A 126,223-nucleotide genomic window follows, 5' to 3' on the forward strand; every position below is an offset into this window, starting at 1 on the left:
CAATTTTGTCTAAACTATCCCAACATCGCCCCAGGTGTGGGAACCAAAAAAAATCAACTAACCTTGTCAAAATCCAATCAGGATTAATTGAAATAGCTTCCTCCACTGTGTGTCAGCAACTGGCGTACTACAAATTGTAACAGAAGCAAATAAAAATATTTTTTTTTAAATCCATATTATTAATAATGATTATACTGTTAAGAGTTGTTCATTTTTATTTTTTTATAATTACATTTTTTTTATGTGTTCTTTTAATGATCAGCAGCTTGTGTGTGTAGTGCATTCTGTTGCATGTATCTACATACGGCAAATAACGTTTAGGCAGAGTGTACTTACACCCAGATTCAAATTGAAACGCATCTAGAGATCTGATTAGAATATGGGCAGAATTACGCTCAAGTTTTGTGCTCTATTTTAAACAGCACGTTGCCTCCAGCCTTGAAACAAGCCCTCAATGTTTATAATTGCAGGCAAACCGAGGAAGGGGGGGTCCTAGTGCCTGGAAACCCCCCTCCAAGCCTGGGGCCATGTATAATTGAGGTGGCAGGACCCTGCTCCCGCTTCACACAGCTCTGCTTGAAAAGGGAGACAGTACTGTTAGGGGGATAGGAAGAGTTGGAGAGCAGCCAAGCACTGTCTAAAATTATAGCCACGCCCCCATGCATGCTGGTCACGCCCACTGGCGGCGTGGTGTGGAAACCTCCCCTCTACAAATTCTGCGCTTGCCCCCTGATATTGTTATATTTTGACCTCACTGTTGCTTCAGATATGTCAGAGTTGGCAGCAGCATCATGGGGACAGAGATTCTTTTGTTTAAATTTTTTTAAAAAAGTTTTGTGGCTTGGCCCTACCTATGGATGTGACTAGATCTTATGTACATGTCTCTATTGACTTACATTGAAGCCCAGCCAAGCTTCACATGTCACATATACTTTATGTGAGTTTCAATCTAGCACTAACAAATAAAGTATTTTATTGCAGGTATGACTCGTAGAAGTGGATTGCAGAAGTGTTTCATTGTTAATGAGTTTTAGATGAATTTGCATAGACTGAGTACACTGCATCAATGACATATATACAAAAAGGGAAGTTGCTCAATCAATGTATAGGTTCACAGCAGGTGCTTGATAGGGCGGGGTTATCCAAAAAGGAAATAAACTTAGAAAAATCCCCCAGCAACACCGCTGTGAACCAGTAAAAGAGCAGTTTCTTAGTTACACACAAGTATGATAAGCCACCCGACTCGTCAAGGCAGTTCTGTTAATAGGGTTGTCCTAACTTTAAACAATGAGAGCCCCTATACTGGGTCATACATTCATGTGTTTTTTAAATTGAGAGTTAACTCACCAAGAGGTAACCCAGGAACCTCCAAACGGCATTCAAGGACCACTTCGGCCACTGATTTGTGGTAACAGTAGCCCAGCAGGAAGGGCCCCCAATGTTTATGTTTAAATTCAGCAATAAACAAAATATCAGACTGCACGTACACAACAACCAACTAATGCACATAAGGAGCTATATGGTGACGTTCAGCATATGATATAAGGAATATATATCTGGAACTCATTAATAAATATTTCAGTGTATAGGAATTAGAGATGGGCGGGTCCGGTTCTCCGAGAACCGAACCCACCCGAACTTTGGGTATCTGAGTACCGAGCTGAGCAGCTCGGTACTCTCCCGCCCGTCCTGAATCCAAATCGAGGCCGAACGTCATTGTGACGTCGTCGGATCTCGGGGCTCGGTTCTCGCGATACTTCAACTTTATAAATACACGCCTCCACAGCAATCCATCGGCATTTGACAGAGGGAGAGAGCAGGGTGTAGTCATAGGCTGATTAGAGCAGGGACAGAGAATACAATATTCTTCTTGCAATTGCTCTAACCAAAATCGCTAGTGCAGAGAGGAGGATAGAGGTTTATTATTTTTTCTTAATATTTGGCACTCCCCAGCGCTTTTGGGGTGTCCCCCATAATTGTGCATTAATATTTCTGGCTATCAAAAGTCATATCTGTCAGCAGTATCTACTAAATAATTTTTAGCACTCCTCAGTGCTTTTGGGGTGTCCTCCTTAATTGTGCATTAATATTTCTGGCTGTCAAAAGTCATATCTGTCAGCAGTATCTACCACCTAATTTTTAGCACTCCTCAGTGCTTTTGGGGTGTCCTCCCTAATTGTGCATTAATATTTCTGGCTGTCAAAAGTCATATCTGTCAGCAGTATCTACTAAATAATTTTTAGCACTCCTCAGTGCTTTTGGGGTGTCCTCCCTAATTGTGCATAAATATTTCTGGCTGTCAAAAGTCATATCTGTCAGCAGTATCTACTAAATAATTTTTAGCACTCCTCAGTGCTTTTGGGGTGTCCTCCCTAATTGTGCATTAATATTTCTGGCTGTCAAAAGCCATATCTGTCAGCAGTATCTACTAAATAATTTGTAGCACACCTCAGTGCTTTTTGGGTATCCTACCTAATTGTGCATTAATATTTCTGGCTGTCAAAAGTCATATCTGTCAGCAGTATCTACTAAATAATTTTTAGCACTCCTCAGTGCTTTTGGGGTGTCCTCCCTAATTGTGCATTAATATTTCTGGCTGTCAAAAGTCATATCTGTCAGCAGTATCTACTAAATAATTTTTAGCACTCCTCAGTGCTTTTGGGGTGTCCTCCCTAATTGTGCATTAATATTTCTGGCTGTCAAAAGCCATATCTGTCAGCAGTATCTACCAAATAATTTTTAGCACTCCCCAGTGGTTTGCGCTCAGAATGGATTCAAAGCAGTCCACATATGATCAGAATGAGCAACCAGGTTCTGTCACCAGTCCTGATGTTAATGTTCCCAGTACGTCATCTGGCCAAGGCGATGTCAAACAACAGAGTGTTTCCAAATTAGTGCAAAAAACAAAAACAAAATATTTTTTTTATACAAGTGGAGGGGGGCCTAGAGAGACAGAAACCAAACTGGCTTTCTCCATGTCAATTAATATTGTACAGTCTATAATGGCTGAATTTTTTGGTATTTTATACAAGTGGAGCAGGGGCCTTGAGAGACAGAAACCAAACTGGCTTTTTCCATTTCTTTACATATTTAACTATAAGTGTGGGGTGTAATATACATTCAAAGACGATGGCTGCATTGCCAATATGCATAGATGGAGAGGCAGACAATCTGTTTTGTGTGTAGAATAAATGAAGGCCTACCAACGAAGAATTAAACTGTTTTTTTGGATGATTTATTACCTCAACAATTAGATTACTTGTCTCTAAAACAGTTGGAGCACTAAATTGGGTTAATTTAGGCCCAAAAACATGGATTTTCCAAAAAAATAGCAAACCGAAACCAAACAAAACCAAAACCAAAACCAAAACACGCAATGGCGGTTTTGCAAAACCAAAACCAAAACCAAAACACGACGGTAATCCAGATCCAAAACCGAATCCAAAACCAAAACACGGGGGTCAGTGACCATCTCTAATAGGAATACTCCTGTATATGAATATTCAGGAGTATTCTCCAGCATTCAAATTTAGACAGACTGTGCCGTTCTCTCTTACCTGTACTTGCAGCTCTGACTACCTGCTGCTCTCTCTAACCTGTACTTGCAGCTCTGACTACCTGCTGCTCTCTCTAACCTGTACTTGCAGCTCTGACTACCTGCTGTTCTCTCTAACCTGTACTTGCAGCCAGGGCTGCCAAGAGGAATTCAGGGCCCTGGTACAACAACTTCATGGGGCCCCCCTTAAAGCTGAGAATGAAAAAAATTTCCCCCCAGCCTGCCCCTGCCCCTGCCCATAGCACAGCCATATATAGGCAATATAATATATGAAAAATTGCTGTCAAACAGCTAAAATCCAATTCAAACATATGCCAGCCCCATCTGACTCTTATTTAGCAATCTAGTGACCGCAGAGACCACAGAGAGCACCGCCACACAATACGGAGATCATCCTTGTGACCACAACACAATACCGAGATCATCCCACCCAAAGCTGTTTTATTTTTTTAAATCCCCCACTCCCCAGGATCCAGTGCCCCGGGCTGCAGTCTATTCAGCCTCTTTTTGATCAAGCCCTGTCACCAGGTTCCTAGATGTGTTAGCTTAGTGCTCCTCAAATATATCAGAAACTTGGGAGCCACAAAAATGCCTTGGAGGGCCACAGGTCACATATGATAGCCCTGGTTTATTGAATGTCCCCAGAACAGTTTAGTTACATATAACCCTACAGATATTCCAGTACGTGATTTTCAGTAGAGTGTCAATATTTACTGTGACTTTTACAAACCATTACCCAACATAGAACAAATGGTAATTAGTATAAAATAGTGGTTATCACTACGTGAAATTTCTATACATATAGACATTGATTTGGGAGCTGCCATGTTGGGAATAGACCTATTTCTAAAAAACCTATAAGAAAAAAGTATTTTTTCTATATAAAACTACTATACCCTTGGCCCCCCTTACCTTTATGAGTTTTTACTCTTCTTCGCCAGCAGCTATACAGGTCCTGACTTTTAAACAGAATGTCCTTGCTTTTGAAATATGTACTGTGGCAAGAGCCCGCTACTGCAGAAGCACACGCGTACAACTTCTTCCTTTTTATGGTTCTTTATTGTCAGGATGGTAATAATGTTTTGACACCGTATACTTGCACAGCAATTATGGAGACCCTCAACGCTTGCTATACATAGTCCAGCTCTCTGTCCAGATCAGCCAGCTATCCCAGCGTTGATATCCCTGAACAATGAAACAAGCAGGGTTTTATACCTGACACTCCTCCCACAGGCCTAGCTTGATGGACAGGTGACACACCCACCTTCTCTTTAAAAGGAAACGCCCATCCCTGGCTCTGTTTAGACTATCAGACCCACCCTGTCTATTTGCTGAGAGGAAGCAGCTTTTAAATCATGTAAGTAAACCAATTTTAAACTACACATAAGTTTTTACCTGGTTTAATCTCCACCTAGGTACATAACTGTGCCAATGTTTTACTCTACTTCCCTGCTTTCTCTGCATAGTCAGCTAAATGCCTCCTTTTGTTACAGTACTTAATAAGTACAGATTTATACACCTATTAAAAAAAACAATGAATTAAATTAAATATACTGACTTAGTATTATACAACAAATTAAGCTTTTTAAAACCAAAAAATAATAAAATTATGATATAAAATATATTAAACAGAAATATTTGACCCGTGTTTGCACCTGAACTAAGGAAAAAAAAAACTAATTATCCAACAAGATGATGGATAATTACAATTATTTCCTCCAAAAATAAACAGCAATCATCAAATTAAAAATCATTACAGTGCATTCAAAGGATATTAGGTCTGTCTAAAATCCAGTGATTAAATACAGAAAGGTAGGTCAACCACAATGTAACTATTCACAGATTGATAGGTTAAATTCCTGGCACTAGGTCATCAAATATCTTCGGAACAATAAGCACCCCAATCCGGTGTAAACAGTGTATATCACAGACCGGCCACGATAGAAAACATTCAAAGCATAATATATCGGTTTCTCATAAGATGTCATCAAGAGAAAGTGCTTTATTTAGCAAAGTTACATATGAACGATAGTCTCTTAAATCCATTCATTGTAATGATTTTACCCTTTAAACAGTAAAGTCACATCCCAGCATTAGAATTTTCAAACAGGTAAATCAATCAACATTAACCATAAGCTGTTGTATCACACATTTGCAGAGGACGTAGTTTGATGTTGTATACTGCAAATATTAATCCTCATAGGAACATGCGCCAGACACTTTTATCCAATAGAGGATTCGTTGTATCAAAATGTAACAAAGAGACTTCTCAGCTGATTGATCAAACAATCTAACGCGTTTCTCCACATAATATTTGTAGTTTAGACAGATAGATATATATGATATATTTTCTGCTGACAGAATTTCTGTTGAGCATGACAATAATATATCAATTTGAGACTGGAGACTGGACATATACATACCTCTAAATAAATCAAAACAGGGTTGTTAAATGAATGACTATTTACAATAATGATAATATTAGAAAACACAAAATTGTAACCTCGTGTTGATACGAAGGATTTATGGAGGGGCTGCAAAAAACTATAGAGTTACTTGATGCAAAAATGCTCACCCTAATTTTAGGATTGTGGGGTGTTAATATATAATGAATCGAAGGCATTTAAGGCAGTTTTCTCCATTTTTGAGTATTGAAGATATATCAACAATACCAACATAGGTTCATTCTTTAAAAGTGGCTACGTACAGTACAGTAGTACATTCCATCAGGCCTGAATTGCAGGACGGACAGATACCAGATTGAGGCAATCAAGATTGATTTACTATGTTATGTAAATGAAGAAAGATGCTCAGTGACTAATAAATTAAATGGAAGACGTTTATCAAACACGCCGATGTTTCTTGGGAACTCAGTAAATAAACCACACTGACTAATGTGCATATGCAAAGTATAAATAAACAGGCGTTAAGTGTAATTTATAATTACCGTTTGTGTTTCGCAATCTTTCACTCATACACAGCAGTTTGTTGTTTTTTTGCGGTTTTCCCTGATGATCTCATGACATGGATGAACAGGAATTTTAATGCATATCAATGAAGATTATTTATTTTGATGCATATCAGAGTGCACTTCACTTGTGATAACTACTTGTCCTTCTAAGTTTGCTTGTTTCGTCAAGTGTAATAGAAATTAATTGAGATATTCAAATGTAGTGAATTTGATACAACTTAAGATATTAGTGGCAAATAAATCGGTGCGATTGAATATGTCTCACTAGCGGCGTCTAGCGGTCACTATACAATACAGATGGATAGTACTTTTTTACCGATGTAAAAAATGGACAGCAAACTTATACATCGGTGTCTTTAAGATTGCCAATGATATATAACACCGAACAGCCATCCACAATACTGTCTAACTGCAGACGTCTGACAAGCATTCCCTGCCAGGCTAGCGCAATTAAAACTGTTATTACACAGCTTGGAACTTTCCCTGAATAATTGCATCTAATTACACCCTCATACAAGGAATAATTACAATTGAATTTAGTCACCATTGAAATGTGATTGTTTTTTGCAATTGCAATACGGTAGTTCAAATTCATTCAATTCAAACTACTCGCCCTTTATATAAAAAGCCCTCAGCATCAACACCCCTTCATAAGTTTTAATTCACATTCTCATTTCAAACTGTTCTTAGATTTACCTCTGGAAACTCACATCTGCCTATAAGACTTCTCTTGTGCTGCCCACTTATGGAATTCCCTACCACACCTCTCCAGGCTCTCCCACTGACTTCAACTCTTTAATCGTCTTGAAGTGTTGCTTATGAGTGTGCACAGGTTATATGCTATGCTTCACTATGTTATATTATGTTTTAAATGGTAAATTTTATATAATGTTCAAAGTAACAATAAATTTGGCTGTTTTCTTAAACTAGCAGCAATACCGCAAGACACAGCTATAAATACATCTACATCTGGTTAGAAGCACAATGGATTAGTCATATATTGCTTCTCCTATTGTTGAGGGTGGGATTACTTCTGTTCCCTTATAGCGGCACCATATACTAGATCATATATATATCCTGGACGGGGCGCAGATAGTCTCTTATTTTCTAAATCATCAAAAGAGCGAATAAATCAAGTTACCCCCTGGACCGCACCGATCCATCCCTGGAGTCTTTTTGTTAAGAAAATAGGCCTAGGGCTGACCGTCACTTTTGGCACAACATGGCCAACCTTCAGCGGAGGAAGTCCCGCATACTCTTATGCCAGTGGTTGGCGCAGCTTCTCAAGTGGCTCCGGTTGGCTGGGGCTCAGATAACCCTGAGTGACAGTGAGTCCTTTGGGAGACATATTGAGCTACCTATTGGGCACCTTCCTGGCTGTAGTGAACATGCTGAACTACCCAGCGGAGCATAAGGGACCCATCTGGTGACATTTAAGAACACTGTGAATAAAACATAAAGACACGTGCAATACAATGCATCCATCAGTACCGTGCAGGTTCGGAGGATTTAGGTGCAGGCACTACAGTCCCACACATTACCCCACATTACCCCACCACCTTCCTGCTGATTGAGTGTCCGTAAAGGGGTGTTATATTTACAATAACCAGCGCAATGTTCTCGCCACAAGGAGAAAGAGAGGAGGGAGGAGGGTGACAGAGAGGGAGGCTGACCCATACATAGGGTGGAGGCAGAAGGAGAGGCTGTCACACGAGGAGGGCAGTCAGACACTGAGAGGAGGGACGGTGGAGAGAAAGGGGCATAGGTAAACCGAGGGGGGTTTCCAAGTGCCTGGAACCCCCCCTCCAAGCCTGGGGCACTGTATAATTGAGGTGGCAGGACACTGCCCCCGCTTCACACGGCTCTGCTTGAAAAGGGAAAGCTGTGTGCACCTAACAGTAGTGCACGCAGCATTGCCCATGTATATTAAAGGGATATGAAGAGTTGGAGAGCAGCCAAGCACTGTCTAATATTATAGCCACGCCACCATGCATAGTGGTCACGCCCCCTGGCGGCGTGGTGTGGAAACCCCCCTCTACAAATCCTGCGTTTGCTCCTGAGGGGGAGACTGATTAAAAACCCCTCTATCCACCTCTACTTCCTCTATATATGGGTGTTTGTTTCTTGACTCATAGAATTTGTGAGTTTAAATTGAATGTAACTCACACGTTTATTAATTGTCCGAGTCCTGTCACATGTCTATTGGAGTGTCACAGCATATAGGAACTACACGTCTGTTAAAAAACAGACTTCATGACCATAACAGAAACATTTTAAAGAAGTTAGATACGCACAGTTGGGCTGATGCACAGTAGGATGCAAAATTAGCGCAATTTCCGTTCCTAAACTAGCGAACACAAAAGTGGCGTAATTCCGCCTCTATTAGCACCGAGCACCTATGGAGACGCGGTTGGCTTTGCATCGGGTGCATGTGCGTCAAGTGTATAAAACGCGTAATTCAGCCTATGGGCAGAGCAGATGCATACAGGCGGAAATCTGCATTAGTAGCATAGTCACCAGGTTTATGGCAGACTCATTTACGCGTCATCCTAAGCAGAACGCAAATACGCCTATGTCCTCAAACAGCCTCATCGTCAATTATACACTGCTCGTCTTTTACCAATTAGACTCAATTAACTCTGATATGAAAATTAGGGTTATAAGGTGTATTTACACTGTGCCATTATTATGGTCTGATGTTATACAAGCAACAACTCACATGTTGTTAATTACCTAATAAAACAAGTCTTAAGTGTGTAACAAGCCTCATATAATTCATTAATAAAACACTAATTAAAGGTGATTTGTAACTCTGATTTTAATATACTGCAATTATTATGGTGTGTCTTGTTTTTAAAAGAAACTATTATTAAACAATGCTTCAATTATTTAAAATATATGTGTGTGATATTGTTTATATGTATTCTTTTTATTACACCTGTGTCTCTATGTATTTAACAGTGCAAATGTTATGGCACCTGGTCATGCACAGCCTATAAACACTCGTGCACTTTTACCCATGTCGTGCTGACGGACCGTGTAAGTAGGCTCTTCGAAGGTTCCAGCTATCTGCTGGTGACAACGCCACACTTGTATCGGTAGGAAGAGAGAAATTAGGAGAAAATTTAGAGATTATAAATCATGTAAAATCGTGTAGTCATCAGTACTTCGTTACATACTCTATCCCTCATTTAGCTCTGGGAGGTTTGGCTTCTGGCCATAGTTTATTGGTTGGATTTCGTAAGTCTCTTAAAAAATGCCGTTGCAGTGCACATCACTTGTTGATGTAAGCAATGGATTTAAAGGGCAAAAGGTTTAAAGCAGGCTTGTCCAACCCGCGGCCCAGCTCGCCTGTAAATGTGGCCCAGCAGGAGTTTTGGTTGTGGCAAGGGGGCAGCACTGTTAATAAAAAAAAAAAAAAATCTTGCAAAAAAAAAAAAGAAAAGAAAATGCTTACCTTGCGGTCACGCGGTCCCGTCAGCTGGTACTCCGGCTCCCTCCCTTGTCTCCTCCTCCGTCCGGCGCTCGCAGTGATGTCACGCCCAACATCCATTGCGGAGCGCAGCACAGAGGAGACACCCGCGCGAGAAGAACAATCAGCAGCATAGAATTGGAGAAAAGAAGAGAAGAGAACAGGAGAACAAGCCGATTAAAAGGTAAGTTAAGGGGGATTTTTTTTATTATTTCAAGGGATGCTGACCAGTGAATAAAAGTCACCTGGTCCTGGAGCATCATGGACCCTACCTCCCTGCTACATACTTCTACTTGTAATACTAATGGGGCATTATATATTATTCTCTTTGGCCCATTATAAGTTGTTATCCCTTAACTAACATAGTGGTGTAATTGGCAAAACAGGTCCCAATTTGGGGTCACAGTGATGTATATGTCAGGTACCGCAGGCCTGGTCAGGGCACCCTGCTATACAATGCCTGGCTTAAATGCACTTTATTGATATTGCATCGAAACAATACAAAAAGTGATTATAGTATAATAACTAGAGAGGATTTTTTGAACAGGGCGATTGAAAGGTAAGTATAGGGGGGATTAGAATATATATATATATATATATATATATATATATATATATATAGCTAAAATATCAAAAAAGAAGGGGCGCTTCCATGGTGTGTTATCCAAGTTAAAAGTTTTATTCCAAACAGTAAAATCACACGTACCAGATGGTAGAAATATTCAGGCTTAAATAATGCAACAGCTCAAATCTGATATCCACATACGAACAGCTCTATCTGAAGCTGCTCGAAGTCAAAGAGTCTCCACAGTCACCTCTACGCGTTTCATCACTTAGGAATTCATCAGGAGGCGTGGACTAGTACATCACAGCTCACCTATTTCTAGGGAATTGCTGATTATTTCACAGGTGAATCACATTCAACCCGTTCAATACAATATCGGTACTTGCACAAATTGACATTCTCTTTAGAAACTCTAATATGCACAGTATCTATCAACTTATACATGCATAATATAAAACAATATAATTGATAAAAAACAGTTAATAAAAAATAAAAAGCAGACAGCAGACAAAGGTAGAAACACAGACCACAGCATGGAAATCACATTGCATTTCAACCTTTTATAAAAAGGGTGTCACTTCGCATCCTTCATTAAGTCCCCAGGGTACAAAAGTATTCAGCGTATAAATCCAAAAAGTTTCCCTTTGAGATAATTTTAACAATAGATCTCCTCCTCTAGCATTCATTTGCACATGCTCAATTGCTTTAAAACGTAATGACTCTGGATTGGCACTATGGCAGGTTAAGAAGTGTCTAGGTACACTATGATTATCAATCTTATGCTGGATATTCCGTAAATGTTCAAAGACTCGTATTTTTACTGCTCTTTTCGTTTTACCCACATATTTTTTCCCACACCCACATTCCAACAAGTATGTTAACTATGTTCTCTATGGTTTTTTTTTGGATGATCAGCTATCGTTAGTGTTAATGTATTTTATGTGCGACCCAAACCAACTCGTCGTCTTCCAATGTGGCCCAGGGAAGCTAAAAGGTTGGACACCCCTGGTTTAAAGCTTTACATACAATGGAATTAATGGAACCGCCTACAAACTGTATAAAATAACATCTACACCATAATTAGCCTCAGCAAACGTGGAAACATCTATAAGAAATGTGTTTACCTTTAACCACATCTGTGTCAAAATAATCTCCAAGATACAACGTACCTACTAAGATTGACTCAACTGAACTGCGAGGACAGGCGAAATGTCAAACCAGAATAACAATCAGGAAACAATGAGCCTGATTCATTAAGGAAAGGAAAGCAAAAAAAAAGGAGTAACTGTGAACCTTGTCAAAACCATGTTACAATACAAGGGGTGCAAATGAGTTTATTATTTTGCACATAAGGAAAATACTGGCTGTTTTTTCATGTAGGACATAAATACTTGGTAGCTTTATTTTTACACTGACATTAAAAGTTGTTCTAGGACATGCTCTATCCCAATTGTAAATCTGTCCCCACTTTTAAATTTACCTCCCCCCTCCAATGCAACATGGTTTTGCCAAGATTAAAAGTTACTATTTTTTTTTTTTTTGCTTTACTTTCCTTAATGAATCATGCGCAATGAGTGTAGAAGATATCCACTGTAAAGCTGGGTACACACTACACGGTTTTCGTCCAATAATCAGCTCAACCAGCCGACATACGACCGCTCGTTCAAAAGTCAGGTCAGTGTGTGCAGTGACACGATGGTGGAAAGTCTGCCCAAATGGACGATTGTCGCCTCATTTGGTTGGTCGTATCGTTTAATATTTTAGTTTCAATCTCGTTTCCGTTGTGCAGTGTCTTTAAACTTCCGACCGATCCACAACAGTGAGTATGAAATTACAGTCATTGCTCACGACAAGATGGGTGTAAAAAGTCGCTAAAGGGACGTCCGCTCTTCCCTTTATCGTCCTAAACAAAGCTAGTGTGTATGCAGTCCATGGACCGAGCGATCGGACCATCGATCGCATGTAAAATCGATTGGCATAAAAAGTTGGTGGAAAATTCTGTAGTGTGTACCCAGCTTAACTCCAGCTCTGAAAATTGAGACACAGGCACTGGAGACCGGTCAAAGAAAGGCTTTTATATCCCTGTCAATGAGAATGGATGGCCACCTTGAAAGCTGATAGATCCACCGATATCTGGCAGAGATCAGTCCGTAACAAAACATTTAAGCCTGCATCCCAGCGTTAAGGGCATCTCATTGCATGCAGGTCCTACACTGACCTATATACTTTCAATACCATTAAGATGCAGTATAAATTAGACGCACTCACCATCCAGGTATAGGGGTTTACATCTAGCAAGGGCTGGTTTGTGAGCCACAGCCAAATGTGCCGTAAATAGACTTTATAGTCAGCTGCTAAGACAATATTTTGGAATAAAACCATTGAAGAAATAAGCCAGTGATTGGTTGATCCCATTACAATTTAATATGTCACAGCCAAAGGAAGTGGCACCTGACCTCAGACGTGTACCCACAAAGTGGTGCTAGCCAAACTTTGCCCTCAAAAAAGTAGATCTGCTGGAGCTGCTCATAGTGGACAAGCCCTAAAGTGATAAAACTGCTATGCAATATGGATGACTTTTACAATAATATTACTGTTCCAATGCAAGAGGTTTCTGGGGCACATTTTTTTTATTTTCTAATAGTCCATAATGTTGTCATTTTTTGGGGGTTCAAGCACAACAGTTATAAAAATCAGTGAATATAAAATAAATGAATACATGATGTATATTTGGCTTCACACTTATGTATGATGAAGTTATCTGTGCTTAGGGTAATTAATGTCTAACATGTTTTAAAATATGTACAGAAATGCACATATATGGTGATCTATAACTATATAAGTAGTTGAATATCTGTCTGTCTGTCTCACTCTCTGCTGCTGTGGGTCTATCCTCATTCTATCCTCGTCCTAGCATTAGTTTCCTTCTAATAAATATAATGCCATATGATTGTATCATTTTTTTCACCAAAGTGGCAGGACTTTAAGAGGCGACTGAAAGACAAACCCTGGGAACATCACAGGACCAGCAGGAGAGATCAATAGCTGTTGTAGGAGGGATTGGGAAATCTCTACAAGTAAGCCTGGCTAAATTATTTCCCGCGGCCCCAGTGCCGCTCACGAACAACTGTCCCCAGGAAGCCTAAGCCTGGGGAGGCAAAGGAATTACTACCTGCCTCCGCTCTACCAGCGCCCGGTGACTATGAGACAGTTGCAGGGAGACAGTCAAATCATGGACCTAAAGGAAAAAAATTAAGAAAAACTAAATAATTATATGAAAAATTATTAAAAAAAAAAAAAACAGCAATACATATCAGGAAAAAATAGTTGAAAAACCTGGAATTTGATAATTATTCATAACGAGAATACAACAGATCAAGAGAAAAAAAGGGGGTATTAACTATCTGCGCTGTCCTGCTATGTGAAAGAAAAGATGCTGCCAAAATGGTTAGTGGGGAGAGAGTTCCCAATATCCTCTGAGTAAAAAGTAAACTGACCAAAAAGAATCAAATGCGCAAATTAATAGGAAAGGAGAAATGTAACTCAGTATGGAAAGAAAATAAAATGTATCAAAGTTGCATCACCAGAAATGCATCTCAAGAGCCAATGAATTGTATTAGTGTAAAATACTTTATGTAGCAAAAAAAACAGAACACAAGGAATCGCTCTTCAAATGGAGTGCATAAACAACTCTTAATAAAGTCTCACTAAAAATAAACTGAATAGAAAAAAAATGAACAAAATCATCATCATCATCTATTTATATAGCGGCACTAATTCTGTAGCGCTGTACAGAGAACTCACTCACATCAGTCCCTGCCCCCATTGGAGCTTACAGTCTAAATCCCCTAACATAAACACACACACAGAGACAGAGACTAAGGTCAATTTGATAGCAGCCAATTAACCTACCAGCATATTTTTGGAGTGTGGGAGGAAACCGGAGCACCCGGAGGAAACCCACGCAAACACAAGGAGAACATACAAACTCCACACAGATAAGGCCAAGGTCGAGAATCAAATTTATGACCTCCATGCTGAGAGGCAGATGTGCTGACCACTAAAAATAAACCATAAAACACAGTATATCATTAGCAGGGGGTCATTACACCTTCATAAAGTCTTTTTCTCAAAGAGATAATCTCACAGATTATCTTAATCTCCTAACAAGATATAAGGCTTAATTAAATCCAGTGCAGTACTTAACTGGATTTAATTAAGGATTATATTGTGTTAGGAGATTTCTTGTGATGCAACTTTGATACTTTATTTTGTAACATGTAATACAACACATCAATCTATTGGTTATCCTTAGTAAAGATGGTCCTTACAGTTGTAGAAATATATAGGCTCAGTGGTTGCATCTGTTTGCAAAATATGATCACTTTCATACTGGTAAAAAGTCACATGTATCAGAAGAAATTTTTTAATAATAGCACCCACATTTCCATGCAGCACCCATCCATCATTGTGTCTAATATTTATCCAGATTTACAAGGTTTGAAATATTCAATAATGGTTATATTTAAAAATGTATGGTTAAAATACATTGCAATATTTTCAGCACATATGTTATGTGAAATGGCACTTACAAGTAAAGCGTTGCTGAAGGACACAGAGCCCTGGGAGTTGGGCAATGACATTTGCCTCCAGGCCAGCACATTCCATCTGCTCCTTAAAAGGCATCCCACTCCTAAAAGCGATGTTATGAAATATATACACATAAGGGCTCCACCAGACTGGTCAAGGTAATGGAATCGGGCTTTCAGAAGCCCAAAAGTCTGCTCAATGACATACCTGGTGGAGGCATGCATGGCATTGTATGCAACTTGTGTGGAGGTAATAGGGAAGGGTAAATGCTGTCTCCTGAAAGGATACAAAAGATTTATTACAAAACATCAAATGCCTAGGCATGTGTTGTGATATTAATTATACAAATAAATAAAAGGCTAAAATGAACATAGAGATATGGAGACAGGCCAAATTTATGTACATACTTTAAAGATAAATCAATTGAAGCCAAATGTTACAAGACATTCTAAAATTATGTCTAGTATGTCAAGTATTAACCATTTTGGTATATATATTAAAGTTTTAATGATAATAATAATAATGTGTCTTAATTGGATTTACAGCTATTAAGTTGTTAATCATTATTAGCCAGCAACCACGCATCTTCAACTTGTCTCTGTAATAATTTATGCCATAAGTCTGATTGCTTCATGTCAAAGGAATCATGGGCGCTTCCTGGGAGTTTTGGATTTGGAGAGATGCATCACATACAGCCTGAACATTGATGGGATGGAATTTGTTTTCTATTTTGAAAAACAGTTTAATCTTTCCCAATGGTATACGGGATACCTGAGCTCCATATACTGCTGTGGGGATAACCAGCTAGTTGATGAAATTGATGTTTAATGGACACAAATGACTCCTCATCCTATGAAAGATTAATAAACTGAAAGCTACGCAAGAGGAATGATCTCAGTACCCACTACAGTACCCGAAAGAAAGCAGACTGGGATATCCCTGCCGCAACATTCACTGTGGTCTGGAAAGACCCAGACACACAAAAAAGTAACACGATCAACAATGTAATCAGCGGTGGTATTGATGTTCAGATGCTGATCATTGGTTCTAGGTAACTCTGCACAATTCCCAGTGTCCATGAGGGTATGAGGTAGGAGCCAATAGTGGAGGATCATCTCTGCATCTCACATCCCAAAGAGTCTTACACGTGACCTGTAGACAAACTATCTGGGCTGGCAATGTTATTGGAGTTGATGACGGCGGCGGTAACAACGTTTTTGGCCTATTTCAGCTACAAAAATTCTGAGTGGGGGAAGTATAAAAGCAACAATTAGATAATTGTGTACTAATTATTTTTAAACAAATCATTAGCTGTGACAGCGACATACATCACATAAACAGGGGTACCCCATTTATCAATGAACCTCATTCAGCTTATGGCTGCCAGGGCTTGCTGGGAACCGTAGTGCCCCATATTAAAATACTATCTTTAACCATTTTAACATTATCATCGCATAAAGTACAGTTCCCTTTACAGTTGTTAAATAATGGTTGCCAGACCAATGGTTGGCTCTCCATGCCATTTAAGTTTATGGGGGCCAATAGTAGCATTCCATTGGGATCGAGCACCCTACACATTGATTGGTGATTCCAGTCATGTGATTGCAATCACTGAACGTCGCATCTGTGATGACAGCTGGATGGGAAGAAAGAGGAGTCTCCTAGACAGAACAGCATCCTGGCTGCTAGGCAACAGTCGGTACAAGAACAGTGCGAGAGGCCAGGAGCTGCCAGACGGCTTACAGACCAGCTGGCAGCCGGAAAAAGGTATCATACAGGCTGCTTAACATCAGCCCGGACCACAGATAGTGTGAGTCGTCACACGCAGTGCAGCGGCTCCTAACGATAATAAAATATTATCTTTAACTGTCTTAACATAATTACCCCAACACACACCACCCAGGGGTGTTAGGCTGAACCCCAATGCTGGGCTAGGGGAAGGGCGCTATACAACTAGTGAAATCAGCCCCATGCTGAAAAGACTGAGGCTGAGTTCTACTATGAGAGAGGAGCGTATACCCTGTTATAATGGGACCAGGCTGGGAAACCCTGTTATAATGGGACCAGTCCGGCCTGTCATAGCTCCGTACTGGTGGCAGCTTCTGCAGATGTATCCTGTTGCCTGGTTCAACTATGAGGGGCACGCTACTTTTAAAAATATATATTTTTGGTATTTTTTATTTTTTAACACTGCAAATGATCTTTAAAATAAAAAATACCAAAAATATATATATACATGGATCTTTACACCAGCGGTTGAACAAAAGATAAGCCTGGAAATAAGCACACATACCCGACTGGTCTTCTCAGTTTTCCTGCTTCTTGTTGGACAAACAGCTCCTCTATGAGCTTTCTGCTGAGCTGCTTTTGGGTGTAGTCGCACACATTTTCAATCCTGTGGGGGATGATCACAAAAACCAAGGTCTGTACAGGTGGCAACCTAACACCACCTATGCTAGAAACATCACAATATGTATTAGTTAACCTTGGAAAGTAGGCTAGCTCAGTCTTTCTTATCCTTGGACTGTGTGGATAGCAAGTTTGCTGATGACACAGACATAAAGTAAAGTTCACAGTTGTTAAAATAATGGGCGCCAGACCATCTCTCGACACAATCCACTCCGTTATCGAACATCTCCAGCACATACTTGGTAATTGCAAATACACTTCTTGACTTGGGATAGTCACACTCACTCTCTACACTGTCCTCTTTAGCATCTCTCCTGAACCCCCAAAATCAAGTCAGTCTCCGCTGCACTCAAGTGTCCTTTCATTATGCTCATGCTACCTGGCTTCACGGTCTAATTCATTAACTGGGTTGAATTGATGGTTTGGAGCTAATGGGATTCATTTTTCTACAACTCCAAATGGCCCTTTTTAGTCTCCCATTCTGAATTTCGCCCTTTTTGTCTACCGAATGCAGCTCTCTTGCTGTCACTACCGTCAAAACTTAGCTCAACAAAGCTCCAGTCAAGTGTTTGGTAAGGTCATGGCTATCACGATGGCTTGAACTTGGGATCGACTTCGACATTGGTCATACTCGAACAGACACCCAGGACTTCAGATAGGGGAAGATATCAGGCTAGTTGAGCTAGAACTTCTAATATCTCTAGTTCTTCGGGAATTTCCCAGAACCTAAGGACTACTCACTCTTTTATTTGGTTACTTGTACTCAATGAGAACCTTTTTAAATACTTAAGTCCCACCACTTACTCCCAATCTCTTCCCAGGGGAGGTAATATCCAATATCTCTACTATGCAGTGAAGTTGGCTAAATGGTGGTTAGTCTAATGGGTGTTACACTTTATAACTGTGACACCAGTAAAAAAAACATTTCTGTGAGCATATGTAAATCCCAGTACTAGTTTTCCGACTTATCCTTGTTTTCCTAGTGTTGTAAGGACAGCCGGCCATGACGTCAAGGCTCTATCTACAATTGAATTACAGCAACACTAAACAATATGTGTCTTTCCTAAGATATCATCATGTTATATTGCTAAGTATGTAAATCTAATATAATATAATAGATCTATTGTCTACATTTCACGCCTACTTTTTACCATGACTTATGTCTGATTGAGGTTCTTGTGATTACAATAAAACAATGCCTGGAGGGTTGTCTTGTCAATCACATACTTGCACCATTGATGTAAAAAATGGACCAACCATTTACCACTAGTAGTCCAAATTACCAGGGGTGACAAGGGGTGTGACCTATACATGTGCAGCTTGGATGAATTTTGGTAGGGCTATTTTCTCCTCTTTGGTTTGTCTCTCATCAGACCACAGTATTCAGCATATGGACAGGTATCGGAAAATGAAATGTAGGCCATCCAGAAGTGATAATATCTGCAGTCCACATAAGAGATCTGAGGTAGGTGCCTGAGGGGCAGGGATAATCCTAGGTTGACTTTCCACATCTAGTATACAGCGTTTTAGAGTCAGGCTTGCTGGTATCTCATTGGATGGAAGATTGGCGTATTGGGCTTGTTCTCACCATTGGGACCAATACAGACATGTATGTTTTAAAAGGACTAACCTTGACTGGGAATTTGAGATGTTGATAACCAGTAAATGAACAGTCAGGAAAGAAGATATAATAGTTGGCAACACCTTGTAGCTGCCCCTTATCCTCTGTACTTTAAAGACCCTGGACTGCTAGGAGGTATGAAGAAGTTGCAGCCACAGAGTCCTCTCATTAGAAGACAGTGGTGGAGTGCAGGTGGTGGTGAGTGTATTGAACAAGGTGGGGTTACCCAGAGACCAGTTGGGGAGCAGGATGTTTTAGACAAAATCTTTAAGGAGAATGAAGGTTTCCTTCAAACTTGGAATCGTGACGGAGTGGCTTGTACTTTCATTACACTTATAGATGTATGTGAAAACAGCAACCTCATATATTAGCTCAGTACATATTGCTCAATTGTTCTTCCTGGAAATGTGTCAGTTGTTTAACTGCCAAATGCTATTAGAACAAAGTGATTTCATTACTATTCAGCAATCTTGACATGCAAAATATAAACCATTGATCTATTTCTATTTAGAATAATAATTAGCCATTTCATACAAACAGTCCAGCAATTATACCTTAAAAATCCTAGTTTAACAAGTTCCTAACCAGGGGCAGGCTGGGCTGGGGGACAGGGGAGGGGGGGGGGCATTTTTTACCTTTAAAATGTTCTTAATATACTGCTGAGTCGAGTCCTCTCCGGCTAAAATATGCCATCTATATATATATCTACTACATGCATCTATGAAATATAGATATACATCTATATAAATCTGTGTAATACATTCATATAATATAAAATATTATATCTAATATACATCTATTAATCCATATATATATATATATATATATATATATATATATCGTACCAAACTGACCCATCTATAAAATATAAATATATATATAAATCAATGTAATCTGTACATAATATACATAGTATAACATATCCAATTTATGTGTATATATATATATATATATATATATATATTTATATATATATATATATATATATATATATATATATATATATATATACATACATATACATGTCGTGCCAAACTGAACCATCTATGAAATCTAGATATGCACATATATAAATCTATGTAATACATTCATATAATGTAAAATAATATATCTAATATACATCTATATGCATCTATATTTTTATATATATATATATATATATATATATATATATATATACATATATGGACCACTCATGCATAATGGTGGTATGTAGAGGTCCGGAATCAGAATCCAGTATCTGGTATTGGAGGGTAGCCCAAGACACTAGCCAATACAATGGTCAGAAGCAGACAGGTTTGGTAATTAGTACAGCAAATCAATATCATATGGAGTGAAAACGAAGACGAGGCTGTAAGAGTACACATGTAGATAATGACTGAAAGCAGCAAGAAACAGCAGCAGCTAGATTACTGGGCAGGAGCACAATAATCTGGTAAAGAGGATGTGACAATACATTGCTAAAATAGGAAGCCAGGGGCTGGAGTGAGAACATCAGAGAAACAGACTGAACTAGACAGTGGGCAAAATCAAGGAGCTGTCCAACAGCCAGAATAGCTCGGCCAGTAGGGCAGACGCCTCCAGAGGCAGGAGCCCTGTTTTGGAATCCTGACGCTGTAACTGGTAAATATGGTATATCCCATTTCAAATGGTGCAGGTGACAGCTAGTTGATAAAATGTAACTATTTGCGTCAGCTGGTTTAAAGTATGTTTTAATTAGAAATTTCCCAATTGGCATTAAAAATCCAATGCTTTTATTAAAAACTTTATAGGAAAAATGGAGTTAATCAGTATTATTAAAATAATTTATTAAATCTTTAATCTCAGTTTTGGTTCTTGACCATATTATAAGGATTTCATAAATACAGCTATGACTTTAGCTAAAACAGACATGTTGGACATTTTGCAAATAAATAGTCTACCATAAATAAATTGGCCTAGCTAGGAGCAAATATTGTGCTCATGGATGTGCCAGTCTCTTGATGCCTGGACATCAATTGTGGCCCACTTCCAGGAAGTTTCCTAAAGTAGGTCCTTAAGAGCGGTAAGGATTACTGTCAACTCCTTTGTGTATTATAGTAACACAGCAACTAATGGTTGTAACTGTATGTCAAAATAATGAGATAGATTGGCAGTTAATTAATTTATTCCCAAAATGATGGGTCTCCCTGGAGGTTGTATTAGTATCTTACTTATTTTGGGATGTGATAAAATATTGGGGTAGATGGAAATTTATCGAACAAATATTTGAACTTTTCTTTACTAATTATTTTATATTCGCCAGCTCTATTCAGTTGTGCATACAATTGCTCACTGAAACACTTTCTAATTTCAAACATGACTTTCCTAAGACTCTCATGTATTCAGTGGAATAATCTATATAAACTTGTGCAACTACCTCCTCCCTTTGTCTGCAGAATTTATTACAAACAAATGATCTTTGCTCAGTTGTTTACACACTAGCTGTTCCGCCATATCTAAATTATGAAACATTTTTTAAAAGTGTCTAGTTACCTACAACCCCTCTGTGCCAAGTCATAAAAAACATTTAAATGACTTCCTCTAGATTTTACAGGATTGCATCTGAAGGAAGTTTACAAGATACAACTGTCTCAAACCCTTTGTTTTTTTTTTAATAAAATGACAATTTAATATTAATTTATGTAAATCGATAACTGGAATTTGCTTGGGAATTGATTTCGGTCAATATTATGTCCTTTTTTTCAAGCAATTTGTCCTCTGAAAAAAATTTAGACGAAAGGTTAAAAACTCTTGTGAGTTGACTTGTGGTTGATATGTGGGTCTCCTACTTGGGTCTGTTTGTTTCCAACACTTTTTACCTTTCTGGGTATGATGTTTTTACACTGGCTGGTGGCTATATTATTACGTGCAGCTTCCCCTTGTTCAAATTTGATATTCTCTTGTGATAAGGATTTTTTTTAAAAAAGTGTTTCAATCTTGTATTTTGGATTGTGTTTTAGGTGATCTTAATAGATTATATTTGTTACCAGTTGTGACATTACATCCCAGAAGCACTGCTATTCTATGACACCATGAGGTGGCATAAAAGTTACTTTCGGTAGGTTTTTCTACCTGATTCTAATCGGGTTTGAGATACTCTATTGTTTTTATACTGTGGAAGAAGTCCCAGCTGAGACCCAAGTATATATATATATATATATATATATATATATATATATATATATAAATATATATACATATATACACACATACATACACGGAACTGCAGAACATACAAAGTAATGCAGATCCAGAGGACCATTGTATAGCGATACATAAACAAAGTTTCTCGTACTTATAAAAATACACCCTAAACACATAAAATAAGCAGAATAACCAAATCATCCAAAGTGAAGTGATGAAGAAATATTAAAAAGTGGTAAAAAAAAAAAAAGTCCCAGACTATATAATACACATAGAGTATTAAATTACATATTTATAGAATGGCTTTTGTTGAATAAATAGTATATGGGCTATGTATACAATGGCTACGACATAAAGTTTATCAGATATGACAGACACTTTCTAGAATGTGGATTTTGTAGAACAGGGTTTTCCGAGTATATGAACAGAAGCAAATGTATAACTATGTACTTGTGGGCTCAACACAATTTAAAAATAAAGAATGTAATATAATGGAGTCTATTGAGGTTTTTTTTAGCCAAGGTGGGGGCCACTTAGAAATTTTGAAGGGACCCATCTGGCCGGCAGACCTATATTAAACAGCCCGATATAGGCCATGAAGTATAACTATAAAAAATGTATCTCTACCCGAAACTGAAAATTAATTTTTTGGTAGAGTTCCATAAGTGAAACATAAATTCCCAACATCACATATCTGGGGTTCGGCATTCCATCCTATCCAGGGGGTTCGCTGATGTCTGTTGAGTTCAGATGAGGGTTTTCTTTGCTGCCGTTGATAGATAACACGCTGCCAGTATAATAAAGGCTGCTTCTGCAGGGTTAAGTTCGCCTGTGTTTGCTGCGGTACTAGCTCCTGCCAGGATAGCCTGTATTCATGCATGTAGCATGTTGCCCAGACACTAGGTAAGTAACAGTCTGCATTTGTGTTTATGGAATTCCCCCCAAGATAGCATTTTCAGTTTTGTGTGGAATTAACATTTTTCTACTAAGTTGGTATAGCATGAGCCTTATAGTATGGCTCATTAATTGGCCGTGGTCTTCATGATCTGTGAGTATTGAATTTGCTAGGAGAGCCAACGGGCTTTAGGAGAGAACAATGGAATATTTTGGGAATTTTCAAGAACGGAGGAAGTTCAAGCCTAAAGGCCACGGGATTGACCTTCTTGAATATATTGAATGGTCTGATGAATCTGGGCCCCAATTTTCAACAAGGCTGCCTCGGCTTGATGTTCCAGGTAGAAAGCCAAACTTGGTCACTGACTTTGAAAGAGCAAGCTCTACGATGGCGTCCAATAAGTTCTTGGATCTGAAGGAGGGTTTGAAGCAAAACAGAGTGGACTTTCTTCCAAATAACTTTGAGCTGTGAGGCAGTAGCAGAAGCTCCGAAAAACCCCAGAAGAAGTCATTGTAGTGAGAGAATTCGCCCTGGGATTGAACCCAAGGTTGCAGAAAAAAAGAAATATGTTGGTATAGGAATGACAAGCATTGTTATAAGCAAATTCAGCCCACGGAAGTAGAGAGGACCAGTTATTATGAAATTTGGAGATATATAAGTGAAGGAACTGTTCCAGGGACTGATTCATTCTCTCCATCTGACTGTTGGATTACAGATGGTAAGCAGATGATAGGCTAACCTTCATTCGCAGCAGGCTGCAGAAAGATCTCCAATAATGGTCAACAAATTGGGAACCACGATCAGAGACAATGTCCTCAGGGAGACCATCAGGTAGTTTAGGTAATGGTACAAAGTGGGCCATCTTGCTGAAGCGATCCACAACCACCCATATGGTATTGTGACCGAATGACCATGGTAGATCAACAATGAAATCCATCGAAAGATGTGTCCATGGTTTAACAGGAGTAGACAAGAGCAACAACTGACTCGAAGGGTGGCTTCTAGAGGAATTGTTCAGGCGCACTCTTCACAGGAAAGGACATAGCTTCGAACATCAGAAGACAAGGTGGTTCCACCAAACCCAACGTGAGAGGATTTTGATGGTTTTAGATATTGTGCGGCAGATCTGTTATCATGACATTCAGCGAGTACCGATTTCCTAAGATGAACTGGGACAAACAGCCTGACAGTAGGGGTCTCAGCAGGGGCAATTCTTTGAAATTGAAGATGCGTAGCTCCAAGGTCTTGGGTCAAGCGAGCATGAATCATGGAGGATGAAATGATAGGCTGAGGATCTGGAGGCGGAGCATGACAGGACATGAAGGTCCTAGAGAGTGCATCGGCCTTGAGATTCTTGGAGCCTGGTCGAAAAGTTATTACGAACTTGAAAAGAGTTAAAAAGAGGACCCATCAGGCTTGCTGAGGATTCAAGGCCCTGGCGGCCTGAATGTATTGAAGATGGTGATTTGATGGGTAGCTCCTTCTAACCAATGTCGCCGCTGTTCCAGAGCCCACTTGATGATTAACAATTTGCGGTTGTCCACATCATAATTTATCTCTGTGGCTGAGAATTTTGGGAAGAAATATGCGCAGGAATGAAGTCCCAACGTCTCAAGCATCCACTTCAGCTATAAACGGAAGTTGGCATCTTTGCGTTTGAGAGCAGTAATAGGTGCCACTAGTACTGAGAATGAACGGATGAACTTCCTATAATAACTGGCGAAGCCAAGGAATATTGGAATAGCTTTCAAATTAGTGGGGAGTACCCAATCCTGGATTGCTCGCACCATGTCAGGATCCATTGAAAACCTCCAGGAAGAAATTACATAACCTAAGAAGATAACACTGGTGACCTCAAATTCACATTTTTCGAGTTTAGCATACAGGCAGTGCTGGCAAAGTTTAAGGAACACTTCACAGACATGCTGGCTGTGCTGAGCCAAAGACTGTGAATAGATTAAGATATCGTCCAGGTAGACTACAACGAGTTTGCCTAAGAACAGCCGCAGAACATTATTAATTAAACCTTGAAACACTGCAGGAGCTTTGCAGAGGCCAAATGGCATAACCAAATACTCGTAATGACCTTAGTGAGTATTGAAGGCTGTGTTCCACTCATCTCCTTCTTTAATCCAAATCAGGTTGTAGGCGCCCTGAAGGTCAATCTTAGAGAAGATAGTGGCCAATTTCAGCTGATCGAAGAGAGTGGAGATGAGAGGAAGCGGGTATGTATTTTTGACTGTGATTTTGTTCAAACCACGATAGTCGTTGCAAGGCCTCAGGCTGTCATCTTTCTTGGCTACAAAGAAACAACTGGCTCCACCTGGAGACTTGGAAGGTCGAATGAAGCCTTTCTGAATATTCTCCTCCACGTATTGCTCCATTGCCTGGGTCTCCAAAGCATATAAACGTCCTTTAGGCAACTTACACCCGGAAATAAGATCGACAGATAAATCTCTCTCCGCTTTCCTTTCCTTGATCCTACGATCAATCTTGATTACCAAATGTATCAGGTTTTCCAAGAAAGTTGGTATAGGGTACTGCACTAAAGAATCTTTTATTTGCTCAGAGAGACCCAGGCGGAAATGACTCCAGAGTGCCAGGTCATTCCGCTCCCTATCAGTGGACCATCGCCTAAACTCTGATCAGTATTCTTCGGCGGTGCGTCGCCCTTGCTTCAAGGACCTGAGATGAGACTCCATCGAGGCCATCCTGTCCAGGTCATCATGGAGCAGGCCCAAGGCATTAAAGAAAACATCAACTGATTGCAGAGAGGGATTCATAGGAAGAATACTGAAAACTCAGGATTGAGGGTCTCCTTGGAGCAGAGAGATTATGATGCCGAACCCTTGCTGCTCAGAACCTAAAGAATGTTAGGGGAAAATAGAGCTTACAACTCTTTAAAATTGCGGAATAAGGTTCTACCCCCAGAGAAATGGTTGGGTAAATTCAAATTGGGCTCCACTGCGGGGCTTGAAGAAGTCTGCTGGGCTTGCAAGGTTCTAGAGGCCTCTTCTTGTGCAGACAACCGGTGTGACAGACCTTGAACCATCTGAGATAGAGTTTGGATCTGACCTGCCAGAACCTGGGCTGGAGAAGGATTTGTGCCGCTTTCATCCATGGAAGTGAGTTCTTCAAAATTCTTCACTGGCGGGTTATAATGTTATGGCTAATGACTACTATCATGAGCTTGTAGAACAGAATGTAGAGGTCTTCACCTATAGCAGCCGCCTTTCCCGGAGAGCTTGATGCGCTCACAGGTACTCAGCTCATGAATGTAGCGCAGCGCGGAATAGCAACTGATGACAAGCAAAGCGTGGTCAGGAACAGGCCGTGGTCTAGGGTCCGAAGCAGGACACGTGGTGAGGTACAGGCAATAGGTCAGGGCTGGTGACAATCAAAAGGAAGTCCAGATAACAAAGCAGAGGTCAGGGAATTAAGCACACAATCCAGAATCCAGGAGACCAAGCAAGGGTCATACACAGAGAATCTATCCAAAAGCAATCAGCAACACAGACAGAAGAAGGCAAGCTAACAGGGAGCTGGACGCTATAATAGGAAGAGATGGCTAAGCCCTCCCTGCCTTATAAACATAGATGGAACAATAACAGGGTGAGAGGCACAGCAGGTACAAATCAGCCAAGAAGGCTGTAATTACTAAGTAAACAAGTTGCGCACGTCTGCCCTGATGCCAGGATGCGGCGTCTACACACAGAAGCGTCCCGGCCGTTGCCTTAGCAACGGCCAGGACAAGAACCGGAAGTGACGTCCAAGTCGTCATGGAGATTGCCTGGACACATCAGCCAGGGAATGTGAGTCGCAGTGGCTTGAGGCACCGCCGCGGCTCATAACAAATACTGTTGGTACGATAGGACTGGAGGTGTGGGGGGCCCAGCAATGCCAGTGACCCTGCCCCCGAGGGAAGCCCCCTTGTCAGCACTTACCCATTAAGGGTTAAGTTTTCCATTTCACAGCCAGCCAATTGTATCCAATGGGAGGGGTATGGTTTTTTTCTATAAATCATACTCCCATTTGGGGCTGAATCTACTGTTTTCTGGATCTTCGGGTACCTCCCTCCCATCCGTCGTAGATCTAGTTTAGGTTCTATTGTTTAACCATTCTTTCCTTGTTACAGGTGAGGCGTAGAAAGCGGGAGAGCGGCGCAGTCAGTAACTAATCAAAAATGCAACCGACGATGGGCCGAAAGGTCACTGCCCCTTTCAAAGTAACACGACTCCTGGTCTTTTCATGTGGAGGATCCCTTAACATGCCTTTTGTGGACAAGTCAATGTCGAGTCCAGAAGGGGAGCAGTCACAATGACGCCAGATTTAGCACCGACCAATGGTACGGATTTAATTCTTGTGACAATGGTAAGACCGGTTTACCTCCCACTGTTTTGGTTTAAAGATTGGTTGTTAGCTGACTGCCTTGCTCTCACCGCCACCAGATAAAGAAAGAACTTATGTTATTTTAAATAAACTGCAACCTTCTTTTGCCAAATTTAATGAACAAATACGTATTTTTACTTTTGTTTAAGTTATGGTAACACGCATCACACAAGGGGTCGTTGGGTGCAGGACACAAGAGACATTAACACTGAGCAGTTTACTATTTTCTTACCTTACCCCTCTAAGCCGATATCGCTGAGGTAGAGGACTATTGTTCAGCTGCCCCGATTAAATTTATTTGAGAAATTGTGGTGACCTATTCCACAAAGACAGCATCAATTGACCGAGGAAAGTAAGTGGTAGTATATTAGATGATGCATTCGATTAGCATTCAGTGAAAAAGTGAACTAAAACATGATTAAAAAAAAGTCTTTGTTTCCATGCAAATTGTCCCCTGAAGAAGAATAATTCTGGATGCACTGTACGAACATACCAGCTTTACCCATTGCTTCAATACATATTTCACTTGTAGTTTTTCAGCTATTTATGGTGTGTTCGAATACAAATAAAATATACTGATTAAAATTCTGAAGACAACCACAATTAAAACGATGTCATAAACAAATAGTAATTTCTATCTTGCATTAGATCCACAACTTACGGATTTCAAACACAATTGAAACAATTACAATTTTCGCAACAACTGGCAAAAAAAAAAAATGGATATTAAACAGTGAGTGATTCCTTAATGGATGTACATTCAAATGAAGGCATACATTAATTCATGTAAATAAATTCATGTAAACAAGTATATCTTGTTTGGAAATAGTACTACATTTGCAATTGACAAAATTAATGTTACTGTCGGTACTCTAAGGAAGTGTTTCTACACCTCAAAAGTGGGGAAACAAAATTAGGGAGGCCAAAGATGAGGCTGTTGGTGGACTGTCCTCACCCACCTGTTTGTGCATCTTTCACAACCTGCTACTGGTTTCTTGCCTAGATCCTGGAATGTTGGGGCCTGTTGGGAAAATTTATAGGCACATGCAATTTGGATAGCCGAGCAATAAGTGAACACAGTACATAATACAGATCATGCAATATATATTATAACATAACATACATTTATTACACACAGTGGGCATGATTCATTAAGAAACGTAAGTCCCGTTGCATGCCGTATTTTGCGAAAAATCGCCCAGAAAAGGACTATACGCCAGCGAACACAAGTGCATACAATTAACCTTTGAACACAAATGACACTTCGTACAGCCTATGATTCGAAGGGTGGAACAGGGGAGGGAAGGGGTGTATGCACGCAGGCAATGTACAGTAAGGGTAAGCCGAGGTCGGGCACACACACATTTGTCCGATTCAAGCTCTGGACATCTCTCAGGTACGTGATTTGTAGCCGTGTGATTTGTAGCCGTATCACTTGCACCAGCTACAGGGCAGAGGTAAGTGCTGAGTGATAGTGATGATGGTTGTGTATGCATGTCAATGCAAGTGTTTGCACTGAATAACATTTTGCAAAAAGGCATTTTGTGTACAGTAGGCATTAATACCATCCTGATATATCTATTTCATGTAGAAAAAAATAAAATGTATTTTTTAAAATGTATTTTTACTAATGATTATCTTATTAACAGGTATTAATGTATTTCATTTTCTTTTTCTATGCATTCTGATGGGACGTTATATTGCACTTATGCATTGTACTTATCCTGCACGGTGTTCTATATGTCTGCATATGACAAGGGCAATATATAGCCAGAGCTTACTTATACTCATGTTCAAATGTAAAGGTTTCTTCTGCTTGTACTTACGTACGTATGTACGTGTAATTTCTGTCTGTTTAAAAAAAATTAAAATTGCATTTACTTTGCATTCCTTGATGAATCGGCCCAGTCTGTAAGAGCTCACAATGAAGGTCTGTGGTTGGTGTATAGCAAGCAGGGGAGGGCTAACAACTTTTGGACTGAGGGGCAAATACCAATGCACTAGCATCAGAGAAATAGGCCTAGGTAAGAAGCATGCGGTTGTGGTTTGTCTAATTTGGGTATGGTTATGTATAGCCAGTAAAATATATGAAAATTTGTTATGTCACAGCTATAATCAAATACAATATCCAACATCCCCATCTGAGCAGTATTCACCAGTCTTGTGTTTGACATACAATACAAATATCATTCTTGTGATCCATGCACAATATAGAGATCATGCTCTCCCCAGCAACATCATGCCACATCCTGCCAAGCCCTCCCAAAACATGCCCACAACAGCCAAATAATGGCCACACTAGCTACAATTTGCCACACCCAGCCACATCTTTCTACCCCGTTATCCTGAGCCAAATCATGCCCTCCCAAGCTATATCATGTCACCCCCAGCCACATCATGCCCTCCCCAATATCTTCATGCCACCATCGCCAAATCATGTCACTCCGAGTGAAATCATGCAACCCCCAGCCACATCATGCTGCCACCTCCAGCCACCTCATGCTGCCACCCCCCAGCCACATCATGCTGCCACCTCCAGCCACCTCATGCTGCCACCCCCCAGCCACATTATGATGCCAACCCCCAGCCACATCATGCTGCCACCTCCAGCCACCTCATGCTGCCACCCCCCAGCCACTTCATGCTGCCACCTCCAGCCACCTCATGCTGCCACCCCCCAGCCACATTATGATGCCAACCCCAGCCACATCATGCTGCCCCCCCAGCCACATGATGCTGCCAACCCCAGACACATCATGCTGCCACCCCCCCAGCCACATCATGCTGCCACCCCCCAGCCACATTATGATGCCAACCCCAGCCACATCACGCTGCCCCCCCCAGCCACATGATGCTGCCAACCCCAGACACATCATGCTGACACCACCAGCCACTTCATGCTGCCAGCTCTAGCCACATCATGCTGCCAGCTCCAGCCACATCATGCTGCCACCCCCAGCCACATTATGATGCCAACCCCAGCCACATCACGCTGCCCCCCCAGCCACATGATGCTGCCAACCCCAGACACATCATGCTGACACCACCAGCCACTTCATGCTGCCAGCTCTAGCCACATCATGCTGCCAGCTCCAGCCACATTATGATGCCAACCCCAGCCACATCATGCTGCCCCCACAGCCACATCATGCTGCCACCCCAGCCATATCATGCTGCCACCCCAGCCACATCATGCTGCCAACCCCAGCCACATCCTGCTGCCACCCCAGCCACATTATGATGCCAACCCCAGCCACATCATGCTGCCAGCTCCAGCCACATCATGCTGCCACCCCCAGCCACATTATGATGCCAACCCCAGCCACATCATGCTGCCCCCACAGCCACATCATGCTGCCACCCCAGCCATATCATGCTGCCACCCCAGCCACATCATGCTGCCACCCCAGCCATATCATGCTGCCACCCCAGCCACATCATGCTGCCAACCCCAGCCACATCCTGCTGCCAACCCAGCCACATCCTGCTGCCAACCCAGCCACATCATGCTGCCTCCCCAAGCCACATCATGCTGCCAACCCCAGCTATATCATGCTGCCACCCCTAGCCATATCATGCTGCCACCCCCAGCCATATCATGCTGCCACCCTCATCCACATCATGCTGCCACCCTCATCCACATCATGCTGCCACCCCCAGCCATATCATGCTGCCACCCCAGCCATATCATGATGCCACCCCAAGACATTTTATGCTGCAAACCCCTGCCATATCATGCTGTGACTGTCACAGAAAGGAAAAACACACTACACACTGAAGTAACAAGTGCGGGCATCGGACATTCAGTCTGGCTAGGGGAGACTATACGAGCAGGAGGATAAACTGTGAGAGGGGTTCTCTGCCAGCATTAGCGTGGCTGCCCTGTAGAATCAAGTCAAGTGTGAGGTCAGGGAAATCCACCTGTAGCAGCATCTGTTTCAATATAACCTGTGAAACTGCTTCACCTGGAAGAACCTGCTACGTGGTGTGAGTGATTGCATCCAGCATTTCACAATATTTTGCAACTCTACTGTATATTTAAGCTATGTGCTAGAGAGGAGGTGGGCTTATCCTATTATGCCAGTCAACACTTGTGTGCAACTACTGCCAAAGAACTGTGGAGGAAGAGTACGTAGACAGCGTTGGACTGGGGCATGAAGGGCCCAACAGGGGAAAACAGCGTTAGGGGTCCATGAAAAAGTACGTAGGCCCATGCAAAGGGGTGTAACCAGCCACTAGAGAGGGTGTGACCAGTTGCTAGGGATGGTGTGGCCAGCTGCTAGAGAGGGTGTGGCCAGCTGCTAGAGAGGGTGTGGCCAGCTGCCAGAGAGGGTGTGACCAGCTGCCAGAGAGGGTGTGACCAGCTGCTAGAGAGAGTGCGACCAGCCGCTAGAGAGGGTGTGGCCAGCCGCTAGAGAGGGTGTGGCCAGCCGCTAGAGAGGGTGTGGCCAGCTGCTAGAGAGGGTGTGGCCAGCCGCTAGAGAGGGTGTAGCCAGTTGCCACAGAGGAGTGGTCACCACTAGAGGGAGCATTATTTTGGCAAAGGGCAGGTTGTTTTTAAGAAAGCAATGGCAAATCACCAAATCAAGAAAAAGAATGTCAGACTGCGTCCATGGACAAACTACTCTTAAAACATTATATTTAATATTCACCATAAAAATAATAATAAACACAAATTACAAATATCATCAATAAAAACCACACATGTATCACCGCTGATACAGGATTCTAATTATCAGCTCGACCTCAATACAACACAGAAGCACTTCGAAAGCAGTGCTACCATGATTATATAATCTATACGGAAGCAAAAATATCCTAAAATATCTATATTTCCATATAAAGTTTAGATGTTGTAGAAATGTTGCAAACAGTTCTCTATATCTAATTTAATAAAATCTGGATTCTGCACATAACATGCTGGATATGTGTCTCAATTAATTTCAAGAATAAGAAAAAACAGCCCTAAAACAACCTCAGCATCCCCTCGTCACTTATCCCAAGCACCCACACGCCTCTCACTTGCTCCAAAATTACACCACATACCACTCAGACCTGCCACTTGCTCCAAAATAGCTCCATATGTCTTCGCAATCTCACTTGCCAAAAAACTCAGACCATCCCACTTGCTTCCCGTGCCACTCAGATCTCCCTTTATGTCAATCGTTTGCCACTCAGACCTCGCTAAGTGTCACTCAGGCATCCACCCATGTTCCCCCATTCCACTCAGACCCCCCATGTCCCTCACATGTCATTCAGACCTATCCATATGCCCCCATTCCTCTCCAGCTCTCCCCCCCCAGCATGCCCCTTTGACCTCCATACGCCCCCATTCAACTCAGACCTCCCCCGCATGCCACTCACAATTCCCTCACAAGCCACACATCACCCCCGTATCATCATCATCAGCTATTTATATAGCACCACCAATTCCATAACGCTGTACAGAGAACTCCCTCACATCAGTCCCTGCCCCATTGGAGCTTACAGTCTAAATTCTCCAACACACACACACAGACAGAGAGACAGAGACTAAGGTTAATTTAATAGCAGCCAATTAACCTACCAGTATGTTTTTTTGAGTGTGGGAGGAAACCGGAGCACCCGGAGGAAACCCACGCAAACACGGGGAGAACATAAAAACTCTACACAGATAAAGCCATTGTCAGGAATCAAAGTCATGACCCTGTGCTGTGAGGCAGAAGTGCTAACCACTAAGCCACCGTGCTGTCCCACATGTCACTCATACCACCCCCACATACAAGGCACAACACTCGCACATGTCATTCACATCTCCTCCACACACCTTCTCACACTTTGCCAACACATGACTCACATCTCCCCTATGTCACTAAAACCTCCCCCACATGCCTTCTTACACCTCCTCCACATACTCACACCTACCCCTACTGCCTTCTCACACCTCATTTACATACACCTACCCCACGTGCCACTCACACCTACCCGACATGCCACTCATACCTACCCCACATGCCTTCCTACATACACCTCTTCCACATACACCTACCCCACATCTCACTCACACCTACTCCACATGCCTTCTTACACCTCCTCCACATACTCACACCTACCCCTACTGCCTTCTTACACCTGCTTCACATACACCTACCCCACATGCCTTCCTACACCTTCTCCACATACACCTACCCCACATGCCACTCACACCTACTCCATATGCCTTCTTACACCTCCTCCACATACTCGCACCTACCCCTACTGCCTTATCACACCTACTTCACATACACCTACCCCACATGCCACTCACACCTACCCGACATGCCTCTCATACCTACCCCACATGCCTTCTTACACCTCCTCTACATACACCTACCCCACATGCCACTCACACCTACTCCACATGCCTTCTTACACCTCCTCCACATACTCGCACCTACCCCTACTGCCTTATCACACCTCCTTCACATACACCTACCCCACATGCCACTCACACCTACCCGACATGCCACTCATACCTACCCCACATGCCTTCTTACACCTCCTCTACATACACCTACCCCACATGCCACTCACACCTACTCCACATGCCTTCTTACACCTCCTCCACATACTCGCACCTACCCCTACTGCCTTATCACACCTCCTTCACATACACCTACCCCACATGCCACTCACACCTACCCGACATGCCACTCACACCTACCCCACATGCTTTCTTACACCTCCTCCACATACACCTACCCCACATGCCACCCACACCTACCCCACATGCCACTCACACCTCCTCCACATAATACACCTACACCTACTGCCTTCTCACACCTCCTTCACATATACCTACCCCACATGCCACTCACACCTACCCGACATGCCACTCACACCTACCCCACATGCCTTCTTACACCTCCTCTACATACACCTACCCCACATGCCACTCACACCTACTCCGCATGCCTTCTTACACCTCCTCCACATAATACACCTACACCTACTGCCTTCTCACACCTCCTTCACATACACCTACCCCACATGCCACCCACACCTACCTGACATGCCACTCACACCTACCCCACATGCTTCTTACACCTCCTCCACATACACCTACCCCACATGCCACTCACACCTACTCCGCATGCCTTCTTACACCTCCTCCACATAATACACCTACACCTAATGCCTTCTCACACCTCCTTCACATACACCTACCCCACATGCCACCCACACCTACCTGACATGCCACTCACACCTACCCCACATGCTTCTTACACCTCCTCCACATACAACTACCCCACATGCCACCCACACCTACACCACATGCCACTCACACTTACCCTACAAGCCTTCTAACACCTCCTCCACATACTCACACCTACCCCACATGCCACTCACACCTACCCCACAAGCCTTCTTACACCTCCTCCACATATTCACACCTACCCCACATGCCACTCACACCTACCCCACAAGCCTTCTTACACCTCCTCCACATACTCACACCTACCCCACATGCCACTCACACTTACCCTACAAGCCTTCTTACACCTCCTCCACATACTCACACCTACCCCACATGCCACTCACACCTACCCCACAAGACTTCTTACACCTCCTCCACATACTCACACCTACCCCACATGCCGCTCACACCTACACCACATGCCACTCACACTTACCCTACAAGCCTTCTTACACCTCCTCCACATACTCACACCTACCCCACATGCCACTCACACCTACCCCACAAGCCTTCTTACACCTCCTCCACATACTCACACCTACCACACAAGCCTTCTTATACCTCCTCCACATACTCACACCTACCACCATGCCTTCTTACACCTCCTCCACATACTCACACCTACCCCACATGCCACTCACACCTACCCCACATGCCTTCTTATACCTCCTCCACATACTCACACCTACCACACATGCTCCCTCTCTACTCTCCCACAAGTTCAGGAGACTCCCAAACTCCCAGAAGAACAGAACTCTCTCTCAGATCCCCCCATTGCAGTGCAGGGGGCGAGGCTACGGTGACACAACCGCATCATAACCCCCACCCCCGCACATGCACGCTCCACCCATTTGAAATGTTGGCACGTAAGGGACAGTGTAAGTAAAATTGATTGTTCTGTTTGCATACAAGATTCAGAAATAGGTGTCAGAACTGCAGACAATGAGATTTCTCGGTTGCCCAATTTCTTTGCTCTGCACAATACCCCTGATGGATATCTGTTTGTTGGCTGCTAATTTCATTGTCTCTTAATCTGCTATTCAATATGTGTGCTCAAGTAATTTTGTATGCACCACTACTGTTGTTCAGCACACTAAGTGCAGTTTTTCTGAACAGTAGGTATGGTATCAGGTACCCGTCCTGGATGGGTGCCCTGGGCCCTTATTAGTCTAATACAATTCCCAACTCTCTTGTCCGTCGAACATAAAGTCAGAATCCACCGCTGGATCTGAACATTTGAGTTTGCTGGCACCTACACATTATTCATTGAAAAAGAGGGAGGATCAGACAGAACTCCTAAAACGTGCCAGCCTTCAAAGGCAAGTGAAGAGAGTAGGTGGAACCTGTGACTGACACAGGTGCTAAAGTTATCAGAACAGAGAATAAGGAACAGATAGAAGCTACAGACAAGCAGAAATAAGGATCATTAAACAACTTCAAGACCTTGTCTTAGGAGATATTTTGTAATAAAAGGTAAGGCTATATTAACATGTTGTCTTGTTTTGGGATCAGCTGTCACGGAATAGCAAGAATCCATATAATCAAACACACGTTCCGATGGAATGGCTTCTTTGAAAGCATTTCCAAACGTTACAAGAAATTACCTGTATTCAGTGTATCAGCATTTCTGCAAAGACTTTCATTTCTAAGTCATTTTGCCTGTGGCATTGCTATAGCCCCAGAGAGTTAATGAAATGCCTAAACGTGTCAAATAAAATGCCATCAGCCTTACTATAACTAGCACGAACATACTGAAGCAACACATAGTCTAAGGGAGAAGCTGTTGGAGCCCCTAAAAAGCAGACGATTTGGAAGAAAATGTAGTAAGGACTGAATTTGTCTATGAGCGTAATAAGTGTTTTAGTTAATAAAAGTAATGTTTTAAATGTACTTGCTAGATTGTGAAACTTTCATGTGTGGTTTCCCATGTATTTACATAGCATGTGGAATATTATTTTAAAAGATTTATAAAATACAATAAGGAAGGCAGATATATAAAGAGATAGATAGATAGATAGATAGATAGATAGATAGATAGATAGATAGATAGATAGATAGATAAATGTGTTATTTATACCCAGTTTGCTGGTGGAATATAAATCACTGAATATGACATAGATATGAGATAGAGAGATAGTCGTCGTCCTCGGTAAAAGGAGAGAAGGTCCTAAGGGTGGATGGTAGACTGAAGGAAAAGGTGGTTGTGGAGTGTTGGTCAGAGGAAATCTCCTGATGGATAGTGTTGATTTCCCCTATGGATTAAGTGTCACAGTCAAGATCAGTGAGGGAGGAAGAAGGGGTGATGGACAGGGAAGCCCGTTGAAGATAACAAAGAGACAATAAGGGTTAATAGACTGGGTAGATAATAAAGACAGAGTATGCTTGCTAGGCAAGAGGGAGAGCACTGGAGTTTGAAGACAGGATAACTTTGTAGTGGAGGAAGTCAACTTTGAAGCAAGATTTTTTCCATTTCTGCTCAGTGGTAGGAGAGCACTTCCACGGGCAGTGGGTCTGTTTGAGTTTAGATTTCTGGGGACCATGTAAGGTGGCTGGTGCTGCCTTGTTTAGGGCTGTGGTGCATGTAGTGTTGTAGAAAGAGGCTGCTCCATCAGGTCGGGGGAGTAACAGGAGAGGGGACTGGTACTAGAAAGGTTAGTCCGAGGGGTATGTAGGAGGCAATGTGAGGCAAAAGGAAAGGAGGCTGTGGTTGGAGACTATGAAGGATGTTGGAGAAATTGGAGTTGGAACAGAGACGGGAGAACATAAGGTCCAGGAAGTGTCTATCTTGATGAGTGGGAGATCATGACCAATGTTCTCAAAGACTTGGGATATTGGCCCTGGGGTGGCGATAGATGACTGCAACACAAAGGTGGAGCGAAGAGCGATGGTATGGACTTCAAAGTAGGCAACGATTTTGTATGTGCAGCTACTGGAGATTAGCAGTACCACTACCTTGATGGCCGTACTGTTGAGGAGTGTGGGTGAGGCAGAGATCTCCTTAGGAGACAGCTGGAGGGGAAACCATGACAGAAGGAGAGAGACAAATTTCAGGAATGGCAAAGAGATTGAAGGCGTTAGAGGAATATAGATCATAGATGGATGTGAGTATGTTGAAGACAGATCCAGCACTTTAGAATGAGCAGTAAACAATGGAATGAAGCGGAAAGCTGTGAAAGAGGTTGGAAGGGTCAGAGCTCTGAGGTGGGTGGGAAGTTTTGGGATGGAAGGAAGAGTGTGAGTGAATTGTAGGGATTACATGGGGCCAGTGTAGAAGACTGAATAGGAACAGCTGCCTTCCGCATTATGAGTCCAATGTGTTCTGCTCTAGATTCTCCTCCTCTGCTGGATATGGACAAATGCGTATTTTTAGGCTGTCATTAAATTACTAGCCAGTAAGTGGAGCCATGTGGGCAGGTATGAGTGGCATGTACCCATCCATGCTTTAGAGGTTAATGTCTAAGGTATACATTATAAAATGTACATTTTACTTACTAATAAAAGCACTGGCAAATGGAGAAGGTAGGAGGAAATAGCAAAAAGTGGCAGTGATGCATTTACCAAACAGCTCATTGATATGTCACATGACAGATCCTGCGTGCCGTCACATAGTGTTGCCATCTACAAGAGCTGACCAACCGATAGCGGCAACAGCTCATCTGGCAGTTGCCAGAATTGCTGGGTGGTCAGTCCATCCCTGGATGTAGACAATTAGATAGAGACTGATAGACACATCTACAATTATCGAAATATGAAGAAATGATAACAAAATGTCAGGTACACCAAGCAGCGCCATGTCTTAATCCTGCCTCTCCTTGGGAGTGATGGTGAATGGAAATAACATTCAAGAGCAGTCAAAGACGTCACTGCGGGGGTATTGCATTTAAATCCATGTCGTCCCCATGAGGACCATCAACCCACAACCCCCAGGCAAAAACATCATGGGCAAACCTTTACTGTATAACACTCTGTATGGAGAGGGATGTATTAGGGCGCACAGATGCCATACGCTGGTCATATACCACAAGGTTACCGATACTGTGCACAACCCACAGGCCACCCAACAACCAACAAACCCCTTCCCTAAATTACCACCAGAGTGGCCATTTCACACCTTGAATTCCCCCCCTAAAACACACAACACACTTCACTGCCTCCTGTAGAGGGATTATCAGTACCTACAGATGACAGGTCCACCCAGTCCTGCCCATAAAAAACATTGGTGAAGTTCTTAAGATCCGGATTCCTAACTAAGAGGGAATCTATGTGCCTTATAAAGTCTCCCTTTAGGACCCATCAAGCTAATAGCCTGACTGACCTCAAACACAAACTAAGTTACAGACATTGTGAGCCTGATTCATTAAGGAGCGTAACTGGAGACTTTTGCGTATAATCAGGGCCATCTTTTCCATTGGGCAGGATGGGCAGCTGCCCGGGGGCCCCACGGGCAAGGGGGCCCCATAGGCACGGCTCTTAATGAGAATAAATAATCCTGCAAAAGAAAAAACCCTGCAAAATAACCTACAAGGGTCACTGAGCAAGTACATCTATCTATCTCTATATATCTATACCTATATATGTATCTGTATACATCTATATATCTATATCTATATCTAGGGGCCCCGGTGCACTGCTTTGCCCGGGGGCCCATAATGTTGTTAAGATGGCCCTGCGTATAATGTGTAATTACTCTGCGCATGCCCAGAACTGGACTGTACGCCACAGAGCGCAGCAACTTACAAATCATCTTCAAACGAAAAGGACACTTACTACAGGGTGGCGAAGGGGCGGATACACGTAGTCAATGTACAGTAAAAACGTGCCAAGCCCGAGCGCACGCAAAAGAGTCGGATTCAAGTTCTGTGCATCTCTTAGGTACTTATATTTCAGCTGCATCTCTTGCTCCAGCTACAGGCCGATTACTAGTGATGATGGCTGACAGGTACAGTGGACATTAAAAACATCCTAATATGGGCCACCACCGTGACGCCCACCTTGTCAATTGGCATCCTTTCTATTTTATTCCGGATGCCCCTGGGGAGGTATGATGGGAGAGCACCAGAGGCTACAATGTTGTTTAGTTCATTACGAGTTAATGTAATATAAGTCCATTCTGTATAGTTTAAATAACTGGTTGTATTACTGTGTTATGCTACATACATTCCTTTGTTCCTCACCATCTCTCCCCCTCTTATCTCCCATTACTCCCCCTTTCTACTACCCCCCTACCATAAGTTCCCCCTTCTATCTTCCCTCTCCATACTACCCGGCTGCTCCGCACATCACTTCATTATTCTTTCATTTCCAGTGCCCCATCTCAAAACCCTAGGAGGGTGCGCACTTCGCCCCCACTATTTGGACCCTCCTGATGCATCCTTTGGATGTTCTGCCACTCCCCCCGGGAGCTTTAGGCTCCCTTGCTGACCTATGTGCCTTATTGGCTCATAGCCTCCCTTCCCAATGTCGGCACCACAGGTCCCGGCCTATTCCGCCGTGTGACCACCTCCCTCCACCCTCCCTTCGTCCCCTTCTCCCCGCCCCCTTACTTACTCAAATAGACCACAATAAGCTAAGGATCTTTTTTGCTCCATTCTCCACTATATGTGCCTCAAGAACCACTCAGATACCACGTCAGGTTTACTCAGATCTCCCACCTCACCCTTTCATCTCTTGCTCTCAGTTTATCTTCCTCTCCCTCATCGCACATGGGTCTTAGGGTCCTTTCCCTTAATGTAGAAGGGTTAAATAATCCCCAGAAATGAAGTAAACTTCACGTGACCCTTAAATATCATAGGGGAGACCTAATTTTCATACAGGAGACTCACTTTCTACATGACTCTCACCCCGAACTCTAAATTATATCCCGACTCATACCATGCCTGTGATCACTCAGCTAAAAAATGAGGGGTCTCGATCTTACTGGCACGTCAACTCACGTTTGTGCTTAACAATTCTCTTGCTGACAAAGACGGACGTTATCTCATTCTGATAGGTAAGCTAAACAACAAGCTCTGTACACTAGTAAACGTTTATGTCCCTAACCAACACCAACACCGCTTCTTCACCAAACTAGATTCCTTATTGACTCGTTTTAGACAGGGGGATCTTATTGTAGCGGGCGACTTCAACACTGTTCTGAACACCACCATCGACCGTTCTGCCCCGGTGGCCGCTGTTCCGCTCTCAGCAGACCCAGAATCCACTAAATCCCTCCTCAGTCTCATGAAATCCCAGCTTCTATATGACTCCTGGAGAGTGAAGGAGCCGACTACACGCGATTACACATTTTATTCTTCACCCCATGGCTCATACTCCCGTATAGATATGATCTTGCTCACCCATGATTTGGCCCTAAACCACCAGGCGGTCCAGGACCACCCATTGACTTGGTCTGACCATGCTCCTTTTACAATTGACATCTCTGACCTCCTACCCCGACCTCGCCCAATGACCTGGCGTCTTAATGACTCCCTTCTTCACAATACGAATATAGTATCTCAGATTAGGACTAGACTGAAGGACTACTTTGAGCTAAATGATATTCCAGAAGTCTCCAAAGCCACCTTATGGACTGCGCACAAAGCGGTCTTGAGGGGACCCTTGATCAGCATGGCCTCCAGACACAAAAAAGAATACCTCACCCGAACCAATGAGCTCTCCATCCAACTTCTAAACCCTGGAAGCCCAGAACAAAGCAACCCCTGATCCCGCAAACCTGACAGCCCTCCGGGAAACCAAAGCCAAACTAAACCTCCTTCTCTCTAAACAAGCGGCCACACGCCTTAAATGGCTCCGTCAGACTTTTTATGAAAAAGGAGACAAAGCTGACAAAATTCTTGCATCATGGCTGCGTACAGCTAGAACCCATAGAAATATTATTGCTATCCGTGATTCACATAACCAGTTAACTCACGATCCAGCAGATATCAGGTCAGCATTTCAACATTTTTACACTGCTCTTTATAACCTCCCGGCTCCCGCTTCCTCCCCAACACTGAAAACCCCCTCCGCCCTGATCACTGACTTTCTTGCCAAAGCCAGGCTACCTAAATTATCCCACCAAGCCCTTTCACTTCTCAATGAAGAGATCTCGACAGACGAGATCCATCAAGCCATCAAGGGACAAAGAAGTGCTAAATCCCCAGGCCCTGACGGCTTCACGGCCGCATACTACAAGAAATTTTCTGATTTGTTGGCCCCTCATCTCAAATCCCTTTATAACAACACTCTCCAAGGTGACCCTCTCCCATCAGAGATGCTGGAAGCCAAAATTGTAGTTATCCCTAAAGACGGTAAAGACCCGCTCCACTGTGCTAGCTACAGGCCAATCTCTCTCCTCAATCTCGATTTGAAAATTTATGCCAAAATCCTAGCAAACCGTCTGAATGCCTTCCTCCCTTCTCTGATCCAGTATGACCAAGTAGGGTTTATCCCGGGACGCCAGGCGAGGGACAATACCAGACGTGCCATTGACATCATCCATATTACAAATTCCAGGAGATCCCCAACTATTATGCTCTCTCTGGATGCTGAAAAAGCATTTGACAGGATCTCTTGGGACTTTATGAAAGCGGCTCGAGTCGTTCGGCTTCGCTGGCGACTTCCTCACTGGCGTCCTAGCATTATACACCACCCCTACTGCTAAAGTCCTGGTTAATGGCACTCCCTCAGAATCATTCTCCATTCGAAATGGAACACGACAGGGTTGCCCCCTTTCCCCTCTGATATTTGCTCTGATAATTGAACCTCTGGCTTCCCAAATTAGGTCTAATCCTAGCATACAGGGGGTCAATTTGGGTAATACGAACTCCAAGATCTCACTCTTTGCAGACGATAACCTCCTATCACTTACCCAACCGGGGATCTCCTTGCCCAACCTTTATGTCATCCTTCAGAACTACAGCGATGTTTCGGGCTATAAGATAAACTACACCAAGTCAGAGGCCATGCTGCTTCACGTTTCTCCTCGGGATACCGAGCTCCTCCGGGCTAACTTTAATTTCAAATGGCAGAACAGAAAGATCAAATACTTGGGGGTTTTCCTCACTTCTCGCTATGACCTCCTCTTTCGTGAGAATTTCCTACCCCTTTTCTCCAAGACGCAATGAGACCTGACCTCCTGGAACCGCCTTATTATTTCGTGGCTGGGCAGGATCATAGCTGTCAAAATGAACATACTCCCCAAATGGCTGTACCTCTTCCAAACCCTTCCGGTAGCTGTCCCTGCCTCTTTCCTTGCTAACATCCAGAAGGCACTCACCCGCTTTATTTGGAACCATAGACCTCCTAGAGTCTCATCCAATATCTTAAAACGACCAATCCCTGGAGGAGGAAGAGGCCTTCCCGACATCAAATTATACTATTTGGCATCCCACCTTTCGCAAATCGTTGCCTCCTACGCTCCCTCTGGCTCCACTGCATGGTTTGATATAGAATCGGCCCATCTAACCCTGCCCGATCTCTCCTCTCTCTGGGGCGTATCTCCCGCCCGTCGCCCCCCTGCTGTTAGAGCACTGCCTTCTATCAAATTTGATGCTATGCTCTGGGACTCCAACTCCTTCAAACTAAAACTTTCAACTGCAATATCTCCTTTAACCCCCATCTGGCATAACCCGGTGTTCCCTCCCGGATCTGCCTCTACAATCCACCGTAACTGGTCTCGTGCAGGGCTTAAATTTCCAGTAGATTTTTCCAAACAGGGCCGCTGGCTTTCGCTAGCGGATCTCCAACCCCAATCCCCGTCCCAAATCCTCAGCCCCTTTGAATTCTTCCAAATTAATCATTTCTTGTGATCCCTGCCACCAACCTATGTTCTTAGGGACCTTACTCCATTTGAATCTCTTTGTAGAAAACATCCCTTGGACAAGGGCATGATTTCTCAAATATATAGCATTCTTCTCACTTCTGCCCTTCCCTCTCCAAACCCTCATGAAGACGAGTGGGAAAAGGACCTTGGTCCTCCCCCGGATGAAGAGGCTTGGGAGGACATGAGACTGGGGATAGCTAAATGCTCTATATCAACTAAACTCAAGGAAACCTCTTACAAAATTTATTACCGTTGGTATTACACTCCCACAAGACTCCATAGAATGTTTCCCTGCTGTTGGCGGGACTGTGGCCAAAGGGGTACGATGTTTCATATTTTGTGGTCTTGCCCGATTATCACCACCTTCTGGGATTCAGTCCATAGTTTCCTAAATACCCTTTTTGACGCCCCTATCCCGAAAGATCCCTGGATATTTCTTTTATGTTACCCTCCCCAAGACCTGGACAAATTCTCCAAGAAATTAACTGCCCACATCCTGACAGCAGCCAAATCACTCATAGCCCTTAATTGGAAAAAGACCTCACCTCCATCCCTTTTGGCTCTCAAGAAGCAGATTTGGCACAAGGCCGCTATGGAGGAGATTACGTACTACCTCCACGATAGAGGCCACGTCTTCAGTCAAGTCTGGGCTCCATGGCTAGCCGTGGAACACACCTTCCACCCTCAATGCTCCACGTCCTCCGACCTGACCCATGTGCGATGACCCTAACTCTTCCCGACACATATCTCCCCCTCTGCTATAGGCTCAACACACCCTAGTTATCCTCTAAATACTTACAGTGCTTATCTTTGTGGTCCTAACCCCTCACCCCTCCCCCACAATCCATTTTGTTCCTACACCCATTTTATATTACTCTTTAAAAATGTAAAAACCGGTCATTTTTGTCTAAAGGTTTCCTCATATGCGATACACCACAATAACTGTTGTGATTTTACTGTGCATGCTACACAGTGTTATCGTTTTGCTGTCTGTATTTTCTTGATTGACCACTGAAAATTATAAAAAAAAAAACCATCCTAATAAATATTTTTCATGGCAAAAAAAATAAATAAAAAAAAAATCAACTTTTTTTTTTTACAATGTTTTGCCATTAATGACTATGGGCCTGATTCATTAAGGAAAGTTATAAAGTTATAGAAAAAATTGAGTAAGTTTTCTGGACAAAACCATGTTGCAATGCAAGGGGTGCAAATTAGTTTATTATTTTGCACATAAGGAAAATACTGTCTGTTTTTCATGTAACACACAAATACTTGATAGCTTATTTTTACACTGAAATTTAAAGTTGATCTAGGACATGTCCTGCCCCATCTATAAATCTGCCATCACATTTTAAATTTAATAAATAATATAAATTTACCTCCCCCTCCAGTGCAACATGGTATTGCCTTATTTTTGTTTGGCTTTCCTTAATGAATCAGGTCCTATATTATTAACATGTGACCTTAATTGAATAGGTTTGTTTGTTCATTTGTGACTTTATATTCCTCATATCCTGCAGTGTCCTGTCTAGTAGAACAGACCTACACTTGTATTCATTACCACATGTATCGTCACCTCTGTTCCTTGTTGAATAGGGACGTGCATATACCTGTTTCACGCACATTACGTTCGTTTTGCGTGCCTCAATGAATCGTTCTCTGTATTTCATCACCTCTGTATGCAATGCTTTTTATTTACCAGATAGTATAAACACAATATTCTGTTAGCTGAGCTATAAAATACTATAATGCAACACACTGAGCGCTAGTCACATTAAATGTTTTCCTGGTAATATCATCACTATCAGATCACATAAAGTGACACCCATATTTACAAACCACTTAAACCTGTTCCTTGAAAGACAGTAAAACAAATGCACTACACCAGTAGGTATACATAATAAATATAGAATGATGGGCACTTAGCCAATTTGCTTAGAATCAAGTCTACTCTAGTCATGTCTCGCTATTAAAAGTTCAACATTCCATAATGGCCTAATCTAAAAAAAATCTCAACGTTTCAATTAGATCAGGGCGTAAATGTATCTAGCTGAGAGTTTTCCGGCGAGTTTGAAAAGTGGAGATGTTGCCTATAGCAACCAATCAGATTCTAACTATCATATTGTAGAATGTATGTATAGAACACGTACAATATAAAACAACATAAAACAGCTTATGTACAAATCCACGGGGTCTCAGACCTCTCAGCATTGGAGATTTTCTATCACAAACTTTTCCATTCCACAGGAGTCTAATCTCAAACCTATGACACTACACAAAATTACCACGGCGTAGAAAGTCTGCCCAGACCTGCCCATTGAAAAACATAAAATTGCAATGAAATAGTAGACACATGCATTTATCTGCCAATTGCCTGTACTCTTATTTGGCTGTAACATTAGATGTCTACGCTATCAATTCCACTTAATATGTGAACTAATTGCACACTCGTATGTGATATAAATACCCTGTACTTTTACTATTAATTGGCTTTATTGTTTTTACTTGGATGATTATTTAACCTGTATGCAAGCAAAGATATACCTATCAGAACAGATTGCACTGGCATGACCTGAGGCAAAGATAATAAAACTGATAGGCAAAACCTCAATACCAGTGATAGGCCACATGCAGACTTCACCTGCGGCAGCTCCTTTCTGCTTTATTATCACATTTGTATGTTATTATTATTATCATAGATTTGCAAGGCACCACAGTGCTCCGCAGTGTCGTACATTAGGGAAAACGGGACATACATAAAACAGGGATACACAAGGCAGACAAAATAAACGCAGACATGAAAACAAAGGGTATGGAGGACCCTGATCGTTAGAGAGCTTACATTCTAAGTGGGAGAGGGCACAGCTAAAACTAGAGGAGCGAGTGTTGCTCAGAGTGGAGATTGGGACAGTTGTGAGAGTACATTAGTGTGAGTAGTATTGGCGGGGGTAAGGTAAGCCTACAAAAAGAGATGGGTTTTCAGAAAGCGTCTAAAGATTTGAAGGCTGTGGGAAAGTCTGATTGGGCGTGTTCAGGGCCGGATTAAGGGAATGGAGGCCCCTGGGCTACGGGTGGCTCCATTTCCCCGTGAGGCCCCCAATGTGAGCCGCCCCCGTGAGGCCCCCCCCAAGCACTTACCTGTCAGTGCAGTCCTCCTTCCGCGGCGCGCTGTAAGCTCCTTACTGAAGAGATCTTGCGAGAATTCGTGAACTCTCGCGAGATCTCCTCAGTAAGCAGATTACTGAGCGGCGCCGGGGACGGAGGACTGCACTGACAGTGCTCAGCAGCATTGATCGGGATGGGGCGTCCCCGCCCCCGCACCGATCAATAATGCTGCTGAGGACTTTGAAGGGCCCCCTGGATGCCTGAGGCCCCTGGGCTATAGCCCAGTTAGCCCTAGGGTTAATCCGGCCCTGGGCGTGTTATAGCATGTAAAGCTTATTTAAAATGCCTGCTCATATTTTATCACAGACAAGTGTCTCTCTCTTTGATTATATGTATTGATTAAATTTATTACTAAGATTTAGGGTAATGAACGGCTCTTTTGGAGGTTAAAGGGCCACCCATATGGCTCCTACAGAGTATCAGGTTGCCTATCGTCACTTTATACTTTACACCCCAGGCTGACCAGCTAGTGCACGCAGACTTAATGCAAGCACTTAGCATCCCCTTGTAAATACCAATAGGAGGTCTCTACATCTCTCGGCTGTACTTAAACTGGGATTTATGTCATCACAGATTCCTTTGATGTATTTCTTGAAAACATCCATTAAAATGTTAAAACACACAGTCAGTCCTTAAATATAAACAATCAGCTTACGGACCTGCATGCAATGCAGTTTACCAGCTATGATGTGCACAGGAATCTGTCAGGTCAGCTGTAGAGTAGCATATGGAAGCTCACAACAACGTAATAAATAACCTCTTAAACCTGTTCCTTGTAAAACAGTAAAAAAAAAAAATGCAATAAACTAGCAGTTATACATGACAAACCTTTCTTGACAATAATTGTTTAAGGTGTGTATATCCAGCAATTTAACAGGCATTACATATATACTGTGTGTATAAATATATATATTAGCACAGGTATAATGAGGTGCATATAGCCACTTGAGCTATATAATGGACCTTTGCCTATGGTGATGTAACATTAACAAATTACTATTCAGCAAATATGTTTTAGCTCACATACTCCACAAGAAGATTGAATAAATTTAAAGAACACGTATCATCCACTTTTTAATTTTAACCGAAATGCACATAATAGCCATTTTGAATTACAGAACATAAACATTTATTATTACAATATTGTATCAATTTTGTCATCTGTGTCCTGTACATGGGCCCCTTCCCCTCCCCGGTTCCGCACACTGCGCTTCGGTGGAGTAGGTTAGGTGGTCGGTTTCTAAACAGTCGTAAATCGCAGAATATCACCGGCAATTGGCGTTTGGACTCTGCAAACCGCTGTGTAATAATTTTCGGCAGTTTGGAGGTTAAGAACGCCGACTAGAAGGAGTGGGCAAAGTGGAGATCATTGTGTGAAAGGGTTGAAGATAAGACGATGTTTGATTGTGTGATAAATGTTTCTCTTGTTACACCCTAATGGGAAACGAGGTAGCAGAATGATTCTGTCACTTATAGTTTCACTTTGAATTCCATATCATTACCGCGTCTTGTCTTACCCAATTACCATGACCATCATAAATGTATAAATGGTGAATTCTAACTCTCTTATTGGCTCAATGGTCATCTGTGAGCAAACATTGTTTCTAATTTCATTTTATAATTATCTGGTTCAAGTAATAAATAATCTAGCAATAATTTGTGTTATATTACACCTTTTTACCAGTAACGCTGACAGCTGCTTATATTGGTTTTTTTTTTGGCAAAGTCGTTCTCCATTGTTGTGAGGCCTAATCCATCACTGCTAAATATCACAGGTCAGTGAACATACATACTGAGCTGAGTTAACATTTGGAATACAAGTAGAAAAGTCAATTACAGCCTCATACTGTGGACAAAACAAGTTCAATTTTTGTCCCCTTGATACTAAGTACCAAGGTCAAATTCCTATTAAAATATTAGTGTTTTGTTTTTGTTTTTTACAAAACCTATAGAAGTTGATATGTTTAGTTGGGAGTAAATGTTGTCTTCAGAGTAATACAAAGAATGGAACATTGGGCTTATAAAAGGAAGTGAAGGGGGCCCGGCTTTGTCGGCCCATGTCCCCAGCTGCGCTCATCCGAGTTCCTGGAACAGGAGTGGTGAAGCTTCATTTGGGCTTTTCAGTTCCGGAATTGAGAGTGCAGTGCTGACTTTGAGTGTACAGAGAACAAAAGCTACATAGTAAGGATAACATGACCAAGGGTGTGAGTTAACTTATTTAACCCCTGTGTACAGTCAGTACTTTTGATGGTGGTGCAGAGGTGTGCCCCTGTTACATGGCCACACAATCTGCCCGTCATAGCCACGCTTTACCGCCAGGCCGATCAGGTGTCCTATGTCATTGAGTAACATCATTTTGAACCAGATTGCACTGTGTCCCAAAGCTATAGGGAAGTTCAAAAATGATAGATAGATAGATAGATAGATAAATAGATAGATATGAGAGAGATAGATAGATATGAGAGAGATAGATATGAGAGAGATAGATATGAGATAGATATGAGATAGAGAGATAGATATGAGATAGAGAGATAGATATGAGATAGAGAGATAGATATGAGATAGAGAGATATGAGATAGAGAGATATGAGATAGAGAGATATGAGATAGAGAGATATGAGATAGATAGATATGAGATAGATAGAGAGATAGATAAATATGAGATAGATAGATAAATAGATATGAGATAGAGAGATAGATAGATATGAGATAGAGAGATAGATATGAGATAGAGAGATATGAAATAGAGAGATATGAGATAGAGAGATATGAGATAGAGAGATATGAGATAGATAGATATGAGATAGAGAGATAGATATGAGATAGAGAGATAGATATGAGATAGAGAGATATGAAATAGAGAGATATGAGATAGAGAGATATGAGATAGAGAGATATGAGATAGATAGATATGAGATAGATAGAGAGATAGATAAATATGAGATAGATAGATAAATAGATATGAGATAGAGAGATAGATAGATATGAGATAGAGAGATAGATAGATATGAGATAGAGAGATATATGAGATAGATAGACAGATATGAGATAGATAGATAGATAGATAGATAATAATAGATGGATGGAAATGAGGTAGGCAGATATATAAATAGATACACAGATAGCTAGGAGATAGAGATATGAGATATACACATATATATATATATATATATATATATATATATATATATATATATATATGTGTGTATATATAAAATTGTATAAATCAATTAATCAGGGCACTCCCCTTTTCACTATATAGCTCTGGTATCAATCCAAAGTACAGATATATAGAGAAAAATACGGCGCTCCAGGAAATAATGCAAAAATTCAGTTTCACATAGCAATGTTTCGAAACACTTGTGGATCCTTTGTCAAGCCTTTTATCAGGTACTAACTAAGTTACTATTGTCATGTGAATAGCCTCAGGGCGCCTTATGCAATAGTCTACTATACTACACACGCAAGGGCAGGGGCGGGCTGGGCCTGGGGACAGGGGGGCATCTGTCCCCCGGGCCGCTCAGTCTCACTGCTGTTTGGGCCACCCATCCCGCCCGTGGTTGCAAGTGGTGCCGTCCGGATAAACTTATTACCAGCGGCGCACAGGCGGCAGCATCACGACGCTCGATGTGGCGGCGGCATTGATGACGCGGCCGCATCGCATTTCATGTGATGCAGCCCCCGGGCTGAAACTTGCCAGCCCGCCCCTGCACAAGGGCCTGCACAAGGGCCTGATTCAGTAAGGAATGTAATGCAAAAAAATGAGCAAGTTTTCTGGACAAAACCATGTTACAGTGCAAGGGGTGCAAATTAGTTTATTATTTTGTACACAAGTTAAATACTGTCTGCTTTGTCATGTAGCACACAAATACTTGATAACTTTGTACACTGAAATTTAAAGGTGATCAGGGACATGCCCTACCCCAGCTATAAATCTGTCCCCCCATTTTAAATTTACCTCCCCCTCCACTGCAACATGGTTTTGCCAAGGTGAAAAGTTACTCAATTTATTTGCTTTCCTTTCCTTAATGAATCAGGCCCAGTATGAATACCAATATTCAGAAGAGTAAAATAAATTTTTCTGGTATTCTCCCAACTAGCCTAGTATCAGTTTCACTCTCAATTTCTATATTTAATTTTCTTTATTTGCAAAGTTTCACTTTTTATTTTATAAACATGTATATGTAAACTACTCTTGACAAGCTCATTCATTGCAGTTAACACTATACGATTAGCAGAGACATCTCGACAGTATGTGCTTTTGGCAGATTTTGGCTAACAGCGATTTTCAAAGCTCTAATTTTAATATATTTCTAAATGCAGGTTGTAAATGATATTTTCTGCTCTCAGGGGGAAGCTTGAAATTGATGCACCTATCACAGCAGAGAGTTGAACTTCATCTCGCAATAAGTCCTTGAACCCAGGAGTGGAATTTCTGGAACATGCACATACGGAACAACCTTTGCCTGCTTGGTAAACCTAGTTTCATGTCCATTTATGTCAACTTCTGATGTTGATAACCTTCTTGTGTTTCGTGCACATAATAGTTATTTTTACAAACTCCTTTAGCGATGTACCCTAGTGAATTGACAAGCTGCGTTCTTAATCATCTTAGTTCAGACCTCAAAATGCTCAGGGCTAGTGCTACCATTAGGTCAGTGTTGGCTAACCTGTGACACTCAGGTGTTGTGAAACTACAAGTCCTAGCATACCCTTCCAGCAATAAGCTGCTATATATTGGCAAAGCATGCTGGGACTTGTAGTTTCACAACACCTGGAGTGTCACAGGTTAGCCAACACTGCATTAGGTGTACATAGACGTTCCTCTAGGGCTGAGTGACATAATGTAACTCATCAAGGGGTATATTTACTAAACTGCGGGTTTGAAAAAGTAGAGATGTTGCCTATAGCAACCAATCACATTCTATCTATCATTTTGCAGAATGTACTAAATAAATGACAGCCAGAATCTGATTGGTTGCTATAGGCAACATCTCCACTTTTTCAAACCCACAGTTTAGTAAATATAGCCCTTAAGTGTTTGTTGTGCCAATGTATACAGAGTTAAGCAGTGGGGACACTGCTACCAAAGACTTCCAAAAAAGAGGGGTGATGCCCCCAAGGGGTGCCACATAGGTGTCACAGTTTGGTGTTCTGGACTCTTGGGGAGTGAGTGATAGTAACTGGTGTGAAGTAGGCACACTGGTAATGTCAGTTCTATACCCAGACAGCGAATAGACAACAGATGCAGGATAAGGTACAATTAGCGATTTAATGATGCTTGAATGATCACAGAAAGTCTTGGTAATTAAGCACAAGGAACATAGGAACAGGGTGAGCAGTACCACCAGCAATGCAGTATGAGTGCATACAATATAGCAGTATAATCAGTGTATTCAAATATAGCGATAGCAGGAACAGTCCAGCAACAAAGTAGAGATGGTAATGCAGCAGGTATATGAGACCACAATGAGGCAGCACGATACAGGAGGTACAAGTAGCAGTCCAGCAACAAAGTGGAGTGGGTAAGAGCAAGCAGCTTAGATGATATGACCTGTAATAACCACTGAGCCACCGAGACAAATGTGGAGTAGATGATCTTGAGTGGTGCAGTCCATGGAGGGGTAACACAGTAGAGTTAGATGTAGTTTGAGCAGTATAGCCTTTGAACAGCAACACAGCAGAGGCACTGACGATCCAGGTGAGAGCACACAGAATAGGTAGGAACCTAAACAGCCAGGTAACTTGATGAACAGGCCCAGAGGAATGGGAGGAGGTGCCTTTTCAAGTTTAGAGCCAGAACCAGAGACCAATAGGAATCTTGCCAGCAACAGACAGGTGCTCAGTCTGCACATGTGCAGATCAGACTAAGGGTTTGAGGGCTGCTAATGAGGCACAGATGAGTGTCTTAGTCTTTGTTTATGGAAGCCGAATAAGCGCCGTGTGACAATAAGACTGTGACCGAGCTTTCAACCGCCCGGCCTCCACTGTGTTTAGCATAGGTGATGCTCTTATATAAAATGTATTTCCTCCCAGAAGATGTCAGTGTTGCTATTGCTATCTATGAATATTTTAATCGTGATAAGAGACCATAGACTTTAATATGACACTTTATATTTTATTTTATTTTTCTACAGGTTTTACAAAGAGTATGTTAAAGTTCAGTGCAGTCAAGTTCACTGTGCTAATGCTGATGACGGCCCAGGGTTTGGTGTTTATGGGCCTTATCATGAAATGGCATGACGATCCTCCATCTCCTGCCAATACACCGAACCGGACACATATCCTCATCCTTTCTACCTGGAGATCGGGGTCTTCCTTCACTGGGCAACTCTTCAGCCAGCACCCCAATGTTTTCTATCTCATGGAACCAGCCTGGCATGTATGGGATGCAATGAAGCAAAACAGTGCTAACGTTTTGCACATGGCAGTAAGGGATCTGGTTCGTTCTGTCTTCTTATGCGACATGTCTGTATTTGATGCATATATGCCAGAAAATAGAATTAAATCAGCTTTGTTCCAATGGGAGACTAGCCGTGCCTTATGTTCTCCTCCTGCCTGTCATGCCTTTAAGCGAAGTGATATCATATCACAACTTGACTGCAAGATGCATTGTGATAAATACGCATTCAACATTATTGAGAAGACATGCAAAACCTACAGTCATATTGTGCAGAAGGAAGTGAGGTTCTTTGATTTGAAAGTACTTTATCCCCTTCTCAAAGATCCAACGCTTAATCTCAAAATTCTCCACTTGGTGAGGGATCCGCGTGCCGTGTTTCAGTCCCGAAAAAGGACAACTGGCGAGCTTTCACAGGACAGTGACATCCTAATTGGGAGGGAAAACAACAAGAAGGTGGACGGGCCTTTTAAACTGCTAAAAAAGATTTGCGACAGTCAAGTCAACATGTATCAACTTGCCGTCAACGGCAATTTCAGCAGGCTGAGTGGCCGCTACCTGATGATACGTTACGAGGATATTGTCGATCAGCCTATTGAAAAGGCTAGCCAGATTTATCAGTTCGGCAAGCTTAATTTTACCCCCAAACTTAAGAGTTGGGTCTACAATTTAACGCATGGTATAGGGTACGGAAATCATTTTGTGATCTCATCCAGAGATGCAGTAAATGTCTCTAAAGCATGGCGGACCTCTCTACAATTTGAAATTGTTCAAAGATTACAAGACCTTTGTGGTGATGCTATGGAAGTCTTTGGGTATAAAGTTTTTCAAAGTGAAGAGGAGCAAAAAGACTTACAATTAAGTTCATTATTACCCATGCCAGATAGAGATAAGATTAGTGATGAACATCATTAACGATCCCATTGTTCAAATGAAGTAATGGTAACATTGCATTGTCACCAGAGAAGCTACGTATCCTTCCTAAAGTCACTAATAATACATATTGTTTCAGGCATTGCTATAACTACGGGAATAGACTTGACAAGGAGATTTCCGCAGTCCATCTGTGTTAACAAGAGTTCCAAGCGCTTGATGTCCAAACAAGTTCTCCACAATCCAGTACTGTAGACAAGTGTCATAGAAAGACTAGGAAAACTAGTTAATAATACAACATTTTCTTTAAGCTAAATGGCAATTAGCATGACCTGTAGTATAGACATAGAAAAGCTTCCTGATAAATTGTGTCACTAGCAATGCAGACACTATAAGACGGAATCTGGAACTCAGAACTGGATACAACATTTGTGTTCTAGCCGTGTTCCATGAACACCTGTATAGGTAAATAAATGTAAAAGTAATAAAAATAGCAGCGATATAAAGCTGAGAATTAAAGGCTTTTCCATGTTTGGTCAATAAACCTTTTTTTCATTGGGGGCGTCTTTTCTCATGGTCTGAACACCCCCACACAAATATCAGTAGTAAGGGTCCTTATGACCACCACCTAAACATGCAAAATTCTGTAAGGACACTAAACTATTCCCGGGGGCTCTATGGGACCCATAGAGCCCCCACTACCTACCACTAGGTGCACTCAGCACCTGAACCCAGATTTAGTTACCTATGAGATATTTTACCACCTTTAATAGATCAAAATTCTCTTGTTCTATTTCTTAGCATTATATCTCTGCTCTTTTATTATTTTTATATGTATTTATTTTCTTAAATATTTTCATCTATTTTAGATTTTATTTTATTTAAATCATTCCTATAACATTCCATTTTTTCTGCACTTAATTTTTTTATTGTTACACACTGTGAATAGAGTATATTCCAATTGAAAACGATGCCAATAGTGAATTAACTCAATATGTTTTACCAGAAATGTAGAGGGTTTATTGGCCATTTTAATTTTAGGAATATTTCCAATACTATTTATATGTTCTAACAATTGGACTTTCAATTGTTAGAACATATTCAAGATGTCAAAAGGTAAATTACATAATCACTTTGGCAGCTAATATATGAAGTTGTATTATATTCAGATTTAATGTTTGTCTCTTATTTTCATTAAAAGGACATGTTTTGTAATGTGTACAATGGTACCATTCTATCGTACATTCTGATTTGTTTGTCATTTGTGGTGACATGTTTGAATTTATCTGACATTGGAAGATCTTTTGTAGATAACAAAAGATGGGGTACAAAAAAAAGGTTGTAAAATTGGCTCCAGCAAAATAATAATGTTTTTCAAGGCCTTTCGTAATAATAATCCAATTGCTGAAATTGTATTATACCCCTTGAACCACAGTAGCTGTTTTGAGAGTTTTAGTGTTATTTGTTTACTGTATTGTAATGTTATACCATCTACTGTCTTGTTGTTTTCCCTCTGTACAGCACTGCAGACTTCATGTGGCACCTTATAAATAGAGAATAATAAAATAATAATAATAAATTGAGAAATAAATAAAAGATCTTTCTTGATCTGAATTCTTTTTTTTCTGTGAAAGTAACTTTTAAAGGTTGTTGTCTATCATATTGCTTCTGATATTGTGAATTCCTGTTAAGCTTTGGTTAAAAATCTAGATTATAAGTGAGAACACATTTGATTCCAAAATAAATTGTTCAATGGGGGAAAATAAATTGCTATTTGGTAGGTTTTAAATATAATTGAATTTAAGTGACCGGAGTTTGTAAATTCCAGACACGATGGGGCAGCCAGGCTGCTTAGCCATATTCTTATGGATTTTGGCAAGGTAATATAAAACAAGTATAACAGGTCAACCCCCTAAAATAAATTCATATTGAGACATATATTACATTATCTGTATTGATGAGGTATGATACTTTGCTTAATTCAATTAAAAACTGGGTTGCAGGATCTTTTGCAAATTTATTATAAAATCTATGTTTCCTGGCAATATTTTGCACTCTCTTGTATTAATACTGCACCACCCCTGTTGTCTTTCTTAATGACTATATTTATATTACTCTTAACATGTCATAAAGTCAAATATTGTTTTTTATTTAGATTATTTGGAAATTTACTCTTGGGCTAATTTACCAAATAATGCTACATAACAGCCCCTTTATGGACAGGGATAAAATGTGTATGGGGATTTCATAGTTGTATTTTTCAAATGTTTAACAACAGTCATTTAAATCTTGGAATCTAAACAATTATCATTTATTGATTTATTACAGCTCTTTAGAGTTAATTTTCTAAGAAATCTTTCAAGGTCCGCATAAATATTAAATTTGTTAGGTAAATTTGAGGGAGCAAAATATAAATCTTTTTCTAATAAATTTGTTCTTTATTCCAAAAAATAAATAGTCCAGTGGACTGTAAGATGTCCACACCTGGTCCTTCCTTATACAGGACCCTTGTAAAAAAAAAAATATTCACAGGTGATTTATTTGCTCCGTTTATAATGGTTTAAACCTGTTCTGTACGTTTAATTGGATTACAAAATAACATCGCTCCACGTTGTTCTATCCGTAACATCCTGCCATTGAACATGCAATGTTTGTCTTCTCTGATCCACTGTTTTTTTATTAGGATGAATAAGCTGATTTAAATCTGACATATTCATAAACTTAAATTTTAACTTTCAATTTCTGAATCTAACATTTTGACTTCCCTTTTGCATTTTTGGATGAGTAACCCTATTAAATCAATAGGACAATTTTCCTAAATGATCTTCCATTCATTCAGAAATTTACTATTATTAATATTGTCTGTACGTGACTTTTCAATACAATTTATATATTCTTAAATCACCATATCCCACCAGCTACTAATTTACTTTTCCACTACTACTGCTACAGATACTACATATTGTTCCCAGAGCTATTGATGTCAAATAGCGAATACATTTATAGCACAAAAAAAATGAATAGAATCATGGTCACGAGTGTGGCGTAAGTGTCTGTGACCTGTGTCTGGCGTTAACTAGACACATGCGGACCTGTAGAAATCTTAAGATGCATACAGGTCAGCATATGGGTGTAAATACGCAAGTTACGCTTGATTTGCGAACAACTCTGCATCAGGATCTTAATGCCAAAAAAGAAAAAGCAGACTCCCGGTGAAGCAAATCACATACGTCACAACAAGTACGCAATAAAAAGTGTTTTGACTAAACAAAATTAAAAAAAACAAACATTGGAAGATTTTACAGGATGTACCAACAATTAGAGACATTTTTCAAAAAATGACTAATTAATAGGATTGTACACCCTGTTATATTGATGGTAAATTCCACACAACTATTTTTGGGGACATATGACTTTCTCATGTTTGCATTGTGTTTCATATATTTCCATAATCCCAAGGAGATGTAATACAACACCCCAAAAAAAAATATAAACAGCATAAAAATAAAACTAGAAGTTTTAATATGACCAAAATATAAGGGGAAGGTAAACAGGAGAATTATCTAGCTAGGAGACATAATATTAAGGTGGCAAGTTAAAGTGGAAATCAGACCACCTTTGTAAGGAGGTAATTTCACAAGTCAATGTATCAACATTCTGAAAAGGAAACAGGGAGGTGTTGCTCATAGCAACTAATTATATTCTAACTACCATTAATCGAGTATTAATCTACCGTTTATCTATTTTAGAAAATGATATCTAGAAATCTACCCAATTAATTTCTGCTCCAAAAACAAGCATGGTGGATACATCAATTAAATACACAATTCCCCAAATGCTTAACTAAAGCCTTTGATCTATCTTACTTTCATTACTGAAGGGTTAAGTTGCATCAGTGGCTTTAATGCAATAGAAATGGGCATACAATGATTGAAAGATATTTCTATTTTGCAATTTAATTGTATTTTGCAGAAACCTTAAATCAGGGTTGACCAACCCGTGGCCCGCGGGCCGCATGCGGTCCAGCATTCCTGTAAATAGGGCCCAGCAGGAGTTTTGGTTGTGGCAAAGGGGCAGCGCTGTTAATGGAAAAAAAAATCCTGCAAAAAAAGAAAAAGATAAGAAAATACTTACCTTGTGGTGACGCGGTCCCTCCCTGGTCTCCTCCTCCGTGCGGCGCTCGCAGTGAATGTCGGGCGTGACGTCATCACGTCCGACATCCATTGCGGAGCACAGCACATAGGAGTCACCCGCGCGAACTATCAGCAGCAGTGAAATGGAAAAAACAAGAGAAGAGAATCAGAGAACAAGCCGATTAAAAGGTAAGTTAAGGGGGTTTTTTTGTTTTTTATTATTATTTCAAGGGACGCTGACCAGTGCATAAACTCACCTGGTCCTGGAGCATCACAGACCTTATCTTCCTGTCTTAATGACTGCTGTATAGAAGCCCTTCATAAAATGTTGTAACAATATCACTTGATGTTTGACAGCAGCCATTAGCATGTCATTGAAACACTGAGCAACAACAAGGAGCATTAGCAGTGTTTTCTATGGTTTTTTTGGATGATCAGCTACCGTATCATTAGTGCTAGTGTATTTTATGTGCGGCCCAAAACAACTTGTCGCCTTCCAATGTGGCCCAGGGAAGCTAAAAGGTTGGACACCCCTGCCTTAAATAATAAAGGCTCCTTGAGAGATGTGTAAAGGGTTTGTGAGTTGTATATTGAGGAAAATAAAATAGTCATGACCTTAAAAATCAAAGTCAGTCATCAGGTTATATGAACAGAAAGATGAAAGATGTGTTTGCTTAATCCTTTTCTTCTATAATCACATGACACTTAATAATTCACTTGTGTACACACCGTTTAATTATATTGTTGAGCAACATGTAGTGAATAGAAATACAAATATGAAAAATAAAAGAGGGTGAAGCAAAGTAATACATTAATGGCTATCTAATTTGCCACGTGATTTGGCACACTATAGCAATAAGTATCAAGAATGCCCCAAAATGGATATAATACACGTAATATAAAAAAAAATGATAGAAAAAGACTACAAAATGGGATTGATATGAAGTGAACCATATTGCCGAGGAGCATTGAAAAAATATTTTGCTTTTTTAAATCTATGAACATGTTATTCTCAAGGTAGAACACTTTGTACCTCATAAAAATCCAGTTAAATTTTGCTCCTTGGCAAAACCATGTTGCACTGCCAGGTAGGGGGAGGTTAACAAATTTAAAATGTGTGGTCAGATTTAGAATTGGGAGCGGGATGTTCCTGCCACTGACCCTGTGCCTGAACCTGACTATGCTATCTGCCTGCTACCTGCCACTGATCCTGTGCCTGAACCTGACTATGCTATTTGCCTGCTACCTGCCATTGACCCTGTGCCTGGACCTGACTATTCTTTTTGCCTACCTCTTGCCACTGACCATGTGCCTGAACCTGACTATGCTATCTGCCTGCTTCCTGTCACTGATCCTGTGCCTGAACCTGACTATGCTATTTGCCTGCTACCTGCCACTGATCCTGTGCCTGAACCTGACTATGCTATCTGCCTGCTACCTGCCACTGATCCTGTGCCTGAACCTGATTATGCTATTTGCCTGCTACCTGCCATTGACCCTGTGCCTGGACCTGACTATTCTTTTTGCCTACCTCCTGCCACTGACCCTGTGCCTGGACCTGACTATTCTTTTTGCCTACCTCTTGCCACTGACCATGTGCCTGAACCTGACTATGCTATCTGCCTGCTACCTGCCACTGACCCTGTGCCTGAACCTGACTATGCTATCTGCCTGCTACTTGCCACTGATCCTGTGCCTGAACCTGATTATGCTATTTGCCTGCTACCTGCCATTGACCCTGTGCCTGGACCTGACTATTCTTTTTGCCTACCTCTTGCCACTGACCATGTGCCTGAACCTGACTATGCTATCTGCCTGCTTCCTGTCACTGATCCTGTGCCTGAACCTGACTATGCTATTTGCCTGCTACCTGTCACTGATCCTGTGCCTGAACCTGACTATGCTATCTGCCTGCTTCCTGTCACTGATCCTGTGCCTGAACCTGACTATGCTATTTGCCTGCTACCTGCCACTGATCCTGTGCCTGAACCTGACTATGCTATCTGCCTGCTACCTGCCACTGATCCTGTGCCTGAACCTGATTATGCTATTTGCCTGCTACCTGCCATTGACCCTGTGCCTGGACCTGACTATTCTTTTTGCCTACCTCCTGCCACTGACCCTGTGCCTGGACCTGACTATGCTATTTGCCTGCTACCTGCCACTGACCCTGTGCCTGAACCTGACTATGCTATCTGCCTGCTACTTGCCACTGACCCTGTGCCTGAACCTGACTATGCTATCTGCCTGCTACCTGCCACTGACCCTGTGCTTGGACCTGACTATGCTATCTGTCTGCTACCTGCCACTGACCCTGTGCCTGGACCTGACTATTCTTTTTGCCTACCTCCTGCTACTGACCCTGTGCCTGAACCTGACTATGCTATTTGCCTGCTACCTGCCACTGACCCTGTGCCTGGACCTGACTATTCTTTTTGCCTACCTCCTGCCACTGACCCTGTGCCTGAACCTGACTATGCTATCTGCCTGCTACCTGCCACTGACCTAGTGTCTGAACCTGACTATGCTATCTGCCTACTACCTGACACTGACCCTGTGCCTAGACCTGACTATTCTTTTTGCCTACCACCTGCCACTGACCCAGTGCCTGAACCTGACTATGCTATCTGCCTGCTACCTGACACTGACACTGTGCCTGTACCTGACTATTGTTTTTGCCTACCTCCTGCCACTGACCCTGTGCCTGGACCTGACTATGCTATCTGCCTGCTACCTGCCACTGACCCTGTGCCTGAACCTGACTATGCTATCTGCCTGCTACCTGCCACTGATCCTGTGCCTGAACCTGACTATGCTATTTGCCTGCTACCTGCCACTGACCCTGTGCCTGGACCTGACTATTCTTTTTGCCTACCTCTTGCCACTGACCCTGTGCCTGGACCTGACTATGCTATCTACCTGACACTGACCCAGTGCCTGAACCTGACTATGCTATCTGCCTGCTACCTGACACTGACCCTGTGCCTGGACCTGACTATTCTTTTTGCCTACCTCCTGCCACTGGCCATGTGCCTGAACCTGACTATGCTATCTGCCTGCTACCTGCCACTGACCCTGTGCCTGAACCTGACTATGCTATCTGCCTGCTACCTGACACTGACCCTGTGCCTGGACCTGACTATTCTTTTTGCCTACCACCTGCCACTGACCTAGTGTCTGAACCTGACTATGCTATCTGCCTACCACTGACCCTGTGCCTGGACCTGACTATTCTTTTTGCCTACACCCTGCACTGACCCTGTGCCTGAATCTGACTACGCAATTTGCCTGCTATGTGCCACTGACCCTGTACCTGCACCTGACTACGCAATTTGCCTGTTATTGACCCTGTGTCTGGACCTGACTACGCTATTTGCCTACCTCCTGCCACTGACCCTGTACATGAACCTGACTACGCTATTTGCCTACACCTTGCCACTGATACTGCAATAACTTAGCTCTATTGGGGATAGGGTAGTATAGGGCAGAGCATCGCAACATTTCTACTCATCAAATCAAGGAAGTACAAACAGTGTAAATAGTACAGAATTATAGAGTCATTGCAAGCAGGTAACATGATAAACACAAATAATTGGAAGCATAATAACTGGATACCAGTGCTTAATTATTTAGAACATACAGGGCATAAGCATGAAAGATTCTTTGGGGTAGATATATCATATCTTATAAAAAGAAAAAGTGGAAGTGTTGCCCATAGCAATCAATCAGATTCTAGCAATCATTTAACTAGTACAGCCTAGAAAATGATCAGTTGCTATGAGCAACACCTCCCATTTTCCTTTCTAGAAGGTTTGATAAATCTATCCCTTAGTGTTTAGACAAGGTCCCAGGTGGGGTATGGAGATGTTTCTAAGCTACAAGGCATCTTTGTTATAATCTATTAAGGCACAGGGCCTGATTAAGGGTTCCGGTCACCTTAGGATAATAAAGCTGTAGAGTCCACTCAATATATACGTTCGTACTCAACAATGAACAAAATATCATACTGCACATGCACAGAAACCAATTCATACTTATAGGAAGCTATATGTTGACGTTCAGCATATCGTTTAAGGCATATATCTGGAACTCATTAATGAATATTGGGGCATATGAAGAATGGGGAGTATTCTCCAGCATTCAAATTTAGACAGACTGTGTCATTCGCTCTTACCTGTTCTTGCAGCTCTGACTACCTGCTGTTCTCTCTTAATTGTTCTTGCAGCTCTGACTACCTGCTGTTCTCTCTTGCTTGTCATTGCAGCTTTGCTGTCCACCAGTTTGCTTCTGGAAAGTTGGGGTCCTCTTTTAAAAATATGCAAAAATTGTATTATAATGCAAAAGGTTAACAGCCCCTGCTGATTTGGCTCTTTAGTTCAAAACACAACACTTCATTATGGCCATATAAAACTACCAAATAGCACAGGCATATATAGACAATAAAATCAACATTTATCAGGGGATCCACCAGATAAAATCTTGTTTCATACCATGAAGTCTTTTTGAAGCATGAATGGATTTGCAATTGTATTGTTTTAAATTAATACAGCTTTCGTTAATGTCAAAAAAGTTTTCTGTGTCTTGCATCAGAGTTGGGGGGTGATCCTCTACCCACATATAGCACCCCTTTGTGCTCTGAAAGGGGTGACGAAATGTTGTCTTTATTCACTTCAGTGACTCTGCCCGAGTCTTCTACACAGTATGGCGGGTTGCGGACTGTAACTGGATCCATTCGGGAAGCTCCTTGTACCCGACCACACTAACCCTCTGAATAAGAAGAGACTACACAATACTTGCCAACTCTCCCGGAATGTCCGGGAGACTCCCAAAATTCGGGTCGGTCTCACGGACTCCCGGGAGAGCTGGCAAGTCTCCCGCATCCGGCAATTGCGGGGCTAAAATGACGCGATTCATGGTGAATCGCGTCATTTTGGCCCCGCCCCATGACAAATATGCTGTTTTGTCATGGGGGCGGGGCCAAATGACGCGTGTGCCCGCGCCCCTCCCGTCCTCTAGACACGCCCCTCTCCCGGATACAACTTGCCAAAAGTAGGCAAGTATGGACTACACACTATGGTTATGAACAAATCAAACTGGTGTTTATTTTGGGGGAAGTAAATAGGTGAGGCAGATTTAAAGAGGGGAAAATTGTGGACTGGGTAAATGGGACAACGGAGAAGATTATAATCAACGGCAATAGTACGGTGAATAGTAATGACAGGCAAACAATACGGCCATCACACCAGCAGTCAACTCACACACAGTGTGAAAAGTATAAATCAACAATGATTTAAAGCCATAATCACAGTCCTGGCAATATTGAAATAGTTTGTAATATTAACTAGTTAACGTTGGTGCACATGTAGAAATGTTGGTAACCCAGTCTACTTAACTTGGGTATCTTTAGGTGTATCTTGCATTAGATCTCTTAAACTTGGAATGTCTCTATATCTCGGACAGGTAACACAGCCTCTGATACATGTACAGATTAATGTTAAGAGGTCTAACCTGCGGAATTAGAGGTATAATGTTCTTTTCTTAATGCAGCAATAAAGGTCTCACAGTATTTTGGTGTGTTACTACTTATCTCTCTCCCTCTGAGCGAAAATGAAGTTCTCAGAAGCTTTTGGGTCATGGACTACTTACAAGGCTGATCTTACCTTTGTGGAGTCAAAAGAGAAGTCTTGGTGGTATATTTATTAAACTGCAAGTTTGAAAAAAAGATGTTGCCTATAGCAACCAATCAGATTCTAGCTTTCATTTGTTTAGCACATTCTACAAAATAACAGCTAGAATCTGATTGGTTGTTATAGGCAACATCTATTCTTTTTTAAACCCGCAGTTTAGCAAATATATCCCTAGGAGTTTGTAGTATATTGATATGGCATTTGGGCAATTTAAGGGTGTGGATAATATTACAACTAGCTCGTTGGGCCAGTCTGACGATGATAGGTGTTCCAGGACCTTATTCACATAATGTTCTGAATGATAAATTGCAAAGTTGTGCGTATGGGGTCATTCAAACAAGATCTGGGCCGTCATGAGTGAGGTTCTCAAGGTCAAGTCTACCATAGATTTTTAATAGTCATTATAACGTTTGCTCAATGAGTGAAAGGATATAATGCCTGGCCATTCTGTAAGTCTGGATTATTTAGATATGGCAGGAATAGGGAGTGGTTTAGATTGTGTTTGTTGCATGTTATATTTCCAAGTTGTTGTCAGAAATGGGTTATCATTATGTTATTATTCTTGTTTATGAATAAGGAGAAATGCGGTCAAGTTCATATTAGAGAGAAAGGATTTTTCTACTTCTTGGTTAACATATGTATCCTTATTATGTATCCGATCCCTAATGTATCTTAGAATTTTTGCCTAATGATATAATTTCAGTTTGGGGTCATTGCTCTTGTACCAATTATATCCATTGGTACCGGAGCAATGACTGAGCTCTGTTTGGGATAGACAGGGGAACACTTAGGAGGGGGGGGGGGGTTCTTGTTGGCTAGAACCCCCACCCCTACACTCAATTTCATTGTATGCATAAATCTACATGCTGTTTGTTGACCCAGAATGCCGTGCGTATGGATCAACATTCTAGTATATCAGAGAAAATGTTACAAGCCCTGGATTTGTGCAGATCTAATATTATTCTTCATTGTCTTTCATTTTATATTAGCCACGTAAGAAACAAACAAAATATTGTACAAATAAATGGGAAGAGCAATGCCAAAATGTATATTTTAAGATATGCTAATATTTCTCAATAACAATGGCTGACTTTCCTAGAAGATGAGGTGTGTATGATACTTTGTATAATCAACACAGAATACGCGGTAAGATGATTTAGCAAAAAACATTGATTGCAATTAAAAATAATGAGAGGTTATTATACGAATACATAAGTTCTAACAATGTATGTGGAGTAATACTGTATCTCGCGTACTAATGAACATTGGCAGGACACCTTGTCTAATCCTCTGGTGCAAGGTTGACACAGTAATTGAACCTTGTCAGGATACAATGTTAACCTTTCCGACACTGAAGGAGAAATCCTTTATCAAATACCAACACATTTAATTAAACACTTAGTAATTAACTCTTGCAACAGTGCTTCCTTTTAGCCATGCTGCAAATAAAATGTTGGCATATCGCACACCATACTGTATAGATGGAACTGGCTATACGAGTATAACTATCATGCTGATCTTTAGGAGGTGCACTGTGTGGTTCATCGAATTCATAGGAGGGTTTATATTTTTATTTATCATTAAGGCTCTAATGTAAAATCAAAAACAATACAATAGTGTACACTGTGTGATAAGTGAGTTTCTTTGGAATAACGAAAAGCACTCACCCAGTGTTTGCAACGTAAACACTTTGGACAATCTTACACCGATATCCGCCGGTGATTGCGCAACACAACGAAGCTGGATTCTGTGGGAAGTTCAACAGTTGCCGAGTTCACTGTCCTAAATGGAAGGAGTAAACACAGCCATGATGTACCCTGTGTGATAATTATTGCACTCACCAAAAATAAAGCCAGCTTTGAACATTTATTGTACAGATGTCTGTCAGTGAATATGATTTCACTTGTATATGAAAAGTATTTGTTGTGTCTTACATATTTGGTCTTCTATATTTCAGATTTTTCAATATAAGCATTTTAGAAAATAAAATTAACCTTTATTGTATGGCCAGTACAAAGATATGTTAGCACACATCTTTTATTAAAGAATTCCAAAAGGAATAAGAAGAAAAAAGGTTACTGGTGTTAAGATTGTCTTGATTTCTTCCCACGAGGCACTTCTGATTAATTTCAACGCGTTTCATGACCGGGACTTTTGTCAGTACGGTGGCTTGGTGTGTTGTGAAGCACACTTATATAGTAAACTTTCAATGTTCGTGCACACATTAGGGTGAACTAAAATACCTGTATCTTAATATAAATTTGATACATTTCTCTCTATTAGGTTTTTTTTTGTGTTACTGCGTTGTGAATATTTTGTGCTCTTTATATTGCGATTGAAGGGCAAAGTGCTTATATCTTTTTATGTACGATTAGTTCTAATGATGTTTTCATAGCTATTGAATGCTTGTGATTGGTAGATGAAAACATGCCTCTGATTGGTTATTGATGGGTTTAAGTTTTATTTAGGCTTAGTGGTTAGCCCTTCTGCCTCACAGCACTGGGGTCATGAGTTCAATTCCCAACCATGGCATTGTCTGTGTGGAGTTTGTATGTTCTCCCCGTGTTTGCGTGGGTTTCCTCCAGCTGCTCCGGTTCCTCCCACACTCCAAAAACATACTGGTAGGTTAATTGGCTGCTATCAAATTGACCCTAGTGTGTGTGTGTGTGTCTATATATGTGTGTATATTAGGGAATTTAGACTGTAAGCTCCAATGGGGCAGGGACTGATGTGAGAGAGTTCTCTGTACAGAACTGCGGAATCAGTGGCGCTATATAAATAAATGATGATGATGATGATCCCTATGTATCTTAAAATATTTGCCTAATGACATTATTTCAGTTTGGGGTCATTGCTCTTGTACCAAGTATATCCATTGGTACCGGAGCAATGACTGAGCTCTGTTTGGGATAGACAGGGGAACACTTAGGGGGGGTTCCTGCTGGCTAGAACCCCCCCCCCCCCCCACTCAATTTCATTGTATGTATAAATTTATCTGCTGTTTGTTGACCCAGAATGCCGTGCGTACGGATCGACATTCTAGTATATCAGAGAAAATGTTACAAGCCCTGGATTTGTGCAGTTCTAACATTATTCTTCATTGTCTTTCATTTTATATTAGCCATGTAAGAAGCAAGCAAAATATTGTAAAAATAAATAGGAAGAGCAAAGCCAAAATTTATATTTTAGGACAGGTTAACATTTCTCAATGACAATTAATGGCTGACTTTCCTAGGATATGGGGGGTGTATGATATATTGTATAATCAACACAGAATAGGTGGCAAGATGATTTAGCAAAAACATTGATTGCAATTTAAAATAATGAGAGGTTATTATACGAATACATAAGTTATAACAATGTATGTGGAGAAATACTGTATATCACGCACTAATGAACATTGGCAGGACACCTTGTCTGCACTGTAGGACTGTTAATTTAATGTGTCACATTTGTGTGTGTTGGAGATTAAACAAAATAATAACTAGCGCCAAAAGACAAAAGTACAGGATGGAAGATAGCAGCCAGGAAAACAGAAGCTTGGTGTGTTGTGAAGCACACTTATATAGTAAACTTTCAATGTTCGTGCACACATTAGGGTGAACTGAAATACCTGTATCTTAATATAAATTTGATACATTTCTCTCTATTAGGTTTTTTTTTGTGTTACTGCGTTGTGAATATTTTGTGCTCTTTATATTGCGATTGAAGGGCAAAGTGCTTGTATTTTTTTATGTATGATTAGTTCTAATGACGTTTTCATAGCTATTGAATGCTTGTGATTGGTAGATGAAAACATGCCTCTGATTGGTTATTGATGGGTTTAAGTTTCATTTAGGCTTAGTGGTTAGCCCTTCTGCCTCACAGCACTGGGGTTATGAGTTTGATTCCCGATCATGGACTTATCTGTGTGGCGTTTGTATGTTCTCCCCGTGTTTGCGTGGGTTTCCTCCGGGTGCTCCGGTTTCCTCCCACACTCCAAAAACATACTGGTAGGTTAATTGGCTGCTATCAAATTGACCCTAGTCTCCCACTATGTACCCATCCTCCCCTTCTCTTTGTTTTGGTCTTCCCACCCCCCACCCCTTCCTTTTTACTTGTCCGTACCCCTTCAATTTTGAATAAAAATACTATTGAAGTTAAATTGACCCTAGTCTCTTTCTCTGTCTGTGTGTGTGTATGTTATGGAATTTAGACTGCAAGCTCCAATGGGGCAGGGACTGATGTGAATGAGTTCTCTGTACAGCGCTGCGGAATTAGTGGTGCTATATAAATAGCTGATGATGATGATTTAATAAAATATATTATTCAGGTCCCAATTGTGATTTCACAGAGATACTCGTATCTCAGTAGATGGTGGATGAATTAATTCTAATTAATTTTCCAAGATGAATATTTAATATTGCGTTCTGTTCCCATTTGAATTTAAAAGGTTAAATACTTTAGGACATTAATATTACTGAATACGATGGCTATGGATATATATGATATTTAGCAAGTTGGCTTATTTGAAATAGGAGCAATGTAGTTATAATATATATTCTCATTAGAATTTAATATATTAGGTTACTATTGTGTGTTTTATTTGCTAGTATTATTTCATGCTTTTTTGCAAAGGGCAGCATGATTATATCTTTAATTATAAGGACGGTAAAACGTGTTAACGAACAACCCATTAATAATTGTCTTTTTTATAATAGGTGCTAAAAGGATCAGGTTGCCCCAACCTACGTAGCTAAATTAGTTATTTTAAATAGTTAGCTTTGATACTAAATATGTTAAAATGCAACTGGTTTGTGTGTATTATATTTTTATGAGATGATGTGTAACCAGTTTCATTATATGCTGTTTAATTGTCATAACCTGCTCCTGTTGAAAGTTTCTACTAATACATACTTATGTAACATAAGCCTATTTTGACTGTTAAGCTCAACACCAGATAATTATGTTTCATACTGTGTTAGGCTAGGTACACACTGGCCCGATGATTACACGAATAACCTCCAATCAGCCGACATCCGACTGTTTGGTCAGATATCGTGTGAGTGTGTACAGGGACACCATGATCTAAAGTCGTCCCAAAGTGCCGATCATCATTTCATTTGGTTGGTCGTACTGTTTAAATATTTTCCGACCAATCACAGACTGTGACGAAATGTAGTATATCTCATGACTGATTGTTATTTTCTGTTGAATTTATGTATAACACTGTGAATATTTTATGTAACCTTTCAAAGTGTATTTTGCTAACTGACCTGAGTCTGACCTAGGCAAGTCTTGTGAAAGTAGCCAGGCCCAGATAAATCTCTGAGGAGTTTGTGTATACAGAGGAGGTAGACTTAGCCAAGCCGAACGAACGAGCAGAGGTGAGACTTTAAGGTCCCGTTGGACATTCCGATCTCAGCTCATTTTGAAAGTCCTGTGACATTTGGGAAATCAATCTGTCTTTATTGACAGACAAATTCCTAAGGTGTGGGGTGAAGAGCCAACAAGAAATGGTTTAAAACCTTCTGCCTTAGACATCAGATTGTGCATTTCATGAGGGGTCTATCAAGACTGAAATGTCCCATACTTTTCAATTGTCTTCCCTCACACACAGCCAGTCTACCTCATAAGTAGTACTCTGATTTTATTTCCTATTTTATTTTCTGAAACTCTTTTGTGCAACATATTGTATGTCTTTGTTATTCATTTTTGTAAATAAGCCTTGGAAACAGTTTTCAGATTAAATACATTTAATCTAGTGTATTCGTGATTATTTGTGAACTTACAAAGCCAATGGAGGCTCATGTGCATGTGATTTAAGTGTGAAACTTTAATAAGTGGTTTTGGTGAACGTAAGGACACCATAATAAATTCTTTGTGGTGACAGAAAAGGTGTAGTCATTGCTAAGTGACTAAGGTGACGCCAGTCAGGGCCAGCTGTTCAGATTGCTGTATCTGGGACAGGCAGGGCGTTCGTGACACTGACCGATCATGTAGTGAGTATATACTCATGCTCACGACCTCCATAGAGTTTACAGAGTCTTGTTCTTTTCACCCGATGCTAGCAATGAATGTCCCAGTGAACAAATATAGAGTGCTTTAGAAGGAATAATTCATTTGTTTGATCTGAGACAGAATGTTTAGTTTCAGAGTCACAGAAGCTAGCTATAACAAGGTGGTTTTAATCAGTGTGACAATGTGACAATAATGAATGAATGAATATTGTGCTGTCATTCTCTGAAGACTAGAGGACCAGATGAAGAGCACAGATCTGAAGGTAAATCGTGTCCGTATGTACGCCATAATCATCAGACTGATCAGACCTTCAGGTCGTAGATACAATCGTTTGAGATAACACGTCGGTCGGAAAATTCCTTTCGATATTTCTGATTTATATGGACAGCTTTTTTTAAAATCTCCAGCTGTCGACCTCAGGATAGTGCAGAAGTCATCGCGTCAGCCAGGCAGCGGAAGGTTGGAAAACCTTCTGTCTTCTCTCTTCCGCTGTCTCCGATGCAACTATGAAAGTGGTGCAGGGAGACCAGCTTATATCTCTGTCTATGGGGTAGACTTACTAAAAATCATGTTTGGTGGTGATTTAAAACCGCCACATATCATCTGCGGTTCAGTGCTCCAAAATCATTATTAATTGATTAAGGGGTGAATTATCATATTAAGAGGACAATATTGTTGTATAATTATACTATGGGGCACTATGCAGTGGCGGATCCAGGAAGGGGGGGGGGGGGGGGGCGATCGGGGCAATCGCCCCCTAGCAGGGGCTTGCTGCCGATGGCTGCACAGCTTGTGCAGGTCCGTTCAGCAGGGACAGTGTGCTGCCCGGCTGCTCTGATTGTGTTTTAAACACACTGTCACTGCCGAACGGACCTGCACATAGTGTGCAGCCGCCGGCAGCCTTAGATGTCAGAAAGGCGCGGGGCCTAAATCGCCCCCCCCCCCCCCCCCAAATCGCCCCTGGTACATCAATTTTCTAGTTTCCGCCCCTGGCACTATGTAATGCCCCATGTGTGCATCATAAATAACGATATCCCCCATTAACAATCTAAATAGTTGTATAATTATATGTTCATATTTCCCCATAATATAATACAATGGTCCCCTTAATAGAATGAAAAATAAACTTTGCCCCCATAAGTGAATTATAAATTCATTCTGCACCTTAAGCAATAACTAATGATTGCCCCCATAATTTCTATGTCAATGGTGCCTCCATTCATGTACTGAATGAGAAGCTAGGTCACACAGCATGCACTCTGAGCCACATCGCCTCTCACAACCCCCCCTTTTCTTCTGGCTGTCCTTCTGGCGGATTTCCCGGCAGTTGTCAAACAGCAGCTTAATCAATCTGACTGTTTGTACTTTGATCATGTTAAAAATCGGGACGACGATTTGTAAATTAGAGTTCTGTGAAACAGTTCCAAGTAGAATAAGAAAAAAAATCCTTCGGGGCGCTCTGTCCCCAGCAGCTGTCAAAAAGGAGACTGACAGCTCCTTTGAAAACCAATTTTAGTGTCGCTGGGTTTCCTCTTCCCCCCCAACACTCCGCAAGTGCTGCGGGCCATGTTATAGTGAATGTCTGGTGCAAAAACGTGTACAAATGTATTATAAATGTTTAAATTTAATGTGTGGAACTGTAACACCTGAAGAGTTCATGTCTGGCATCGCTGCAGCACCAAAGGGGTTAAGTCACGGTGCTCGGGAGCCTCAAGTGTTAATATTTATGCAATATTTGGTGCGTCTGCCTACTGTAAATGTATAGCGTCTGCAACGATTGAGTCATGTTTTAATGATTTTAGTGTTTTACGGGTGCTCCTGTTCCCTCCGTGGGCTGTGGTGCCTGGGGGTAGTTCCCATCCCTGGTGGTCTAATAGAGGGGCTACAGGAGCAGCCTCGGAGCTCAGCGGTGGTATGCAGCCTGAAAATACAGACGTTTAAACGCAATTGTGCACCGTGCCTCACATACAAACATCTCAATTGGGAGAAAAGGGTTGAATGTAGTATGAATGTTGTGGTGATCTGTGGCCCTCTAGTGGTGAGAGGTGATAATAATATGGACACGAGGGTCCTGATTCATTAAGGAAAGTAAAGCAAAAAAATTAGTAACTTTGCACCTGGGCAAAACCATGTTGCATTGGAGGAGGAACTAAATTTAAAATGTGCTGACAGATTTATAGTTGGGATAGGGCATGTCCTAAATCAACTTTAAATTTCAGTGTAAAAATAAAACTATCAAGTATATGTGTGCTACTTGAAAAAAAGACAGTATTTAACTTATGTGCAAAATAATAAACTAATATGCACCCCTTGCATTGTAACATTGTTTTTCCTTAATGAATCAGGCCCAAGGTATATAGAAATTGCAGAAAGGAATCTGGGGTAAGAGGAAGATGTTACCAGGACTCAATTAGGGAACTTTTTCTAGTAGATAAGTCATGCTGGATTTCTCTTGCTGATGAACTAATGTGCTTTCAAGTCAAAATAAAAAAATGTTCATTTAAAGTTTGTCCAGCTCTTAAAGATTATATTATATTTTTGTTACAATCTTAATAATATTATGTACTGGGTGTTCAAAGGATTAGTCAAACACACACTTGCCAACTCTCCCGGAATGTCCGAGAGACTCCCGCATTTCGGGTGGGTCTCACGGACTCCCGAGAGTGTTTGGCAATCTCCCCCATCTGCCCACAGAATTAGGGCCAAAATGCCACGATTCTCCAGGAATCGTGGCATTTGGCCCGGCCCCCCCCCGCTGTAAAATGACGCATTTTTGCGTCATTACGTCACAAGGGGCATGTCCAAAATTACGTGATTTCGGAGCCCCGCCCCCCGCACGCCCACTTCCCCCGGGGAGGCTCCCGTACGCCAACTACAAAAAGTTGGCAAGTATTGTCAAACATATGAGCTATAGTTTTTATTAGTATTGATGCCTCCATTCCCCCGTGAGGGCCCCCCCCCGTGATCCGAGCTGCCCGCCCACCCCCCCAGCACTTACCTCCTTCTCCGGCGCGCTGTGCTCTCTTTACTGAGGAGATCTCGTGAGAGTGAGACCCACGAGATCTCCTCAGTAAGGAGACTACAGCGCGCCGGGGAAGGACCGCAGTTAAAGTGCTCAGCAGTACTGATCGCGCCGGGGGCGCCCCCGCCCCGACCGATCAATACTGCTGCTGAGCACTTTCAAGGGCCCCCTGGATGCCATAGGCCCCTGGGCTGTAGCCCAGTTAGCCCTATGGTTAATCCGGCCCTGCCTAGAGCCCAGTACCCCAACCCATTTTTATGGTTTGTTCTTTATTTTGTAAAATGTAAAGTGTAAGGGGGCCCAATCCAGTATATTGCCTAAGGCCCAGCGGGGGTTTTAATCCGCCTCTCCATTGCACTTCACTATGGGCCTGATTCATTAAGGTACTTAAATTAAGAAGTTTCTTATTTAAGTCTCCTGGACAAAACCATGTTACAATGCAAGGGGTGAAAATCAGTTTTCTGTTTTGCACATAAGTTAAATACTGACTGTTTTTTCATGTAGCACACAAATACTTGATAGCTTATTTGTACACTGAAATTTAAAGTTGATATTTGTGTGCTACATGAAAAAAGTCAGTATTTAACTTATGTGCAAAACAGAAAACTAATTTTCACCCCTTGCATTGTAACATGGTTTTGTCCAAGAGACTTAAATAAGAAACTTCTTAATTTAAGTTCCTTAATGAATGAGGCACTATATGTTTATACTTCAATTAAAATGTTTTTATACTTTTAAGTTTGTGACAATGTTTGTGGATTTGTAAATATTAAAATAAGCCGGTTATATATCAATTCTCCTTATTCATTTGGTTTTATTTCACATGCTCAACTGTTTTACATTCTCCACTTTATGTGTAACATCGGATCAGAATCCATTGTTCATACAAGTGCACAAACAGAAACTGTATAACTAAGATTAAAAAATACAGGTGTCGCAAAGAAGAGATTATATCTAAGAATGCATGTTAATAGTCTAATTGATTAATTAAAGTAAACATTGATTGACCCAGATAAAATCTCATTAGGGAGGACTAGTCAAATTGAGTTTTGGGTACTCCTATCAGTGCGCATCTGTTTAATTAACTGTTTAAATCTTACGTAGTGCCTCTACTCCTCCAATGGGAATTGAGAAACTAATTTTACCTGTGTGAGGACAAGCGGTCATGAACATATTTTATTGAGTTTCCCCGTTATCCACACGTCCGCTACCTGTATGTCTGCATTGACAGAGAATAATAGACTGTTCCTAAACTTAGCGGAGGTAAGTGTGTCTAAGCCAGAGGTGTCCAAACCCACTGTTTAAGAGCTGCCAACAGGATTTCTGTCTGTAGAAACAGGTGGGGTAATTACTGACCCAGCCAAATAGATTAACCCACCTGTGCATGATTAAAGACATCCTGAAAACATGAGCTGTTGGTAGCTCTTGAGGACTGAGTTTAAATACCTCTAGTCTAAGCCAAAGTCATCAATAGTATTAAAGGCCCTGATTCATTATCTAGGATCTTAACTTAAGAAACTTCTTATTTCAGTCTCCTGGACAAAACCATGTTACAATGCAAGGGGTGCAAATTAGTTTTCTGTTTTCCACATAAGTTAAATACTGACTGTTTTTTCATGCAGCACACAAATATCAACTTTAAATTTATGTGTACAAATAAGCTATCAAGTATTTGTGTGCTACATGAAAAAACAGTCAGTATTTAACTTATGTGCTGTGAGGCGGAAATGCTAACCACTTAGCCACCGTGCTGCCCCATTGGCGGTAGCCCCTCAACGCTGCTCGTACCAGCGGTCGCCACACACGGCACTGAAGTAGTGTTTTTTAGCAGAGCTAAAGGGGGGTTTGTTTAGCACTTCAGAAGATTCCGTGCAACATGGCCATGACCCCTTCATGCACGAGCGTACACCTGATTAGGGCATACCTCCCAAATGTCCTGATTTTGGCTGGACATAACAATTCTCGTGCCACAAAAGGGGTGGGCTTTAACATAAAATAGGTGGAGTTTGACAGAATTTGCGACATTTGTGGGCAGAGTTAGGCTTATTTTGTGCCAATTTCATGGTTCTGTTGGTAGTCATGGATTATAAGCTTGCGAGCAGGGCTTTCTCACCTCTTTGTCTGTTTTACCCAGTTTGTTTATTATGTTTGTCCCCAATTGTAAAGCGCTACGGAATATGTTGGCGCTATATAAATAAATGATGATGATGATTATAGACAAACAAAACTATCTTAATGATATATATGTCAAATTTGTCTGACTTGCATCTCCATCAGGGGCGGGCTGGACCGGAGGGCAGCGCCCCCCCCGGGCCGCTCTGTCTAACGGCTGTTCGGGCCGGCCGCCTTCCCCCCCTGGATGTAATATTGGCCGAATACTACCGTGAGCCGCATCACTTGTCACGCGATGCGGTCGCGTCAGCGCACAGGCGGCCGAGTCAAAATGACGCGGCCACATCGCATGTCATGTGATGCGGCCGCCCGTGCGCCCCTCAGGCTGAAACCTGCCAGCCCGCGCCTGATCTCCATACTGTATTGAACGTACTTGTGAACGCCCGTTAGCCCACATCCCTGAAGCACAATAATTAATAATAATGTTATTTATATAGCACTTCTCTCCCAACAGGACTTGGAAGCATAAGCTAAGGCTAAGGCTAAGAGGAACTACTCACAGCCATAGTCTGGACCTTTCCAGCACTTTCCTATTCTCCTAACACAATACAGCTACCACATAAGGTATAACACCAGAACAGCCAATCCGAGGCAGAGACGTCACTTAGCCCCGCCCACAGAAAAAGAACAGTGGGCGGAAGTCGGCTGTGCGGCTTCTGGCAGCGCAACCGGAAGCACCTTCTTTCCCTCTGCTGGTGAACATGGCCGACGTTCAGGCTGCAGCTCCCGGGGACTGCGAAGCCAAGCTCAGCAAAAAGTGAGCCACGGGTCCGGTCTAGAGGGTGGCATGGGCTGGAACGGGGATTCATTAGGGCCCGGATTTCTGTTAGACATGTGATATTCAGCCGGCACGGACCGGGGAGTCTGGGAAATGTAGTTTCTTACTTAGTGTCAAGATAACGTGTTAGTGACAAGTTGATGGGTTGGAGACTACAACTCCCGAAGGCCAAGGTCTGGCTGATGTAACATGGAGAAATCAAGTTGTAACAACTGTTTCTAAGACTTGAGACTTAAACACAACCTCATACAATGCTCATCTGCAAACCAATTAGTGATCCATATAGCTGGGCTATGAAGGGGGCTTTAGTTAAGGAAGTTATAATCTATGAGGGAGCAGGTGTATCCATTACAATACTGCTTCTTTCAATTGTTCCCATATATTATGGGAAAGGTCATATTAGTGCTGCCCAATATTTATTGCCAATCATTTTTTCCCCTCAATTTGCCAATTTGGGGCTGTCTTAGTTGGGAAGCTATTGTACATTCATTTAAAATGTTAATATTAAGTTAAGTTTTTATACATAAAATTTGAGGATCCTTTTAGAAAGCTGTTTGATAAGTAAACTACTCCTTTACTTTGCTAATAATAATTTCCAGTCATATGACATTCTGTAATTTGACAGTGCTGTATACATTTTATTTTCACTTCTGTTTTTGCTCAGCAATCTTCCACACCCTTATCTGCAGAGAGCTGTTTAACTTGACTGGTTCACTTTGCTAGCTGAAAACAATAACTCAAATTTCTATATCATGATCTTTGAATTCTCTTAAATATAGTGTAATGACCTGAAATCTACGTTAAATAACTAATTAAAGTAGAGCGCCAGACGTAAGACCTTATTTGAAAAGAAAGCCAGTCTACCACTGGCTGGTAAAATGTGGTACTTGCCACCATCTGCATTTTTTTTCCGTATTTTGGTCCCAAGTGGATTGACAGCCAATGTTTTGGGATAGCCGACTGGATGAGCCATGGAGCTAGACGCCTATGATTTGATTAGGAGGTTCCACGTAGTCCAGATGGAAATAACATATTAGAATCCTAGTACACGGCTGTGACACTCCTCATCATTTATTTATATAGCGCCACTAATTCTGCAGTGCTTTACAGAGAACTCGCATCAGTCTCTGCCCCATTGGGGCTTACAGACTAAATTCCCACACATACACACACGGGTCAATTTGTTAGCAGCCAATTAACCTGCCAGTATGTTTTTGGAGTGTGGGAGGAAACCCAAGCAAACACGGGGAGAACATACAAACGCCTCACAGATAAGACCATGGTTGAGAATTGAATTCATGACCCCAGTGCTGTAAGGCAGAAGTGCTAACCACTGAGCCACCGTGCTGCCATGAAAAAAGTAATTTCAGCTGGAGGGTGTAATATGCAAACAACCAATCAGAAACAGCTAGATGGCGCTGCAGGTGTCATCACTATCATCACGTAGGTTTACTCCCCACAAATGGACATTCACTTATCTTTAAATGAGGCCTGAATGGTCTTTTTTTCAGATATAACCTCCTTGATCTATACTCAATTTAGTAACACCAATTATTTAGCACTTGCTTCTCCTGCAACTCCTGTCATTTTCAATGGGATGGCCAACTTGTGTGCCCCATCTCCACGTCTTTTAGCCAACTTTATTGGCTTTGAGCAGAGTTGCACAAATTGAAGTTGAAACATTCACATGGTGGGGGGCAGCCATAGACAGAGGACTGAGTATAGCCGTCACACAGAAGGTGGCAGAAGCTCTATCGGAGAGGTTCTATAGCAGACATGGGTAGGATGGGGATTACATTTGCAAAATAGACGATTTGTGTCAATAAAGTTTGACTTCACCTTTGAAAGTGGACACATATTTAATAGCCTGTTAATGTGAGACATAAACCGGAATGGGTGTTGCACCACAAACATGTAATTCTGTGTTCCGCCTTGTTGTCTTCCTGTTAGGTGGTAACGCAAGTTGAGGGTTAGGATTTGTGCGCTATGATGTCACAAGCTCTGCTCAGGTTGTTCAGGAGCCCAGTTTGGGCGCAGAGAGCACTTAAGGAGAATATCCTGGGAAAGCAACTTTCTACTTTCTTTCCTCTCTGCAAGGACCATGCACTTCATGGGAAAAAAAGGTTGGTGTTTCCTGATCCTTTTTTTCTCCATGAACCCTCCTGTTTCAGCCTGGCAGGGGGCGCCAACGTGTTTGATGGCATCTTCTCTGTGGTTCGGAACTTGATTATGCATAAAAATACTCATACTAGTAATGATACTAAAATTTCACAGTATTATTTCATTAACTTTCCCTTTCTTCTTCCCAGTGAATTAAAAAGGCGTCAAAAAGCAGAGAAAAAGGCAGCTGAAAAAGAAGAAAAACTAAAAGAGCAGAATGAGAAATTGGCGAGTACGGAAGTTGTGGATGAAGAAAGTCTCGACCCCAATGTAAGTTTTCAATCTTTGTCTTCTAAATTATGTAACATGGTCCCGTTGTCTGCACACAGTGGTAACAGCCATTCTGTGGGGCTAAACCAACATTCATCATCATCATTTATTTATATAGCGCCACTGATTCCGCAGCGCTGTACAGAGAACTCTCTCACATCAGTCCCTGCCCCATTGGAGCTTACAGTCTAAATTCCCATACATACATACAGACAGACACTAGGGTCAATTTAGATAGCAGCCAATTAACCTACTAGTATGTTTTTGGAGTGTGGGAGGAAACCGGAGCACCCGGAGAAAACCCACGCAAACACGGGGAGAACATACAAACTCCACACAGATAAGGCCATGGTCGGGAATTGAACTCATGACCCCAGCGCTGTGAGGCAGAAGTGCTAACCACTAGGCCTATTCACTTTCTTAGTGATGTCACTGAGGTATGAGGTACATTATGCCTCATTGATGTTACTGGTTTCTAGTGAAGCAATAGGCTGCACTCTCGTCTATGCGCTGACGTTAAATGCCTTTTTTTTAAAAAAATTCTCAGCATCAAGTCCTGGAGAAATCAATATTCATGGTTCCACATAATGAGGACATTGAACATCCCTTTTAAAAAAAACAAATCACTTGTTCATTTACATGTATTTTCTTTTTCCGATTACCAGCAATATTACAAGATCCGAACGCAAGCTATCCAGCAGCTGAAAGGTACCAAGGATGACCCTTATCCGCACAAGTTCCACGTTGATATGTCCCTGACGGAATTCATACAGAAATACAACAGCCTGCAGGTCGGGGACCACTTGCAGGATGTCGTCAATGTGGCAGGTTAGTTTATTGTTATACTTCTATATGGAGCATGTGCTGCATTAAAATAGAGAATTCTTTTTTTATTTTCTCAGTTTTTGTACTATATCCTTTGTCTTCACTAATGTAGTTTTTCCCAACTGTGGTTCCTGGCAGTCGCTAACTGTATACATTACAGTATCTTTATTTATCATACACAAGTTAATCTGAGTCAGTGATTTAGCGGTCATTAATCACTGGTAAGTTAAAAACAGGGATGCAATACTTGCCCGACAATGCCAGTCCCCAGCTAAGTAATAATCAATATTACTGTTCAGTTTAATGAAATTTGCAAAACTGGACATTCACTTTTGAGTGGAATTGTCTTTAAAAGTCTGTCCCTTCGGTTAAATGTATGGAGCCCGGCCAGGCAGCCTGGTTGAAATCATCACAGAAATCTGATCAGTTCATTAAGGTGTCAGAAAGCTTCCAGTCACTGAGAGGTTAAACAGACCACATAAACACTACACTAAAATATACCACAGAGGGTAGCGGGTGATTGGACAGCGCATGATTGGTTGGTCCCAGTTGCTTAGTCATGTGTTGCCCTCTGCTGGACGGTCCCCCCTTTGTGTCTGCCAAGACAATTACAGCGATCAGCTGTTGGCGTCCGATGGGGATATTTCATACATTATGCTGGTTGTGGTAAAGATCACCAAGTCTGGGTGGTGTATGGTAAATATTACATTATTCCTTATTTTCAGGTAGGGTCCATGCTAAGCGTATTTCTGGCGCCAAGCTGATCTTCTATGATCTTCGAGGGGAGGGCATGAAGCTGCAGGTTATGGCCAACTCCAAGTAAGTGTGCCTGTCATGTATAGTACGTGTATCTTTATCTGGATGGGCAATATATGGACTGTGTACACCTTGCTGTATATTGACCGTCACAGAGGAGTATTTAAGGGATTCCATTTTAATGTCGAGCCATGTATTTCTGACTGAAGCTCTCTAGTTCCGTCAGATTGACGGCATCAAACTGTCTGGCCGAGTGTAAGCCTGGAGGAGAGGGTGGGTGTGTAATTCTGAAGAACTGAATCTTGATGAGAATCGGACCTATAATTCCACTAGGCCGGCGGTTCCCAAACTGTGCGCCGCGACTCCCAGGGGTGCCGCGGGCCAGCCATAAAAAAATCAAACAGAAACACTTACCAATCCGCGCGGCGCCGGGACCCAGCAGCCTCCTCTCTCACACAGCCTGTCATATCAGTGACAGCTGCTGCGTGAGAGAGGAGGATGCTGGGTCCCGGCGCCGCGCGGATTGGTAAGTGTTTCTGTTTGATTTTTTTATGGCTGGCGCACGGCAGAGGGGTCAAAGTGAGAGAGTGCAGAGGAGTGACAGGAGGGGACAGAGCAGAGTGACAGCGTGACAGGAGGAGACAGAGCAGAGTGACAGGAGGAGACAGAGCAGAGTGACAGGAGGGGACAGAGCAGAGTGACAGGAGGGAACAGAGGAGAGTGACAGCGTGACAGGAGGGGACAGAGGAGAGTGACAGGAGGGGACAGAGCAGAGTGACAGCGTGACAGGAGGGGATAGAGGAGAGTGACATCGTGACAGGGGGGGACAGAGCGGAGTGACAGCGTGACAGGAGGGGACAGAGCAGAGTGACAGCGTGACAGGAGGGGGACAGGAGAGTGACAGCGTGACAGGAGGGGGACAGAGGAGAGTGACAGCGTGACAGGAGGGGGACAGAGGAGAGTGACAGCGTGACAGGAGGGGGACAGAGGAGAGTGACAGCGTGACAGGAGGGGGACAGAGGAGAGTGACAGCGTGACAGGAGGGGGACAGAGGAGAGTGACAGCGTGACAGGAGGGGGACAGAGGAGAGTGACAGCGTGACAGGAGGGGGACAGAGGAGAGTGACAGCGTGACAGGAGGGGGACAGAGGAGAGTGACAGGAGGGGGACAGAGGAGAGGGACAACGTGGCAGAGGAGCTGGGGCAGAGGAGCTGGGACAGCGTGACAGAGGGCAGAGGAGGGGGGCAGAGGAGCTGGGACAGCGTGACAGAGGGCAGAGGAGGGGGACAGCGTAAGAGGGCAGAGGAGGGGGACAGCGTGGCAGAGGAGCTGGGACAGAGGGCAGAGGAGCTGGGAGGGGCAGTGGAGAGGGACAGCGTGACAGAGGGCAGAGGAGGGGGACAGTGGGCAGAGGAGGAGGACAGCGTGAAAGGGGCAGTGGAGGGGGACATCGTGACAGGAGGGAGACAGCGTGACAGAGGGCAGAGGAGGGGGGACAGAGGGCAGAGGGGGCAGTGTGAGAGAGGGCAGAGTGTCTGGATGCAGAGGGGGCATTTTTGCATACAACTAAATAAGCATTTCTGTCCTGACCTAAATACTTATTAAAATTTTTTGACCCAACTACTTCTAAAACAGGACTGCTCGGTAATTATTTTGGAGGGGTGCCTTAAAAAAATTATGGAGACTCTAAGGGTGCCGCGAACTGCAAAAGTTTGGGAACCACTGCACTAGGCACTAAATTGCTATGTTGCCTTCTCCTGAATATTGCAGCAGTCTTTAAAAATGGCCCCTTTCACCCTCTGGCTTCCCTTGTAACACTAGATGCCGGCTTGTAGACATTTGTAGTATTCCCTTAGACGAGGGATGGAAAACACGGATTCTGTGTCACTTGACTAGTTGCGTTGTTTTTCCGACCATAGATTTTACAAATCGGAGGAGGACTTTTTAGCGATTAACAATAAGCTACGACGTGGGGACATTATTGGAGTGAAAGGAAACCCCGGGAAAACCAAAAAAGGAGAGCTGAGCATCATACCGCTGGAACTGACCCTTCTGTCCCCCTGTCTGCACATGTTACCTCACCTGCATTTCGGCCTGAAAGACAAGGTACGGCCAACGCACTGGTTCTGTGTTGCGCGTGGTATGAATGTTGGTAGGATATATATACACAACATTTCTTTATCTGTTTGAAATATTTATGTGCATAGTAACTGAGTTTATATACAAACACATGGCATATATTGGTTTGTGCCCCAATAGTGTTTGCCCATATGGAATTATATTTAGATCCCCACCCTGGTGGACTTCGTGTCCCTGTAGCATACACTTTGCCCTTGATGGAAACTAGAATTTGCATAGCACACATTGCGTCCTTTGAAGTGTAAATCTGTTATTAGTTAATAAATATATATTTATTTTTTATTGTACGTTGATCTGATGGCTCTCTTGCTTGTTGATATCATGATCTCCACGATCCTTCGTGTGTCTTGCAGGAGACCAGATTCAGACAGCGTTATTTGGACCTAATTCTCAATGACTACGTACGACAGAAGTTTGTTGTCCGAGCAAAGATGATCACTTACCTCCGCAGATTTCTGGACGACTTAGGGTTCCTTGAGGTAACTGATATTTTGTGGCCTCTACGGATTACTTTGGCGAGGGCCTGATGTGAATTGCTACAAATCTATTGCCTCGTTTGTTGACAGATTGAAACGCCGATGATGAACATTATCCCTGGGGGAGCTGTAGCCAAACCATTCATAACTCATCACAATGAGTTGGACATGGACCTTTACATGAGAATCGCCCCGGAACTGTATCACAAGGTAAAGATCGCGGACTCGTGTCTGTAACCTGAGACAGGACGTTAACCGGAATCTAACGGTTCATGTGTTTTATTTGGTAAGATGCTGGTGGTCGGCGGTATTGACCGTGTCTATGAGGTGGGCAGACAGTTCAGAAACGAAGGAATAGACTTGACCCACAACCCTGAGTTCACCACCTGTGAATTTTACATGGCCTACGCCGACTACAATGACCTTATGGAGATTACCGAGAAGCTGCTCGCTGGTATGTCCAACACTTGACAAATTTTAATTAATTTTTATGGGAAATATTATTGCTTATTTTTTTTTAATAATTCAAACAAGCTTTATTAATGCCAAACATAACGGAAGTTGGGTAAACGCAGTGACCCAACCAAATGTTTTACGGCTTTAATCTTGAAAGATCACAAACCACACCATAAAATGAGAATAGTTCTTCAACACAGTATTCTCCAGACCAATCTCTAAAGTGGTGCAGCGATTCATCACTGCACTGGGGTCATGGGTTCAATTCCGTTGAGGGTCATGTGTGGAGTTTGTATGTTCTACCCATGTTTGTGTGTGTTTCTTCTGGGTGCTCTGGTTTCCTCCCACACTCCAAAAAAACACTAGTAGGTTAATTGGCTTATGACAAAAATTTTGGGCAATTTAGACTGCAAGCTCTAATGGGGCAGGGACTGATTACATATTCTCTGTACAACACTGCGTAATATAATCACGCTATATAAATAGATAATAAAGTGCAGGATAAAAACACGACTGGAATTTGCAGTTACATAAACACCAAAAGTGTTCTTCTTTTCATACATACATACGTACTAGATTCCATATGAATAAATCCTTAGTCTAAGGTGAACACTTTACACACAATGTATGAAGTTGTATCTATTGGAGAACATGTGTAAAGTATATAAATGTTTATTGGAATGTTAGTATAATATCACGTTCTATGCATTCTGGTTGGTGGGAGTGTAAAACACAGATTAACGATGCACACACAGTACACCATGACTCGTGTTATATGTCCTGGTAAGTGTGTTGTGTAATCTGCCGTTTAAAGATGCAAACGCAATATGCAGGGAGCAGTCAGTGAAATATAGGAAAATAGTTATCTATACCGATCAGATCTTCCCAAGTGGAGAATGGAGACAACAGTGATTGCTCAAAACTGGTTGCTATGAGTTACAGCATCTTATTTTGTACGCCAACTTTCATAACTCCCGTATCCTATTGGTCAACCGACTGGTAGAAATGTCACATGACCGTACTACTGATAGAGACACCATACTACTACATAATACACACTATTGCAGGAAACAAGCCCAAATGATCAGTGGGTTCTTTATCTCTGGGTCAGCAGTGTTCAGCGTGTCCCCTCTTGTTCTGCAGGTATGGTAAACCACATCACTGGTGGCTATAAAGTCACCTATCACCCGGATGGTCCAGAAGGACAAGCCCAGGAGATAGACTTCACCCCACCATTCAGAAGGATCAGTATGGTACATGAGCTGGAAAATGTTCTGGGGAAGAAGCTGCCCCCCACAGACCAGTTTGATACTGAAGGTAAGTACAAGAAGAAATACATTGCACAGCTATCAGTAGGTCATTAGAATTTAAACTACACTTTTTTTAAAACCGTTTACAGGACTGCGATTGAGTTTGGAATATGCAAAGATTTTGTGTGGACTGTTTCTTTGGTACATATGGACTGGCAGGTGGAAAGGACATGCACACTTGGTGCCTAGTCAGTCATTAATACAATAGCTGAAATGTAAGAGTCTAGATACATGATGCTGTTTGTAACTAAACACAACTATGGTAGCTATTTTTACAATGTCATTTTTTTGTGTAGCTTATTATAATGTTAATATTCACTTTTCGACCTGAGATTGTGTACATCTTTTATGTTTCATCCACCTGGACTTTATTTGTATCTTGTTTTTAAACCAGAAACCCGCAAGCTCCTGGATGACATCTGCGTGGAGAAAGAGGTTGAGTGTCCGGCTCCTAGGACCACTGCAAGACTACTAGACAAGGTACGTGATGGCCAGAGATGTCCGCTGCCACTGGACAGTAAACTAAGACGTCTTGCAGGTAGATCTTGGTCATTAGAATGTCCTAAAACTATAAATCAGGGAATAGAGGAATGTTGCGTTTGTTTGTGGAGAAATAAACATACTCCTCAGATAACCATAGCTGGTAGTAATCTTGCCAGGTAAACGTCTTCAAACTTTGAATGAGGAATTGAAACTCTGTACGGAGCATTTTTGTTACTTAAAGCTGCTCCTCCGCGTAGTAACATGTTATAGGAAGATGCCCCTAGCCATAGGCCCGAGGGCTGCTCAGCACAGCGGGAAACAAGAGATCGGAGATTGTGGCTTGTGATTAATCATCTTGTTCACACACTCATATGCCACCTTAAGGCATATTGCAGAACTGGTGGAGCCCTAGGAAAAACGGACACACTTGGGGGCTAGGAGTAACTTAGGTAAATCTTTAACCTAGGTGATAGCTGTAAGACAATGCCAGTCAGTCATTGGACTACTGGTAGAATATACATACTGTTAGATCGCCCCCAACTTCTCTCCTTACTGCAGTGATGCAAAATAGAGCAGCTCCACCATTTAAACATGGAAACTGTGACCCAAAGGGTTTGAACAGAAAGCATGGTGAATATAGAACATATTGGCATTGATATGTCTTCTAGTATCCTGCTTACTCTGAAGACAACTTAATTCCTATTTTTTTTATATTTTCCAGCTGGTTGGCGACTTCCTGGAAGTAACCTGCATTAACCCAACCTTTATTTGTGACCATCCACAAATCATGAGCCCTCTTGCTAAATGGTAAGCCCTGACCTGTCAGATATGTTCCCTGATGCCCGGGTACCCGTTTTGGTGATCTGGTAACTATATTATATTGTGTCTCTACACAAGGCACCGGGCTGAGAGAGGGCTGACGGAAAGGTTTGAGCTGTTTATCATGAAGAAAGAGATTTGTAATGCATACACTGAATTGAATGACCCAATCCGGCAGAGGGAGCTGTTTGAAGATCAAGCAAAGGTAACAACAAATGCCTGGTACATGACATTCTAAATGGAATGTTCAGGTTTATCTACAGAAAAGTGGAGGTGTTGCCCATAGCAACAAGTCAGATTCCAGCTATTATGCATCTACTACATTCTAGGGAATGATAACTAGAATGTGATTGGTTGCTATGGACCACACCTCCACTTTTTCTTTTTTTTTTTATATATAAAGCTTGATAAATCTTAAAAACTAAATCAGGGACCTCACTGTTTGTAGTGAAGGGAAGTCTTAAGAATATGTGAAATATCCACTTGTGTTTCTGTAGGCCAAAGCAGAGGGTGATGACGAGGCCATGTTCATCGATGAAACCTTCTGCACCGCCCTGGAGTATGGCCTGCCGCCTACAGCTGGCTGGGGAATGGGCATTGATAGATTGACCATGTTCCTCACAGACTCCAATAATATAAAGGTAAGAGCATATAAGACCATTCAACGGTTGTTCTGTTCGTTTGTGTTACTGGGTGTCTAATACCAGCCTGTCCATTCTTCTAGGAGGTGCTGCTGTTCCCGGCCATGAAACCAGACGATAATAAGAAGGAGTCCACTCCGAGCTCTGGAACGTCTGTGTAACCTTGTCCCCCATCTGCTTTTATGATGTTTAATATGTATTTGTCTTTCTGCCCAGACTACCTGTTCTAAGTTACTTTATACTGAATAGAAATAAATTCTACAAACTGTGGTCTTTGTCTGTAGCATGCTGTCCGTACAACTCTGGGAAATATCTAATGTTACACTAAACTACCAATAGAGGAATACAGTGAATTGCAGCGACAGAAATGGTCTTCCCTTTGGGTAGAGTGGGAGTTGACATGGCGTCAGTCTGTTGGGTGGAAAGCAATTTGCATTTCAGCACTGAAGTTCTTCTGGAGGAGAGGGTCATCTGATCTTAGTCTGAGCCCTCTGTGCATGATGGCAGAGGGAGGGTTGGGGGGGGGGGGGGATTGTGCTGTAAACAAGCATGTCAGGGACTTTAAGGAAAAAACAATGCCACTATGTCTTAAAAACGCACCATTATTGCAGATTTAACATGTAAATCAGTATCATTGGATTGACAAACTACCAACTGATCAGTTCTGGTATATCATAGAACATATGTCCTATATTTTGGAAAAACCTACACCACACAGGCTTATCCCTCACTCCACTGCCCCTTCCACTAACCTCTCCATTCACACTCCATCCCGCTCCCTGCGGTCAGCCAATGACCACCGCCTCTCCTCCACCCTGATCACCTCATCTCACTCCAGAATCCAAGACTTCTCTCGGGTTTCCCCTCTTCATTGGAACGACCTCCCTCGCTCCATTCGACTGTCCCCTAATTTGGGCTCATTCAAACGGGTACTCAAAACTCATCTTTTCCTCAAAGCCTACCAGCCATCCACCTAATCTTCTATCCATACTTTATTACCTTACCCTCTCTCACCCCTCTCTTGTGATTGATCCCCTCCCCAAACTTCCTTTGTGCCTCCTGTCTGTGTGTCTGTCTGTTTACCCTCCCTCTAGGATGTAAGCTCTTATGAACCTTACCCTCTTTCCCCTTTGTTTCTCTATCCATTCTTCTGCTCCTACATCACTATGCAGGCTATGTTTGAAGCCCTGGTAGTATTTGTTTAATGGTCGGTAATGTTTCTACCATGTATGGTCTTATGTCGGAAGTAAAGGCTGCTAATAATAATCCCCCATACGGCAGACATGTAAGAATAGGCAAAGCCTGTACACACATTCCACTACCCGTCCAGAGCTCTGCATGTTGTGAGTTCATTATGCATATATGTTTTGTACAATCTTTAATTCTATGTGCTATTACTTACATTTAGGCAGTAGGGATTAGGATTGGGTTCAGAATGGATATTAATCAGTAAAACACTTGTTTGGTTTAAATTATTGACTAAGCAAAGCTTTACATAAGCAAACACTTTTTATATGCAAACAAGTTTGAACCATGTTTAGGAGGCAACTGAGCCAGACAAATTTACTTTATACTGTAACTGTTACATAAATGGTAGATCTTGGCTAGGACAACAAACTTATCAAGTTAGTTTTCTAGAAAAAAAAGGCTGGTGTGTTAAAGTTGCACTACTACACAGGAAAGGTTTTGTTTTTTTAAGGGGTCCCTGGGTGTTTGCTAATTACCTTGCATCTTACAATACTGCTGCCCCTAGTGAAATTATTAATAATAATAATTTTTTATTTATAGGGTGCCACAAAGTGTCCGTAGCGCCGTACAAGAACAAACAATAGTACAGTACAAGGTGAAACACTGTACAATTATTAACAGTAAGCACAATCACTCTGTGAGCTCAAAGCACAGCTAGAGAGAAAGGGTGAGGGATAATCAGCACAAGCTGGTAACCTGAGCCCAAAAGGAGAAGTTTTGGATACGTGCGTGAGAAGAGGCATTCAGTAGCTAATAGTAAATCAGTGATTCATTTTTTTTTTTTTTTTTTTTTAAAAAGCAACACTTTATGTTCTCATTGGCATTGCAGTTTTAACTTGTCAGTGAACAAGAGGTATATCAACAATGTTATTACATTTTTTTAACAAATCAACCTATCCAGTGAAATAATGACAAAACTCAGGCTTATCCACACACAGCCATAACCAATAACGTACTGATAGGTTAATTTGCTACGTCAAAATTATCCCTAGAGTGTGGTAGGGATGTAAGCTCCAATGGGGCAGGAACTGATGTGAATGACATTCTATGTATAGCGCTGCGGAATTGATGACCATATAAATAAGTCACACGTATATCCTTAGATTGCCAAAAACACATTAACAGATGAACATAAAATGTATCTAATGGATTTATGGATAGGGTGTTGGATTGTGGATGAAGACTTGAATTAGCTTCTTCTAGAACAACGGTAAATGATATAGGGTCTTGCAGGCAATAAACAGTTGAAAGTAAATGAAATAAAGCTGGTTCATGCTAAGGACTATGGATGATGTCACACGACGCGTTTTTTTTCCTCCAGGAATAAAAAAATAAGTTTTCCCATTGAGCGGAATGGGATTTGCCTAGATGGCATCACACAAGCGATACAATAGAAATTATTTGCCCTGTTATACTTCAGTAATCACTACACTTTTACTATTATATAATATTAGACCAACCAATAATAAATCAAAATTAGCTCAGGTCATTATGTTTAATTTGTCACTCCAACTAGAATTGTAATGAAGGGTGAACTGCTTTCCTGGAAGTTTGAGTTATTTCACACTGATGATATCCTACTTTCATTTTTCCTACTTCCAATTGCAATAACTTGAGCTGAATTATTTTATTAATGCTAAAGGTATTGTAGCATGAAATGATTAGTTCAGACGAGGTTGATGCAACTGAAAAAGCAGAAGCAGAACAGTATTACACTGAAAGTACTGTGATTATTGATAAGTGCCTCTGCTGTTTATATGGGTAGTAGTAGTATTACCACTGTGTAGGAATAAGTCAAATTAACAATAAAAAAAAAGGATCATGTTACCTTAAGTAATTAAGGTAAATGTTATTTGTGGTCCTCAATGGATAAGTTAGTAATAAATATACTCTATACCAGTGTTTCTTACCTCCAGTCCTCGCACCTCCCTGACAGCTCATGTTTTCAGGATGTCATTAATCACGCACAGGTGGGTTCATCTATTTGGCTGGGTCAGTAATTATCCCACCTGGTTCTACAGACAGAAATCCTCAAACCATGAGCTGCTGGAGAGGTATAAGGAAACACTGCCTTAAACCAATTGTATTAATTAATAATCTTCTTTACCGTTTGTTTTATAAGTCTATACATTATTTACATTGGTTATTCCTCATTTTATAAATTCTTGCAAATAGCACTTTTCATCCAGTTTCCCTTGCTCGGTGGTGTTATTTTTATGCTGTACAGTAGATGGCGCTGTGTGCGAGACAAATGCACTGCGAGCAGTTGTAGTTCTGTGGGGAAGCTCTGCGCTTGACGAAGCGTTCTAAGCCATAGGTGGCGAACTACATTTCCCAGAATTCCACGTTCTGCCAGTGCAGTAGCCTAATGCCTGTCTGGCTGAGTGCAAATTGTTGTGTCTTCATCAAGAAGCGACCAAGAGAGGAGAATGGCTGGGTAATAAGAGTGCATGGAGCAGGCTTAGGCAGCATGTGGCTCTTCAGTTGCTGGGGGACTAGAAGTACCACCATGGCCAGCCAGGCTACGGCCGCCCCAGGTTGCAGAACCCTGATCTGGATCTTGTCCTGATCTTCTCGCTGTGCAGTTATTGAAGACTTCCAGTAGTGTTAGGTTGATGCTTAGCTCAGAGACAGGCAGCCAAATAGTGTGGAACTATAAATAGCAGGATTGCAGCTAGAAGCTGGGACTTGTAGTTCCACAACTGGGATAGTCTACTTTTATGTATTCCCCTAGATAAGAAACTTGTATTTGGTATAAGGTCTGGTCACATTCATAATTGATCTTAATACAAAATCACTATGACAGATGACAATTGTTATTAATTATTATTAATGACCTTTATTTATAGGGTGCCACAGATGGTCAGCAGTGCCGTACTGAGGGCTGTGGACAATGCACCAAACCCAAATCCATTTTGTGCACCTATGAAAATTATGTAAAAATATATTCGTATTTATATTATTGCAAGCAAGGACAATAATGAGATTGTGTATAAGGCACCACCAAATTCTGCAGTGCCAAACAGACACTAATATATATATATATATATATATAAGATGTTTACAGTCATTTTCCAGATTAAATATACCATTAGTTTTGCTGTTGACCTATGAACCACAGGAATGACTTTAACCATACAGATCCCAGGACCCTGTGGTGCTGACCTTCATTATGACTCCTGTCTACTTATTTTCCTATTGCACTTACCTGGGCTGAATTAATGTTTAATGATGGAAGGTGTGCATGTGGTTCTCCACCTGTTCTAGAATTACAAGCCTTACCAGAGATGATACAGATGTGATTAGCTGTCTGCAGACAAGTTATCAGCTGCTCAGACAAACTATTCTATATTGCAGATTGGCTGATAAATGGCTTTTGTAGTTACTAGTTTTATTAACATCGCTTGCAGTCTATTGTTATTAGGTAGATTAATTAGAAATATTTTTTTTTGGACTATTTCATATATATCTAATATATAAATGCTTAGTGGCGTCTGTGTGTGTGTGTGTGTGTGTGTGTGGAAAAAAAAAAACAAGTTGCAGCGCCACCTGCTGGGCGGAGTTATACACTGACCTACTAAATTCTTAGTGTGTGTGGGGAAAAAAATTCAAAAAGGGCTGAAATTTGGTAGTGCTCAATCTCATTTTCATGAGGTAATTTTACCTCATGAACACACATGTGTAGAGGCGTGCGTTAGTGTGTGTGTGTGTGTGTGTGTGTGTGTGTGGAAAAACTATTTTCTCAGAAAGGGCTCATCCAATTGACCTGAAATTTGGTATACTGACATTATTTGACAAAAAAATTAGAATAGTCAAGTTAGTTAACTTCCATTTTCCCCCCCGTGGGAGGGGTAGTAAAGGCTAAATTTACGAGTTGAGGGGTCAAACTCATTTTCGTGAGGTAATTTTACCTCATGAACACACATTAAAAAGGCCGCTTGCGTCGGGAAGTAACGCTCTTCCCCTGAGGAGGCCTGGGCTAGGCCCAAATGCATGACAAGAACCTTTTCAAGACCTTAAGTAGCTTGATTTGACTAGAATGCATGAGTATCATGCACGAGTTAACTTGTATTCTTATATTTTTCTGCAGGTTTACATTTTTATCTTTTGCTTACATTTAAACATCATTCTATATGATTGATCTAATTCTTTCCATTAAAAAAGCAAATTTCATCATTGTCACGCTGCATTTTGATATTTAATCAAGGAGATTTATTTTTTTCAAGGAGATTTATTTTGTTTTGCCATAAAACAACCAAGATGTATGTTGAACCTCTACAAGAATGTTGTGTTAACATCTTTTCATCTGGAAACTCCATGAAAATTGCAGTGTGACCAAACTTGGCAGACTTTTGCATGCAGCTGTGTATGTTTGATATATTGTGTGTCATTGTTGTATCATTGTTTTGGTTGATCTGCTCCATTTTTAAAGGTCAAAGACTGCAGATGAGATTGCGACTCTGTGTTATGATCATTACCGCGCCAAGTTACCTAAGCAAGGCCTGCCGGATACTACCAGGGAGTGGACGCTGATGGCTGCTGTGATACAGGTGGAACAAGTGCAGGGGAAGGAAGACTTCAAGAGAGGTTACTGTACTTCTATCTCCTATGTATTTACAGATTTAGTTAATCAACAATGCTAGACCAGAGATGGGCAACTTGGCTTAGATGGAAGGCCGCATGTCCTACCCTCTAGCCTTCAAAGGGCCGCACAAAGAAAGGAGGGCGGGTGTACTGTTGCCCACCACTAGACTTTAATACTGCTCTAGAGTATAATACACCACTAGACTATAATATAGACTTAAGTGGCAGAGTCAGTTCACCTTTAGAGTAATTGAAGTTTCAGTTGGCTACACTACCCGTGTAATGCATATTTAGGCTTGTCAGATCAGAACTGGATCATCCTGAAATCGACAGGTTATATCTGAGTTAATCAGGTCTCAATTTCAATGAGGGAAAAAAGTTTAAGTGCTTGACATGTAGGTGTCATTGATGCTTTTGCTGTCTATGAAGAGCTTGAGTCAATGACTCAAAGGCCTCTATAGATGTCATCACTTCATTATAAATTAGGAATACTTGTGTATTTTAAGGAATAATGCACCAGCTAATGTATATTACTACAGATGGTCGAAGTGTAAAAGTACTTGTCCTACGACCTTGTGGATTTATATGGTCACAGAATTCCTCAGTGACTTGTAATATCAATATAATATACAGCAGAGAGTGCATTATCTAATATATTATGCTTGGCGTTCTCTTTGATGTTATACTGATAGTATGTTATATTTTGATTTGATTATGTGTTACTATTGTGTTCTCTGCCATTATTCCTTTGGGAAACCTAATAAAATCTATGATCCTGTCTAGGGGTGAGGGGTGCTGGGACCACCTAGAATTTAGCGAGTGCAGTAGGCCGTACCGCGTGTTGTATAAAGCACAGTATTTTGTGTCCTTTATCTTGTCTTCCCATTTATTCTGGGAAAAGGGCTGGCTTCTTATCAAAAATCTCTCATTGAACTCTCCCTCTTGAATTTACAGTTGTTGCTATGGGAACTGGGACAAAATGCGTTGGCCAATCAAAATTGCGAAAGACAGGTAATATAGGCACAATATTTAATAAAAGTCTTATTCCGTGGTTAAACGTATTGACAATATGCGACATTAGCATGTTTTGTTATTCCTTCACTGTCATATTATATTTAATGTAATTCTAAAGAAAATAAGTTGAATTTATAGGATTCACATTATGACCAAATTACTATCTAACTTTTATTTCATTTTTTCCTAAAAAAAACAACGTTTCATTGTTTCCAGAACTATTAGTAAAAGAGTTTTTCAGTGAAATATAAAATCCGTCTAGATAGAAATAGGGAAACCGTTTAATATGTGATGAGAAAAATGTAATTTATTGTTCTAAATATGTATGATGTGTGGGATTCACTTTGTCTGGTATTTGTTAGCACTGAAGGTATTAGAATAATCCCACATTCCTTATTATTATTACGCTTCCTTGTGCGTACATGGCATATATGCTTATAGTATATATATATGGTCTGTATTACAATATCATGTAATACCGGTACCTTTTTGTATTGTTATGATAAATCTTCTACAATCGGTTACATGAAGATTGTTAAATTACTTATATTAAGTTTCTTCATAGGTACGTAAATAGTTGGTATATGATCTCTGTGGCAAAATCCTGCAACGCCAGTACCTCCTATATTGTTATAACAAGTTTTGTTTCTATAGGTTAAATGAAGACTGTTTAAAGTGCCTTTATTACCGGTTCATTAGTTCAAGACGCCCAATAATTAGAGCCATAATTATCTTCCGATGCATTTTTTTTTTTTTGGGTTGGGTGTGAATAATCGACAGTCAATATGTCCATTTCACACATGACACTAACACAGTGTATTTTACAACACTACATTACATTTTTGTTATCACTATTGTTCTGTTTTTCCAATTTCTATCTAGATTGATTTTATGTTTTGTTGATAAACTCTCTTACTAATAGCTTTGGAAACAATGATAAAAGATTTGTTTACAAAATTAAAATAAAGTTTAGATTGTAATGTGGCTATAACGTGCGTCCGTTTTTTTTTTTTGTTTTTTTTTATTCTTTAGAATTGCATTTGGTTTAAACAAGTAATTTAGATGCAATGTTGAAAAGGTGCTAACATACAATAATGCTCACAATAAGGGAAGTATGAGCTAACAATATTGTGTGTGTGTATATGTATATATATATATATATATATATATATATATATATATATATATATATATATATATATATATATATATATATATATATATATGAGACATTCTGGTCTTAAAATGACATTAATTTAAGTTAAATGAAAACTGTAAAAATATTTCTAAAAATCTCAAATCATACATGGAGTAGACTGTGACTCTATATTATAGTGGGTTCGGCAGAAATCCGCAAAGCCCGCTCTGTATTTTATAACGTGCCCATTTAGTTTAAAGTACAGCGTCTCTAAAATGCCTCAATGTGATTATAAATGAGAAGAATGCAGCCTATGGATTAGTAACAGCACTGAGGTATGAGGAACTGAATATCGAATTCACTCATATTATGGCTGCCTTCGCTATATGAAGGCAATGGGTACAATTTGATCTGAAATTGAATAGACTATTGGTTAATCTCCACAATATTGGCGCCTCCAACTGTCTATAGGTAAGGCATTTACTTTATATATTCTTTATTGTCCATTTTCATTTTGTTGCATAGACTCGCTTAATGAAAACCTGACTCCGGGTTCCACGGCTGCTGTTTATAACTTCATAAAATATAATGGCTTGTGTGCTATATAATAAGCAAACAGAAACCGGATCCTGCTTGGCATACGTTCGCCTGTTGAACTATGTAATAAGAAGCGAGTGTTGACGTATCTCCCATTAAAAAAAACTGTATTGCGCTCTTAACTACGTATTCAGATTCCTTTATGTCCCTTTTCACTGAGCGTCTGGTAATGAACGTTGAAATTCCTTTTACCTTTTCAGGTGATATTCTCCACGACAGCCATGCGGAGGTAATTGCAAAGCGGAGTTTTCAGAGGTAAGCGATCCTTTTGTTCCCTATAATTTGAGTGTAGGTCAGACCGCAGCACATGAATGGCTGCATTGTGAAGGATAAGCTCTTGGTCGTCATTAGTCCTTCCAGAACATTACAGGGATTGTTTCCGAGTTCTGGAATTGTTGAGTGAACATTCCAAACCTCAGATCTTGTGGGCTCGGTAGAACAACACAACCTTTCATGAGGTAACCTTCATTTGAAACGCCCGTTATAGTTAATCAGTTGTGGTCCTCTGTAGAGCCAAATGGTTTTTAAATTAATGTTATTAACGGATTGTGCAGCTCCAAGTATTTTTTATTTTTATTTTTTAAACCAGTAATGTTTATTGATTTCAAACAGACAAACAAAATTAACCCAGCCGTAACAAACTGTAACAGGGGTCAAACTAACATCTTAAGCAAGATACATGTGATCATGAGATAGGTCGGCAAGACACATATTAGTACATATAGTCCGGTAGACCAAATGGTCAAAATAGATGAGACATTTATCTCAAAATAGATGAGATAAATGTATTAATAAATGGAAGTACCCAGTTGGGGATCTCTATGGGAGAGTGTTGTAAGACTATATTTAAGAGATTATTTATATGTAAGAGATATTTAGGTTGCACAATCCTCTTAATTAGTTATTTTTTCCCAACATAGTGAGAGGGAGCCGCTTCCTTGAGTGGGACTTGACCTTAAAGTAGTCATTGATTGGGTCAAGATTTAAATTAATAAAGTTCGTACAGATAGGTAATATCCAAATTCCCAGGTACATAAAGCGCAGGGTCCATTGTAGTGAGTGACTGGGAGATAACACATTTGGGAGGACACCATGATCCGGAAATGTACTAGATTTATCCCAGTTTATCTTTAGACCTGAAAATCGTCCAAAGTGGGTCAATGAAAGTTCCGCGTCTGACAAAAGTAACAGCGTGCCATCAGCACAGAGGGCTATAGTGTCCATGGTCCATCCAGCATGGGGAGGAGACCACGTATGCTAGGATGTGCGCAAATCAAAGGTAATTGTTAATAACGACCTATATAAACTCATTGGATGGTTCTTTAATAACTATGCATCTATTACTCAAGATGTCAACAATTATTTCCCCCACAAGCCCTCGCTTACACTGGACGACCTCTCGCTGGTGCTGGGCAGTCCTATTGTAAGCAGTACCTCCTTGATAGGATGAAGCCTTATCACAAGGGATAACCTGCCAGGGCTGGTGATCAGTGGTCTAACACACACCGCTGGCTGTAGTGCACACGTAGTACCTGTTCCAATAGGAGAAACAATGGTTTTTATTCTATTATAATAGGACTCTGTTGGGCTCCAAGAGCCGGGTGACAAGTAAATACAGCCGGATAGAGAACCAGGGAAATAGGAGCTGGGGAGACCACTGCTGAGGGAGTCCTCCGCTGTACTGACAAACATGTTGGAACATTAACTTCCTGTAAAAACCACTACTGATGATAATAGTGTTTTGTACACCACAGGGGCGTTCTATGAATTTAGAAGGCCTGTGTGCAAGAGTAGATCTTGGACCCCAAGTCAAACCTGGCAGGTTTGGGCAATAACATCCAACATTTTTCAGTATTATTGCAAAGTGTTACAACTGCCCCCACCTGGCTACTTCTTAATGCCACCCGGCTGGCAAAATATTCTGGGAATAACACTGCTCAGGGTTTCGTTGTAACAATTTAGCAGCAGTCACATTCCTGCTTTCAGCTCGCCTTGTAAATTAGAAAAACATTGCATTTAACATTTTTTTTTAGATTGATTAATATTTGCTATGTTTATGCTTTAAAGCAGTTCCCATGCCTTAGAACAGTGTTTCCCAAACCTAGTCCTCAGGTACCCCTAACAGTGCTTGTTTTCCATATCTCATTGCTGGAGCACAGGTGTAATCATTACTGACTGATACATTGTAACAGATCCACAGGTGGTATAATTATATCACTGGTCACCTGGAAACCTGCACTGATAGGGCTACTTGAGCGCTGGGATTGGGAAATACTGCCTTAGAAAGATGTGTCCTATATTATTATTATTATTATTATAGTGATAGCGTTATTATATATGTATTATCATGAACAGTCAGTCTTTATATAGCGTTATTTTGACTGTATCGGACTACAGGAACTGTCCTCCCCCCTCTCTGTATCCTCTGATATCGCCCCACTTCCTACTTCCAGCACGCACCAATGATATGGAATGAATATTTATAATTGTATGTTTCCTGGGACCAAAATCGCTATAACTTAACTGATGATAACCATCAAGAAAAGGTGAATCCATTGTCTTTCATCATATTAGGGTGTGACAATGCAGTCTACCACTAGGTGGCAGTACACTCACACATACTCAGCCATGATGATCTCGGGCACTTATTATTGTCACACCCGCTTTCTCTGGACTTTAGGGAGTCATGCAGTTATATTACCCTGAAGATTAACATAATCGGCCTCCAATTGGAGGTGGCAGGCTGCTAGTTAGTGCCCTGCCATGATACCATGAGCTATGTAATCCTTTCCATCCTTGCCCTTATGACTGCAAACTTCCAGTAAATTCACTGACTGTCGAGTCATTTTGTTTATATGTAAATTAAAATAAATGAATACAAAAAAACACATCAGCACTTTCTAGTCAAGTCTACTTCTAGGTTTTGGTATCTTTGGACACACGAGGTCAACATGATTTTTTCAAGGTGACATTGGAATTTGAACTTGATCTCTGACACCTCTCCCGCTGTGATTAAGTTTAACCACCGAGCCACTCCTTGAAGATGGAACACCAAAAGCCCACGCATACTTGTACAAGTGGAGCCAGACCCAGCTGCTGACTACTGACAAGTCCTAATTAGTATGGGGAAATCTGTTAAGAGATTCTGCAAAAGACTAAATGGCAAAGTAAAGAGAAAAAAGTTGCACTACATATTGGTTCGTTAGTGGTTAGTGACTTAATGAGACGTAGGACTACAGCAATAAGTGAGTAAATAAGTCAAAAGAGGTGGCTGGTCTCGGTCAACAGAGTAATGTATACTTATTTGTAACAGATCTGGAGTCCACTTGCCGAAGTTGAAGGGATGGGGAACAAGCCAAGGTCAGTGCAGGAAGCCGAAGTCGCACGGTTAATCGAGCAGAGATGTAGTAAAGAAATAGGCCGGTTTGGTACAAAAACTTTGGTGCTTAGTTAACAGTAGGAGCAGCGACGGATCATGAGTACAAACCACAAAAAGAGGAAACGATAAGCTGCTGAGTTTAAATAGCCCCGTGCTCCTCTGATTGCCCATTGATTAGGAACAGATGAAGCTTGTCGAGTAATTAGAAATTCCTGGTAAAAAGTCTATCAAGAACTACAGTTCAAAGGATACCTGTGTGACTGGCCGACAAGCAAAGCTACAGACCATCCGCACAGAATCCAGGGGTTGAATCCCTGGAAGATCTGGTCCCTGGTAATATCCCCCCTTGTCCTCATGGTGACCTCTTTCCAGGTTTGTTAGGGAAACATTGATGGGATTCTCAAACCAGTCTTGGAGCATGGCCATTATTTTATTCAGGCTCCCAAGATCTCTCCTCTGGACAGTAATCCCTCCCCCCATTATACCTGTAACTTATATGGCTTGAATCAGCCATTCTTTCCACAACTTACTCATCTTCTCCATCAACGTTTACTGGATCAGGTACAGAATGTGAGTGGGCAGGAGATGGATTCTCCAGGAAGGGTTTCAGTAGATTGGAGCGAAAATCTGGATGAATCGTTATGGAATCCGGGAGTTTTTTTGCTGAAATCTAAAACAAACCGTTTTTGAATAGGAAAATCTTTATTTGCCTGTTCCTTGCGGACAGCTGTTAGACTCCTCATCTGTAATTACTACTAGTTTGATTCCATCCTGTCGCCCTTCTGGACCCAAGCCTTGGGATTATGCCTGCCTAGCGCACACATGGTAATCCTGGACTTTAAGATTGTGTCGGCCTTGTGTACACTGCCCTGCTCGCTCCTGGCCAATCGGATGCAAGCATTGGAACTTCCGTGTGTGCAATTCAGAAGGTTTGAAACACAATTTCACTTGGCAACCAATAGGCTACTTTTACCAGTTTGTTGGGCTACTTGCAGAATAATAATATTAGCAATTAATTCGTTTCTGTCCTGATTCCCTGTTGTCCACATTTGCTGCTCTAACTTGTATGACTACTCTACTAGTTCTTGGCACTGTACTATTCTTCTGACTTTGGTCCCACGTCCTGGACTCAACTCCTGCTGCCTTCTTGGGCACCCAGCCCTTGGAATCTACTCCTGCTTACCACTGTTCTCAGACACCTCTTATATGCAGGAAAATCCTCAGCAGACCAAAAATGGGAAAATGAAGGGAATCTTAGGTGTCCTGAGCATAGTTCAAATTCAGATCCCAGAGTTCTTGACCAAAGCCAAACTTCATCTCCCACTTGGAGAGCTTTCAGCTGTGTCTGTCAGCTCCCTTTTTATGGCTTGTCTTAGTTTCCTGGAGTGTTCAATTAAGCAGCTCTTGGTACTTTCATCATGCTGTGAGTCTTGTCAGAAACAGCTGGAATAAAAGTGTCAATGCGCAGACCAGGAATGAAAGCTGGAAGATATCCGTAATTTGTGAGAATAGGGTTTGGGAAAGTGAAAGTTGAACGTTGTTATAAAAAAAAAACCTGCTGTAAGTTAGATGTCCATCTAGTCATAGTGTAGATAAAGCATCCGAGGTATTGTTCCAAAGTTTTTGGTGCATTCGATTTTTAGTAATTCTTCCCATGACTCTGTGACAGACTCACACATTTATAAATACCACACTGAGCTTGTCACATTCCAACGCAATTACACTATTTCAGCACTGAAGCATACCCCAGCTGCAAAGGCCACTTTGTGAATGGGATCTCCGTTACCCCCCCCTCCCCCCCCCAAAAAAAAAACACCTTCTTTTTTGTTTTCATGGCTGAATCCCTCTTATCCAAACATGCCCGGACATGTTACTTGGTCCGTTGTATACAGCCATAAAGGCTCAGCTTAGGACCCCATCTTGAATCCAGTGGCTCAGATTGGTAAACATCAATGTCTCATTTAAAATAACCGGCGCTGTAATGAGGCACTGCTTGTTAATCAAGTCAACCACTGCAGCTGTTTAAAAGGGGACATTGCAACCCCTTAAGAACAACAAGAACTAAACTACAAAAGTGGCAGCGCTGCAGTATAGACAGTAAATATAATTAATAAAATGTAGTAATGTAAAAATGTTGTTTCGTAGTGATAATCATGATATCATTCAAGATGATTAAAATCCATCTAGTTTAGTCATGGAAAACGTTAAGTAATTGGCTTACCCCAAATATATTAAAAGAATTGCTTGCATTTATTGAGATTTATCACATATAGACAAACAATCTCTATTCATAGCACAATATCACGGGAAATCAATAAACCTATTCAGCAGCTATAGTCAAATAAATTACCAATCTTACAGGAGGCATTCACATAATGTTCCCACTTGACCGTAATCAAAATATCCAACTGCAATAATAGTGAAAACAAATATATTCAAGTCCTAATCATCATCCCAAAGTTGTTGAATCAAAAACAAGAATCACTAGTCTGAACAGTTATAGTCTAAAGCCTCATTTAACCCCTCAGGACGGAGAGTGTAATTTAAACCTCCAAGTAGAGTCACTCAGACATGATTTTTATCCATGCCCCCCCTTTCCCCCCTGATGGTATGATCTATCATCGTCATCATCACCATTTATTTATATAGCGCCACTAATTCCGCAGCGCTGTACAGAGAACTCGCTCACATCGCACATATATACACTCTGTTCTCACTATCAGGGTTTCCTTTGTGTAATGCAGAAAAATGTCTTGACACACTACGGGCCGGACTTAGGTTCGGACGCAAGTGCGTTTGCATGCTGTATCTTGCATGAAATAGCTCTGCAAATGCTCGGAAACAGACTTTATGCCAGTGAACCCAAGTGCATGCAATTCATGTCCGAACGCAAATGACACTTCCGATTGCCTACGACTTGAAGGGCGGGAAGGGAAAGGTGGATAAATGTAGACAATTTACACAAAGGGCACAGATACAGATGAATCAAGTCCTGGGTTTCTGGTAAGTACAGCCATATCATTTGATCCGGCTACACAGGGTTATAAGGGAATAACTAGGGAATAGAGAGAGGGCTTGGGAACAAGTCCTTGTTACTCATGTATCTGTATTACGTAAGCCTACGTTGGCCGTGCAGAATCAATTGCTGCATTAGTACAGCTCTCACAAGATGCCAGTAATGTCTAGGAGAGTGGGCACGGTGCTTGCCTTGCAGACAGGAGACTTGGCTCTATAAACTCTCTCCTATGTTATTAGTGTAAAATATCAAGCCGACTGCCGTCTTCTCTTTTGGCCAGGTACCTCCTCCACCAGCTTTCCCTGGCGCTGTCAAAGAGCCCGGACTGTGTGTTTGTTCCTGGAAGTGAATCTGGCAAGTGGACGCTAAAGCCAGCGGTGTCCTTTGTGTTCTTCACCAGCCACACGCCGTGTGAGTATCTGTCACTATTGTTCTACATGACTGTGGCTTTACCATCAAAATCAAAAATCAAATAAGAGAAAAGCCTTGACTATAGCATAGATATTTTTAAGTGTGTGACATGTAAACAATCGGCTAACACAAATGCCTTATCCTACATTGCTTATAACAGGATTGTTTATCGGGGACTAGGGAAGTGGGACTGGCTTTATCAGAAACATGGCAGCATGCAGCGAACAACTTCGGAATGACTTTCTGGGTAAACACAACTGATTTGAGATTAGAGGAAAAGCAACACAATGCCGTTCAGCCCCTTTGTTGTTGTTCTGCTTTGTGTTCATATCTTCTGTAAAGATTGGCGCAACACACTTCCGTCTTATACAGAATTATTCCGTGAACATTGAAAATGGTGTCAGTATTTTTGGGAGTAAGATATACATTGTATTAAATAAAAAAAATCATGTAGGAAATGCTTACATATATATGGGATGTGAATGTTTTTGCATTTTGATTACTGCATATTCCTGATGCAACATTTATTCATATATGTGTAACCTCCTGTCACTGTGTGTAGTGTTGAGGTGCACGGTTTAGGCTGGGGGCATTACCTCTCTCACCCTTCCTCTGGGGGGGGGGGCTATTCGTTTAGGCTAACTCCTGGTGTGGATGTAGATGACCAGAGGGTCCTCGCACATGTAGGTTATTTTTACACAGTCCCTGTGAAGATATTGGGACTCAGGTGATATAACTAGGTGGGGCAGTGCAATCAGATGTCTTAATAATTTGGGCACTGGTCCATCTCTATAGTGCAAAATAAACTCTTTATTTACACTCCTTCACTCCAGCACATTCTTAAATGGTTGCAGTGATGAAGTAAATTTGTACAGTTCCTATATACATCTCCTGTCTCCTCCTGCACAGTTCATAAGGGCGACATGGACAGAATATTACTGGGGCAGTCACATCCAAAATGGTGGCTCTCTAGTTCACCCTCATCTCTCTCACTGCAGTGGGAGGGGGGGGGGGGTATTATATCTATCACCCCTTCCTCCGAGGGGGGGGGGGGGAGGGGGATATTGTATCTCTCACCCTTCCTCTGTGGGGGGTATTATCTCTCACCCCTCCTCTGTGGGGGGGGGGGGGGGGGGTATAATCTCTCTCACCCCTTCCTCTGTGTGGGGGGTATAATCTCTCACCCCTCCTCTGTGTGGGGGGTATAATCTCTCTCACCCCTTCCTCTGTGTGGGGGGTATAATCTCTCACCCCTTCCTCTGTGTGGGGGGTATAATCTCTCACCCCTTCCTCTGTGGGGGGGTGTTATCTCTCTCACCCCTCCTCTGTGGGGGGGTGTTATCTCTCTCACCCCTCCTCTGTGGGGGGGTGTTATCTTTCTCTCCCCTCCCCAGTGGGGGGGGGGGGTATTATCTGTCTCCTGTTCTCTCCCTTCCATCATCCAGTCACTTTCTGAGGTAATTTCTCCCTGATATCTGCCCCAGGCCATGGACCAGCCCCCCCCAGATTACACAGAGGGGTCCCAGCACCTCCTCCCCTCTGCCCTGGGTCCCTGACTGTCCCTCTCCACACAGATCCAGAGTTGCCAACTCTGAAATGAAGAACAAGCAACCGCTTAGTGAAAAACAAGCCCAAACCAATCCTAAAAAGCCCAACTTACAGGGGACCGTCCTTTTCTATAACACTAATTTCTCCTTCATCCGGTCTGGGGGACACTGCTTACCATGGGTTGTGGAGGGGAGCTTGGGAGTTGGCACCTAACTAGTAAATTTAGTACTGCTGGCAAACCCCTCCCCTCTACAAACCCCCTGCCTCTTGCTGTCCAGTTTTTTTTAGGTGCCCTGGAGTTGGGCAGTGTTTTTGTTTAGTGCTTAGTTTAATGTTAAGAAAATTTCTTTTTTTATTTTATTTTTTACTTTTTTTTTTCAGGTGGCAGCGCTGGAGTGTGTTCTACTATAGAGAACACACTCACAGCTTGGCAGCGCAGGCATTCCCCTGTCAGCTGAGAGCCAGCGGTTCTCACTGACAGGGACTGAAGTACAAAGTGCCTGATTGAAGGGAGTGACAAGCGGTCTCATGGACCGCTGCACTCCTATAGCCTCCCCGATAACCGGCGCGGCCATTACAGGCATAGAGCGCCGGTTATCGGATAATAAAAATGGCGGCGGCCATCTTGGATTTCGGCTGCAGCGCCGAGGAGAAGGGGCTAAACCAAGATTCCCCCCTCAGACATAGGAGGGGGGCGTCGGAGACCTTCCGCTGCGGAGACCTCTGTCCTAGAGGTCTCCACCACTCTGCCACGATTATGCAAGTTCTTTTGGAGTTTTTTGAGGCGAAGAACATGGAAAAGAACTATAGGAAGGGGGAGCTAATACATAGAGTTCCCCCTCTCCTTACAGAGAGAGAGATGGTCTTTCCCAGGTCTTTTGGCGCCAGCACAAGCCCGGGAAGAGGAACAGAGCTGAGGAGAAAACACAGACTGCTGTCAGATCTTCTCCCATTGGTGGCCCTTGGGCTAAGTATCACCTTTAATTACACACAAATCTGATGTTGTAATACTGGGCTAGCAGGTTTACACTATAGCCTCCTGCTAGCCATAGATATTTTTGGTGTTTACTATTTGCAAGTACAACTTTTAAAAATATATCAGTTGATTACTTGGTATTACTCTGTTCATTACATATTTTTCTCTCCCTCTCTCTCTATTATCTATCTGTATATTCAGCTAGATTTTTGTTTAGTCTGTGTGCTTGGTGTGCCTTCCTTTATAGATATGACAGATAAGGGAAAGGGCCCTATGCCAAAATATTTCACATGTTCTAAATGTAATGTTACATTACTATGTGCCCAGAGGGACCCGTTGGCGCTCTGCACGGCATGTGAAGCAGAGGCTTCCACTGCACAGACACAGCAGTTTTCAGTCCCACCGTCGGTGGAACCGCCCTGGGTAACCTCCCTTACAGTCGGTTAGCTCTTTAGCTCAAATGGTCCTTCAGTCTAACCAGTTGCTGACTACTGTGGCAACTTCGGTGACTAGTAATGCTAATACGCAGTCAGACCCCCCGGCTTCCTCAGGTTCTAGTGCTTTGAGTTTGCAGGGACCATCCTCATTACAGACTGACCCAGCCCTGGTTTCTACAGAACCGGCATGGTCTACAGCTTTTATCAGAGGGCTGAGCAAGCTTAACCAGCTGCTTGACCCCTCAAATACCCCGCCTGCTAAAAGAAGGAGGCCTAGATATGTTAATCCCCTCTTGGCCCTCTCAGATTCTGAGGAGGAGTCCGAGGAAGAAGGGGAAATTTATTCGGACACTGACCAAGGTCATTCCTCAGAGCAGGGAGAAGTGTCTAAAGGCCAATTTGTTAACGATTTGGTTTTAGCGGTAAGACAGGCGTAGGATCTCCCGGAACCGGAAGATGTTACCCCCAGGGACAGAAGTCTCTTTAAAAAGGCCAAGAGAAAGGCCAGCCGTTTTCCCCCTTCCGCGGAACTTAGAGATATTGCTGAAGGGGCATGGAAACATCCTGATAAAAAAATTCTCTATCCACAAGAGGTTCTCTTCCCTGTATCCCTTACAGGAAGAAGAAGTGGTTCGCTGGGAGACTATTCCCAAGGTGGATATCCCTATTGCTCGATTGGCAAAGCATACCTTACTCCCAGCCCCTGGTTCAGCGTCCCTTCCGGACGCCAATGACTGCAAGGTTGAATCCCAGCTCAAATCCATATTTGCGGCTGCGGGTTCTGCCTTTAGACCCACATTTGCCTCGGCCTGGGTGGCTAGAGCCATGGAGGCAGGGGCAGACCAGCTAGCTGAGGCCTTACAGGACTCCGAATTTCTTCCCCTAGCCTTACACTTAAAGGAGGCTTCGGGGTATATTTATGAGGCAGCCCAGAACGCAGCGGCAGTCTCCTCTTCCATTCAGACGGCCTCCATTTCAGCCAGAAGGACGCTTTGGTTGAAATCCTGGGAAGGTGATGCGGAATCAAAAAGGTCCGTTGAAATTATCCCCTTTTCGGCTGCAGGTTTGTTCGGCCCGGAATTAGATACCCTTATTTCCCAGGCCACGGGGGGCAAGAGCACGTCCTTGCCAGTTTATGCTAACAGGAGCCGCACCCCGAGGGGTAGCGCCTTTCGTCAGCCCTTTCGTGAGGCCTCTCCCCATAGGGGACAGCCCTTTAGAGGCAGGCAATCCAATTCCAGAGGCTCCTCTACCAGAGGGAGGTCCTCGTTTGCATCCAAACGCCAGGCCGCTAAATCTCAGGAGAAGCCTGCGTCCTGACGACCACCCTGTATTGCAGGGGGCGCCTGTGGGGGGACGTCTGTCACTGTTTTACGAACAGTGGGCAGCGTCCTCCCAAGATCATTGGATTCGGGAAATTATTTCAGAGGGGTACAAAATAGACCTTTCAGGACCGGCTCCACGCCGTTACTTCCATTCCCCTCTTTCCCGAGATCCAGTAAAAAGACAGGCTATACAGGATTGTGTAGCTTCTCTTCTAGCTCAGAAGGTCATCTGCAAGGTTCCAGATTGCCAGATAGGAACAGGGTTTTATTCCAATCTATTCCTAGTCTCCAAGCCGGACGGCTCCTTTCGCCCTATCCTAAACCTAAAGGGCCTCAATGTCCACTTAAAGGTGGACAAGTTTCGGATGGAATCTCTAAGGTCAGTGATAAACGGCCTAGAGAAAGATCAGTTCATAGCATCCATAGATATAAAGGACGTGTATCTCCATATTCCCATTTGGATCCACCATCAGTCCCTTCTCAGATTTTCGGTGGGATCAGTTCACTATCCGTTTCGGGCCCTCCCCTTTGGCCTATCAACAGCGCCAAGGGTCTTCACAAAGATTATGTCAGTGATGGCAGCATGTCTTCACCTGCAGGGTGTTCAGGTCGTTCCTTATTTGGACGACCTGCTAATCAAGGCTTCCTCAGAGAGTTGCCTAAGCTATCACCTATCCCTCACCCAAGCGGTTCTCGAGGGCCACGGATGGCTGATAAATTTAAGGAAATCCCAGTTGGTTCCGTGTCAGCGCATGGTGTTCCTGGGACTCATCATGGACACCAGCAAACAAAGGATATTTCTCCCGGTAGAGAAGATCACCTCTATTCAGAAGGTAACCTCTCAGGTTCTGTCTTCTCCCAGACCCTCAATGCACTTGTGCATGAGGCTACTGGGAAAGATGGTGGCCTCCTTCGAGACCATTCCCTTCGGTCGAGCTCATTCTCGATGTTTCCAGTGGGACCTATTGTCGAAATGGTCAGGTTCACACCTACGCCTAGATCTTCAGAAGATTTCTCTATCCAAGAGGGTGAGAACATCTCTTCAGTGGTGGCTGTGCCAGGATCACTTGAATGTGGGCAGATCCTTCGCACCTTGGTCGTGGATCATAGCCACGACGGACGCCAGCCTCAAAGGTTGGGGGGCGGTGGTCCTGCACCTCTGGCTCCAGGGATTTTGGTCGGTTCAGGAGTCGGCTCTCCCAATAAATGTATTGGAATTGAAGGCCATTCTTCTAGCCCTTCAGGGAGCGCAATCCCTTCTTCAGGGCCACCCAGTCCGTATCCAGTCCAACAATGCCACGGCCGTGGCATATGTCAATAGACAAGGAGGAACCAGGAGCGCAGCGGCGATGGATATCGCAGCCCAAATATTGGTTTGGGCAGAGCTATATGTTCCGGCAATATCAGCAGTTTTCATTCCAGGAATAGAAAACTGGGAGGCGGACTATCTAAGTCGAAACCAGATGATGCCGGGGGAGTGGTCACTTCACCCGGAAGTCTTCCAATCTCTGGTTCACAGGTGGGGTCTTCCAGACATAGACCTCATGGCCTCCAGACACTACAAAGAGGTCCACAGGTTCTGCGCAAGGGTAAGAGATCCCCTAGCGGCGGCAGTGGACGTCCTGACGATGTCATGGGAATTCAGGATGGGATATCTGTTTCCTCCGATCCCCATGCTTCCTCACGTCCTCAGACGAGTTCGACAGGGTTCCCTACCAGTAATTCTGGTAGCCCCCTTCTGGCCACGGCGTGTGTGGTTCGCAGAAATAATATCTATGGAAGAAGGTCCGGGATTCCACCTTCCGTATCGTCACGACCTTCTTCTTCAAGGTCCATTTCATCACCAGAATTTACATCAGCTCAATTTAACGGCATGGCTGTTGAAGCCAGCCTTTGGAGGGCTAGAGGGTTTTCTTCCAGTGTAATTCAAACGTTGATGCGAGCTAGGAAACCAGTGTCATCTCGCATCTATCACCGGATTTGGAAGACATATATTAGATGGTGTGAAAGTAGGACATACCACTCGTCCTCCTTTCGCCTCCCTCGCTTGTTAGCTTTCCTTCAGCATGGCTTAGAGGCAGGCCTTAGATTAGGCTCCTTAAAGGTTCAGGTTTCAGCCCTTTCGATATTTTTCCATACGAAGTTGGCTGACTTACCAGACATTAGGACTTTTTTCCAAGGAGTTCTCCATATACAGCCTCCTTATGTCCCTCCTACAGCTCCATGGGATCTCAACTTGGTTCTGGACATGCTCAAGCGACCCCCTTTCGAGCCTTTGAACAAGGCGGATTTGAAGTGTTTGACCTGGAAGGTCCTCTTTCTTCTGGCCATTGCCTCTGCTCGCAGAGTTTCTGAATTAGGAGCCCTGTCCTGTCGGGAACCTTATTTGGTGTTCCACGAGGGCAGAGCGGTGTTAAGAACCTTTCCTTCTTTTGTGCCAAAGGTAGTTTCGGCTTTTCATCTAAACCAGGAAATAATTGTTCCGGTTTTCTCATCCACTTCTCATACGGATCAGCAATCGATGGAAAAGTTGGATGTTGTTAGAGCTCTCCGCATTTATGTTTAAAGAACTTCCCAGATTAGACGAACTGACTCACTGTTTGTTATTTATGACGCTACTAAGAGAGGCTGGTCAGCCTCAAAACAATCCATCGCCAGATGGATTACGTCAACCATCAGGCAAGCTTATATTATCCTCTGCGGGTGCAAATTTTGCTCGTAGTGCTTTACGAGCAGGGCTTTCAGAGTAGTCCCACCCTTAGGGGGCTGCTTTAGAACGTCCCCATGGTAAGCAGTGTCCCCCAGACCGGATGAAGGAGAAAAGAGGATTTATGTACTTACGTTAAATCCGTTTCTCTGATTCCGTCTGGGGGACACTGCGATCCCTCCCTTCTGTTTTCTTCTGTTTTCTTCTGTGTGTTCTTGTGTGACTGCCCTTTTTATCTTGGGCTTGTTAAAACTAACTGGACAGGAAGAGGCAGGGGGTTTGTAGAGGGGAGGGGTTTGCCAGCAGTACTAAATTAACTAGTTAGGTGCCAACTCCCAAGCTCCCCTCCACAACCCATGGTAAGCAGTGTCCCCCAGACGGAATCAGAGAAACGAATTTAACGTAAGTACATAAATCCTCTTTTCTACACTGAATCTCCATTTAGAAAACATTTATAAACGCAAGAGGACACATTTATACACTGATGGGGCAAATGAAAAAGCAAATGCTGTAATTTAGGACACTGGTATGTCTATACCACACAGCCCCATGATATAAGAGTATAAGCAGCTTACTGAATGGGAGGGGAGGGTGCTATATAGCAGTGTTACCTGCTATAAGTGCAGCGATCGTGTGTCTGTCACCAGACTCACCACTTATCTCAGTAGGTCGCTGTAGATCCGTCTTCCTGTGATTTATTCCACGTCCTCCTCTGACTCCGCCCACCCACAAAGCGCCACTTTATTGGAGGAATTCTCTGCACAACCCGCCCACAAAAAAAAAACAACCTGAATGCACCAATCACAAAACGGTAAAAGGAAAAAAACAAAAAACGATTATGTAGCCTGAGGACTTGGAGAACGTGTCCAAGCCCAAAAACAAGCTACCCGCGGCAGCCCAAAAATACCCGCAACTCCGGAAAAAAAGAAGCCCAATTCCGCTTGTTATAAGCGGAATTGGCAACTATGACACAGATCCCCTTATACCAGCCTGATGATTCTAAGCGACAGTCCCTGTGTGTCTCCTCTGGGTCCTAGTGCTGGGTCACGCACTCAGTCACTGGGGGGGGGGGGGGGGGGTGACCGCCACCAGATGGGGTGTTACATAACTACATTTATATGAACAAAATAGTAAAAAATAACATTGTAATAGATATTGTAACATTGTAATAAATATTGTAAGTGTTTTGTCGCACTCAGGAAAAAAGACAGGCAACGTTAAGACTGTACTTTTGTTCATTTGATTGCTGTTCCCTGCAAAATATATAATATATATATATATATATATATATATATATATATATATATGCAAATAAACTGTCATTTACAATCAAATGATGATGTTGTTGTTTTTACAAGTATATAGTGTAAGGTTAAGCAATCGTACTGTAACATTTAACCTAAAGGAGGTGGGAGGCGTCCATAATACTGTCTTTAAAGAAACAATTGTGAAAGACACTTTTTTAATTTTGTAGTGTGATTTTTTAATATGAATTACAACAATTATTCTTATTTTCATAGATTTGTAAGGTGCCTCATCACCACTTTCAAGTGCACTTCTTATTACACACTCCCCCCCCCCCCCCCCCCCTCTCCCGGAATTTCCTGTAGTCTCCCAAATTCCGTGCAAATCGCCTGGACTTCCAGGACAGGGGCCTTCATTACGTGATTCTGTCACATGCCACCTCCCCTCCTGGAGGGGTAACAGAATAACATTGTACGTTTTATAGAATACACTAAACCCTAGATATGATTTGATTCTTTGTTTTGCCTCATCAGGTGGCGATGCCTCAATCATCCCCACGATTCCCCTAGAGGACCAGCTCTGTCCCACCGCTGCCGTCTCCGAAGATGCACCATTACGTTGTAGCCCTGTGGACACAGGATGCAAAAGGAAGCGGATGGTGTGTGACTCCTCATCCGGTAACAAAAAGGTAAAACTTGATGGAGGAAATGAGGTGAGAACTGAACCTGGCAAGGAGGAAGAGAGCGCAGTTAGTGATTCCACTCCTGAGGCCATGGATGTGTACAGGACTGGAGCAAAGTGTGTTCCCGGGGAGGCTCAGGATAGCCACAACCCAGGGGTGGACTATCACACAGTGGGAGCGCTCCGTGTCAAGCCGGGCCGTGGCGACCGCACTTTATCCATGTCCTGCAGTGATAAAATGGCTCGTTGGAACGTGGTCGGGTGCCAGGGGGCGCTGCTCACCCACTTTCTGCAACATCCGATCTATCTGTCCTCGCTTGTGGTTGGACAGTGTCCGTTCAGTCTGCTGTCTATGGAAAGGGCTCTTCACAAAAGGTATTGTATGACCATGATGTTTCCTCTGTTGGGTACAAGATGAGGCAGGAAATGTGACGTGTGCTCTAATCCCCAGGTGCCAAACGGTAATGGGTCTACCGGAAGGATTCCGGGTACATGCGGCACAGATCGTGCAGTCACACTTACAGTTCCAGCATGGGAGGGATGCACTGAGAAAACTGGACAGCGCAAGAAAACGTGTTCCTTGTGGGGCAGGTGAGGAGTTTAATGCCCTTTTAGGGGGACAAGACGATTGGCGACTTGCACGTATAGCTGCTATATTAGATTGGTAATCTCAGAACAATACCAGTTTTTGCCACTAGAAAGAGTTGACTTAAAACACAAAAGCAGAGCCCCCTCACTTGTGACCTCACAGCAGTTAGCGTAATTGTAGCCATGTTTATCCGCACTAGTTTCGCCACAGCATGGAACACAGGACTGCAAATCTCACCAAACAAAGAGCGTCCAAAATGAAGTTATAAACTACAACCATTGCAATTAGATCATTATATTAAATTGTGCAATAATCTGTTTCTTAAAGGGAAGCTTTATTTTAAACACATGATTAAAACATTTCACTACTAGCAAATCATTAGTAGTGTCCTTTATAATACCCATTTTAAATTGTATGTCACTTACAGTGGGGGCTGCCATATTGTGGTAGCCTTCATTAGATGGTAGCCTTCATTAGAAGGCAGCCTATCGGTTCACAAAGAACTGGTGACATCACTAAAGCACGGAGAACCGGTTCTCCGTGAATATTGGTTCAGTTTATAAAATAGCTGTATCCACTGTGCCTGGGCGGTGAACGCATACAAATGATCTGTAGGCTCTACTTGTAGAGATAACGAATGTCTTATAAGTAGGCTGTATCAGCTTAAATTACCACAGAGATCTCCGAACTGCTTTTTTTTGTAGACTAAAGCATCTAAAAAGAAAAAGGTGGAAGTTTTCCCCATAGTAACCAATCAGATTCTAGCTACACATTATCGAAAATGATAGCTAGAATGTGATTGGTTGCTTTGGGCAACACGTTCACTTTGCCTTTTTATAAATTTTAGTTCTAGCCTGGCCAACTTGTAACTCTCCAAGTGTTATGAACCTACAAACCCCAGCATGCTTTGCAAGCAGATAGGCAGCTGACAGCTGGCAAGGTATGCTGGGATTTGTAGTTTCAGTCAGCAATTAGTGTTTGGTCCTATGCACGTTAAACGAATAGTTGTTTTCATTGTTTTGTTTATTAACAAATTGCAAAAAATGGGCAATAACACAACACCGTGTATGAATTTTATCTACAGCTGTTAGTTGGTGTGCGGTACCAAATCAGCCAGTAGATGTCACCGCTAATGGGTATAGACAAGGAACAACCAAAAAAGCAATTGGAAGCCCACAGTCCAGGTAGGAAACGTTTTACTGCCCATTCCTCTAACGTGAAACCTCTTATTACATTGTATAGTCAAAGTGATTATATGTGGATCTTATTACTGATTGATGTTGGACATTAATTTCCCAGATCCCGAATCTGTAAAGCAGAATTGTTCAGCACATTCCGGCATCTAGTAGAAAGTCTGTCAGAGGAACAGCTCCCAGAGTCACTCAGGTAAACTTTAAAGGGACATTTAAAGGGACAGACCTGTCTGTGACTGCAAATGATGGGATTTGTATTGGCTGCAGATGGCGCAGCCAACATAAAGGTTAGAATGGCTGGCAATATTGCGATCGGAGGCCATTTATATTAAGTAGATATTTATATCTTGTATAGCCCCGCCTACTGCGCTCATCCATCCGTTCTGTACTCACTCAAAAAACAGGCTCCGCCTTGTTGTGTGTTCTAGAATAGAAGCCATAGTCTTCATGGATTGAGAAACAAACTGATTACACCTGGCTTGTTTATCATCCATACCTAATTCTCACCACATTTGGACTTTGAACTTATTATCCCTAAAAGGGGTTGTGGACTATGTCCTATAACTATTATTTTGAATTTATGGTTATGACTTTATTCATACATGATTAGCTTTTTAAGCAGCATTTCGACATTATGGCATTAATGATTGATTGCTTGTTACTGCCGCTCTAGCACTTAACGCACTGTATTAATCTAAGTTCATTTACTCTGGTCCGGAAGAAAAGTGCATTTGGTGGGTACCTGACAAAATTGCTTTAATACCTAATATGCAGGTTGTACTGTCAAGTCACATAATAAAAGTGAGTAGCCTTGCACAAAAAGATGTTTATATAATACACAAGCGATGTTGTTATATGTAAACTTCCGACTAACTCATGGATTTATTTCCCTGAAGTACGTTAGAACCTCTGCAAATGACATGACGCAGACTTTTATTATCAGCAATGTCTAGGTTCACAGCAGTGGTGCTGGGGGATTTTTCTTTGTATTACTTCCTGTAACTGCTACGTATGTCATAAACATTAATTTTGTCTACATTATCTGGGTAGGTGTACATTATAGTGACTAAAGGGGGAGATGCTCTGCACAGGGATTAGAAGAAAACATCCACATGCAATGTTTGTCAAGATATAAATCTATAGCGTATAGCTTGTGGGGGTGCTGGTCCTGTTATATTTGGACAGAACGAATAATGAACAGAGGTTCATGTTAGAAGGACAAATTAGCACTCCTTATGTTATTTAAAATATAACTTTTAATGATTATTGTTTAATAATGACATCCTCCCGGAAAACAAGGTGAAATATATTAAAATAACTTACAAATACACACATACACACGTGTGATAAAAACAAAAACACCAACTGATAGGGATCTATTATATAAGGAAATAGTCTGGTGGATACAAAGAGTATCTTGTATGAAACCTTTTTTAGCAAACCATTTACTGGTAAGTGGTGGTTGGTAAGAAGACAAAAATGATTTGAAGAGTAATTGAGAACCGTGTCTCTTATTGTGTTGGTGTTACAAGCCTTCTAGTCACCACTGTAACAAATGTAGCAGGCAGATAACGGAGTAAGGTACTGGATCTTGGTGAATTTAATAAGGGGAACCCCCTAGCTCAAAAAGGTCTTAGCTTGTGTGATGCTATTGGTAACTTTTAAATACAAGGCTTAATCTGGATTATTGGCAGTATGAAGCACTACACCATAGCACATCTATACTGAGGCTGGTGTGCTTCCTGCACTGTGTAATATTGTCAGCAATAAAAGCAGATAGCTTATTGCCAGTAATGGCTCTATGTTACCATGTTTCTGGTAACATAGAGCCATTACTGGCAATAAGCTATCTGCTTTTATTATTGCTGACAATATTACACAGTGCAGGAAGCACACCAGCCTCAGTATAGATGTGCTATGGTGTAGTGCTTCATACTGCCAATAATCCAGATTAAGCCTTGTATTTAAAAGTTACCAATAGCATCACACAAGCTAAGACCTTTTTGAGCTAGGGGGTTCCCCTTATTAAATTCACCAAGATCCAGTACCTTACTCCGTTATCTGCCTGCTACATTTGTTATAGTGGTGACTAGAAGGCTTGTAACACCAACACAATAAGAGACACGGTTCTCAATTACTCTTCAAATCATTTTTGTCTTCTTACCAACCACCACTTACCAGTAAATGGTTTGCTAAAAAAGGTTTTATACAAGATACTCTTTGTATCCACCAGACTATTTCCTTATATAATAGATCCCTATCAGTTGGTGTTTTTGTTTTTATCACATGTGTGTATTTGTAAGTTATTTTAATATATTTCACCTTGTTTTCCGGGAGGATGTCATTATTAAACAATAATCATTAAAAGTTATATTTTAAATAACATAAGGAGTGCTAATTTGTCCTTCTAACATGAACCTCTGTTCATTATTCGTTCTGTAGGTGTACATTATCCAAGCATTGGTTGGATAATGTCAGATGAGATCCACTATTTGAGATATAAAGATAAATATGTGTTTAGTGGTTTTACAAAAACAGGGTACAACTCTAACTAGTCACTTAGGGTAAAAAAAAAAAAAAAAAATCTTGGAAAATGCCCACAATGTGTTTTGACATTATCCAGATAATGCGATTGTAGTCCATTTCTGGCTTTATCCGGAACCTATACTATAATCTGACTTCTTATTCCCTCCACCAGTCCATTTCATTGATCCGAGACACATGCTGTTTGGATCTGTTGAAGACCCATCTTGCCTCATGTTGTGGAATTATCTTGTACAGTGGGCAATAAAATTGGTTCTCTTGATTGGAGCTCTGGGGCTTAAACACAGCCACTCCCAAAGTAATTGCTGGTGTTGCTGTTAAAATAGAAAAAAAACATAGTTGTCTGAAGTCAGAGCTGGCGACAGAGGCTGGAAAAGTTGGCTAATGTCTGCACCAGAGTCCAGCCCGCGTTGTCAATCACTAAACAGAGGCCTTTCTATGAATCAGGGCTCGTATTACCAGGAGAACTGTGGTTTGTTTTGCAGCCTGTTTTCTGAGCAGAACATAAAAATACAGTGATCTAACTCCTCACACTCTGCCATAGACGCTGGGGCTTTAATTTCTACTATCGAGCAAATTAAACAAATGTCTTTTACTTTGCAACTGCATTTAAAGGGACAAAAACAGGCTTTTGAAAACGAAATGTATGTTTTTCTGCTAAGTAAATATAATATTTGTTCAGGGAAACCTTTTTTTTTAAACAAAGACTGCATGCAGCTTGCATTTCTATATATGTAAAGTATAAAAAAAATAATAACAATACAAGTCCTTATTTCTCAGCTACTACTTTGTGTGTTTATCCACCTTCAGATGAATGTGTTGTTTTATCTGTCTAGTTTCTGTGCTTTTCACCAAAACCTAGATATTATCTGTGCAGAGTTGTATTCTGGTATCGGCTGTGGACACAGCTCTGCCTATAATTGTGAAGCAGTTTCTGTTGTATCCAGGAGCAATGAAACTCTACAACACTGCCTAGATCACATAAAGGCTTTGATGAAAATCACAGAGCTGTGCCCGTAAGACAAAGCAATGTATTTTGTAGGAGTCAGAAGAACATGTAGAAACTAATTCATTTAAAAAATCATGCTAGGTGGAAAACCATACCTCCAAGGGGCAAGTGCGGGGGTTTGGGGGGGTGTAACAACGCGATTCGCCTCAAGGGAGCCCATCCCACGATGCACAGTGCTACCATACGTGTCATCGAGGACGGGCCATGAGGACACTATTTGTAGCGAAATGCGTCACCATGGCCCCACCCTCTTTGCAAGAAGATCGTCCGGAATCGGGAGGGTGGCTGACTCTTCTGGGAGACCAAGCAATTAGGCTGAAAATCCTTTAGATAAAGTCAGGGGGACATTTATGAAAACTAGAGCACAGAAAACTGTCCACTAAGGTGCTTTTCACACCTTATTATAACAAAGTCTGCATTGGTCTGATCTGTTATAGGAAAGGTAATTAAGCAATTTTTAAAAACATTTACGCAAACTCCCAATCCTTAGTGATGTCATATTGCTCAAGCCTAGCACAGAAGGTAAATTCCTGTGCGGGCCAAGATGAATGTATACCCAATTCCTGTATATTTTGGTTACTTAAACCACAGACCATCAACACTTTTTTATCTTGTGGGGATTAAAATTGCTTCTTCTAAACTTCACGTAGAGCCAGGTACACCCACTTCTCAGAAGGTCGCTGTAGGAACGCTTGGTAAAAACATCCTCATATCCTTCCCCAAATTGCTGCATAAAAATAGGGCTTGTATTTTCAGTCTACTTGTTCTCTGTGTTTGCAAGGGGTGGATTCTTCTCCTGCATCAGAAATGAGTATTACCTAACAGCCAGTGTCCTACTAAACCTTATCTAGGACTGGAATACATGTCCAGTGCTAATTATATATGTACTCAAGCTAATGATTTCCACATGTTTGCAAAGACACGTTTGACAAGGGAGATGATTAAAGCATTTTCATAACTAGTCCTTGTACAGAGCGTCAGCTTGCAGACAGCCTTTGTAATCAGCTACAATACAGAGAGTAATACATATATACATACGCCTTGGACGTCTCTGGAGGACAGCTGTCTATAGCCCAGGTGTGGTTTGTTTGAGCAGCAATTTCAGGGCAGAGCTGGGTATAAGGCACTGGGCTACTGATAGAACTTGTAGGCTGTTTTATAGCGTCACATAATACCTAGAACAAATTCCAGGTACAAGGGAAACATTTACACTTGAGTATAAGATAAAGGACTTATACACACTAGATTTACCACTGGTGCAGTGAGCTGCACCCACCACAAGGGGGGGCTGGTTATACTGCCTTTCATTAAGAAGATCGTTGCTCTCTATGGCAACTGTCTTCTGTAATCAATGATGTGCAGGACACACCTAGAACTTACTTAGTATGTGCTAAAGTACAGAGGTGTGGAATCTGCGGGTTGTGTAACAACCCCCCCCCCCCCCAGAATTCTGGAACACTCAAACTTGGGAACCAGCTTAAAAAACCTTGGGCACCTTTGCTGTATTTGGGGGGCAGGCAGAGCCCCCTCCACCAAGTGGGTGTTCCTGGGCAGGGTTTGCATGGACGGGGTGGACAGAGCCCTCTTAACAACATCTTGGGCCCCCAGGCACAGCAGTGCACCGGGGTCCCTATATATACATATAAAAAAAAAAAATATATATATATATATATATATGGGCCCTGCAGCCCAGGGGGGCCCGTCGGAGGCAGAAAAAAAAAAAAAAGGACAATACTTACCTTGCAGTCAGCTGGTGATCCGGCTCCCTCCATGGTCTCCTCCTCCGTTGCGCTCCGCAATGGATGCCGGGCGGGCGTGATGTCGTCACGCTCGTCAAGCACTGCGAGCGCCGTGCTGAAGAGGAGACCATGGAGGGAGCTGGATCACCAGCTGACTGCAAGGTAAGTATTGTCCTTTTTTTTTTTTTTTTTTTTTCTGCCTTTCACGGGCCCCCCTGGGCTGCAGGGCCCCCGGGCACCTGCCCATTGTGCCCAATGCGAAAGACGGCCCTGGGGGTGGAGTCATTTATTTGAAAAGACTAATTTACAGAAAATGATCACAGTATAAGTTTTTCAGGTGTGAATTTAATGTCTTTAGGGGCCGAGAACTGAAGTCATATGCTGAGTACAAGGACGCGGCTGCCTCGTACCAGGAGGCCTGGAGGCAGTTACGGGAACAAGCGTTTACATCGTGGATCCAAACCTCACGTGATTACCTGAACTTCAGCTGAGCCCACCGGACGGAGAACATCACGGACCTGCTATTTAGATTTCAGAAACTACCAGCAGTCAGGGAAATGTAGATGAAGGAGACGAGTTGTAATGCACTTTTCCTAACTAATGTGCCAAGGACAGTAGGATATAGTGTTTAGTGCCTGATCGCTACACTAGAATGTTTTCAGAAATGTACTATGAGGTTTGTATATAAAATAGAAGCGAGACCTTGTTTCACTTCATATACAATCTGCAACATTCTACTGGTTGATTTATGGAAATCTGGAGTCTGATTCATTAAGGCAGCAAAACAAATGTATTGTGCGTTTTTGTATCTTTTCCTTTTTTTTACAAACCCACATCAGACATAGACGCGTCCGTACTCAACAAGGAGCGGAGGTGAAGATACGTCTGGTGATGAATACGGGTCTAGGACAGCTCTGGTCTAACAGACAATAGGATACGTCCAATACATACGTGGAATAACAAGTCCCAGGAGAACGCACAGAAAAAAATGAAATAACTGATGTCAATGTCACCTGATAAGTCATTAATGACAAAACATAACACACCCCCCCCCCCCCCCCCCCCCCCCCCCTCCAATAAAATACACTTATTAGGATGTTATGTCTACTGTACATAAGATACATTTTTACAGTTACTGCTGACTTCATACACACGTTCTAGCTGCATACGCAGCCGTCATCACTAGTGATTGGCACTTACACCAGACCTGTACCTGGTGCAAGTGATAACGACAGCAAAAAAATGCACCTTTGCGATGCCCAAAGCTTGAATTTGACGCTGCTGCGTGCGCTCGGGCTCGGCACTCCCTTACTGTACACTGACTACATGCATACGTCCCTTCCCCTCCCCGCCTATGAATTGTAGGCTGTAGTAGGGTCCTTTGCACTCAAAGATAAATTGGACATTTTTGCGTTCTCTGACGTATGGTTGTTTCCTGGCATGTGCTATACAATTTTACGCAAAATATGGAAGAGCTTACAGTCTAATTGGGCCAGGAACACAATATATGAATATTCAGATGTCCCCTTTCATTCACACTGAGAAGTCTGGAAAGTTGGTATAGACAGCAGATAGGACTGACTGACTCACATAAAGGTGACAACACAGTCATAGAATTCTATAATTGGCTGCAGATATAACAACATATCTGGGTGTAGATCTGTATAAATTGTAATAAGTGCAAATTCCTGCTAAATATAAATCTGCCTGAACAACAGAATTCTTTTAAGGGTGTAGTTGAACCTTAACGAGCCCCCTGGTGCTAAATGTATATTACGTTTAGGAATGTCATTTTGAATAGGACAAATAGATCATAGCAAGTCAACTCTTACATGACAAGCGGAGACACATACAAATGTTTGATTGGGAGCCAATTGCCTTCAGCACTCGGCACTTTTACCCGAGGTGTTGTGGTTCCCCGATGCAGCACTTGCTCCGGAGGATGGTTGGTAATATATAGTGCAAAAGAGAAAAATAAAACACCGCTAAGACAACACTTTTATAAATGTACAGATAAATATAGTGCCACTTAAAGTCAAACAGGCGCTCAGAAAGGCAGCTTGTAGCTAAATCAATAAGGTCACACCCGTAACCTATAAGTATATAACATCACAGAAATAATGGATAAACTGACAGGCGCCAATCAATAGTTGGGAAGACAAATGATCTTATACATTAAATACTGAATAGCATAATCAAATGTACACATCAATGTCAGCAAGAAGAAATCTAACTGAAGATATGAATCCTCCCAGAAATGATCCTGTCATCAAGATCAGCAATAATAAATCTTTAATAAAATACTCCTTTTATCGTGAATATAAGTCAATGTCTCTATAGACACAATAAATGAACCTGAAACTCTCCGTGTAGATCTCTGTTCTCACACCACAATAGTATAACAGTTCCGTGGTAACCTCTCATGACTGTCAGGAGCTGCCCAGATCGTGTCAGATCACATTCACAAGAGAACGGATTTCAACAGGTCTCACGGGTCTGTTGGTTGGTTAATGTATTAAGATCATTTGTCTCCCCCAACTATTGATTGGCGCCTGTCAGTTTATCCATTACTTCTGTGAACTTTTATAAATGTACCTTTATAGTGTACGTGTCCCTTCCACAAAAGCAGGAGTAATGCAGGAGGATGTGCACGTGGGCTGACATTGTACAGAGATCTTTTCAGTCTTAGAAGCAATAAATGCAAATTTCCATAAAAGAGGAGCAAGAAAGCCTCAACCTGCAATATAAAAACAGATCTACAAGTGTTAGGCATATTGTATTTTTTTTTTTTTTATCATAACCAGCACTAAGTACTAAAGAAACTGCGATTTTAAAGTAGTCCAAAACAAATAGTGACGTAAAGCCAGACCTTATATATTTATACACAAATGACCTTCGTAGTCGGCAGCCAGAGTCACACTATAATTCTGACTTGTTGTTTGTTCAGACTAGTCTTGGGTAATGGGCACCGCTGAACCTTCACCTGCGCCCCTCCCCAACAGACCGGGGGGCAGCTGATTTAAATGTCACGTGATCTCTGTACCCTTCCTTGGAAGGTTGGAGGTGTGCAGTACTTTCTAGGTCTCATCGGGTCTGTGACTAGAGAAACCGCTTCTCAAATGTCACTGCACATAACTCTTCTTAATGCTAAAACATTTAGACGTGCAACAGATATCCTTCATGGCAGATGTTCTTTACATCAGTTAAAAAGATTAATAATAATAATACTCAACATAAACATAGGGCATCTAAAAATAGACATGTAATTCTCTCATAAAACCACATATCCATTTCGGCTGGACCCACTACTTTTATATACCGGAACAGAGTTGGCTTTTGAGGGGTTCCACATCTGCCACCGCACAGAACCCTGCACTTAATTCCCCTTAGCGGAGCCCCAGGACTACATGCGTTTTTTCCCAGAGCTCCAGTGTGGCCATAGAGAGCTGAAGAGTTCGCCACCTCCTATTGGTCTGGGGGGGTCACACCCCTACACGGCAGACATATTTGGTTGGTTAACACTTAACCAGTTAATTAAACTTGGACCAGTTTAAAGAAACAGAGGAGGGACGCAGAAAAATGTGCTTCAAAGTGCAGTTCTCTGGGCTCCACTACAGGGAGTTAAACGTTACCCAGGGCCCGGCCATAAATACCACACAGGACCCCGCATTTGCAAAGGCCGACACTGTACCGGAGGCAGACGTGTTGGGAGGTTAAGTCAATATTCAGTGTAATCTTTTTACTAGAAACTAGTGACATCAGTAAGTCATGTGACTGCTAGTGACTTCATAGGCTGCATTATCAACGATATTGGTCAACCCCCAAAATATCAGAAGGCGCCTTTATTAAAACAGCAACCGCCAGAAGAGATCTTAGAGCACTGACCTCATACCAGAAATAAGGCTGTTTAAAAATCTATGTGACACTCCCTCTCTGTTCAGCTGTGGGACCCACAGAGAACGGTCATTGCTGCTTCAACATCTGTTCTGCTGCCCACTGCGCTCAGTTGTGAGTGCTGTTACCATCTCTGTTTGGCTGCTGGACCCTCTGTACCCAACTGCCAGCATCCTGGACTTCATTATGTCAGAGCTGCAGAAACTGCCTAATCCATTAACCCCAGCAGGGGGCAGTAAGTATCCTTCACCTCTTCCTTTGCCCTGCACAATTTGGATCAACTGTTCCTTCTCATTACCAACCCTAGTTAATACAAATTCATCCACATCTCTTCCTTGTGCACTTACTCAATTTACAGTCTCTTCCTCTTATTCACCTTCACCACACTTCTCTCCAAACACCTCTTCATTTGGGGAACTAATTAGCTCATTTGGCCTCCAGTACCACCTCTACGCTGACGATACCCAAATCTATATTTCTTTCCCTGACCTCTCTCCTTCTGTACTATCTTGTGTAACCAGCTATCTCTCTGCTATCGCCACATGGATGTCCCAACGCTTCCTAAAGCTCAACATGTCCAAAACAGAGCTTATTATCTCCCCTCCAGCCAGAGTCACCACCTGCCCCCAGATCTCCCTCACTATCCACAACACCAGTTTCCTCAGTCTCCCAAGCCCGCTGCCTGGGTGTCACACTTAACTCCACCCTCTGTTTTATTCCTCACATCCAGACTCTCTCCAGTCCTGTCCAATCCACCTTATTGCTAGAAAATGCTAATTTCTTACCCAACATGCTACCAAAACTCATTCATCTCCCATCGTGACTACTGTTACCTACTATCTGGCATTCCCAACAATTCAATCCATCCTAAATGCTGCTGCAAAACTGATCTTCCTCTCACCGCTCCACATCTGCTACATCATTTTGCAAATCCCTACACTGGCTCCCTGTGTCCTCCAGAATCCAATTAAAAATGTCTCACCCTTACCTACTAAGCCCTCAACAACACTACTCCTGTATACATCTCAAATCTCATATCAAAATACTCTCCCTTCCGGCCTCTTAGATCTACCTCTGATCTTCACTTTGTCTGGTCTCTGGTAACCACCTCACTCCCGCCTACAAGACTTCTCCTGTGCTGCTCCCCACTTATGGATTTTCCTACCAGGCTCAACCAGACTTTCCCACAGCCTTCAAATCTTTAGACGCTCTCTGAAAACCCATCTCTTTTTTTTCTTTTAGAGGTGACTTTATCCCTGATAACACTACTCACACTAATGCACCCTCACAACTATCCCAATCTCCACTCTGAGCCACACTCGCTCCTCTTGTTTCAGCTATGCCCTCTCCCACTTAGAATGTAAGCTCTCTAATGAGCAGGGTCCTTCATACCCTTTGTTTTCATGTCTGTGTTTATTTTGTCTACCTTGTATGTCCCTGTTTATATATGTCCTGCTTTCCCTACTGTACGGCGCCGCGGAGCACTGTGGTGACTTACATATCAAGGAGAATATTAAGAGCATACAATCTAAGCCATTCTAAACCACTATCCCAAATACAAAATAAATGTAAATATCAGAGCAAGAAAAGTGTAGCGAGCATCACACATAACGTACAGAATTGTTTTATTTGCAGGTATTTGTAAATCTGCATCGTTACATCCCGGTAATTACTGATTAACAATACCAATCACTGGATAGTTTCAGCTCTATGACTAATGCCGGCAAATTATCGGTCTTCAACATAATCCAAATACTTATGAATGCTACAGATGTGGTTTCATTAATTCAAACTCACCTCCTGATATATAATATTACAAACCCCTATGGCTGCCAAAGAGGCTGGCGGCTTATCCGCTATTCCCAATACACAGCTAGTCTCTTTGGCAGAAACATGGGGTTCTTCATAAAGCAGAAAGAAATTAAATTTAATTTACATTAAATAACTAGACTAAGACATACATGAAGGACAAGACTTGGTTAACTAAAATACATCCAGTTAATATGCACCTAAACTATAGGGTGGGTCGTTATACATGGCGTTAAAATAAAACCACCAACGTTATTTACAAGATTCACAGGCTGTAAGTAAGACTTAAAAGCCAAATGTATTCTCTCCGCTGTAAGCCACGTACAAAAAGCCATCTTCATCCTGTTCTTTCTCGTATAGCTGCCCCATGGTTAGACTGGAAGAGAAAGATATTAATATAAATTGCCGTGTCAGACTCTCCATTCCTTGTGCTTTGTTAAATGGCTATTACACCGTACTGGTCCTATACACATATTGAAAGCAGCAATTTTGTTGGCTGAACATAATATCATCATCACCATTTATTTATATAGCGCCACTGATTCCGCAGCGCTGTACAGAGAACTCATTCACATCAGTCCCTGCCCCATTGGAGCTTACAGTCTAAATTCCCTAACACACACAGACTGACAGACAGAGACAGACTAGGGTCAATTTTGATAGCAGCCAATTAACCTACCAGTATGTTTTTGGAGTGTGGGAGGAAACCGGAGCAAACTCACGCAAACACGGGGAGAACACACAAACTCCACACAAGGCCATGGTCGGGAATTGCACTCATAACCCCAGCGCTGTGAGGCAGAAGTGCTAACCACTTAGCTACCGTGCTGCCCCATATCCCTAAGGATGCAACCAGTAGATTCACGGATATATAACTGGTTCCTACTAAATGCACACTCTAATAATATGGCTGCCAGCGCTGGCTGTAGATTACACCCTTAATCTAGAATTAACAATTTACTTCAAACACAGTATTATAAGTAGCATTCAATGATATCGTCATACCTTCCAGGAATTTGCTATTGGATGGATAGCGGGGAAAAAATGTGATGATTTATCAGAGAAACATTTTTCTTGTCTACGTTTAGTATAGAGAACAGGGAGTCACTCGGAAGAATAATTCTTGCACAATTCGTCATAGTGCATGAAAGCTGACATATATATTTGTGGATGTTTTGTACTGGATGAACCTGTACTTGCAGTTTAGTGTCTCTAATATAATGTATGACTGGTTGAATTTTAGTGGAGCTCACAAAATGGAATAACCTGCAGCAGGGTGGCTAAGTGGTTAGCACTTCTGCCTCACAGGACTGGGGTCATGAGTTAAATTCTTGACCATGGGCTTATCTGTGAAGAGTTTGCATGTTCTCCCCGTGTTTGCGTGGGTTTCCTCCGGGTGCTCCAAAAACATACTGGTAGGTTAATTGGCTGCTAACAAATTGACGTGTGTGTGTGTGTGTTAGGGAATTTAAACTGTAAGCACCAATAGGGCAGGGACTGATGTGAATGAGTTCTCTGTACAGCGCTGCGGAATTAGTGGCGCTATATAAATAAATGGTGATGATGATGATAACCTGTGGGTGGCCAAACAGCCTAAATCCCACTGGTGTCATTGATGGATATCATTTTCAGCCTGAAACATTTGAATGGCCATCTCTGTTGGTCGGTAGAAGCTCACAGACAAGGTGGTTTTGGGCCTGTGGGCCAACAAATTTGCTAAATGTCTTAGGCTGAAAAGTGCAGTGGCTAGTGGGAAAGAAATCACCCTGCTTGTTCATGATCGTCTTGGCACGAACGAATGATACTGATCTATCCAAGTTCTGATTCCACTGAACTGGAAACTAACCATACAGTGTAAATAGGGGCGGTGGTAATAAGATGTTAGGGCTGGACTAGTCCCAGGTGACGATAGGCCTTGAGATGTCACCAGTGGCTGATGTTAGGGTTGGACTAGTCCCAGGTGACGATAGGCCTTGAGATGTCACCAGTGGCTGATATTAGGGTTGGACTAGTCCCAGGTGACGGTAGCCTTGAGATGTCACCAGTGGCTGATGTTAGGGTTGGACTAGTCCCAGGTGACGATAGGCCTTGAGATGTCACCAGTGGCTGATGTTAGGGCTGGACTAGTCCCAGGTGACGATAGGCCTTGAGATGTCACCAGTGGCTGATGTTAGGGTTGGACTAGTCCCCGGTGACGATAGGCCTTGAGATGTCACCAGTGGCTGATGTTAGGGTTGGACTAGTCCCCGGTGACGATAGGCCTTGAGATGTCACCAGTGGCTGATGTTAGGGCTGGACTAGTCCCAGGTGACGATAGGCCTTGAGATGTCACCAGTGGCTGATGTTAGGGTTGGACTAGTCCCCGGTGACGGTAGCCTTGAGATGTCACCAGTGGCTGATATTAGGGTTGGACTAGTCCCAGGTGACGATAGGCCTTGAGATGTCACCGGTGGCTGATGTTAGGGCTGGACTAGTCCCAGGTGACGGTAGCCTTGAGATGTCACCAGTGGCTGATATTAGGGTTGGACTAGTCCCCGGTGACGATAGGCCTTGAGATGTCACCAGTGGCTGATGTTAGGGTTGGACTAGTCCCAGGTGACGATAGGCCTTGAGATGTCACCAGTGGCTGATGTTAGTGTTGGACTAGTCCCTGGTGACGATAGGCCTTGAGATGTCACCAGTGGCTGATGTTAGGGTTGGACTAGTCCCAGGTGACGATAGGCCTTGAGATGTCACCAGTGGCTGATATTAGGGTTGGACTAGTCCCAGGTGACGGTAGCCTTGAGATGTCACCAGTGGCTGATGTTAGGGTTGGACTAGTCCCAGGTGACGATAGGCCTTGAGATGTCACCAGTGGCTGATGTTAGGGTTGGACTAGTCCCCGGTGACGATAGGCCTTGAGATGTCACCAGTGGCTGAT

The 126,223-nt window shown here is 42.1% G+C and overlaps 4 protein-coding genes and 1 long non-coding RNA gene across 7 annotated transcripts in view; 3 read left to right on the forward strand and 2 right to left on the reverse strand.

Moving 5' to 3' along the window:
- Positions 1–14,373: 14,373 nt before the first annotated feature.
- On the reverse strand, positions 14,374–65,691 carry LOC142103605 (uncharacterized). The gene is made up of 5 exons (XR_012679399.1): positions 65,581–65,691; positions 28,593–28,654; positions 15,362–15,430; positions 15,157–15,257; positions 14,374–14,624 (listed from the first exon to the last, which is right to left on the reverse strand). It is a non-coding gene; the product is annotated as an uncharacterized LOC142103605 (long non-coding RNA).
- Positions 36,181–55,707, forward strand: LOC142103604 (carbohydrate sulfotransferase 4-like). The gene is made up of 3 exons (XM_075187689.1): positions 36,181–36,322; positions 51,171–51,293; positions 52,958–55,707. Exons 2-3 carry the CDS (start codon positions 51,263–51,265, stop codon positions 54,133–54,135), a joined length of 1,209 nt encoding a protein of 402 aa, XP_075043790.1. The 5' UTR covers positions 36,181–36,322; positions 51,171–51,262; the 3' UTR covers positions 54,136–55,707.
- A 10,063-nt stretch (positions 65,692–75,754) lies between the features above and the next one.
- Positions 75,755–86,490, forward strand: KARS1 (lysyl-tRNA synthetase 1). Of its 2 annotated transcripts, XM_075189144.1 has the most exons (15): positions 75,772–75,864; positions 77,836–78,008; positions 78,195–78,315; positions 78,981–79,143; positions 79,866–79,959; positions 81,816–82,002; positions 82,389–82,514; positions 82,602–82,721; positions 82,803–82,965; positions 84,111–84,284; positions 84,672–84,757; positions 85,482–85,567; positions 85,658–85,784; positions 86,077–86,220; positions 86,304–86,490. In XM_075189144.1, exons 2-15 carry the CDS (start codon positions 77,872–77,874, stop codon positions 86,379–86,381), a joined length of 1,806 nt encoding a protein of 601 aa, XP_075045245.1. In that variant the 5' UTR covers positions 75,772–75,864; positions 77,836–77,871; the 3' UTR covers positions 86,382–86,490. The 2 variants fall into 2 exon arrangements, with proteins under 2 accessions (XP_075045246.1, XP_075045245.1); XM_075189145.1 differs by lacking the exon at positions 77,836–78,008 and having other exon boundaries at positions 75,755–75,864.
- An 817-nt stretch (positions 86,491–87,307) lies between these two features.
- On the forward strand, positions 87,308–118,399 carry ADAT1 (adenosine deaminase tRNA specific 1). 2 transcript variants are annotated; one of them, XM_075189147.1, is made up of 10 exons: positions 87,308–88,088; positions 91,901–92,055; positions 93,007–93,063; positions 95,002–95,056; positions 101,477–101,607; positions 110,379–110,901; positions 110,978–111,117; positions 112,200–112,299; positions 112,415–112,501; positions 117,959–118,399. In XM_075189147.1, exons 2-10 carry the CDS (start codon positions 92,001–92,003, stop codon positions 118,089–118,091), a joined length of 1,281 nt encoding a protein of 426 aa, XP_075045248.1. In that variant the 5' UTR covers positions 87,308–88,088; positions 91,901–92,000; the 3' UTR covers positions 118,092–118,399. The 2 variants fall into 2 exon arrangements, with proteins under 2 accessions (XP_075045248.1, XP_075045247.1); XM_075189146.1 differs by lacking the exon at positions 87,308–88,088 and adding an exon at positions 89,811–89,905.
- Positions 118,400–123,102: 4,703 nt separating this feature from the next.
- The window catches only part of GABARAPL2 (GABA type A receptor associated protein like 2), an 18,442-nt gene continuing 15,321 nt past the window's right edge, over positions 123,103–126,223 (reverse strand). Inside the window, exon 4 of the mRNA XM_075189148.1 lies at positions 123,103–123,679. Within this exon, the coding sequence (XP_075045249.1) occupies positions 123,589–123,679 (91 nt within the window). The 3' untranslated portion in view covers positions 123,103–123,588. The remainder of the gene's footprint in view (positions 123,680–126,223) is intronic.

Source organism: Mixophyes fleayi, chromosome 10 (genome assembly GCF_038048845.1).
Source record: "Mixophyes fleayi isolate aMixFle1 chromosome 10, aMixFle1.hap1, whole genome shotgun sequence".
NCBI classification, from domain to species: domain Eukaryota; kingdom Metazoa; phylum Chordata; class Amphibia; order Anura; family Limnodynastidae; genus Mixophyes; species Mixophyes fleayi.

Excerpts from the sequence above, each read along its gene's own strand:
- LOC142103604 (XM_075187689.1), top strand. The coding sequence starts at position 51,263 with ATGCACATACGGAACAACCTTTGCCTGCTTG. Across the intron at positions 51,294-52,957 it reads GAACAACCTTTGCCTGCTTG|GTTTTACAAAGAGTATGTTA; the intron begins GTAAACCTAGTT and ends ATTTTTCTACAG.
- KARS1 (XM_075189144.1), top strand. The coding sequence starts at position 77,872 with ATGATGTCACAAGCTCTGCTCAGGTTGTTCAGGAGCCCAGTTTGGGCG. Across the intron at positions 84,758-85,481 it reads CTGCAAGACTACTAGACAAG|CTGGTTGGCGACTTCCTGGA; the intron begins GTACGTGATGGC and ends TATATTTTCCAG. Across the intron at positions 86,221-86,303 it reads CAGACTCCAATAATATAAAG|GAGGTGCTGCTGTTCCCGGC; the intron begins GTAAGAGCATAT and ends CCATTCTTCTAG.
- ADAT1 (XM_075189146.1), top strand. Across the intron at positions 93,064-95,001 it reads ATCAAAATTGCGAAAGACAG|GTGATATTCTCCACGACAGC; the intron begins GTAATATAGGCA and ends TTACCTTTTCAG. Across the intron at positions 112,300-112,414 it reads ATTGGAAGCCCACAGTCCAG|ATCCCGAATCTGTAAAGCAG; the intron begins GTAGGAAACGTT and ends TTAATTTCCCAG.